We start from the raw sequence: 104,474 nt of genomic DNA on the forward strand, positions 1-104,474 counted from the left end.
GGTGGTGTGGAAAACACCCGCACCGGAACTCTACACACGAACTCGACAGAGAACATGGCTGAAAAATGAAGCAAGGAAGAACTAGGAAGAAGAAAACCCACGAAGTTGGAGGAATTGGATAGGCCAAATTGAAAATTGGGGAGAACCAACAGTAGATGCAGGGAGAAAAGTAGGAGAAAAGGGAGAAAGGACACAGCACCTGACCTCGGCCGAAGCTAGAGCCGGTGCCACCGAAGAGTCTAGAAGGTATCACAGAAGCACTCTCACAACGGAGAGAAAGAAATTCTCACAAAGGAGAGGAGCTGAAGTTTGTTTTTCGTTTTAGTGTATCTTATACATTGAGATTTTTAACCACTAAATCATTCGTAAAACTAAATTATGTTGTTTATGCGGGAAAAAAAAAGTGCCTTTTCCATGTGTTCGACATGCTTTTGTCTTGGCATAGAGAAGATTTTGTGAAATCTGTTGATCGGTAGGGACACCACCACATGTAGTGGACCTGCGAATTTCCTTGTCGCATGCTGGCTGCCGTGTACCCAATCTGAAGTTGAAGAGATACAACTTATATATATCACGTGTGTATTGTCATTAAAAATTCAGTGATAATGAAACAAGAATACATGGCCAAAAACTTATATATTTTTCTTTTATTGACACGGAACATCATTATGACAGCATTTACGTGTGTATAAAATTTTCTTGAACTTGAAGTTTGAGCCAATGAGTACATAACATGTCATCAAATGTTAATACATCTAAGAAATATGCACAAAGACAAGAAAAGATTAAACAACTGAAAATGGATTGCGTGTGATATTTTGACATGGTACCACAACTTAATATTGAGTTTGGGACTATTATGAGAGCACAGGGGAGAATTGAAATTATCACAATAATTTAGAGAAGAGAGTTTCGAATGCAGAATGTATGAGTAGAAACTCAACATCTTATCCACTAGGATATTAGATCACATGCACTGGATACTTAATTATTCAAGTATGAGTAAACTAATCCTAATTTGAAAATCACTCATTGCTTGATCCGTTATGTGTTTAGTAAACGCAAGATATGTCAATAATATAAATGATAATTCATATCGTGCAATACTCATTCACGGTGAGTAAATATGTCCTTAGCTTTTTTTTAAATTTGAAAAAAAAAAAAAAAAAAGTAAGCAATTACCTTTTTACGACTTATTTAAAAATGGTTAAAGAAGTTTTTTGTAATACGCACCAATCCTCCTTGTAATTAAAAAAATACTTGAATTTTTAATCAAAATTTTATTATGCTTCTAACAAAAGCACTTTCAACAAAAATAACACTAGCTTGTGGCTCGTTTTGTAATTGGATCTTAAAAAGACACTTGAAGTGCTTCATGCAATGTAAGAAGCACATTCAAGTACTTTTGGAACTCAAATAATATTTTCTCAATGAGCTCTTTCGATTATTTTAAAAGCATTTGCAAACGAGCCATTAATATTCTTTTTCAATGTTTAGAATATTTAATTTTGTAAGAGTGCATATATTGAGATGAGATGATGCTAATACTTTCACCGGACCCCTGCTTAATTGTAAAATTGAAGTCATCTTTTGTATAATGGCGGTGAAGTGCATTATTGTTGTTAGACAAGTTTAAATTTCAAAATTTGTGCAATAAATTTCAAACTCATTCAACGATAATTAGTGTGGTGGTGAGCAAAAATAATTTAATGATGACGTGATCATGCAATGCTTATAATAGTGGTGTCTTCACATTGTTCAATTTATTACAGGTAGGTGTGAGTGGGGTTTATTTAAAATATACTTTGATTAATGAATAAATCTGATTAAAAATAGAACCAAGACACGATTATTGAAAGCTGAGAATCTATTCTACATGCAGATGCAGGACCTTTAAGCAAAGCTCAGAATAACAATACATGTGTTGGATGCGTTCATACCAACTCACATATACTAAATTTCATCAGAATTTCAAAGTTAAACGAATTTGAATAAAAATAGTAATAGAATGGATGACCTCTTGGATAGTCCTTGCGTTACATCATTTTTTTTTTTATTAAAAAAAACATGTGTAAAATGTTAAACTGTCACCATTCATAAAAAAAATGACTTAAATGTAGGCTGTTTAAAAATAGTTTCGTAGTCGTTCTTTTTAAAAAAATAAGTTCATTCAAAGAGAGACAATTCGATTACAACCATTTTTAGTATAATAAAATAAAAAACATTTCTAGCAATAGTGGGTAAATAGGTATTTTGAATGGAGTGTTCAATGCTAGTAACGGCATCAACAAGAAAATTTGCCTTCCGAAAAACATGAACCCAAGATATAGAAGAAAATGATCGTGCAAGTAGTTTGATGTCCTCTATAGTAGTATTTGATTGCTAAGGCGTTCCGCACTTGTTCAAAATTTAATCAATAACGAGTTTGGAATCACCTTCAACACAGACATCACCTTTGACTTTTATTGAGTTTTAAAATTAATTAACGAGTTTTGAATCAATATCTTTTTTTGTTTATATTTAAAATTAATCTTCCTTTTTGCTTCCTGTTACTGAGTTTTTTGCTTTTGGACAGATTGATCCATCTGAGAAGTTGGATCTAGAAGTTGAAGAAATTCTCATGGACATTGCAGATGAATTTGTTGATTCTGTGAGTAATTGAGCTAGTATTTTGTGTTTTGTTTTTTCTTGCACTTAAAAGATATCCCTGATTATTAAGCATGTATGCCTAAACAAATTTTGGGAAGTTAGAATTGCCTTATTTTGTGATACTGGGCCTTTTTGTATGCCGCTAACCATGGCTATTTTTAGCTTCTTCACAAGGAGCGCCTTGCCGTGGTAAGTTTGTCCGGCGTTTTCTTTGCTGTTTTTGTTTGAACTTGGCTGGTTAGAATAATGCATCATTAATGATTATGAATATGTAAAGCTTATTGTTGGGTTTGTCATGTTTTATTTTTGTTTAATTTTCTCCTTCCATAGTAGCAACTGAGACAGCAAACGCTAGGAATCCCACCGGACAAGCCACTGGAAATGCAAACGGTGGTCTTGTTAAGACACCTGCCAATATCATAAGCTCCCAAAACTCTAAAATGCGTGAAGTTGCATAATGACGTGAACTGTTACGAGCAGATTTTATACTAAAAAGGTGTGCCAAATACGATGCTAATATTTGTGTTCAATTATCTTATTATGCTTACTACAAGTTTATGCATGTAGACAGTTCAGGATTTCTTAGTTTCCAGGCCATAATGTCTATCCTGTGATGCTTGTGGAAGTGTTAACGTTGGATGCTACTCTCACTCTTAATTAGCCCTGGTGGTTGGTTAGCCAACAGATTGGTTTGTGTGAGGTTATTAAATGAATACCAGATGTAGAAGGTAGTTCTTATAACTTCTCTCTTCCATTATTTACCAAAAAAAAAGAAAGTCCCTCCTTCCCTGGATTGGGGTTTGATAAATATATCAAATTGTGTTGGTCTGTAATTAGCATCAGGAATTAATTTTCGGGTCATGATGCTTCTGGTCTCGGGTTTTAATTAACAGAGTTCCAAATGGTCAAGCGAGAGGAGCGGTTGTCATGTCCATTTGTTTCTGTACATCACCTTTATCTTCTGCCATTGTTAAATGCTGCATGTGTGGTTTCAACCGTGTGCAGTTTTTAAATACGACGTGAAGTACTAATTGTTGTGCTTCTTTCCAATTGTCGACAGGTCTCTGGCATCGCATACTTATTGCAGGGGCCAAGTTTTGCTGTAAAATTTCTTGATCTGACGATCGAATGAGGAGAATCCTAGCGGCCGAAGTCTTCCTGGAGGTAAGGAACCAGAAGTCTCCCCGGGGGGTTGCATTGAAAGTACGAAGTTCTGCTGAACCTTTCGGATCACTATCAATAGCTCTCTAACCAGTTGTATATGGAAGAACTCAAATTCGTCACTGCAGTTGCATATGGGCAAGTTCATAGTTTTGTATTTTTCTTATCATCCATCTTTACCAATATAGTACAAATTTAGATCGAAATCTCAGTCGATTAAAACCCGATAAATTCCAAAATTCACTTTATTTTTTATTGAATTTTTCTTTGTGGTATTTGAGGGCATGAAATCTGGTCTACTGAGCATGAGACGTGACAAATTGACATGGTTGTAAGATAGCAATGATTCAACATTAGATATCAATTTTTCTTTCATAGTACGTAACATTGAGTGATCCGGAAAACCAATGATTGTATTTTGCATATGCTATACATAGATTTAGTGAATTTTCGCAACTGTTAAGTTCTGCATAAAATTTGTTTCATTGAGTGGTATGTACAATTGTAACTGAACTCTATATTCAAAAAAAATCTTTTAGCACGTTTTAGTGTATTTTATACATCGAGATTTTTAATCGTTAAATCATTGGTAAAACTAAATTATGTTGTTTATGCGGGAAGAAAAGTGGCTTTTCCATGTGTTCCCACATGCTTTTGTCTTTGGCATATAAAAGATGTTGTTAAATCTGTTGATCGGTTGGGACACCACTATATGTACTGGACACGAGAATTTCCTTGTCGCATGTTGGCTGTCGTGCACCCATGTGAAGTTGAAGAGAAACAATTTATATGGTACATGTGTACTGTTATTAAAATTCTAATACTAATGAAATAAAAACACATGATAAAATATATATATACACACACACGCACACACGGGACACCATTGTAACAATGTATACTTGCATATAAGGTTTCCTTGAAGTTTGAGGCTTGACCCAATGAGCACATAACATGTCATCAAATGTTAATACACAGAGACTAAGAAAAGATTAAACACTAGAAAATGGATTGCGCGTGATAGTCTGACATAGTACCACAACTTAATATTGAGTTTGGGACTATTATTAGAGGATATGGCAGAATTTGAAATTATTATAATAATTTAAAAGAGGAAATTTCGAATGTGGTATGTATGAATAGAAACTGAATATCATATTCAATAGGATATTGGACCACCTGCACTGGATACTTGATTATTCAAGTATGAGTAAACTAATCCTAATTTGAAACCCACTCATTGCTTGATCCTTTATGTATTTAGTAAACGCAAGATATGTCAGTAGCATAAATGATAATTCATATTGTGCATACTCATTCACGGTAATTAAATATGTCCTTAGCTTTTAGAAGCATCTTTTAAATTTCAAGAAAAGTAGGCAATTACCTTTTACGACTTGTTTAGAAATGGTACGTTAAAGAAGTTTTTTTAATGTGCAAACCTTAACCAAGTTGATAGGAGTAGTACGTTTCTATACTCACCAATCCTCCCTGTAATTAAAAAAATGCTTGAATTTTTAATCAAAATTTTGTTATGCTTCTAACAAAAGCACTTTCAGCCAAATGACACTTGTGGCTTGTTTGAAAGTGTTTTCAAATGGTTTGAAAGCATTTTGATGAAAATGTTTTTTCAACCAATCCTTAGTAAAAATGCAATTGGATTCTGAAAAAATACTTGAAGTATTTCATGCAAGAAACACATTTTAGTACTTTTGGAAATCAAAGAATATTTTCTCAACGAGTTATTTCAGTTATTTTAAAAGCACTTGTAAACAAGCCAATAATATTCTTTCTCAAAGTTTAGAATATTTAATTTTGTAAGAGTGCATATATTGAGATGAGATGATGCTAATACTTCCACTGGACCTCTGCTTAATTGTAAATTGGAGTCATCTTTTGTACAATGGTGGTGCATTTTTATCGTTAAACAAGATTAAATTTTGAAATTTGTGTAATAAATTTCAAATTTTTTTAATAAATTTCAAACTTATATAACAATAATTAGTGAGATGGTGAGCAAAAATAATTTCATGATGGCTTCATCATGCAATGCTTGTCATAGTGGTGTCATCACATTGTTCAATTTATTTTAATACAGGTAGGTATGAGTGGGGTTTATTTAAAATATACTTTGATTAATGAATAAATAAGAACCAAGACACGATTATTGAAAGTTGAGAATCTATTCTACATGCAGATGCAGGACCTTTAAGCGAAGCTCAGAATAACAACACTTGTGTTGGATGCCTTCGTACCAACTCATATGCACTAGATTTCATCAGAAGTTCGAAGTTAAATGAATTGAATGAAAGTAGTAATAGAATTTGTGACATCCCGTTTTTAATTTTACGATTTTATTAATTTTAAATAAAAGAATTAACGAAAATGCTCTTAAAGGCAAAGGTTATGATTTCTATTGACCATTGTTTAGAGAGATGTATGACCTACTCTTTTAGCATAATTGTGTAATACATGACGATATAAATGTATAGGCGAAAGCAAAATCGAAATCGGAATTACGGTTAGGATTTTACGAAACAATGAATACCGAAGGCAAATTAGTAATTTAATGTTTATAGATATTTTGGGTTGTTTTGTGAGCCACGTGGGGCCCACAGAAGTGCCCTATTGCGTATCCCATTTTCCCCAGAAATCTGGGTCTCACTCTCTTTACTCACCCAATCCCCTTTTGCCACCTCACCACTCAACTCTCTCTCTTCACCTTCTCTCTCAGAACTTTCCCAATCGTCCTCTGCAACCACCGACGCCGAGGCAGCGATCACCTAACCCTCACCAGTTCTCCCTCTCATCTTCATCTCAAACCTCGAGGCCCTCTCTCTCTTCTCCCTGCCTTCACTGCTCAGATGCAGTCAAACCGTGATGCATCCACCATCGGCGGCGATGGGATGTCGCAAGATTCGACAAAAAGTGAGTCGAAAATACCTTGGGGACGAATATCCTAGTTTCTTAGTGTAAATATAAGTGTGATAAGTGATTTTGGGTAGGTTTTTGTACCCGTGTGTTGCAGGCCTTTTCCGGCCACTTTCCGTCCACAATTGAGAACCAAAATGGTATCATTCGAATCCCTACCATCCTATCTTCATTTTGGTTCAATTTTGGAGTGAAATGGTTAAAAATCGAGCTTGAACAAAGCTCGGAAGTTTCCCGGCCAAATCGGCCGGACTCCGGTGTTCTTCTTTGCTGGGTGTAGCGAGCCCAGGTGGGTCAACTTGACCCTATTCGTTTTAATAAAATAAAAAATAAAAAAAAAGGGGGGCCCAAACCGAGAACCGTCCCCGTTAAAGTTAACTGTTAACAATTAGTTGATTTTTTGCAAAATTTTTTCGGAAACCTTCCTAGACTAATTTCAATGCCTCGAGTTCGTTTTTAACATCCATTTAGTGAAATTCTAACGTTTTAATGTAGTTGACCATCGGAGCGTTTTGGTTGACTTTTTAGGATTGACCGTTGACTTTTTCGAAATTGTTCGGGACCCTTCTTAGCGTTATTTGACATGCTGAATCTGAATCTACCACCCGTTTCTCCAAATTCAAACGTTTTAATTGAATTTTACTAATGGGTCTCAATATTATACTTAGGTGCGATTACAATCAGAAACTCCGTCTATCCTCAATGGAACGGCTACGACCTTGCAAGTAACTGTGAGTGGGTTTCTTGTATATAGTATATATATATAATGGTTAGTTTCCATTTATACATTTCATTAAGAGTTTTCTACAATACGCCTAGATTAGTGTGACGTTATAAGATTTAGCACATCGATAGAAATTATGAAGTTATGCTACGTCCTACGAGATGCACAAGTATGCATATTATTATTGATGCCATAATTATATTTTCAGCTATGAATGATATCATGTTGATTAGAATTATCGAGTCACTATGGTATGACTATATTTATGTTATCTGCTCATCGTTTGCTTCACAGATGTTAGTACTCGCCTGAGTTAGGGCTAGGCTTTCACGTGTATGTGCACATCACACCGTGCACTCACTTTGGATCCATTGTAGGTGCCAGTCTAGTCCTAGATTGCTGTAGGCAATTAGGACTCGTATGTGCTGCTCATAGTGCTAATATTCACGTGATTGTAGTACTAGAGCATATATTATTGTTACACTCAGTCATGTTCATGTCAGAATATCTTTGCATCAACTTATGTGTCAGCATGTGTCGATGAGCATTCTTTATGATATGTTTGCTTATGCGAGATTATTTGATTACGGACGTCATGTGCTTACTTACGAAATTTGTGCTGTATTGAATTCTTGAGATTTTGCAGGCTACAGTAAGTATTTTCTTACTATACGTAGTATGTATATTTTGGAAACTATACTTGTTTTACGGCAAGAGGTTATTATGTTTTTAAAAATGTTTTTACAAAGCTTTGTTTTTAGGCACATTCACCCTTATTTTTCGCCCTTCCAGGTTTTAGCGCTGAGCTTTCGTGTCGACGAGGATTCTTGGCAAATCTCGGTATGGGTGGCTACCTTTGATGGTATAATTCTTATCCTATTTTACTGTACTTTACTTAGGCTCTGACATCACGTGTGAAATAGGTTCATTTCCGCTCATAAGCGCACTCTTATATTTAGGCATTTTAGGTTTAAATTTATTCACATTTTCCACATCACTACACTTTATGGCTTCGTCATCCTCCTGGTGTCGGCCAACATAGCTCAATTCGGAGTCCAAGTGGACATTCCGGATTGGGGTGTGTAAGAATTGGTGACCTCTTGAGCAGTTCTTGTGTTACATCCAATTTTTTTAGATTAAAAAAAAAAAAAAACCATCTGTAAAATGTTAAACTGTCACCGTTCATAAAAAATTGACTTAAATATAGACTCTTTAAAAATAGTTTCGTAATCGTCATTCTTTTAGAAAAAATAGGTTCGTTCAAAGAGAGACAATTCGATTACAACCACTTTTAGCATAAAAAAATAAAAAAACATTTCTAACAATAGTGGGTAAATTCCTAACCCAAATAAAGGTATCTTGAATGGAGTGTTCAATGCTAGTAACGGCATCATCAAGAAAATTCGTCTTCCGAAAGACAAGAACCCAAGAAATAGAGGAAAATGATCATGCAAGTAGTTTGATGTCCTTGTATTTGATAGCCAAGGTGTTCTGTACTTGTTCAAAATTGAATCAATAACAAGTTTGGAATCACCTTCAACACATACATTTTTAAAATCTCTGACTTTTGCAAACTTCAACACATCACGTAAATTGCTTTGGCAACAAATATAGTATTCTCTCCAAGAATGCATGTCCCAGCAACATTAAGAGACCCATTATGATTTCTGATGACAAAACCTGCAACCACGTGAGATCCCACCATCGAACCATTAAAATTAATTTTGATTTTGATCCATGGAGCACAAGGGGCTTTCCACTTAATAATTTGAGAACATCTATAAACACTATTGAAATTACAATCTAATTTTGAGAAGCTATTGGTGTTGTCGTCGTTAGCACAGTGTCTAATTGTAATTTTATTCACTTGTAAGTGAGAAATTTTATGAAGGGAGTTTTAACGAAAAACCCACGATACTGTTCATTTTAACAAAAAACCACATTTTTACACAAAAAAGTCAAACATGGTACTATTCACTTTACTCTTTATTTTGTCCTTATCATTAAAACTCAAAGTTTTCAAATCTTTTACATTAGTTTTACTTTTTATGAAGGGACACTTTGTATCCGGTCCTTAGTTGGTATAAATTTTTGACTAAAACCTTATTGTTTTTTACTTTTTGATTAAAGTCCCTATAATTTGTCCACATCAGCATTTACTGTGAATATATTTCTATGTCAGCTTTCTTTTTATTTTACTAAAATAGTTAATTATTGCATTTTTTTATCCCACACTGTGTTTTTATTTCAGGGCTCTTATGCCTCCAACGCCTCTTATGCTTATCGAACTGAATTGACGCATCCGTTCCACCAAATAATCACGCTCATTTGATTTCCTTCAGTTTTTTTATTTTTGTAACCGCAAATTCCATAATAATCTCACTCAAATTTTCAAATTCATCATTATTATTTTGATATGAATCCTCAATTTCAATTTTCGGCAAGATTTGGGTCAAAATCATATTTTATCCGCGAGCATTCGAATGAGCGCAATTTTTGGCAGGGGAACTTGTTGAATCAACGACCCTTACGAGCTAAAAATCCAGGTATTGGAACTTCAATGATTTCTGCATGTCCCTTATGATTTTGCAATGTTTTTTTTTCCAGTGAATACCAAGTGTTTGTCGAAATGTTTGAATGATAATTTTGAGTACAATTCAATTGAATTGCATTGTATTCATGTTTGACAGTGTGTCCATGAGATATTAACAAGCAGGGGGGGTACAAACTATGAGATATTAACAAGTAGGGGGTTGCAAACTAGTTGGGCAGGGGTACAAACTATGAGATATTAACAAGCAAGGGTACAAACTAGTTGGGCAAGGGTACAAACTATGAGATATTAACAAGTAGGGGTACAAACTATGAGATATTAACAAGTAGGGGTACAAACTATGAGATATTACAACTCTTATTAATTTCCAACACAGCAACACATGAACCATTGGTAAAAAATGTACACAATGCGATTGAATTGTACCCATGCACAATATAATAGAGAAAAAGACTTATTCAATATTTTTTATAAACAGTTTCTATGCATACAAAAATTTCATATCCGAAATTCTCTTTCAAACATTTCGACAAACATTTGGTATGCACCATAAAAACACTGCGAAAACTACAAGATACATGCTGAAATCATTGAAGTTCCCCAATACATGCCAAAAAAATTGTTAAAGAATCATTTTACATATGCAAAACCAATTGTGAAAACAATATTGCACTACCTGTAAATATGGGTACAAAAATTATAAACCCAAGAATCCACCATTACGGACAAATTGGTATAAACGAACTATGGTGCAAATTCAAAAAATGAAAAAATACCTCGAATTTTAGCTTGGAGTTGTTGTTGATTGTTCAAGTTACTCTGCAAAAAAATGCGCTCGTTCGAATGCTCGTGAATAAAGTATGACTTCGAATCAAATCTTGGCGAAACTTGAATTTGAAGAATCATATCAAATATAATAATGATGGATTTGAAAAACTGAGTGAGATTATTGTGGAATTTGTAGTTACGAAAATAAAAAACTGAAGAAATCAATTGAGTATGATTATTTGGTGGAATGGATGCGTCAATTCAGTTTGGTAAGCATAGGAGGCGTTGGAGGCATAATAGTCGTGGAATAAAAACATAGCTTGGGATAAAAAATTGCAATAATTAACTATTTTAGTAAAAATAAAAAATAAATAAAAAAAACTGACATGGAAATATGCAGATAATGAAATACTGATGTGTACAAATTTCAAGGACTTTAATCAAAAAGTTAAAAGTAACAAGGTTTTAATCAAAGACGATCAATAATTAGGGACCGGAACCTAATTTCCCCTTTTAGGAATGCCAAACCAAAGAAGGTAAGAATAATTAGATTTTGATTATAAAGTGACCAAATCCAGATGGCTGCGTGGGAATGTCAAATAATACGTGTAAAAAGCAAATAATTGATATTAATTAATTAATATATAATGATAAAGGTTAGCGACAATAAATAGTGCAGTTGAGAACCCTATACCCATTTCTCTTTTGAATTTGACTGCATTGGCTTATAAATTAAGCAAGATCGAATGTTGGGTTAAGATGCCTTATCTTATTAGCATCATAAAAGTAAAAATTATGAATAACTTATTCCGTTGTAAGTAAGGAGTTTGTAATTGAGGTTGTTAATTGTGCAAAATTTTATTTCAATTAAACTTGTTGTCAATGTAAGTTAAGTCAGCTAGTTAGAATATTGTGTTCGTATTCTTACACTTGATCTTTTTAAATTCCTTATTGGATTATCCATTCTGGCATACAAGAATTTCTCATAACATAAAATGATACCTAAAAATTATATATACTTTGTGGGATGAACTCAACCAATCCAAGCACTATGCTAAGGGCTAGTTTAGTGTTGTTGTACTTTTTTTCAAAATTGTTTTTGTTGTGATGTGAAAATCAACCGTTGTTAAAAAAAGAGAGGAGAAATTAGGTTCTTATCCCTCCTTTTACTACTCCATTGAGTAAAACCGTATTCCTTTTCAATTTTTTTATCAAGGACCTTGGGTATTAATAACATCATTAATTATTTCAATAGTAAAATATTTTTTATTTCTAAATATATTCATTTAGTGTTAAAAATGTTACAATTAATATATTTATATTTATGGCTAAATTTTTTATCATATATATTTATTTTTAGTTTGTACCCATTTTTAATTTGTACTAATTTTCTTTTCAGTTTTAATTTATACCCATATATTAAATTCTTTTTGTGCCCATATTTTTTAAACTTTTATTTGTATTTGCACCCTTATTTTTTTTATTTATTTGTACCCATGCTAATTATATGTACCCATTCATGTAGTTTTTTTTTTAATTTTAATCTTAAAATGTACTCATTCTTAAATATATCAATTTATTATATGTAAAATGTATTATTTTTTTTATATAAAATCTAATCTGTGACATCCCACATCGCCCAGGGGAGTGATCCTTATATGTATATTCCCATCCCTACCTAGCACGAGGCCTTTTGGGAGCTCACTAGCTTCGGGTTCTATCGGAACTCCGAAGTTAAGCGAGAAGGGGGCTAGAGCAATCCCATGATGGGTGACTCATCGGGAAGTTCTCGTGTGAGTTCCCAAAAACAAAACCGTGAGGGAATGGTAAGCCCAAAGCGGACAATATCGTGCTACGGTGGTGGAGTGGGCCCGGGAAGTGATCCGCCCCAGGGCGGGATGTGACATAATCAATTTTTTTTTTTTCTAATCAATTTTTAAACTTATATGGGTACATTATTTTTTCTTTGATTTGAAAATATATCCATGTCAAGTTTAATTGAAGAAATTTACTGATGTTATTAAGCCTAATATCTTTTTTTTTTTTTTTTTGGTTATTTTGAAGAATGTACCCATGTTTTGGTACAATAATTTTCTGGTTAATTTTTTTTATTAATGTACCCATGTTTACACACACACACACACACACAATAGTATACTTATATTTTAATATTTTTAATCACACAAAATATGGTTTTTTATTTAAAATCTCATTAATATAAACAACTATAAATTTCAATTTTTAATTTAAAAAAAATAGTAACATACATAAAAATAAATTATCACATTAATTTCAGGGACTTCGATCAAAAATTGAAAACCAACAAGGTTTGAGTCAAAGAATATTCATAGCTCGGGACCGCATCCAAAGTCTCCCTAAAAAATTGCAAGTAAGTGTTTAATAAACTATGGGGTGTGATATTCACACACTCCATTTTACTTTTCACACACCCTTCTAATTTTCAGCTGTCGGATCGGATGAATTAAAGAAAATCAACGGATAGAAATTAACAAGGGATGTGTAAGAAGTAAAATGGAATGTGTGGACAACACATCCTAAACTATAGTGCTAAAAGTGATTTTAGCAAAAGCGAAAAATGAGGGTAGGATTGTTAATATGACAGTTTCATTTATTAATATAGTTCATCTGCCTCCAATGCAAAAGCGTGTTTTTTAGAAAAATGTGAGAGTTGCTTATACTTTCTGCTGTTTTAGATCCATGATTTTGAAAGGAAAAAAAAACACTTTTTTTTTTTTTTTCATTTACCAAGCACAATTAAGGCGCCAACTCTTTTAAGAAGTTGCTTTTATAAAAGGGAACTTTAACGAAAAGCTCTCGGTACTGTTCAGTTTAGTGAAAAATCATATTTTTACACTAAAAAGTCAAAGAATATTTTCTCAAGAATCACATTCAAGTACTTTTGGAACTCAAAGAATATTTTCTCAACGAGCTTTTTCGGTTATTTTAAAAACACTTGCAAATGAGCCATTAATATTCATTCTCAATGTTTAGAATATTTAATTTTGTAAGAGTGGATATATTGAGATGAGATGATGCTAATACTTTCACTGGACCTCTGCTTAATTGTAAAATTGAAGTATAATAAAAACGAAGTATATATTGAGATGAGATGATGCTAATACAACCACTTTTAGTATAATAAAATAAAAAAGCATTTCTAGCAATAGTGGGTAAATTCCTAACCCAAATAAAGGTTTTTTGAATGGAATGTTCAATGCTAGTAACGGCATCAGCAAGAAAATTTGCCTTTCGAAAGACATGAACCCAAGATATAGAAGAAAATGATCATGCAAGTAGTTTGATGTCCTCTATAATAGTGTTTGATTGCCAAGGCATTCTGCACTTGTTCAAAATTAAATCAATAACGAGTTTGGAATCACCTTCAACACAGACATCACCTTTGACTTTTACAAACTTTAGCACATTATGTAAGGCAAGTACTTTAGCAACAGGTATAGTATTCTCTCTAAGAATGTGTGTCCCAACAACAATAGGAGACCCATTATGATCTCTGATGACAAAACCTGTAGCCACTTAAGATCCCACCACCGAACCATTAAAATTAATCTTGATTTTGATCAATGGAGCACGAGCGGTTTTCCACTTAATAATTTGAGAACATCTATGAACACTATTGAAATTACGATCTAATCTTGAGAAGCTATTGGTGTTGTCGTCGTTAGCACATTTATCTAATTGCAATTTTATTCGCTTGTAGGTAAAAATTTTATGACCGCCAAACCAAAGAAGGTAAGAATAATTAGATTTTAATTATAAAGTGACCAAATCCATGTTGTTGCGTTGGAATCTCAAATAATACATGTGAAAAACAAATAATTGATATTAATTAATTAATAAATATATAATGATAAAGGTTGGAAGCCGACAATAAATAATGCATTTGAGAACCCTATACCTATTTCTCTGTTGAATTTGACTGCATTGGATTAGAAATAAAGCAAGATCGAATGTTGGGTTAAGATGTCTTATCTTATTAGCATCACAAAAGTAAAAAATTATGAATAACTTATTCTGTCATAAGTAAGTAGTTTGTAATTTAAGTCGTTAAATTATTTACTATGTAAAAGGTTATTTTAAATAAACTTGTTGTAAATGTAAGTTAAGTCAGTTAGTCAGAATATTGTGCTCGTATTCTTACACTTGATCTTTTTAAATTCCTTATTGGATTATCTGTTATGGCATATAAGAATTTCACATACCAAAAAATGATAACTAAAATTATATATACTTTGTGGGATGAACTCAACCAATCCAAGCACTATGCTAATGGCTAGTTTGATGTTGTTGTACTTTTTTGCAAAATTGTTTTTGCTATACTGTGAGAATCAACTGTTGGTAAAATAAAAAAAGCATGGAAGTGTTTAATAAACTATAGTGCTAAAAGTGATTTTAGCAAAAGAGAAAGATGATGGTAGGATTGTTAATATGACAGTCTCATTAATTAATATAGTTCATCTGCCTCCGATGCAAAATCATGTTTTTTAGAAAAAATGTGTAAAGTTGCTTATACTTTCTGCTGTTTTAGACCCATGATTTTGAAAAGAAAAATAAAACAATTTTTTTTTTTTCATTTACCAAGCACAATTAAGGTCCCAAATCTTTTAAGAAGTTGCTTTTAAAAAACTTTAAGCAACCCTAAACCGGCCTTTAAGCCTTTTCTTGGATAAATTAAGCCTAACTAAACTAAATCGGAAGACCATTGCCCAGAGAAACTTTTAGATATACTTGAAACACCAAACACGTGGTGTTATAATTCCAGTCAAAGTATAACTCATGTATAACTTAAACACATCAATTGTTTTGTCCAGTCAAAATATAACTCATGTACAAGTTGAACACATCAATTGTTTTGTCCACTCAATTTATGATACATAAAAAATACATCGAGTAACAAGTGTTACATAAACACGTAAATATTTATAATTGAAATTAAAATTATTTATCTCTACATTTGAAGTACCAATTTCGAACCCCCAGAATTTATAGAGAAAAGTTGGAAACCCAATCTATTCTTCCATCTCCTTACCCCGTAAGTATTCTCTTGAAATGAAAATCAACGTTAATTTAATTGTGAGATGACAGAAAGTGGACGAGACGGTCTCTTACCATTTCTCCTCGCCAAACGTATTGACTGGACAAGAATCAGATCCACTTGAAACATACCACCTGGCGATCCCTGATTGGTCACCCAACGAACAAGTCTCCTCACCTTCATCCGGCACCTAACAAAACCAACTTATAAATTCGCCGAGAGGCCTCTCGAGGCAGCATCGCTCTCGTCGTCCCTTCCAGTCCGGCGAAGCTCCAATTCCGGTTATATATATGTGTATGTATATGTGTATGCATATGATTTAATATAATATATCACTCGCATATACATGCACATTATATAAATACTCGCAGGCGTTTCCTCTGGATTGTTATTATCGTTCTGAGAGAGATCAAAGGAAGGCGTTTGTTTATCGAGGGAGCGATGAAGAATTCTCACGACGTGGTGGTCGATGTCGGAGGCGACGGCGTTTTGGCTAATCATCTGAAGCGCGAGAAGCTTATCATTGATACCGACCCTGGAATCGGTGAGTTTTCAGCTTCAATTTGCTTGATATTTTCAAAGTTGAATGCATTAGTGTTCCTATTTCTTGTTTGGTTGCTGAGAAAATTTTCGAGTAGTAACCAGGCTGAAATTTTGGAATTTTTAACTTTTTGATGGTTCCTTTTGCTCTGTTGGTTGCTGAGAAAATTTGCGAGTAGTAACCAGGCCGGAATTTTTGAATTTTGAACGTCGGGATGGTTCCTTTTGATCTGTTTGGCTACTAAGAAAATTTGCGAGTAGTAACCTGGAAATTTTTGAATTTTGGGATGGTTCCTATTGCTCTGTTTGGTTGCTGAGAAAATGCGGGGACAGTAACCAGGCTGGAATTTTGACTTTTGAGTTTTATGATGGTTTGAGTTGTGGAAGTTAGGAACTTTTTTGAGCTGAGCTTCAATGGGGAAAAAAAACTGCCGAGCTAGCCTCCACTGTCTAACTTTCTTTTTTTCGTTCATTAAATCGACCGCATTTTGATGATTTCTATTCTGAATATTTGATTGGTTTTATGCCAAATGGTGATGGAGTTAGCGTGAGGATCTTTAATTATTGAATTAGTTACGTATCCGAAATATGATCGTATTTTGGAGCGTTTCTTTGTCCATGCCTTACTTTTTGATTGGTGATTTTGACTTTTTCATTACCATTTTTGGATAGTGATAGTTTGGAACTGGGAGTTGAGAAGCATGAAGGGAAAGGTTAGTTTTGTTTAGAGTTGTCCCACATCGGAAAAGGACGCTTAGCCGTCATAGTTTACGTATTCTTGGGCCTCCCCCTCTCCTATTGCTGATTGGATGCTCACATTCTAATGAGTTTTATTGACTTATTCATGGTTAATCAGTGAACTTTGGAGATTTGAAAGACAATTGGAACTTAGAGAAACCGAGGAGGAGGAAGGCGTTGTCGGAGTTCCTTTTAATGTACTCTCAATGTCTTAATATGCCCTTGAGGGTTTAGAAACTTCATAAGTTTTACATAGAAATGGGCATTGAATAACATTTACTAAGTAGTTGAATGTTATGGGGAAAATCATTAGTTAAGGAATCCGTAACAGCATTTAACGACTTTTCTTTTCTTTCTCCAACATGTTTTCATGTGTAATACTTTTTTTATTGCTAATCAACAGATGATACCATGGCCATCTTAATGGCATTTCAATCACCGGAGTTGGAAATCCTGGGCTTCACAACAGTATTTGGTAATGTCGCCACAGAAGATGCCACTCGCAATGCCTTGCTTCTGGTACGTGCTCATATCTTTTGATTTCCATCTTCTTGCAATGACTTCGGGTCTGTCTGTCAATCCCATTGTTTTTTTAGTATGTTCATGATCAATTACTGTTCTTAACGTGCAAAAGAATAGTGTGAGATTGCAGGGCATCCAGGTTTACCTGTGGCGGAGGGAAGTCATGAGCCTCTAAAGGTAATGTTCTGATATGTATTCCTTTAGCTGGCCTAGAACTTAGGTTAATCTTCGAGCGTTCCTTTGAACATTACGCCTTTGTATTTGTGCATTGGAATTTTTTTGGCCCTTTTGTTTCATTTAAGCCCTATGCCAACTGCTTTAGTTTTGTAATAAGCTAATAAGTAACTTCATTTTGTTTATCGTAACCATGTTTTATTGTGGAAGTAGGGTGGAAGGCCATGTGTTGCCGACTTTATACATGGTTCTGATGGGTTGGGGAACTTGCATCTACCTCCTCCAAAAACAAAGAAAATTGAGAAGAACGCTGCTGAATTTTTAGTTGATATGGTCTCTGAATATCCTGGTGAAGTTTCTATACTGGCCTTAGGTCCCTTGACAAACTTAGCATTGGTAAGTTAAAGAATCCTTTTTACTTCCTTGTTTTGGTGTTGACCGGAGCTTCTGAGACTTAAATCTTTCCTTGTTATGCGGATGTTTCTTTGCTCAGGCAGTCAAAAGGGATTCTTCATTCGCAAAAAAGGTGAAGAGGTTGGTCGTACTTGGTGGTTCCTTCTTCGCTCTGGGAAATGTAAATCCAGCTGCGGAAGCAAATGTAAGTGCCACCGTGCATACAACAAGTAAAAATAACGCTTCACCAAATTATTTCATGTTTTATTAAGAAGTAACTTTTTTCCTGAAAATTTTGCGGTATTTGTTTTCATCCCTCTTAGGATCTTACGGAGAATCCTATTTCTGACTTGCAGATTTATGGAGATCCAGAAGCAGCAGATGTTGTGTTTACGTCTGGGGCTAACATTACCGTTGTTGGAATAAACATTACGACCCAAGTGAAATTTACAGGTGCAACTTCCAGGCTTCCAGCTTACAGTTTGATTAACTTTCCAGACCATATTCTCATGAGCTATGGAACTGTGACGTCCTAACTGACTCGATTATCGTATTGTGGTTTTAGATGATGACCTCCTTCAACTGCGGCAATCTAAAGGAAAGCATACTCAGCTCATATGCGACACCTGCAAATTCTACAGAGACTGGCATGTGAAATCTGATGGTGTTTATGGTAAACTTAAGATATAGCCCTGTACTTAGCGGTTCAAAACTTCTTGTCTTTCCATTTCTATTTGATGTTCTATCTAAATGACTCTGCCGTATGTTTCAGGGATTTTCCTTCATGACCCTGTCAGTTTCGTAGCACTAGTCCGTCCTGATCTCTTTACGTACAAGAAGGGCGTTGTGAGGGTTGAGACTCAGGGTATCTGCACCGGGCATACACTGATGGATCAAGGACTAAAAAAGTATGTGCAGATTAGCGTGCTCGTATGAATTCTTATTTTACGCAAATCCTTCTCTACGAATCTAATGATTTTACACTGTCACAGATGGAACACAAGCAATCCATGGACAGGCTATTCCCCTGTTGAAGTTGCTTGGACAGTGAATGTGGATGCAGTCCTTGATTATGTAAGAAATCAGTTGATGAAATCGTGAAAGCTCGAAATGGAAGGCCGGGTGCTGCCTTCTCAGAGATGACCAAGCGCAGGCGCGAAGAGCGAGCAATCCTACCACGAAACCTTGTGTTTATTTGAAACTGTAATATGTTTTCTGTATGCTGTTCAGTTCGAATTTCTGTGCAAAACATTCGATTCTGTTGCTATACGATTACGCAGAAGTGTTTGCATTTGATTTTCCGTCTCATTTCGACATCTTTAATTGCTTGGAGGTCCATCCATCCCTGCAATCAGTTTCTTTAAACAACGTGCCTGCACCATCTCTAGTGGTTAGGTGGTGTTTCACAGAGAAGTTCGAGGGAAGATTTATAAGTTTGACGGTTTATCCACTGGTACTACGTTCTGATTATATTTCTTTTCACCCATCCATTTAGTGTATATATATTATTGGGTAAATTAAACAAAACTATCTCAACTATGGATTAAACCACAACTTCATACCTCAACTTAAGAATTCGTTATAATGTCAAACTTCCGTTAACTTTTATGTCAGCTAATCTATTAAATAATGATGTGGTAGGAACGGAGCCTACTCCTTCACTAAGCCCTAGTTTGGTATTGAGGTGATTCTGAAAAAAAAAGTGGTTATAAAAAAAAGTTTGGAGCTTTTTTATGTTTGGTAAACATTCAGCTTCAGCTTTTTTTCACACTTTCGGATGAAAAAAAGCCAAAAACACAAAGCTGTAAAACCCAGTTTTGAAAAACCAGTTTTTTTTTCTTATCTGTTTTACATAAAAGTTTATCAAACACTATAATACTGTTTTTTTTTTCAAAAGCATTTTTACAAAAAAGTTTACCAAACACTCTACTACTTTATTTCACAACTGCTTATTCTCACAGGCACAGCAGAAACAGTTTTTTTTCAAAACACAGCAATACCAAACTACCCCTTATTAGAATAAAAAATTATTTTTTTATTTAACAATTAAATTATTATTATTATTATTATTTTAATCTCTCCCTCTTTCTCCCCAGAAACCTCGATCCTATTCAATCAAAGAACCAAAAGTTCTTTCTAATGATTTAACTTCGCTGCTGCTTACACTTAATCTCGGCTAAAAAATGTGTTCGAGTTTTGATTAAAAAAATCAAAATTTGAACACGTGTGTAGTTGAAATTAGGTGCAAGCAACTTAAAAAATAAAATTTCTCATCATTTTTATTAAACACATGTTGTATTCCCGTCGCAACTAAAAATTTCTCCTGAATAACACCAGCTATTCACCATGTTTAGCAGTGAAGGACCTTCGAGATCCGCACCCCTATTACTAGCATTAACACCGCCATAAAACTAAGAAACTCCCAAAATTCCGAGAAACACCACAATTTGTACCACCGCTTTTCACTGAGCCATTACTAGCAGCAGTGGTGGTTTTGGGGCAACGAATCGGCCACGTTCCGTCGTTCCCCATGGAAAACAAGCTCTTGTTCGTAGCCGGGGTCGCATTCTATAGAGGAACATTGCTATTACTGTTCATCTTACCATTCATAGCCGAGCTGACCAAATCCCCAAACAAATTTAGGGTTTTATTGACGGGCGGTGATCGGGGTGACAGAAACCGCCGGAGCCGTTGATTTCCAGCTTTTCCGAAGATATACCCGACCATGGAAGTCGGGGCGTTGGTCAATCCGGGTCGCGTGCTCTGGGTCGGAGCTGGCTGGTGTGTCCAGACGTGGTTCTGCTGGCGGTGGCGGAAGAGGAGAAAGAAGAGGTCTTGTTCTTCTGGTCGTTGAGCGATTTGGGTCGGCTCAATTCGAGACCCAGATCGAAGTCGAAGTCCAATTCATGGTAATTGAGTTGAAATTGTATACTATTCTGGATCAAAAGAAACGAGATCCGATTGCGTACCTGAGAGAAGAGAGTTTTCTGAATCTGCAGATTCCGGAGAGAGCGAGAGAGATGGCACGTAGTAGCTAGGCGAGTCCTAATACCATTTCTAGTCTGTAATTGAATTGAATGCTGATGTGTATGGTGTGTGTTGGTTTTGATGAGAGAAAATTTCTGCGTTGAGAGTTCAAGAGACTCTGATTATTATTCAGATAGTACAACTCTTCCAATTTGTGTGGAAGATTTAGCTACAAATAGGGGTGGTGGCAGTTCGATTTGGTATGGTGTTGTGTGAAATCAAAACCAAAATCGCAAGTTTTTGCGGTTTGGTTCAGTACGGTTTTGAAGTTAAAATCGAATGAAATCAAACCATTGGTTCGGTTTGGTTTGGTTTCATTGTTTGAAAAAATTGTTATGGTTACCTAATTGTATCTTATTTTATCTAATTCAATAAAAAAGTTTTGGTGTTTGAAAAAACTATTATGGTTACCTAATGCATTATGACATAACGAAAAATAAATTGTTCATCCAATTCAATAAAAAAGTTTTCGTGTTTCAACTTTGCATCATTCAAGTTTCAAATCTTTGCATTTTCCTTTCCTTTTGCACACTTACTAGCCTAAGATTAAGGAGGTATTTGAATTTGTGAACGGGCTTGAGAAGCCGATAGTTGAGAAGATCTTGCACGTTATAAATTTAAAACCAATGGATGGGAAACCATTGATCCTTATGAACTAGAACTTTTTAATTGGCTTGGAGGGGGTGGATTTAATTCATGTAGGTGTGTGTATACTTGGGTGGAAACCTATCTAGTATCTACCCATTATTCGCATGTTATAAGTAAATTTAACTAAAACAAGTTATAAATCATAATTCTTACCGTATTATAGCACTCTGAACTCTAAAGGCTAGGAGTTGGAATGAAGGGAAGGTAGGAGAGAGAGAGAGAGAGAGAGAGAGAGAGAGAGAGAGAGAGAAACTTAGATGAATAAAGTTGAGCAGTACATACTAGAAAGAAAAGATAGAGATATGTGGAAATATTATGATGTGGTTGAGTCCATGCTAAATGTATGGACTCAATGAAATAACCAATTAAAATTTAACATTTAATAAAGTTACGCGGTTTTCAAAAGCTAAAACCAAAACCAAACTATCTTCTACGTTTGCGGTTCGGTTTCAAAACTGTAAAATCAAACCATTTGATGCGGTTCGATTTGGTTCATATTTCAATTCCAAGTGCCCATCCCTAGCTACAAGTTGTTTAGTTGACCAATGATTTGCTGGCTTATATCATCTGTACTCATTCAATTTCTGGGATTTTTATATTGTGGGTTTGTATGATTGTTAGCAATTGGCTCGTTGACCAATATTTTGCATCACAAAACAAAAACACGTTAGTTGCTAAAACCAATGGCAAACAATGTGCAATCTCACCAATCAAAAGTGCCAAAAGGGTCCTTTGTAACAAGAGATTTTTCAGTATGATAGATATACGAAATGGCATATCATGTGTTATTATCAAAATAGTAGACTTTATGTGTTAAAAAGTTAATAACTTGAAAAATAAAAGTTCCCACCACTTATATAAAAACATGTGGTGTACCATCTGTGTTCCCGTCACAATGAAAAATTTCTCCTTTATAACAAGAGATTTTTCAGTTTGACCGGCACATGAGGTGGTACACCACATGAAATCAAACCATTGGTTCGGTTTGGTTTGGTTTCATTGTTTGAAAAAATTGTTATGGTTACCTAATTGTATCTTATTTTATCTAATTCAATAAAAAAGTTTTGGTGTTTGAAAAAACTATTATGGTTACCTAATGCATTATGACATAACGAAAAATAAATTGTTCATCCAATTCAATAAAAAAGTTTTCGTGTTTCAACTTTGCATCATTCAAGTTTCAAATCTTTGCATTTTCCTTTCCTTTTGCACACTTACTAGCCTAAGATTAAGAAGGTATTTGAACTTGTGAACGGGCTTGAGAAGCCGATAATTGAGAAGATCTTGCACGTTATAAATTTAAAACCAATGGATGGGAAACCATTGATCCTTATGAACTAGAACCTTTTAATTAGCTTGGAGGGGGCGGATTCAATTCATGTAGGTGTGTGTATACTTGGGTGGAAACCTATCTAGTATCTACCCATTATTCGCATGTTATAAGTAAATTTAACTAAAACAATTTATAAATCATAATTCTTACCGTATTATAGCACTCTGAACTCTAAAGGTGAGGAGTTGGAATGAAGGGAAGGTAGGAGAGAGAGAGAGAGAGAGAGAGAGAGAGAGAGAGAGAGAGAGAGAGAGAGAGAGAGAGAGAGAGTGTAAATTGAGAAAGAGAGTTAGAAACTTAGATGAATAAAGTTGAGCAGTACATACTGGAAAGAAAAGATAAAAGATAGAGATATGTGGAAATATTATGATGTGGTTGAGTCCATGCTAAATGTATGGACTCAATGAAATAACCAATTAAAATTTAACATTTAATAAAGTTATGCGGTTTTCAAAAGCTAAAACCGAAAACAAACTATTTCCTACGTTTGCGGTTCGGTTTCAAAACTGTAAAATCAAACCATTCGATACGGTTCGATTTGATTCATGTTTCGATTCCAAGTGCCCACCCCTAGCTACAAGTTCTTTAGTTGACCAATGATTTGCTGGCTTATATCATCTGTACTCATTCAATTTCTGGGATTTTTATATTGTGGGTTTGTATGATTGTTAGCAATTAGCTCGTTGACCAATATTTTGCATCACAAAACAAAAGCACGCTAGTTGCTAAAACCAATGGCAAACAATGTGCAATCTCACCAATCAAAAGTGCCAAAAGGGTCCTTTATAACGAGAGATTTTTCAATGTGATCGACATACGAAATGGTATATCACGTGTTATTATAAAAATAGTGGGCTTTATGTGTTAAAAAGTTAATAACTTGAAAAATAAAAGTTCCCACCACTTATATAAAAACATGTGGTGTACCATCTGTCACAACCCGTCCCGGAATTTTAATTCCGAGGACGTGAAGTTATGAAAATGCCCTTAAACGGGACTAAGGGGCGTAAAATATGTTGTAACTTGATGATTTGGGGATTGGGTAGGATCCCACCTCCCTCAAATCTCTCCCTCATTCCCGTACCTTGTCTCTCTCTCTCTCCTCCCTCACAAATCTCTCATTCTCTGAGAGTTCTCTCTCTCTCCTTCGAACTCACACAGACCACCCACAAACCACCCCAAAACTATACCAACGAAGGATCTAAGACCACCATCGTACTCCTGAAGACCACACGAACACGATGGTACCAATTTCAGGTGAGTTTCACTTCGGAAAACATGGATTTCAATTTCACTGTGCGTGTGCACTGTTCATGCACACGTAAAACTTGATGTTTTCTGGGATTTTGAAGCTTGTAGGAAGCTTGGTGAGGTCCTAAGGAAGCTCGGAGTGCTTCGTTTGAAGGATTTGGACGTCGGGATCACGAACTGTAAGTTTGGCCGAATTTTCGTATTTTTGGAAAAGTTTGATTCCGTTGTTTTTAGGCCCTAAAACTAGTCCAACGTGGTAGATTATGATTAGGGCTTCATTTTGGTATAAATTACGTGAAAAATGGACATAGGAACACGGAGAATGACAAGTTCAAAGTTTGGCCGGAGCTGTCGGGGCTTTTTCCGGCGAAACCACGGCGAGTTAGGGGTCGAGACAGGTATGGATATGTTCGTCTCGTCAATACCTTCATTTTGATATATAGTACGTTGAAAATGGTTAAGAAATGAAGAAGTTATGACACTTTGAAATTTACCCAGAAATTCCGGCAAAACACCATCTCCGGCGAAACCAGTCCGGCGACGCGAGGAAGAAGACGCGCGCGTGGGCAGCGCGTGAACAGTGCGCGTGGGGGCGCGTGAGAGCTCCAAATTGAGTTCTGAAAATTGTCACGCGTTCGTGACGTCGTGTAGATCACCGTGGTATATTCATACACCCAAATTGAGCAACGTATGAGAAAGTTATGGACGAATGTTTGGTGTATGTGCGTTAAATAACGTCAATTTGGTTACTTTTTGTATAGGTGAAAATTGTACAGAGGAAGAATGTAACCAAGCTAGGGGAGGTTCAGGGACCTATGAGACGTCGATGTGATCAGTGAGTGGGCAGTTATTTTTCAGTATATATATATACGTATGCTTGACGTATTTCCCAGAAAACGTATTTTAAAAGAAATACGAATTATATATCCTGTCATATATGCATCATATTTTAATATGTGCATTACCATAATTATGCATACTGTTGCATGGTGCTGAGGAGGCACAGGTAAGTGCCAGGTAAGCGGTATTCATGTGGTTATGCATTCCTGTTTATTATGCAATGGTAGTTTGAGAGGTTTAGAGAGCTCATAATCTGCACCCCCGGTGTTAGTGCTCCCGTCCAGGGCCAGGGCACAGCCTTCACGTGTATGTTCACCAGCACCGCATGCTCGTCTTGGATCCAAGTTAGGTGCAAGCCTGTCGTACAGACCACATTAGGTGGTTCCGACTTGTAGGTGACCCGCGATTTATCGCACAGCTTCACGTGATCGTAGCACTAGAGCATATATATATTACACCCAGCCTGTCGTACAGACCACGTTAGGTGGTTCCGACTTGTGTGCAGATTCAGATATTGAGTTGAGATTGGAGCTCTATCTGCAGCCGTACAGGTCACGTTAGGTGACTCCCGGCTGTCAGATTATATGTTATTGATGTGAATTACGCTTGAGCACTTACATTTGATTATGAGTTTCCATTGTGGCATATTCTCGAGCATGAATGACATATTTATGAGCATGAATGATATATCTTTGAGCATGACTGGCATATCTATACATACGTATATATGTTATTTTCTGGGAAACTATACTTGTTTTACAGCGAGGGGTTAGTATATTTAAAGAGAAAAGAAAGTTCTGAATAAGTTTGTTTTGCTGACCCACTCAACTTTGTTTTGCGCCCCTCCAGGTTCAAGAATTGCAAAGGTGTGGTGACTACGAGGAATTTCAACGGTGTTCTGACAGAATGGACCAAATTAGGACTCACCTTTGGGTGTTTTATCTTAGAAATTGTATCTTTAAAGCTTCCGTACTGTGTAAATGGTTACGTCACTCTCACGTGACGGCCAGCATGCCCTCCTTCGGGACGGGGTGTGTCAGTTGGTATCAGAGCCTAAGTTTCAATCTTGGACATCTTGAGAAGTTCTAGTGAATTCTGTCAGAACTACACCGCCTCGTAGCAAACCACGTAGTTAGAGGAACTTAGTCTCCCTGATTTAGCTGTTAGGGGAAACTGTTATTTTGGTGATTCAGTATATTATCTAAAAGGGACATTTTAAGATGGGTTATGAGTTGAATTTGAATCACCTTATGAAATGATGAACCTGAGGGAGCAAAGTGATGGATTAACCAATTGGAAAAGATGTTTTAGATTATGCAAGTCAAAGGAATCTTCCTTTTGACAGAAGGGTTGAGACGATTACCTGGTTTGAGTTATGAACTTGTATCCTGGTGTAAACAGGAGTATAATTCGTTGTCACCAAAGGAAACAACCGATTGAGAATTGTTTAAGGACTGGTTTAAAGAAAAGAATTATTCCTTCGGCATCTTATGATGGTAGAAAGCAAGAATTTGTAAATGTGAGACAAGGAAAGCTGACGATCAATGAGTATTATAGAAAGTTCTCAGACTTGCCTCGTCCCATTCGAATATTGCTGCTATTTTGATTGAAGTGTTATATTGTTTTAGGCTGGGTGGCATAAGGCAGTGGTATTTTGGGTGACCATTATCCATTGTAATTCTTACCAGGAATATACAAGATGTTGTTGAGCCTTGAGGACTCTGAGAACATGTTCAGCGAGAGTAAAGAAGAATGATAAAAGAATGGGAATCAAAAGAGGACGATAAAGTTAATGATTCGTCATATCAAGAATATAGAAAGATTCGGAACTTCAAAAGAAGTGAAGCTAATTCTAGTTCTTTTGGCAAAGGTTTTAATGCCATTGATCAGAGGTGAAGTGATAGATGTATTGGTAATCTCAGATCTCAGAGACAAGGTGATTTTGGTAAAGAAAATGTACCTTTGTGCTGTAGGTACAATAATGGACACCTTTGAGAATGTAGGCAAGAAAGCATTGGACGCTTTACAAGTGGATAGATGGGACATAGAACTGCAAATTATGTCCAAAGCCAACAGAGGCCCTAGCAGTCTTCTTTGCCACAACTGGCGCCGATCCAGCAAGTTCCTGGATCTATTAATTATGGTCAGTTAGGCCGTGGTGTACATGAAAGAAGTATTTACACTAATAGAGGTTGTGGGAGACAACAACAAGCCCAGGGATGTGTTAACTACACATCACTGCAAGATACTCAGAATTATTTGGATTTGATTAGGGGTACGATAATTATTCTTAATGACTTAGCTAGAGTCTATTTGTTGTTAATGTAGAAATTTTACGTTATTATTGTTATTGCCTTGAAAGTAGTAAATAAACGCGGTTGAGACGTGTGTATGTATTTCCTAATGAGTGGCAAAATAGTAATATTACACCCTTGAGAGTTGTTACTTACTTATCGAGACAACGATGATTTATCAGTATTGCGGGCTGCAGACCGTAATATTAATAACTTATTCGTGGATTCGTTAAGCAAGTAAACCGGTAGGTTGTCCTACGTTAGTATCGTACTTATTTAGAGTGCTCAGTAATAGTAGAGTATATATTGTTGCCAGCTATTTTTGTTTCATTAGATTGTGGATTTCGATGTTATTCTAAAGCATATTATGTTATATACAGTGATGAGTTGCAGACCACGCGAGGTGGTACTGAATGTGTGCAAGATATATTACGTATATGAGTATATACTTTATTTCCGGAAAACCAATTATTTTCCATCGGTCTGGATGACTAGAGATTACTTTTGTAAGTATGCAAAGTGGAGTGAGGCAGGCCGTTATTTATGCTGTGAGAGCAAAGAGATTATTATCAAAAGGCTGCCAAGGATACTTATCTCATGAAGTGCTAAGTGATGTCACTTCTAGTAGTGTGGAAGAAGTGGGAGTAGTCAAACATTTACCTGACGTTTTCCCTGAGAATTTACCTGGATTGCCGCCAGTTAAAGATGTAAAGTTCACTATTGATTTATCTCCAGGTACAAACCTTATATTATAGAATGTTGCCTTTTGAACTAAGAGAATTGGAAATTGGTTGATAAAGGTTTTATTCAACCTAGTACATTACTTTGGGGGAACCCCAGTTTATTGGTGAGAAAGAAAATGGACGTTAAGGCTGTGTTTTGATTATAAGCAGTTGAATCGAGTAACAATTGAAAACCGTTATTCGTAACCTCACATTGATGGTTGTTTGATCAGCTTCTAGGTGGTTGTACATTTTCTAAGATGGACTTGAGGTCTGGATATTATTAGTTGAAGATTATCAGTGAGGATGCCCTTATGATAACTTTCAGGACTCGTTAAGGTCATTTCAAATTTTGGTGATGCCATTCGGAATGACGAATGCATCTACTACTTTATGAATTTGATGAATGAAGTATTCCAATGATATCTAGACCGATTTGTTGTTGTTGCTATTGAAAAGATTGATAAGACTAGAGCAAAGTATGCTAAACATCTTAAATTGATATTGCAAAGATCGAGGGAACGTCGATTGTATGCTAAGTTTAGCAAATGTCAAGGTTGGATGAATCAAGTAGCATTTTTGAGATATGTTATATCTGCTTCAGGTATTCAAGTGAATTCTTAAAAGGTAGCAGAAATTGAGAATTTAGAACAACCACGAATCGTGATTGGGATTCGGAGTTATCTTAGCTTAACAAGCTATCATGGACGGGTCGTGAAAGATTTTTCAGTCATTGCTTTGTCATTGACGAGATTGTTGAGAAAAGAGGTTAAGTTTGAGTGGGATGATAATTATGAGTAAAGGTTTCAACAGTTGAAGTATTCCTCACTTATGCACGTATTTTAGTATTCCCAGAAGATAGTGGTAATCATAAATTTTAGTCATGTTTCTTGAATGGTATGGGATGCATGTTGATGCAAATGTTAGGGTGATTACATACGTTTCACGACGAAAGGAACCTCATGAAATGAATTACCCTACTGGTGATTTGGAAGTTATGATTACCATTCTTGCTGTGAAGTTATAAAGACATTATATTTGGTAAGAATGCAAGATTTTTACGAATCCAAAAAGTCTCCAATATCCATTACTTGGAAGGATTTTGATATAAGGCAGCGAAAGTGGATTGAATTGTTTAATGAACATGATTGTACGACCAGGGTGATCGTAAAATTGTTCTAGCTGATGCACTTGGTGAAAAGACTGTGGTAAGAGTTGATGTCTGGCACGCTTGCCAAGATTGTCTTCTTGTGGATTGGAAATCAACTGAAGTAAAGTTGAGAATGGAAGATTGAGAAGAAGTTGTAATTGCTAATTTTCAAGTTAAGTCTTCTTAGTAAGGTCGTACTCAAGACTCAAATGGTTAACGAAGAAAATTAAGAATTAACCAAGGCAAAGAAAGAAGGGAAAAAGAAAGATTGCTGAGTTCGAGAATAGGATGGTTATGATTGAACTTGAAGTGATAGTTGATCAATGTACCAAGTTAGTACATTTACTCCAGTGTTGAGTAACAACCACAGTGCAACAGTACTTATATGTTTTATGGAGAAGAGATTTGGGTTACGGAACTGCTGAGTTTCTTAAGTATGTTGGTTGCACAGTGTCCAAAGTAACTCCATAAGGACCATGAAATGTGTCGAGTTTTGCTGATTTGTGGAAGAAATGCTTCTGGATAGAGAAGATTCGATCACGAAAGAGTTTTGGTAGGCTCTGAAACTATGGATGAGTCTTCTCAAAGTATTCAGGTGATTAAGTTTAACCTGAGAATAGCCAGGAATGGCAAAAGAGATTAATAGTTGAACATGTCACTAATCGAGTGTTTAACGTAGATGATCTTATAATTTTGAAGTTTTCACTTTAGAAAAGTATGATTCGGCTGGGAAAGGAAAGCAAATTAAGTCCTAAGTACATCGGACTTTATGTGATCATCGAAGAGTAAGTGAAGTTGCTTGAATTACTTCCAGAGTTATTGTAAGAGCATGATGTGTTTCATGATTCAACATTCTTAGAAATTTCATCACGAAAAGAAATAGTGAGATTTAGAAAGGAGACAAAATAAGTCTTAAACACATCAGACCGTTTTTGACCACTAAAGGAATCGATGAAGTTGCATACAAGTGGTGATGTCTTCAGAATTGGCTAAGGTGCATAATGTATTATATTTCGATGCGTAGTCACTAGGTGGCAGATTCGTCACATGAAGTTCCGGTGCAACTGTTGAGAATTAATCCGGATTAAACTGGTTGAGGAACCAAGGACGACTTTGGATTGGAAAAAGAATGTATTGAGAGAGATTTATCCGAAGCTATTGTATGAGTTTAGATGATTAAGTTGGTTGTTGGAATTTCGGGGACGAAATTCTATAAGGAGGGAAGGTTGTCACAACCCGTCCCGGAATTTTAATTCCGAGGACGTGAAGTTATGAAAATGCCCTTAAACGGGACTAAGGGGCGTAAAATATGTTGTAACTTGATGATTTGGGGATTGGGTAGGATCCCACCTCCCTCAAATCTCTCCCTCATTCCCGTACCTTGTCTCTCTCTCTCTCCTCCCTCACAAATCTCTCATTCTCTGAGAGTTCTCTCTCTCTCCTTCGAACTCACACAGACCACCCACAAACCACCCCAAAACTATACCAACGAAGGATCTAAGACCACCATCGTACTCCTGAAGACCACACGAACACGATGGTACCAATTTCAGGTGAGTTTCACTTCGGAAAACATGGATTTCAATTTCACTGTGCGTGTGCACTGTTCATGCACACGTAAAACTTGATGTTTTCTGGGATTTTGAAGCTTGTAGGAAGCTTGGTGAGGTCCTAAGGAAGCTCGGAGTGCTTCGTTTGAAGGATTTGGACGTCGGGATCACGAACTGTAAGTTTGGCCGAATTTTCGTATTTTTGGAAAAGTTTGATTCCGTTGTTTTTAGGCCCTAAAACTAGTCCAACGTGGTAGATTATGATTAGGGCTTCATTTTGGTATAAATTACGTAAAAAATGGACATAGGAACACGGAGAATGACAAGTTCAAAGTTTGGCCGGAGCTGTCGGGGCTTTTTCCGGCGAAACCACGGCGAGTTAGGGGTCGAGACATGTATGGATATGTTCGTCTCGTCAATACCTTCATTTTGATATATAGTACGTTGAAAATGGTTAAGAAATGAAGAAGTTATGACACTTTGAAATTTACCCAGAAATTCCGGCAAAACACCATCTCCGGCGAAACCAGTCCGGCGACGCGAGGAAGAAGACGCGCGCGTGGGCAGCGCGTGAACAGTGCGCGTGGGGGCGCGTGAGAGCTCCAAATTGAGTTCTGAAAATTGTCACGCGTTCGTGACGTCGTGTAGATCACCGTGGTATATTCATACACCCAAATTGAGCAACGTATGAGAAAGTTATGGACGAATGTTTGGTGTATGTGCGTTAAATAACGTCAATTTGGTTACTTTTTGTATAGGTGAAAATTGTACAGAGGAAGAATGTAACCAAGCTAGGGGAGGTTCAGGGACCTATGAGACGTCGATGTGATCAGTGAGTGGGCAGTTATTTTTCAGTATATATATATACGTATGCTTGACGTATTTCCCAGAAAACGTATTTTAAAAGAAATACGAATTATATATCCTGTCATATATGCATCATATTTTAATATGTGCATTACCATAATTATGCATACTGTTGCATGGTGCTGAGGAGGCACAGGTAAGTGCCAGGTAAGCGGTATTCATGTGGTTATGCATTCCTGTTTATTATGCAATGGTAGTTTGAGAGGTTTAGAGAGCTCATAATCTGCACCCCCGGTGTTAGTGCTCCCGTCCAGGGCCAGGGCACAGCCTTCACGTGTATGTTCACCAGCACCGCATGCTCGTCTTGGATCCAAGTTAGGTGCAAGCCTGTCGTACAGACCACATTAGGTGGTTCCGACTTGTAGGTGACCCGCGATTTATCGCACAGCTTCACGTGATCGTAGCACTAGAGCATATATATATTACACCCAGCCTGTCGTACAGACCACGTTAGGTGGTTCCGACTTGTGTGCAGATTCAGATATTGAGTTGAGATTGGAGCTCTATCTGCAGCCGTACAGGTCACGTTAGGTGACTCCCGGCTGTCAGATTATATGTTATTGATGTGAATTACGCTTGAGCACTTACATTTGATTATGAGTTTCCATTGTGGCATATTCTCGAGCATGAATGACATATTTATGAGCATGAATGATATATCTTTGAGCATGACTGGCATATCTATACATACGTATATATGTTATTTTCTGGGAAACTATACTTGTTTTACAGCGAGGGGTTAGTATATTTAAAGAGAAAAGAAAGTTCTGAATAAGTTTGTTTTGCTGACCCACTCAACTTTGTTTTGCGCCCCTCCAGGTTCAAGAATTGCAAAGGTGTGGTGACTACGAGGAATTTCAACGGTGTTCTGACAGAATGGACCAAATTAGGACTCACCTTTGGGTGTTTTATCTTAGAAATTGTATCTTTAAAGCTTCCGTACTGTGTAAATGGTTACGTCACTCTCACGTGACGGCCAGCATGCCCTCCTTCGGGACGGGGTGTGTCACCATCTGTGTTCCCGTCACAATGAAAATTTTCTCTTTTATAACAAGAGATTTTTCAGTTTGACTGGCACATGAGGTGGTACACCACATGTCACTATACAAATTGTGAGATATGTGTGTTAAAAAGTTAATAACTAAAAAAATAAATTTTTTTCATCACTTACATAAAAACACATGGTGTACTACCTGTATTCCCATCAGAATAAAAATTTTCTCCTTTATAACAAGAAATTTTTCATTGTGATGGGAACACGGATTGTACACCACGGGTTTTTATCGAAGTGGTGGAAAAATTAATTTTTTAAATTATTAACTTTTTAACATACATATCCTACAATTTGTATGATGACACGTGATGTCACCCTATATTTCGGTCACATTGAAAAATCTTTACTTTATAACATCCCCAAGACCTCGATTTTCACCTTACTTTATAGCAACGCAGCCATAATTTTTGCAGGCAGTACACAACTATATATTTCTTCTACACCCTAAACAAAAATAATTGTAATAAATAAATAATTTTAATTATGACGTTTCAATGGTGAAATATTATCATATCGTAATATAAAAAGAACATCTATTTATAGGTATGAACCGAAGTATTGTGCCTCTTTTAAGTTTATATGACATAGTTTACAATAGTCTCATGTTGTGGAGCAAAAACATAGCACACAAACAGACGAGTCCTAATACCAGTGTTCAAACTTTAAACCCTTCTACAACTACAAAAAGAAAATTAAAATTTCTCATTAACCTTCACATATACATTAAAAAAGATATTCATCTTTTCTTGATGAGGAATCCAGGAGGTCCATTCACTAGATGACCTTTGCCAAGCCGGCCCCGTCTTGTTTGACAGATTACAGCCTTCAGACCAACCCAAAATGTTCATGTGCATAGGAATATTATTAGGCAGAGTTATCATGTTGTTCTTGTTATTGTTTGTATGATGACATATTACATGATACATATTAACTTATCATGTATTTTTTTACCAAATTTGGGAAATATGCATAATTAAAGAGGCACTATAGAATACTATATCGGATTTTATATTGCCTGAAGAAGTTCAAGTTTTAATTGGAAATTTTGCAAGAACTTTATATATAATGTGTATTTTCCAATGAAATTCTTCTTTTGTTTCGCAAAATTGTGAGTTTGTACCACCAATTTCTTGGAATTATGAGGTTTGGCTTTATTTATTTGGACCGACAAAAAATGACTAAAAGAATGCAAATTGCAATATCACCCCTAAACATTCACATATTTTATGATCACCCAGAGGTCGACTGCGACTATATAAAGCACTGATTTCTTCTAGTCCTTCCATATCTTCATTAAATTTAAGTGGTGCATGATCTCCAACTCCCTCTTAATTACATCTCTTTCAGCAAATCAAAGCTTCTTTCTTTCATAGTCTACCATGAAATCACCTCCAACCGTCTTCCTCCTCCCTACTCTCTTTCTCTTTTACCTCCTCACAGGTCTGCATACATGAGTTAATACTACGTGACTAAAGAAAATGGTTTACGCTCACTTTTTTTCTTCTTATGCACATTCTGTTTATTTATGGCAATTGACTATCATTCGGTTTATTCTGTCGAAAGACTAGAAATAAACGAGGTTGTGCATAAGTAGAATTGGGTGAAAGAATTTGTTCCCAATTTTGATTACCTGTCTTTGTTTGTTTTGTTATAGGACTACAGAATTTGTTCCCAATTTTGATTACCTGTCTTTGTTTGTTTTGTTATAGGACTACAAGGAGTGCTAGTTTCAGCTGCTCACCACCACCATCACCACCACCAGCACCACCACCACCACCACACACATCGCCACCTATTTAATTGGCGGCCGACAAAGCTGTTTGTTTTTGGAGACTCGTATGCTGACACAGGAAACAACAGAAAATCAGTGGCTAGTTCTTGGAAACAACCCTATGGAATCACATTCCCGGGAAAACCCTGTGGCCGTTTCTCCGATGGCCGCGTCCTCACCGATTTCCTTGGTACCAACCCTCCTCTCTTATTCTCTCTAATCATGTGCAATTCTCTGCTTTTTGGTGCAAAGAGTGAAAGTAACATGCTGTTCTTTTTCTTTGCTCAGTTCTTTGTTTAGAACCTATGCTTTAGTGCTCTCTTTAGTGATGTATTATTGCTGTAAAATAGTACAGCGGTGGTGGGTTCCTCTTACCATAATACCCTCTTTGGATGGTTTTCTTTTGATCTGAATATTGTTGCATTGTTGGGTAAGCATTTTATTTTTATTGTTTGCTTTTAATCCACATGTCAGGCCACCATCATGTAACTTCTTACCTTATCACATGAGCTAGCTCAACCTTTTGGAGTCTTGGACATTTGTCATCTGCATTATTGACTCTTAATCATGATTTGCTGTGTTAAATATCTACCTTTTTTGCTTGAACCTTCCTTATCCTACTCTGTCCCCATTGTCCCTTAAAGTTGTAAAACCAATCAAACTTACTTTATGTTCCTTCCAACAGTTACAATTTTGTTCATTTTCTCAGTTTGATCAATCTGATATGTACTACATTTGTGTTGTGAAGCAATAACTCTGTCCTTTAGCATAAAGATAATTAAAATGTTGCGTGTGTCCAGTAATTAAAAAATTCCATTAACTTTGGCGCCATGTCCAGTAATTCCAGTAATTAAAAAATTCCATCAACTTTGGCGCCATGCAATCTTTTTACTAGAATAGTCTACTACGTAGTCGACCATGTAACATATCTGGTGTTGTGACAACTTCGTATATAAGTTTGAGTAATGTTAGAAAGACTACATTTTAAAACCATATTAGCATATTACCTCTTGTGGCAAATATTGCATGCAACCAATTAATATTCAATTATATAAATTCATTATTTAACGTGGCATGTATACGTCACTTTCAACATTAGATAATATATATATATATATATATATATATATATATATCAACTATAATACAAAAATATGGTCTCCCTAACATTTTCCTATAGAGTAATATTATTCATACCATGTTTTTATACCACATTTCTATACTATCTTAGGTGGCATCTGATGTGGACAGTAGCTACATGATTTGAACAATTTGCAAAGCCTAAGGAAAGGAAGGAGAAAAACTCCTCGTATACCACAATCATCATTTAATTAACTAGTTTTTCTTAATTATTAGTTTATTAAATAATGAACTAAATTTAAAAATCTGATTAATTCAAATAATATGGTAGTCCACATCAAATGTCATCTAAGGTAGTATGAAAATGTGGTACAAAAACATGATATGAATAGTATTACTCTTTTCCTATATGTTTTTCTCCTTTCCTATAAGTTCTTCTCCATCTAGTTACCCAAGTCCAATTGAATGTAGTAACCAGCTTTGAGTCAAAATCAATTACTGAATATGTTAAAAGCTATAATTTAGAGAAAGCCTTTGAATATGTTTTATGCACTTGGTTAACCAATTCAAGTGAATAAACTGGTGAGTTTATATTTCAAATTATAATATTAATATTCAATTTACATGTTATAATATGCGTAGATTTGTTGTACAATGATGCGGTATTCTATTACCACACTATACATAAGTTCTCGAATATTTGATTACAATTTCTCTCTATCATTTTCTAACACACATGATATTGCAGCTAGGTTTATAGGAGTGAAGTCACCAATACCATACAGATTTAGAAAAGTCGGGGTAAATCATTTGAAGTACGGAGTTAATTTCGCATATGGAGGCACAGGTGTTTTTAAAACCTCGGTTTTGGATCCCAACATGACAACCCAGATCGACTTCTTTCAGAAGCTCATAGAAAACAGCTCCATCTTCACTCCCAAAGAACTTCACTCCTCCGTCGCCCTCGTCACCGGTCCCGGCAACGACTACGCGACTTATGTCGCGACAAATGGCTCTGTTCAGGTTAGCACATATAACATTTTTTATCAAACAAAATTATCAAGAATCAATATTTCGTTTAAAAAATAATAGGGTATTTGTCCTATATAGTGACAGCAGTATTGCAAAAATTACTCCCGAATAATTGTTGACGTAGTAATAAAGTCCCCAATTAGATATTAGTTCACTTAATGTGAGTTTGATTGAAGAAGGGTGGCAAATTAACTTTTAAAAATAGGTCAAATTATTTTGTTACATGACATTGTAATTGTATTTTAGATTTTAGTTGGAAGTAAAAGAATTGGTGGACTTGATGAAAAAAAAAAAAAGAGTTACACAAGTGCATTTGCAAAGAACCTTTATAATTATATTATTATTCTACATATTGTACATGTAAATTTTCGCTTTGGCTTATAAATATTTTCACTTTGGGTATGGTGTTGAGTATGAGTGGGTTAGAGATCCGGAGATCCAACGTTTGAAATTTTATTTGTAAATATATATATAAATAAAGGGATGGTGAATATTTTTTTACTACAAATGATGTTCTACATTAATTTATACTAAGGGAGGGAAGAGAATTTGTACTCAAAACACAAGAAGTCGAACAATAATGTCCTAACTACCAAGACAATCAACATCTTCTAAACGATTAAATTTTTTTATTGGAGAAAAGAAAAGATCATGGAAGCTGGTACGTAAGCATTTCAAAGAATGGATTAGGTAGATGATCTTCAGAAAATACTGGCTTACGTAACTTTATTCCCTAGCTCAAATTAGACAAATAAAGGGGGTAAGGTGATGACACCAATTTTCAGTTTAAGTTATTTTTTCTTTGTTCTTTATCTTTTGTTTTGCCCTTTCACATCAAGCATCTTTTTCCTATCTCATTTCCAATATTTCTTTTATTTAAAACCAAAAGGAAAAACTAAAGAAATATTATAGGCATGTTATGAATTTTTTTGGCCAATTCAACGTTATTTTACAAATATTTTTTCGTACATAAACTCAACCTACATTTTATATGTATTGAACTCCTCTTTCTTTTCAATTATCTGTGTATATTGTAGGGTTGGCAACCCTTCATCACATCAATCGTGAATCAACTAACTGTGAACATGAAACGTATTTATGCCTTGGGAGTGGGCAAAGTAGTTGTGACAGCTCTTCAACCTTTGGGATGTCTCCCTTCGAGGTCGGCATCATTTTCATTCCAACAATGCAATGGAACTGAGAACGCGCTAGTCGGTTTCCACAATCTTTTGTTGCGGCAAGCTGTGGCCAAGTTGAACAACGAAACCAAGAATTCTTTTATCATTGTTGATCTTTATGCCTCGTTCATGTCTGTGTTCAAGAACAAAGGAGATCTAGGTGAGTACTATATAAGTAGTATATAATGTATATGTCTAATGACATTGGAATTTATTGAACCGTTAGCCTATCTTAATCTGAGTATTCAAGCACATAAATATCAAATGAATTGCTAATACGTGAAATCATCTTGTTCTCTTGAGCAGGAAGCATAAAGTTTGAGAACCCATTGAGGCCATGCTGCATTGGTATAAACAGTGGGTTTTTTTGTGGGAGTGTGGATGAAAGTGGTGCAAAGAAGTATACCATTTGTAAAAACCCGGAATCTGCCTTCTTTTGGGACACTGCTCACCCTACCCAACAGGGTTGGCGTGCTGTGTATTCAGCTTTGCAAGCCACACTTGAACAACTCTATTAACTTTGTGTCAAGCTAGATCCAGTTTGTTTTACATGCACTTAATTTCTTCACACGTGTCTTTTGCAAGTTATCATTTGTAATGTTGAAACAAGTAGTTCCTCTCCAAAGTCTTTTTGATTACTATAAGCCCACAAAGATGACGAGATCACCAGAAAGTGTGAGAAGAGATCACCAGTGTCACACGTCAGCACTCGCTAGGCACTGACAGATGCGGGTCTAGTACCGGCAGTTTATTAGCCACTTACAATAGAGTCTAATGCCACTTTTCGAAATAATCGACGATTGTTTGATTTAGTGTCAAGTACAAATACTTAGTGAGACAAATCTCAATGTCAAGATGTACATTAATTTGAGAAGCGGTAACCTGGCAAGTCAACATAGTTCGAAAACAATAAAGCATGAGCCGCTGGCGGAGAAGAATCATGCCAAATTAAAGTTGGAGAAGACAAGTCCATGTTAGGAAAATTATCCGCAATAAAATTTCTCTTCCGATATTATGAGATAAGTAGAAAGTCATTTTCTTATTGAGATAAGAATTGATTTTTGTTGTAGATCAGTTTTATATTTAATCACACTATGATCAAATTATGCAGATCTAAAAGTATCTACAACCCTAATTTATAGCAGATCTAACTGACACTTGATCCCAGGATTTGTTAAAAAATATTTAACTTAGATGTACTTAATTCCAAAACTCTATAAAACTCATATTTGTTTAAACATCTACCCAAAATTAACTTCTTTATACAGTGTAATTGGATTGTGTTTGGATGGTTTGGCTGTATAATTTATCATACTTTGACAGAATTTATATACTTTTAGGTTCAAATGTTCATTAAAAATTAAGATAACTTAAAAAAAATTAAGATAACCCAAAAAAGTTAACAACACAGAAAAAAAAAGGAGCTAAAACCTTGGTTCGATAAGCAGGTGCTACATTGTAGCAATAGAGGATTAAGGATGTTAAGATTTCAAAGTCGGGTGCACTACTGATCACATTCATACTGCCCCTGCTACCCAAAAAAAAAAAAAAAAAAAAACTTTAATGATAGAACGAACGTGTGGCAAAAAGTGTTAAAAACACCAACATATGGTCAAAACTTAAAAGCACCAACATCATCTCATATGAGGGAATTAATCATACTGCTAGTTGTTCGGACACTACTCAGCATACTAGAAAAACAAGATGAGATGAAAATCCAAAGGAAAACAGATATATTACAAATTTTTGTCACTGATGCAGGAAAATATATTACACTAATGGGTATTAATCATTTGAGTGTATTAGTCTGACTCTGTCTCCCTAATTTATCTCATAGGTGACACAACTCACAAGTTTTCGAATTGGTGCAGGAAAACAGAAGATGCAAATCCGAAGGAAAACATTCAAGTTGTGTACTAATCTCATGAAGTTGGACAAAATGTAAAGTAAAAAATTCAAGTTGTCTACTAAACTCGCAAATTAATATATACAACAAAACATAATCTTCACCATGAGAGAAGTAAATATATAGTAAAACATCATATCATACAAAATACCAAAAAGTGTCGTCCTAATGATACGATAATAAGTTTACATTACAACACAAAACAAAATTACCTGAATCCACATCAACAACAGTCCTTGGCTCCTTCTGATTGCTTTTAGCCTGGCATAAAATCATCCGGCTTCAAGCCAGACAACACTGACAAGAGAAAAGAATACAAAAAGGACTTACAAAACTCGATCTTATTAGACACACAGTTGTATGGCAGTTTTTCTCTAGGCCTGCTACTGGATTTCTTTTTCTCCTCCATGTAGAAATGACACAACTTGATCGCGATTGTCAATCACCTTGACTCGAACTTTGCACTACATTCTCTTCTCAAACGCATATGATGAGAATTTAGATATGCAGAATGAACGAATGATATAAAATGATTTAAACAAATAAACGAACTAAGAGAATCCCATGGAACATTCAGCTTTGCAAGCCACAGTTGAAGAATTCTTTTTAACTTTGTTTTACATGCATTTCCTTCGTAATTAGGTGATTTTATATAAGTTATTCATTTGTAAGAAACTATCATTGTACGTTGAAATAATTTTTCCACTTGAAACCTTTTTTCTATTAATTCGTCCCCAAGACCTGCAATCTTTCTGCAATTGGGCTTTCCTCTTCAAGAATTTCCATACCAGACAATCGCACTCAACAGACAAACCGTAACCCTAATTCTCGTTCATTAATCGATTTTTAAGCTTTCTAAAGCAAACATTGAAAGGCACCACACACGTACGTAGTTCTTGTGGTTAGCTCAAGCAATTAAACATTGAAAGGCACCACATGGGTGGACTATAAGTCAAGATTTAGATAGATCAAGAGTTTCAATTCTTGCCAACTTAAAAAAAAAAAAAAAAGGAGAAATTAGGTTCTCATCATTCCTTTTGCTACTCCAATGATTAAAATCCTATTCATTTTCAATTTTTGATCAAGGTCCTTGGGTATTAATAACATCATTAATTATTTCAATAATAAAATATTTTTTTATTTCTAAAATATTCATTTAATGTTAAAAATGTTAAATTTAGTATATTTATATTTATGACTAAATTTTTTATCATATATTTTTAGTTTTACTTTGTACCCTTTTTTAATTTGTACCAATTTTCTTTTCAGTTTTAATTTGTACCCATATATTAATTTCTTTTTGTGCCCATATTTTTTAAAGTTTATTTGTATTTGTACCCATATATTTTTTTTATTTGTACCTTTTATTTTGCTAAATGTACCCATGCCAATTATATGTACCCATTCATGTAAAACTTTTTAATCTTAAAATGTACTCATTCTTAAATATACCAATTTGTTATATGTAAAATGTACAATTTTTTATATAAAATATATTCAATTTTTTTCCAATCCATTTTTAAACTTATATGGGTACATTCTTTTTTCTTTGATTTTAAAATGTATCCATGTCAAGTTTAATCGAAGAAATTTACTAATGTTATTAAGCCTAATATCATTTTTTTTTTTTTTTGTGATTTTGAAGAATGTACCCATGTTTTGATACAATTAATTTTTTGGTTAATTTTGATGAATGTACCCATGTTTACACACACACACACACACACACACACACACAATAGTATATTTATATTTTAATATTTTTAGTCCCACAAATTATGGTTTTTTATATTTAAAATCTCATTTATATAAACAACTAAAATGTCTAATTTTTAATTTAAAAAATATAGTAACGTACATAGAAATAAATTATCACATTAATTTTAGGGACCTTGATAAAAAATTAAAAACCAACAAGGTTTTAATAAAAAAAATATTCATAACTAAGGACCACATCCAAAGTCTCCAAAAAAAAAACACACTTTTGGAAGTTAAAAAAGAAGTGGCTAGAATTTATAAAGCGTTAGGTTACTGCTTCTTTTATTGCCAATTGCTTTTAAGATGGAATCCAAACAATTTTTTTTATCAAGGTTAGTTTGGTATTTTTCAGTGTAAATATATTAGAGTGCTACTAGACCCACTCAATTGTCTTATTTCTCCACCCCATTATAATCTTACCCACTATAAAAATTAAAATTTTATTTTCCCACCCTCTATAATTGCAAAAATAACCTTTATCACAGCACCAGCACCACACCATCATTATCTTGTTTCGACCTCCAGTCTCCTCTAGAACTTCCTTTAGCATCAAAACACGTCAATTAGCCAACCCAAAATCCCATAATCCAATACCATTTTCTCAATCTTGTCCACAAGCTATGTATCTCTAGATTTTGTACTACGGCTACAAGTCACTTGCACTTGTAGCAACTATCAAGCAGTGAAGTTTGGGGTAATAAAAAAAACAAACTAAAAAGTCAATTACCACCGTGATGACGCTCTCAATCTCCATAACCATTCAAATTCAATGGAAATTGAAATTTAAGCCCCAAACGAGAAGTGACTTGCCCCGGAGGAGAGGAGCACTCCTCTTGCCCTTCCTCCACCACCACAACTTTGCCATGCTCCTCCTGAACCTTCGTGCTTCCGACTGTGGTGGTCGGTGCAGAAGCCGAGAAAAGAGAGATGAAATGGAACAGAGAAATAGGGACGGAGAGAGACGATGGGGGAGAAATGGGGTAGGGGTTTAAAAGTCTTTTTATAAAATTATAAACATGTTATTAATGTTTTTCAGATTTTTATTAAAATATGGGTGGGAAAATAAGATAATGGGGTGAGATTATCAACACTCATATATTATTGTATTGAAAAAACACTTAATTATGAATTTCAACATTTTTATGTAGTGTAACCAGATGTTTGAATTAAATTAGGCTCAGTCAATACTATTGTTTGTTTGTTTTTTTTTTTCTTTTTTGAACAAAATACTACGTGTTCCAAAAAAAAAAAAAAAAAAATTATTGTTTGTTAATCACGTCAGTTTATGTTTATATTTACAACTAGAATTGTAATCACAAATTGAGTAACGTAGAGCAAGTATGGTCGTTGGGCTTCACATGTGAGCCAAAATGACTCTGATACCATGAAAAAAAGTTGAGATTTCACCATAAAATTAATAGTAGTATGAGAAGTTGCTCAACAACTGAATGTCCTTTTTTCATACTCTCAACATGCCCTTTCATGTATAGCAAAATTTTAAGCCTAACAGGTGGAACATAAATCAAATAACGTGGAGCTACGTGAGTTGTTGGGCTCAACACATAAGACAGCCTAATACCATTCATATAGAAGAAAAGCTTCGATCTGTGTCTCTGTATTGTACCTGTTCACAAAATGATGCGTAAACCATAAGCTGAACGCACTAGCTTTATATACTTACAAGCTACATGGTTTAGATTCTTTAGAAACAAAGCAACTACGTAACCACTGTTTATTACAAATGCTGACATTGGAAACAGGGTAAATAACTCTAAAGAAGATGTTGATATAAATGTACGGAAGAGCTGTATATATATGGCCTGGGTTGCAAATTTATCGTTTAAAACCTTGTTTTGTATAAATGTGAATAAGATGTTGGATAGAATTGTACAGAAGCAAGTTCTGCCAAAATTTCTGTTGGCCAAACCATTAGTAAAAAAAAAAAAAATAGAGTTCGTTTGAAAGTACTTTTAAAATGACTAAAAGCGTTTTTGGTGAAAATGTTTTAAAATTAATCCTTAATAAATAGGCAAGTAATCCTAAAGAAACATTTTAAGTATTTTCTGAAAGAAGCACATAACTCTAAGTGATTTTGGAATCCAAAAATATTTTTTCTAAAAACACTTTCAATGATTTCGAAAGCACTTCCAAGACTAAAAACATGGATCTACTTTAAAAATTATAATAATTTTATCTTCGTCATCCGAACCTCGTATATTGAGCGAAAAATCTTAGACCACTTTCGTTTTTGTGAGGCCATCCTTGGTCCCAAAAGCAATGATCTCTTTGTTTGATTCCAGGTCTTGTATATGCTTTCCACGTCTCAGTTCAACAAAATACAGTATATCGATATAGGGGGCTGACAACTTGAGAGAGCCCACATTCAAATCCATGTTTAGAGGTGCCCTAAGTTATGATTGATTAAACACGTGGGGACACTTCTCATTTAATTTAGTGGTAATGGGAAGAATAATAATAGCTTTCATTTGAATTCTGTTATTCAAATCTACTTGCATCTTTGTCTTCTATTTGTTGTTATATTACTTGTCATTTGAAAAATTATTATCTACCTAGTTCAGAAGTGACAAAATATTGCTCAACTGAGTCACGTTAAAATCGAAGATACCTATCATGGCCCAGTGGAATATATGACAAGGGAAATCAATAAAATGCCTAAATTAAAATTCACAAGAAAATAAGTTGAAGTCCATTAGCAATATGGAATCCACCAAAAAATAGAGAAAATTCTAAAATTTAATTGATAATATTATAAATTGATTATGTAAATTAATCCTAAAAAAGCTACAAATCCGAATACGAAAGAAAATAAACAAATAACAAAATATATGGGGTTGAGGTTTTGGGGTGCTTTGGATCATTATTCCGTATTTGGCCTGTTATTTTATATGGTGTTGAGGTTAAAGGTTAAAGGTTAAAGGTTAAAGGTTAAAGCTTTTGATGTTGGTTGCTCCCTTTAAAAATATTTGAGAAAGGGGAACTCTTGGATTTAACAAGAGCACTTAGTGAAGTTTTGTCTTAAACTGGTTTCATAAGGAGTCTTGCGTAAGGGTTGGGGCTAAACTGCCTGTATGAAGAGCTATGGGCTAATTTAGTCCAGGACTCTTGGCTGTATATGTTTCACTAAAGATTAATTTGTCATTTAATACTACGGTTTTATGATATTTTTCTTTATTTGTAAATGAGAGGTTTTAAGTTTAACTCTTGTCAAAGGCTAATTTGAACCACATTATTGCTAGCTCATTATGAGGCTAAGTCCATCATCTTCCCATTTGTGTAGATAATATCATTTGTTAAAAAAAAAATTGTCATTTGATGCTAAATAACATTTTAACTTAGCTAATTTGCATGCATTAAATATGCTCTAAGGTGTAAAAATTTAGTAAGAGGTAGGACCTTCGGGTCCCCATGAGTATCAAAATTTTATCCTGTTCTCTCAAAGGGAAAAAAAATGGTGATAAATTTGAAGTATGTGGTGATGTACTCTAACGGTCATCTTTAATGGAGAGGGTTAAAGGTCTAAAAACCAAAAAATAGCCTAATTTGCTCAAAAATTCATCTCCAACTGATAGCTGAGCTATAATTTTGTGGAGCCCAGCAAGCCATTATTTGGCCAAAAGGGCGCTGGCTAAATGTAGCCCTCTCTTAGCCCTTTTTTGGGGTCCAGCTTCTCAATTTGTTATAATTAATTCAAGTTCAACGACTAAATTTGAAAACATCCAAAGGTAATTTAATTAAATTAACTAATGAATTTAAAGTGTAAATTTAAAACTAATAAATTATTGAGGGGCTATGTTTAGCCCCTTTAGAGATAATATACGAATATGGTCTGATACTGTTCATTTAAAAATAATTTTTTTTAGAACTATAATTTTGAACAAAGCTATATTTAGCTTTCCAATTAGACATGACCTAATAACATCACATTTTGGCCTAGGCTAATATACATTGTAAGTATCATCACGTGTGCCAATATTGTCGTGAGATTTCCGAGTAAGCCTACATATAAGCAAAATAAACACAGTCACATAAGTTGAGGTTTATTCTTTTTGTTTCTTATGTTAGGTAGTTAAGATGTAACACGAAGTGGTTGAGAGATTGAGCATGATGTGAATTTTTTCCGTATGCTCGGAACATAGTTAAATAAGTTATATATTATTATGCAAGTGAAGGTATTGGAAAAAAAAAAAAAAATTTCTTCACTTGTAAATAACATACGGTGCCCCGCCTCATATTCTGGAACATTTAAAAATCTCATGAGCATGACAAGCACCAAGTATCCAAAACTCCAACCTTAATTCCTATTTGGAACCATAATACACTGTTCTTAAATGAATTAAAGGCAAGGTGAGTCAAACTCATCGCCTAACTAACTAGGATTTGAGGTAGTACGTAAATGAAAACCCATAACAGTTAATACAATATTATTAGTATTCATATTATCAATCATCATAGAACTTGTGGTTTCTCTCGTCTTGAGCGTTCCCGTGGATTCTAGATTGTTATATTAACGTTCTATATGTGGTTTCACTCAAGCTAGCATATGGAAACATCAAAACCCTTAACACAATATTATTATTTTTTCCTAATAGATAAACGATATGTATGAATAGCAACCATATATATATGACACTTGGAGCAAATAATTGAATTATGTGGACAAATAAAGCTGATGAAACTGAATGTAACATGAAGCTATACGAAAAGGACTAGGCAGCAGCACACCAACATCCAGAAAGAAGCAGGAAGCTGCTGAATTTGGATACATATAATTGGTTTGGAAAACAAACATAAAGTATATGGACAGCTGCAGCTGTTCACAAAACAAAAAGAAAAACGGCTTAGTGCTTAATCAAATTTAATATATAATCTTGTTCATCGCCATCCTCCAAGCCATCGATCATAACTTGACCTAATAAGAAGTTTCTGGGTGGTGGAGGTTTATGGTTATGGCGGTATCTAGAAACTAAGGAGTCAAAGAGATATATAATGGCGCAATTGCATGATTAATAAAATTCAAATTCCCAGTCCAGGGGATTAGGGGGAGCAGAAAGGGTCCCATTTGTGTTCACCACTACTAGGCAGTAATCATCAGCAGGTGTTTACGAGAATATTACACGGCTCTTGTTGGAGTGACAGCATTATCCAAACTGCTTATAATTTCCCTTCTGCCCATAATTTTTTTTTCTTATTGTCACGCTATGTTGTTAGTCGCATGACGACTTATTCTCAATCAATTTGATAATAGAATATTGTTTTAGTTCAAATGAAAACCGATTAAGAATGAACACATAGTAGGCATATTAAGGGGATGTTTGTTGCACCGGATTGTCTCGGACTGGATTAGCTTCAGGGACTAAGCTGGACTGGCTTAGACTAAACTAACTTGAACTAGTTTAGTGAAGCGTTTGGTGCAGTGTCGGACTAAAAAGCTGGACTGACTTCTAATTCTAGTTCAATTCCTAGGCTTCCAATTAAATTACCTATTTTCCTTGTATCTTCGACATTAATACATAGAATGCAATTAGTCAAAACATCAACCTGGAATCCAATTAATCAAGTTTATGATCTCTTATTTTCTCAAAACCAAACATAATATACATATAATTAAGAAACATAATTCGCCGCACAAAATGCATTTGGATAAACAAAGATTGGAGCTTTTAAGAAAATATTTTTATCCTAACTGACCTACAGAAGATTTCGATAGCTGGACAAAAACAGAAGTTGGTGATTGAACAAAGTTGAAGTTTTGCAAGGAAAGAATAAGATAATAAATGGGTGAAATTTTTCATCTTTTTAGATTAATTAAAGTTTTAATTCTTATTTTGTGGACTTTCTTTTTCTTGTTTTGGGAGACAAATGGGGCACTGTCAGTGCATGAACCTCTCTGGATTCATGCCTGCTCAATGGGCTCTGGTATGTTATAAACGAATCTAAAAAATCTCAAGCATAATAATGAAACACTGGATTCGAAAATGAAAATTGATGAAACGGACAACTTGCATATGAATCGGAATGGAGGAGAGATTAGACGGTGACGACAAGCTTCAACATTGAGAGCAGAGCCGCTGTTGCTTCTGCTGCTACTGCTGATCTTCAACGTTTAGGACGATGACGACCCTCCCTGCTTCTCTATTAATCTTGTTGACCGATTTTCAATTGAGTTGTGGTATTTGGGTTTTCTCCGAACAGCGAAAAACTCGAGATGCGCTTAGTGGGATGGGTGAAGCAAGGAAGATGAAGCAGATGGGACGGGCAAAGTGAGGAAGATGAAGTAGATGGGATGGGCGAAGCGAGGAGGGACGAAGCGGTCTTAGTAGTCCGCTCTGCTTCGGCGGGTCTTACTAAGAACGGCTAACGAAGCGTTTAGTCCATGCAAGTCCCACTTTGTCTCATTGAACTTAGTCTATGCAGCTAACAAACAAGAGATTGGACTAGCACTTAATCCAATCCAGTCCAATGAAAGCTAGTGAGGGCAAACAAACACACCCTAAATGTAACTAAGAGGTGACACACGTTAAAAGAAGTGTCACACTTCACAATTGCAAATCATCAAAAATACAAAGTTCTTGCATCTAACCAAGAGTAAAGATAACACTCACGTTAAAAGAAGTATCACATTTCACAACAACATACCATCATGAATGTGAAAATCTCACATCCAACCAAGAGGAAAGATGACACTTACGAAGACTACATATTTTAAGCTGTAAAACTACTATAAAGGCACCATAAAGAAACGATTGTACTATTCTTTGATAATCTTACAATCGTGGGCAAACTAAGAAGATTTCTATGAGTCACCTCTAACAAATATGCACTCTTAATCCTTTGTCATCTGCATAAACTAATTAAGAAACACAAAAACCACCACCTGAGCTCTGAATAACATCCGCCACTTAGAGATTCGAGTTGAGCAGTGAATCGCAGACGCTAAAAAAGTTGACCTTGACAGGGTGATCATAATGACCACAATCATAAATATTCTCATCAGTAGACCAAGAGAAATCATTATCTAAAAACTAGTCCTGAGGTTAATGATAAAATTTCATGGTGCCAACTGCTACCAATGGAAAGGTCAAAAGTTTTCATATAGATAGGACTTCCAAGTGGAAACACACGTCCAATTCAAACATGTGTACGGTTTTTCATTTCTTTATATTAAAGGGTAATGTTTATAAATCAGTTTCATCAATTCTTCCTTCTATCCTTAATTTGAAATGATCTCTAGTGTGTGTTATCCTTCTAATGGTAATCAAGTTATTTTGTAACAATGAAAAATTGTATCGACATGAAGGAAACAATTATAATTGTAATGAATAGGTTTGTATCTACCAAGACCAAAGTTAATTTTATATGTAAATAGTTCAAAAATATATATTGTTAGAGAATAGAATCCCACATTGGACATATCACAAAATAATATACTGTAGACATCGAAATTTCAGTAAAATAAATGTTAACTAATGTATTAAAATTACAACATTTATTTACTTCACCTACAACCTCACACACTTACTTCACCCACAACATCCATTTACTTCACCAACCTCACACACTTACTTCACCCACAACATCCACTTACTTCACCTACAACCTCACACACTTACTTCACCCACAACATCCACTTACTTCACCTACAACCTCCACTTACTTCACCAACCTCACACACTTACTTCACCTACAACCTCCACTCACTTCACCAAAAAAATGAATGGTGGTGATTCATTCTCAAAACCTATAAATAGGTTTCTCCATCAAGAGGAATATCATCAAGGAATTCATAAATACATTTCTCTACTCCCAAATTGGAAGAGAATTCCCCAAATCCTTGAAGCTTTGAAACTCCAAAGCTCTCAAGCATCCAAATTCCCAAGAATTCCGAAGGATCAAGAAAGCACTCTTCGTTCTTCGTCAAATCCTCCTTCAAGATCAAGCCCCAACGGCCCTTGAAGAACTCCCACCAACTCAAGATCAAGCCCCGACGGCCCCTTGAAGAAAGTGTTCATCATTCATCATCCGTTCATCCTAAGATCAAGCCCCGACGACCCTTTGGATCAACAACCTCAACAAACCCATACACCCATCCTTCAAGATCAAGCCCCAACGGCCCTTGAAGAACTCCCACCAACTCAAGATCAAGCCCCGACGGCCCTTGAAGAAAGTGATCATCATTCATCATCCGTTCATCCTAAGATCAAGCCCCAACGGCCCTTTGGATCAACAAACAAATCCACACATCTATTCTTCAAGATCAAGCCCAAAAGCCCTTGAAGAAAACCAACTGTTCATTCAAGATCAAGCATCGATGGCCCTTGAAGAAAACCAGCGTTCTTCAAGATCAAGCCCAAAAGCCCTTGAAGATCCGCTCATCCATCAACATTCAAGATCAAGCCCTGAAGGCCCTTGAAGAAACTTCCATCAACCTTCAAGATCAAAGCCACGAAGGCCCTTGAAGAAACTTACAACTGTTCATCCAAGATCAAGCCTCGACGGCCCTTGGATCAACAAATCTACATCTTACGGAGATAGAATCAGAGGACCAAATTTGAGAGATCATAACCCCAAAATCATTAAACACAAAAATATTATTTTGTGCCACGTATTCTTGTTTCAAGAAATTTTTCGTGTTCACAAATTTGGCACGCCCGGTGGGACAATCTCTACCTCTCATCTCTGTCTCCGTTCAAGATATTCAAGCACACTCCATGGCTTCAAACAAAGAACAAGTCATGACCATCGGCGCTACCTTCATTGAAAAATAGCTGGTTCAGATGAAGGAAACAATTACAAGGCTGATAAAGACTGCGGAGGAGAAAAACTTGCAAACCATCGAACTCATCAACCGTCTGGAGGCGCAACATGGCGTCAAAGTGAAACCAAGCTCTTTTCCAACTAAGAAGACCGAAGAAGGCTTTAACCCAAACACCTACGAACTCATGTCAAAGGCTGGGCATGACTTTGCTTTCTCTTCAAATCTTGGAAAGAAGGTTTCAAACACCGTCAACGACAAAGATCGTAACCTCACTAAGACTCAAAAGAAGTTGAAGAAGCATGATTACGGAGTTGAGAACAACAAAGCTGGACTTAGCTTCACACCAAATGCACTCGTGAAGATTTCAAGCAAAGTGAAGAACGCTAGCGCTCAACACATCAGCGTGAGCATTGAACAAAATCAAGAGGAGCCTAAACCTCTCATTCGAGTGTCAGTCTTTGATAGGCTGAATCAGTCAAAACCCAAAATTTTGGCACTTGATCACATTGGTGGGCAAGACCGAACTTCCGTGTTCAAACAGCTTAACAGGCCAACACCCCAAAGCTCTATTTTTGAAAGGTTGTCAAAACCTAAGAAACAAAGCAACAAGGCTAGCTCTCCTCCGCAACGATCGGCTTTGGAAAAACTTGAAGAAACCAAGAAGCCTTCTAGAAAGAGGAAGACAACGCGAAAGGAAGAAAAGCTCGACGGTCTAGTAGGAAAAGACGACGTTCGAAGCTCGATTCCTTCAAGGATGAAGCGCCAAGCAACCTTGGAGGTCGACACAAAAAGACCATTGAAGGTAAGAAGGCGCATCATCGTCCACATTGGCAAATCTTTATGCCAACAAACCCAAGAGAACGGCACTGATGATGAAATCCCTAAGAAAGATGTCACTTCTGGCTCTTTCGACTCAAAGTCTTCACCTCGACTGTTGGGGGCATGCTCCAAGTCAAGTGAAATTGAAGGATGGACTCATGTCACTCCAAAGAAACTGCACGAGAAACATATGTCTTCTCCACAAGTGCACCAATCAGAAAGGAGGGAAAACAGCTTTCGTCAACCTCCAAAGCAATGTGAAAATGTTGAAGATAAGAAAATTTCAACACAAAGATCGTTCATGTGGGATCTTTTCTTCCTCGAAGACTTATTCAATTTCTCGATCAAGGCTCCTTGCTATGAAGATTGCGAGGAACGCCTCTCCCAGATCGCTTGACAAATCCACAACAACAACCGAAAGCTCCTCGTTCGCACGAGCCTAAAAGGTGACAACCAAACGCTCCTTGCCTGCACGAGCTGAAACTGCAAACGGCACCAAACGCTCATTGCCTGCACAAGCTGAAACTGCAAACGGCACCAAACGCTCATTGCCTGCACGAGCTGAAACTGCAAACGACACCAAAAGCTCCTCGTTTGCACGAGCCTAAAAGGTGACAACCAACGCTTATTGCCTGCATAAGCTGAAACTGCAAACGGCACCACAAGCTCCTTGTCTACACGAGTTGAAACTGCAAACGACACCAAAAGCTCCTCGCTCGCACGAGCCTAAAAGGTGACAACCAACACTCCTTGCCTGCATGAGCTGAAACTGCAAACGGCACCACAAGCTCCTTGTCTGCACGAGTTGAAACTGCAAACGACACCAAAAGCTCCTCGCTCGCACGAGCCTAAAAGGCGATAACCAAACGCTCCTTGCCTGCACGAGCTGAAACTGCAAACGGCACCAAAAGCTCCTTGCCTGCACGAGTTGAAACTGCAAACGGCACCAAACGCTCCTTGCCCGCATGAGCTGAAACTGCAAACGGCACCACAAGCTCATTGTCTGCACGAGTTGAAACTGCAAACGACACCAAAAGCTCCTCGTTCGCACGAACCTAAAAGGTGACAACAAACACTCCTGGCCCGCAAGAGCATAAACTGTGTACGACAAAATCATTATCAAAATCACCAAAAAAAAAAAAAAAAAAAAAAAAAAGAAAGAAAGGAAATAAACTTGACACACGGGTATAGTGGTAAGTATTCCCGCTGTCACGCGGGTGACCCGGGTTCGTTCCCCGGCAACGGCGCCAAAATTTGATGTGAAAATTAACTTGACACACAAATTAAACCCTATTTGTGACAATTGTAGTAATGAAGTAAGTAGGGATCGTTCTAACCGGGGATTAACTAGGGGTGCTAATCTAATTTGAATTGACTCAAAAACACAAAAACTAAACTTAAAGACTCTTAACAAGACTACTATGACTCAGAACAGCTTTGAAACACTCAAAACTGCCTAAAACAATCAAATTGACTTAAACAGAAACTAGAACTTAAATTGGACGAATTTGAAAGTGTTTATGACTCCAAATGCTTAAGAACACAAAATAAAACAAATTCGAATGACTAAGACTCAGCAAATTATGGGGGGATTGTGGTTGGACGAATTTAAACTAAATGGGCAGATTGTAAAGAAAACAGATTGTAAAAACGAATTTTATGGAATTGAATGGATTGGAAGCTAGCTAAGAGGTTCTTCTCCACACATGTTACACTTGCATACAAGATGATTTTTAGTTGGTCTTTCGATGAATTATGAATTCTCAACGCCCCAGATTAACCGTGAATTGCACTAATTAACCCTCAGATTTTCCTAACGTTATTGAATTGGATGATTGCATACGACAACCCAAAACATTCCCCACAAGTCCCCTACATGATTGCATAATAGAGATACAAGCAAGAATCATTAAGTTCTATGAAAACCATAAGCATTGACGAAGCACTTGTTACTATGATTGCATGAAACTTATGCCAAGAATTTACTTAACGCGATTGAGATCATCAACCTTTACTACTTGTGAATATAAGTTCATAACTATTAGGTGAAACTCACTTATATTCTAGCGTCATATTCATGCATGAAAATTAAGCGTGCACTCTCAATAAACATACATAAATAAGTTATCAATCAAACAGTTAAACAAATTGAATCCACAACTCATGAAATTCCAACCAAAGGTAATCAATTCATATTGCAAGCATAAACATGGTTTTGAATCACCCCCTAGCTAACTAGGGGGTTTAGTTCCTCATACGTACAAGACAAAGATAAGTAAATTTAACCATTGAAATCAAGGAAAGGAAACACCTAAAAATTCCAACAACTCAAACTTGAATTGTATGAACGTTTAGGCCCTCTTCTCCTCCTCTTTGTTGCGGCACAAGGTCTAAGGATAGGTTTTGGGGTGGTATTTGTATGGAGGAATGAATTTGTGATGGTAGGGTAGTGTTTTGGAGGGATGGGGAGTGGTTGGAGTGGCTGCAATGGAGGATTTGGGTTGACATTGATTCTCAACACTCCCCCTCAATGTCAGCTCTCATTATTTGCACTGTGCTGAGTAAACAGCGAAAAATTTCGAGCTTGCCTGTACTCAAACTTTTTGTGAACAAGTCCGTAACTTGATCATTCGTCTTGACCTGTCTTATCTCAATCTCTTCCTGCAGAACCTTTTCTCTAATAAAGTGGTAATGTACCTCCACATGCTTAGTTCTTGCATGAAAGACTGGATTTTCCGCCAAGCGAATTGCCGATTGGTTATCACAGTACAATGGTACTGGATAATCTACTGGTTGATGTAGATCACTCATCAACTGTATTAGCCATGCATTCTCTTGAGCTGCCATTGCTGCTGCTCTATACTCTGCTTCAGTGGTTGACAATGATACCGTCGGCTGTCTCTTGCTACACCAAGAGATGGTTCCAGAACCAAGCTTAAACACATACCCAGTTGTTGATCTCCTGGTGTCATGATCTCCCGCATAGTCAGCATCACAGTAACCAACTAACTTGCAGTCTTCACCTTTCTTGTACAAAAGACCATAGTCAATTGTACTATTCACATATCTTAGTATTCGTCGAACTGCTTCCAAGTGAGGCTTCTTTGGATTTTGCATGTACCGACTCATCACACCAACTGCATAAGAAATGTCAGGTCGAGTCAAGGTTAAATAGATCAGACTACCTACCAATTGTCGATACATCGTCGCATCTTCCAAATCTTTTCCTTCATGTGCACTCATTTTGACATTTGGCTCCATCGGCGTAGAGATCAGTTTGCATTCGAGCATTCCAAACCTCTTCAATAAATCTTTGGAATACTTCTGTTGACAGAGAAATATTCCTTCTTGTGTGCGATCAACCTCTAGACCAAGGAAATGCTTGAGTTGACCAAGTTCCTTCATCTGGAAACAGACTGATAAATTCTCATTCGTCTGAAGAATTTTTGCCTCATCATCACCGGTTATGATTGAGTCATCCACATACACTAGCACAATAACTAGCTTTCCTTCATTGGCTTTGACAAACAAGCTGGAATCTGCAGGTGTTACTGAATAACCACTTTGTGTTAGAAATTCAGCAATCTTACCATACCACGCCCTGGGTACTTGTTTCAATCCATAGAGTGCTTTCCGCAGTATACACACATATTCAGGATGATCTTGGTTCTGAAATCCCATTGGTTGGATCATGTAGATCTCCCGATCCAGCTCTCCATGAAGAAAAGCATTCTTCACATCCATCTGCCACAGATTCCAGTCTTTGTTGGCTGCAAGTGCAAGTAAGACTCGTACTGTTGTAAGCTTCGCCACTGGACTAAACGTTTCATCATAGTCTAGTCCATGATAGGAGCATATTTATGCGACTTAATTGGCTTGTTCTCGTGCATTTACGTTGTGTTTCTTTAGTTATTTTAGTCATTTATGCTTCTTTTGTGTGTTTTCAGGTTCTAAGGGCTTAAGGAGCAAAGAAGTGCATTTTGGAGCCTTTTGGAGCACTTTTGGGCTAAGGAGGGATAGCTTATGTTTGGAGCCAAGGTGTTGGACGAAATTGTAGGCACTTTAGGACACAAAACAAGGCCCTAGCCCAATTACACAACCTTGCCGTGGGCTTATCCTTTCTCCCATTCCATTGTCGTGCAAACCACCCTATTTTAGGCCCATGCTATGCACCTAGACCCTAATCCTTTTCCTTGCAGCCACCTTGCCCTTTTATTTCTGAATTAAACCCATTTCTTTCCCCTAATTCCAGCCATCTTCCACACCTTTCCAACCTAGCTGCACCCTACATACATTTAATAGTCATTCTTTTCATATTGCAGCCACATTCATCACCAAAGAACCATCTTTTGCCGTGCATTCCCCTTCTAATTCCAGCCATCTTCCACACCTTTCCAACCTAGCTGCACCCTACATGCATTAATTATTCACTCTTCATGATGGCAGCCACATTCATCACCAAAGAACTCCCTACCATTGCCGTGCATTCCCCTTGCATTTCCAGCTTTCACACTTCATCATTACAGCCACCAATCACCCTAGCTGTCACTCACATGCTTTCCCATTCTATAATTCACCCACATGCTCTCCCATTTCTATATAAAGAGACACATTCATCACCCAAAGGGAGAATTCCATTCATACACACTTCACACCATCACACAACCATTGTCGTGCATAACATTCCATTTTCCAGCATTTTCTCCTCCATTGCAGCCACTCCAACCACTCCCCATCCCTCCAAAACACTACCCTACCATCACACATCCATTCCTCCATACAAATACCACCCCAAAACCTATCCTTAGACCTTGTGCCGCAACAAAGAGGAGGAGAAAAGGGCCTAAACGTTCATACAATTCAAGTTTGAGTTGTTGGAATTTTTAGGTGTTTCATTTCCTTGATTTCAATGGTTAAATTTACTTATCTTTGTCTTGTACGTATGAGGAACTAAACCTCCTAGTTAGCTAGGGGGTGATTCAAAACCATGTTTATGCTTGCAATATGAATTGATTACCTTTGGTTGGAATTTCATGAGTTGTGGATTCAATTTGTTTAACTGTTTGATTGATAACTTATTTATGTATGTTTATTGAGAGTGCACGCTTAATTTTCATGCATGAATATGACGCTAGAATATAAGTGAGTTTCACCTAATAGTTATGAACTTATATTCACAAGTAGTAAAGGTTGATGATCTCAATCGCGTTAAGTAAATTTTTGGCATAAGTTTCATGCAATCATAGTAACAAGTGCTTCGTCAATGCTTATGGTTTTCATAGAACTTAATGATTCTTGCTTGTATCTCTATTATGCAATCATGTAGGGGACTTGTGGGGAATGTTTTGGGTTGTCGTATGCAATCATCCAATTCAATAACGTTAGGAAAATCTGAGGGTTAATTAGTGCAATTCACGGTTAATCTGGGGCGTTGAGAATTCATAATTCATCGAAAGACCAACTGAAAATCATCTTGTATGCAAGTGTAACATGTGTGGAGAAGAACCTCTTAGCTAGTTTCCAATCCATTCAATTCCATCAAATTCGTTTTTACAATCTGTTTTCTTTACAATCTGCCCATTTAGTTTAAATTCGTCCAACCATAATCCCCCCATAATTTGCTGAGTCTTAGTCATTCGAATTTGTTTTATTTTGTGTTCTTAAGCATTTGGAGTCATAAACACTTTCAAATTCGTCCAATTTAAGTTCTAGTTTCTGTTTAAGTCAATTTGATTGTTTTAGGCAGTTTTGAGTGTTTCAAAGCTGTTCTGAGTCATAGTAGTCTTGTTAAGAGTCTTTAAGTTTAGTTTTTGTGTTTTTGAGTCAATTCAAATTAGATTAGCACCCCTAGTTAATCCCCGGTTACAACGATCCCTACTTACTTCATTACTACAATTGTCACAAATAGGGTTTAATTTGTGTGTCAAGTTAATTTTCACATCAAATTTTGCATCTTGGTGATATATATGTTTTATCTGTATTTAGCACAATACATTGAATAAAATAAGGCATGTCCATTGATCTCCGAGAAATTACAAGTGCGTACAAAAAAAAAAAAAAAAAAAAAAAAAAAAGAAAGATGGAGCTTTCACAAAGGTTGTTCACGTGAAGCCCCACTACTTGGCAAAACTCCAGGAGCGGGAGGCATCGAAGATAGATCATTCGAGGCCTCAATACTTGGTGGAACGCTAGATGACTCAGGAAAAAGGTGCCTCTGGAAGAAAGCCGCAAGCCTTTGACGGTCACTTTGAATTCGACCTTCAGATTCTTGCAGCTGATCAAGCTTCCTCTTCATGCTCGTCGAATAATTATTTGCAAGCACGTGCAAACCTCTATTCTCGTGCTTAAGCTGTTGGATCTCTTGTTTAAGATTTTCCACCTCCGCCATCAATGATTCAACTTGACGGGATCGAGCAAGTAGGCGTTGGCCCATGTTGGACACGGAGCCCGCACACTGAACACTGAGGGCAGCCAACTCATGAACGGCCAACTCATCGGACCGTCCTGAAAGCAGTCTACTATCTATAGGAGTGAGGAGGTTCCTATCTACTATTGTAGCTGTTGTTGCATTCATCACGGAGTCTTCACCTGTAAGAGGGCCACTAGAAGATAAGAAAGACGGGCACCATACATTACCCTGACGCGGCGCACCCGTATCACTGCTGAGACTCAAATCTAAGCAAATGTTAGATGGGTTAGCCATTTTCAAAGGTGTTAAAAGAGAAGGGTTGGATGGAGTAAAATCTCAAAGGGCCGTTAAAACAAAATACACCGGAGACGATTTTCGCGAATGGGCAATCTTCAAAGTCTGCATGTTGGAGGTGATCGATACCTCTATAAAAGGAGAGGCGACACGACCACCGATTCAAAAAAAATTGAAGAGACACCACTCTTTAAATCTTAAAAGCCGGATTTTCCTGCGTAAAGTTCGGCAACGCTCTTCAGACACAATCTCGGCTTTTTAGATAACACGTGCAACTTTGTCAAAAATCTCTGACAAAGTTGAAAACGCGTGGAGGTCATTACCCCAATTACCACACTTTTGCCAACCTCAAAAGCTGGGCCGCTTATTCAAGGATCGAAGAGTCATCACTCTTTGAATTTCAAAAAACCGGATTTGCTGGATCAAAACTTGTCAGTACCTTTCACATGTAACCTCAACTTTGCAGACATTACAAGCAACTTTGTCAAAGATTTCTAACAAAGTTGAGAACGCGTGAATCTTACTGTTTCAATTACCCAACAGTTGTCGACAATGGTAAAGGAACAGTACCACCACTTGCTATTGGGAAATCCCTATATATGTCGACCTTCATCTTTTATGGCAAGGCAGACCTGCAAAAAATGCCCAACTCTTCCTCACCTCTGAGGGCGCACTCCCAGCAAAGCCTCTCGAAATACTCAATTTTCTTCTTCCCCAAAGAAGATACCAGATGCCTGAAGTATAGATGAGGCAGGAGGAAACGGTAGATCGAAGCATGTGGAGACAAGCACAACAAATATATGTGCTGATTCATTTGCTGCTTCTTCAAAAGCAAAAATATCTCATATCATCAAGGGCGAAAGCAAAGGTATCTCATATCATGCTTTTTCCCTGTCTTTTCCTTTGCCCTTGTTCTCACCTGCCAAGACAAGGACAGAGAAAGCAATATGTCGGAACCTCTACTCAAACTTGCGCTGCCACCAAGAAGTGATGGTCCATTCAAATGCAAGGTTTGCATTCCACTCCTGTATCAGAGGACAAATATTACAAGAGAAGATGTCAAACCTGCATAAGGAAATACCACTTCTGCAAAGGGAGCAAGTAAGGCAAGTGAAAATGATACATCGAAGCATGTGGAGACAAGCACAACAAATATATGTACTGATTCATTCGCTGCTTCTTCAAAAGCAAAAGTATCTCATATCATCAAGGGCGAAAGCAAAGCGTTGCTCTCGAGTGCTCGTCTTCAACTGTTAGTGAGTCTTGAATCCCCTCAGCGCATACTTCAGGACAGGCGACGGAGTGTCGGCTCTTTTCACTGAAGCTGCCAAGCATAGATGAATTGCTGAGAAGTGATGCCTTGAAAGACCATTTAAAGGCAAAGGGTTGCGCACCACCTCGGCTATGTAAAAGAAACAAGCAGAGAAGAATGCGGTAGGAGCTGGAACAAACTGCTGGAGCACGACGCCTTCCCCTGCAGCACCATCCAGACATAAGAGTTTAAGTCAAATCCAAGCTCGACATCATTCTTCTAATCAAAGAGCTCGAGAAGCCTCAACAACCCTCCGCTGGCGCCGTCACCAAAGAGCAAAGCCTCGCCGCGCGACGCCGTTAAATCGTCAACACTTCTTCAAAAAGCAAAAGTATCTCATATCATGCTTTCTCCATGTCCTTCCCTTTGTCCTTGTTCTTACTCGTATGGCAAAGAGAAAGAGAGCAATCAGCCGGCACTTAGAGTCAATCTTCCGATCTGGAACCGACTACCTGGAATCTATTCCCTGGTTGCTTACCTAGCGTTGCTCTCGAGTAGTCATCTTCAACGGTTGATACACTTCCAAAGAAGGGACCACATCTGCTTGGAGAACAGCTAAGACGAGTGACAATGAAAATCAATCTTGTGGATCATCAGCAAACGCAACAATTGCATATGCTGAGTCATCCTCTAACCCTCTTCAAATATGAATTGGAAAGATTGAACAAAGAAACAGGTCATCACCTCCACCTCGTGCTTGCCTGCCATGTGTCTGAATCCTGAAACCGCTCATGGTCTTATTTTCACTCAAGATCAAGCCTCGATAGCCCTTGAAGAAATCACAAGTCCGATTCAAAATCAAGTGTTCACCACCCTTGAATCAAATTCAACTCCAGATAAAAGGAGTTAAATTCAGACCTTCGGGGGAGACCAAAAGAATCCTCCAGCCCAGTTCAAGATTAAGCCTATGGAAAATCAACGATTGGAGGAAACCAGAAAATCTTCCAGTCGAACTCAAGATCAAGCCTCGATGGCCCTTGAAGAAATTTCCAGCCCAATTCAAGATCAAGCCTCGACGGCCCTTGGGTTGACATCTACATTAAGGGACTTCAAAACGCATCTTCTACACGTGACAAGCACATGTCTACGACGCGCCTTGAAGTGGGGGCATTTGTAGACATCGAAATTTCAGTAAAATAAATGTTAACTAATGTATTAAAATTACAACATTTATTTACTTCACCTACAACCTCACACACTTACTTCACCCACAACATCCATTTACTTCACCAACCTCACACACTTACTTCACCCACAACATCCACTTACTTCACCTACAACCTCACACACTTACTTCACCCACAACATCCACTTACTTCACCTACAACCTCCACTTACTTCACCAACCTCACACACTTACTTCACTTACAACCTCCACTCACTTCACCAAAAAAATGAATGGTGGTGATTCATTCTCAAAACCTATAAATAGGCTTCTCCATCAAGAGGAATATCATCAAGGAATTCACAAATACATTTCTCTACTCCCAAATTGGAAGAGAATTCTCCAAATCCTTGAAGCTTTGAAACTCCAAAGCTCTCAAGCATCCAAGTTCCCAAGAATTCCGAATGATCAAGAAAGCACTCTTCGTTCTTCGTCAAATCCTCCTTCAAGATCAAGCCCCAATGGCCCTTGAAGAACTCCCACCAACTCAAGATCAAGCCCCGACGGCCCTTTGGATCAACAACCTCAACAAACCCATACACCCATCCTTCAAGATCAAGCCCCAACGGCCCTTGAAGAACTCCCACCAACTCAAGATCAAGCCCCGACGGCCCTTGAAGAAAGTGTTCATCATTCATCATCCGTTCATCCTAAGATCAAGCCCCAACGGCCCTTTGGATCAACAAACAAATCCACACATCTATTCTTCAAGATCAAGCCCAAAAGCTCTTGAAGAAAACCAACTGTTCATTCAAGATCAAGCCTCGACGGCCCTTGAAGAAAACCAACCGTTCTTCAAGATCAAGCCCAAAAGCCCTTGAAGATCCGCTCCTCCATCAACATTCAAGATCAAGCCCTGAAGGCCCTTGAAGAAACTTCCATCAACCTTCAAGATCAAAGCCACGAAGGCCCTTGAAGAAACTTACAACTGTTCATCCAAGATCAAGCCTCGACGGCCCTTGGATCAACAAATCTACATCTTACGGAGATAGAATCAGAGGACCAAATTTGAGAGATCGTAACCCCAAAATCATTAAACACAAAAATATTATTTTGTGCCACGTATTCTTGTTTCTTGTTTCATGAAATTTTTCGTGTTCACATATACAATTAGAGTTTTCACCTCTAATATCACCGAGGTCTTTTGTGATAAAACTCAACACATAGAAATAGATGAGTAAGTTAGGACAATACATGTAATGTTAGTGGTGGACCATGTTATGCCTATAAAGTAATCACATATATCATGTAGGTATGAATTACCCCGACCTAGTTTAGGTAAATTTTATATAACTATCATTTGCCAATACATACGCTCACATAAAGATTTTTCTTTTAGGCACACAACATAAATGTTGAAAGGCAGCAAAAGAAATGCGTACTATATAAAAATTTTAACTTTTAATGCTCTCTTTGTAGGAGAGAAATTTACATTTAACAGATTGCATTTCCTTTTTACTCCGTTTCTCTCGTAAGGTGATGAAGTCGCTTAGGTATATCATATATACAATAAGTTGATTATTGTTCGATGAGTTTGATTTAATTTATCTACTATACGAGTCTCAAAACTTATAGTAATTTAATAGTAATTAATAAGATGGTGAGAAAAATGCAGTCTTGTAAAATATGTCCCTGCATCAGGACACTGATGTTGAATACTGCATTATTAGGGTGATTGCCACTTCTCGTTACAGGACAGATTTTCTATCTACATGACTGAAGCATGCATGAAAACGATATGTAAAAGAATTATGGATGCAGCAACCATCGATGTAAGTTTACAAAAAATGTGGAAAATGAATGCATCTCTACTCTCGAGCGACACCTCATTACGTGCCACAATAAACTACACGAAAATGACATGCCATCAGCAACTTCAAATTCCAGCTGGGGTGCTCGTATGACGATCAACGTCACTAACACATTTAATTATGATCTATTATCTTCTTCTTTTTCAGTAAATGAGAATTTCAAGTTTTGGTCGTAAGTCCTGACAAAGAAATATTAACATTATTCCAAAACAAAAGTAAAGAACATAAGCTCGACAAACACACATCAGATAAAGGAGCCTTACCTTTTTCTGGTTACTAATAACTTGATATAGCTTTTATATTTTAATTTTAAGGATACTTTTGCAAAACTAACCTTTCCACTTAACAAAGATATTGACAAATTTTTCATGGAATAATCAAAACGATTTACGGTGAACAAACTCAGGAAACACTTCTATCGATTATCATTCTCAAAGACTAGATGAGTAATCTCATAAATCATTTTAGCTAAAAGCCAGTTATTATATTGGTACCATACTTACTTGGTAGTTCTATGTTGTTATAGAGGAGGATCTTGACAGGGGCTAAATAGTTTATGGCTCAACTCACTCAAATAATTAACCAATTAATCTCATGCGCCAACAGTGCACTTTATTTAGAAAAAAGAACGAATGATGCATGGCTAATTAATTCTCTATTATTGGATAAAAAAAATGTGCTAATTAGTTTGAGTGATGTTATTCTCATTCTAATATCTTACCTTCCTACCTACCTTTTAATAAATTTTTTAATTACAAATTTGTCTATTTACAAAAAGACCGACATTTACAAAAAGACCGATAAGGACATTTATTATCTTATTTTGTTTAATTAAAAAAAAAAAAAAACCAGGTTGGGCATGGGAGACAATTTGTCTACCTTAAACCCTAACTCATATTTTCATCTCCTTTCATTCAGAGAAAGTAAAAAAAAATAGCAATGGACTTAGAAGATGACTTTTTCATTGAACAGGTAGAAGATGATGCTTCTATGGAAGAGGTAGAAGATTATGTTTCCATTGAAAGGGTACAAGAGTTATTTGTGTGTAGGTCATTTGAATTTTTCCATCGTATTTTTAAATTTGTCGTTGTCGAATTCTTTTGAATTTGGATACCTCTATCGTTTCCATTTGAATTTGCAGACCTTAGTGGTTTTCATTTACATATTATTTGTTATATTTTTTAAGAGACAATTTTATAATTTCATATGTACATATATGTTAAAGGTTATTTTGGGAATAATAGTGGGTGAGAAAATAGCATTTTAATTTTTTAACTTTTTTAAGATGGGTGAGATTATAACGTGAATGGGAAAATAAGACAATGAGGTGGGTCTAGTAGCTCTCATTATTTTTTTTAGATCAAAGGAAATTTTCATTGAGAATGGTCAATGGCTCATATGAGAAAACATGTCAAACATAAGTCCTTACTCTTTAGAGGCCGTTAATAGAAACATTACTACTTCTGCAATTACAAACTTTCAAATATACAATACAATTTCTTAGGCACGGAAAAACCATTTACAACTAATAAAAAGGTTAACACACGACACTCGAAAGTCGGAGAACTACCATAAAGGCCACAAGAAAAATATCGCACCATTCTTTGATGATTTGCAATTGTCCGTATAAGAATTACATCCTAAAAATGTCGATCTTCATTCTCATAATCTGTTGTAAAGCGCATAAACCACAAAACTACCATGTCATATTTGAATTTTGAACAACATTTGTTGCTTTAAGATTCTAAATTGAGAAGTAAGTTATAACTGCTACAAACTCTCCTAAACTTATTACATTGTCGATACTTCTATTATATGTTTTAGACTATCAAATATCCAAAAGGTATCTATAATCAGTAGCGAAGCCAAGAATTACTGAGGGAAGGGGCAAAATTTGAAAGGGTAAAAATTGTTGCCAGCGAGGTTTCATATCATGAAAACATTCCATAATGTGCTCATTCATTGCATAATGAAACGTTATTAACAAGGGTAAAATGCTGTAGGAAAAGGTATTGAGCCGTTGGAAAAACTTTTCGAGGAAAAAATTTGTCGTTGATCGTCGCAAATTCTTCTATTCGAAATACTTTTTTTTCCTTTTCTAATTAGTCATCCAAAAAAACACATTTTCAACACCAATCACCCTACGGTTTCGGTTAAATACTTGTTGAAGTCGAATTTTAAAAAGGTTAATAATCCTAAATTAAAGAGGTTTTTTGTCAATCCGGTGCAAATATAGTTTACAAGCTAGCTCATATAAGGTTCTCAAGCTCACAATGTCATCAATTTAATAAATTATCATACAATTAGGCCGAAGGTAAAAATTAATACACTTATAATAATCTTATGATGCATTATGAGACTTTTAAAACTTCGTGACCCATTTTAAAAATCATTCCAAATGTGAACAGAGTAAATTATAGTTGACCTATTTTTTTAAGGTAAACTCCAAATACATACGACTCTTCATTTTTTTACTCATTTGAATAAATTAAAATGCACACTACTATGAAAACGATCAAAACGAACACAACCAATTATCGAATATTTACATATATGTAAGAGATTGAATTATGCGCTAACTATTAATCTACAATAGGTGATTGTAGACTAAAATTTATATACATTGCCAATATAATTTAAATACAAAATTAAATACATTGCCAATATAATTTAACAAGTCAGAACTTGAGGGTATATTTGTGAATTGCGAGTTTTGGGGCACATTTTGCTGCTCTCGTAAAACGGACGGGGTGTGAGCAAGTGTGAAGAAAAAATGGGGGACCAGTGGTTCCCACGATAATCAATTTTTTTTTTATCTCAATAAAGCAAAACGGCTTCGTTCCGCCTAGGAATTTTCAAAAAAAAATTATAACCCTTCGTTGCTGCTGCTGTGCGCAACAGCAAAGAAACCAAAGAAGTAGCCGGGACTCCATCATTTCCGATGAGACCAGAGGGGTGGAACCATCGCTCTTGGGCTTGATTTCGGCGAGGGGAGGAGCATCCGCCCCTCCTCACTCCTCTGTAGCTTCATCCATGCCTACAATTTAGCATATATATACCCATATTATATATATATATATGTGTATAGTAGATTCGTACCCATACAGGCCATACCATCACACTAATTTTTCCCCCGATTCAATACTAGTTTGGTACTGAAGTGCTTTTATAAAAAGTGGGTATAAAAAAAACCTAAGCTCAAAAAGGTGTTTGGTAAACACTTAAGAACGGCTTATTTACACAGTTTTGGGTGAAATAAAAAGCTGAAAACGTGAAGCAACAAAAATGAGCTTATTCTCACAGCACAGCAAAAATAGTTTTTTTTTTTTTTTCAAAACACAGCAATATCAAACCCGTCCTCATAAAATTAAAAAGCCGTTCTCCAAAAAGAAAATTAAAAAGGCCAGGCCAGTTCGTACAGACACGAATAAGTCCACGTGAGTGAACGTATTTTTCATACATTTTTCGTTTTGTGGACTCGGATCATCACAGTTTGCTCTCGTCTCATACGGGTTCTTCATGCTAAATATTTTTCTCTCACTTTCCATATTTCAATCATTTCTCTTTGGAAGTGGAGAAGTACACAAAAAAAAAAAAAAAAAAAAAAAAAACCACTGAACTAAAATTAATATTTGATTCTGTTTTTTATTTGTTTATATTTACTTTTAAAAGCACGGGTAAAAGGTGTGCGGAAATTATTTACGTGAAAAACCATGGAATCGCATATAAAATGTCATGCCATCTTGTGATCTCTCTCATTACCAGTCTCTTCCATGTTCCATTCCTTGGTCATATTTCCAATGGAGTTTGAAGTTTATGGGCTCTTGCAAATGTTTTACACCTTCATTTGCTTTCTTCTATTCTCTATGATCTTCAGCCTTTTCCTATTGAGATCAAAACTATGGTGCAGTTGTGAAATTTGTCAGACCTATCTCACCTCAAGCTGGTCTTTAGAATTCGCAAACCTTTGTGATTGGTATGCACATCTTCTTCAAGATTCTCCAAGCAAAACCATCCACATACATGTTCTAAGAAACACCATCACAGCCAACCCTGAAAACGTCGAGTACATGCTCAAAACTCGATTCGAAAACTACCCGAAAGGCAAACCCTTCTCTACAATCCTTGGCGACTTTCTAGGTCAAGGCATATTCAACGTGGACGGCCACTCATGGAGGTTTCAGAGGAAGATGGCAAGCCTCGAGTTCGATAGACACTCGGTACGATCGTACGCTTTCGAGATTGTCAATCACGAAATCGAGCACCGTCTCATCCCTCTCTTAACATCCGTTTGTTCTAATTCGGATGGTGGTAACGGAATAGTCCTCGATTTACAAGACGTGTTCAAGAGATTCTCGTTCGACACCATATGCAAGTTCTCTTTCGGGTTGGACCCTATGTGCCTAGAGTTGTCACTGCCCTTGTCTGAATTCGCCATCGCTTTCGACATGGCCTCGAAGTTGTCCGCCGAGAGAGCCATGACGCCATCTCCCATGATTTGGAAGATCAAGAGAATTTTAAATTTGGGGAGCGAGAAGCAACTTAAAGAATCCATAAATTTGATCAACGCTTTAGCCAAAGAGGTGATCGCCAGAAAGCGCGAATCGGGATTTTCAACCCAAAGAGATCTCTTGTCAAGATTCATGAGAAGTGTAGAAGATGAAGGCTACTTAAGAGACATTGTTATAAGTTTTCTATTGGCAGGGCGTGACACTATGGCGTCTGCTTTGACAAGTTTCTTTTGGCTCATGGGGACCCACCCGAACGCTGCGTCAGCAATTCGGTTGGAGGCCGATAGAGTGCTTGGAATCAATCAGGGTCTCAAGAGCTTTGAGCAAATGCAAGAACTTCATTATTTACAAGCCGCAATTTATGAGAGCATGAGGCTCTACCCTCCTGTACAGTTTGATTCAAAGTTTTGTGAACAAGATGATGTTTTACCCGATGGCACGTTTGTGAGGAAAGGGACTAGGGTTACTTACCATCCGTACGCAATGGGTAGGATCCAGGAGAGTTGGGGCTCCGACTGCATGGAATTCAAGCCCGACAGATGGTTGAAGGATGGCGTTTTCTTCATGGAAAACCCTTTCAAGTACCCAATTTTTCAACCGGGACTTAGGGTTTGTCTGGGGAAAGAGATGGCTGTGATGGAGATGAAAACTGTTGTGCTTTCACTGCTGAGACGATTTAACATCGAACATGCAGCACATGAATCATGTCGTGTGCCGAAGTTCTCTCCTGGACTCACTGCGACCTTAAGCGGTGGGTTTCCAGTGCTGGTGAAAGAAAGGACTAGCACCACCATCGTGTCATGAGTAATGAGTCATGACTCACGATGGGTCATATATATTCTGCTCAGCCATATGTGGTACATCTATTTTTGGTGCATGTTATATGGGTCTACCAATGCAATAGGGGTGCGCAGTGTGACATGGATGAAACCAGGCCAACCTGTGGCTGAATTCAATGCGTACCATATGTAACCAGAATGTCTGCTTTGGTGCGGTGTACGGTATTTATTTCGGTGTACAAGATGGTGGCAATGTAGCTGGCTTTTCTTGATCACTGTGCAAGTGGATACATATATATTCCTTCATGTTATAATTAGCTAAAGCTAGTGATGATTTGCTTTATCTATTTGTCTCGTTTCGTACGCAGAAAGCTGCACAATATTATTTTATGCAGTACTCTAAGGATGAGCATCCTCCTGATCAAGGAATGTGGGCTGTTAAATTTTCATCCAACGGTTATAATTATTATAACTTTAAAATGACCATCTGTTTGTAGCCAATGTATTTTCATTCAACGGCCCATATTCCTTGGTCAAGAGGATCCATTAGGTGACCAAGATCCATTAGGAGAGGATCCTGATCCATATTGATGTGAGTACTCTTGATATATTGGAAGAAGTACACTTACTAATATATATATATATATATATATATATATATATAATAATAATATTCTACTTCCTTGTTATGTATTCACTAAATTAGGGTACTTTGTTATTCTATGTGAATCCACAAAACCACATACTCGCCAAAAGGGTTTGGTGACTTTGGCTAACTAGGTTTCTAGTCCTACAAACGAAACGATCTTTTTGATAAGGTGCTTTATTCAATATACCTTATAGCCAAAACTGTGCATTTGAAATCCAATAGTGAAAACTAAGAAATAAAAGTGCCAACATTTTTTAATAAAAGATGCATTCTCAAAACACTATCACATGGCCAAAAAAAAAAAAAAAACAAAAATAATGGTCTAACAATATTTGAAGTTCTCTTTTTACAAATGACACATTTCAAGTAAAATTTTGTTAATTTCTTTCACATGCCTTTATAATGCTCATGAAAACTTTTCTAGTCTCTCCTTTATATGTATAATTTTTGTGATATCAAATTTTTGTACTTGACCTTAATTGAAATTTAAAAAATTTTCAACCAAACATAGCATTGCAAAAGTGCGCTCTTTGTAAAATTATAAGATAAGAGGAACAAAAAACAAATAATAGGAAGAAAGACAAAAAAAACAAAGCCGTTGGGCAGTTGGAACGTTGGTCCCAACTTATGAAGTGGAAAGTAAATATACTACAAAATATGTGACAAGTCCACAAGGTGTTCACATGTGCCTTCCTTGGCTCCACGACACAGCATATGTCATACTCAGTCAATTTGTACCACGCTGGCTGCAGTTTTCTGTCTTCTTTTTGTACATGATTTTAATATTTTGTGTGGCCTCTTTGCATTGCATATGTTTTGCTAAAAGTGCCAGCAGCATGCAATATGTCCCAATTGATTCTCAGGTGAATGAACAACGATTTTGTGACAATTGGGTAATGTAACAATTATGTTTGGGAAGGTTTGGAATTTGCTGTAAAGTTGGCTTTCGATCGTGTGATTTGTGAAGGATACTTCACCTACGGGAAGAGTAATTATTGGTGATGTTAAATTGTAGCTAGCTCTTTACCCAGGTATCCAATTTGCGTTGCATATTAAGCGAGAGGCCAATAATGTGACACATCGCTTAATTAGCTATGTTTCTTTGTATCCTAAAGTATGAGCAGAATAATTTGAGGGGTCGTCTGATATTATTTAATATCAGGATGTTTTTTTTTTATAAATGATGATTGTAGTTAAGGTCAAGTTCCATCACTCTCCTCGTTTTTAGTTTTAATGTTCCATCGCAGGTTCATAAAAAAGAAAGAAGTATTTTTGCATGGTTTAGGGTTACGACCAAGCCGCTAATGTAGTCATTTTTTTCGTGAAGAGTCTAATCCAACCCGCAAGCGGCATTTCTATATTATTAAGAGGGTTAACAATTTAATGTATTTCAAAATAAAAAACTTATGATTATCTGTTGGTAATTAACATGATTAGTTAATGTGACTGGTATTTTTTTTTCAAAAGAACTAGCTAATGGTAGCACCATTGCAGTCCACTCTTTTGGAACTCAAAATTATTTATAGAGATATTTCAACTTTTTCTCTAATCACTATCATGTGATTCACCAGCACCTCGATATATAACTATAATATTTCATGGCTAGAATATGACTCGTTTCTTTTATGTTGCCTCTTAGGCCGGCAGTAAAGAAATTGATTTGTCATAGCTCCACTTGTGATCGTAACAAAATAATCATATCATTAAAGTTAGTTGAAAATCAACCTATACATATCCATTCTCAAAAAAATCTTATTAGAAAATTAATCTGTATCCATTCAAGCAAATTAGTCCCCTTTTCTTGGCGGGGATCTCTCAAATCATGCATCTTCGTGTGAAATAATTTTAAAAGCCCATAAAGAGGAACATAGATGTAGGTCGATTCTAAGATTTTGTGTGCATATAAATTTGGTTACAATACTTACATATATTTAATACAATCCTTATATATATATATATATATATATATATATATATATATATATATAGGTTTGGTACTTTTAATTTGAGAATGATTCTTTTTTTTTTTTTTAAGAAAACTATGAAAATGTGTCTGATACTAATATAAAAGTGTCAAAAAATAATAAATTCATGTTTCCTAGTAGAGTAATACTAAGTAGATTAAATTTGCAAACTAAATGATGTGTCACCAATAAGAAATAAGCATGTTAATCAATATTTAAGTGATAATCCAATTATCAAGTTTCATGTTAATTAGTTTACAAAATTTAGTCTACAAAATTGGTCTTCCTTGTGACAGCCAGTCCCGAATTATTTTTATCGATGGTGTGAAAAGACTAAATTGCCCTTGGACGTTAGTTGGTGTCGTGGGTGATATGTTTTGATTGTGGTCCAATTTATGTTAAGTCCTAATTGTTTGGACCCAATTGGAACTAAATTTGTCCTAGTTTGTGGTTGGTTGTTTTGTTGCCAACTAGGACCACACACACACCCAAACAACCTCGTTGACCTTTATCTCTCTTTCCTTCTCAGATTTCTTTCCATTTCCGTACAATTGTACGGGCAACTTCTCAAACCACTTGAGCATTCACAGATCAAGATTTTGGAAGCCATCTTCGTGTTCCTTGGGAGCTTAGGAACACATCTATACCATTTTTAGAACATGAATCCTTTGAAAACCTGAGAACCTAGGAATCCCAGATTTTGGGCATTGTTCATGCAGTCATGATCGTGGGATTTTCAATGAGTTTTAAGGTTCTAGGAAGCTTTAGGATGTCTTCATGAAGCTCGGGAAGTAATTTTGAAGTGTTTTGGACATCGGGAAGCTCGAGTTCGTCAAGTTGCAGAGGTTGCCGGAGTGTTCGAGGTTTCTCCGACGAGATCCCGTGGATTGCAAGGCTTGAAAGTGGTAAGAATGTGTTCTACTCGTTGTAAGCTTCATTTTGGTACAAATTTCATGAAATTTGGTTGAGAAATGGCAGAGATATCAAGCTTTGAAAATTTTTCAATTTCCGGTGGCAAAGACGGTGGCCGGCGGCGGAGTTTGGCGATCCACCAGAGAATATTCCGTCAACTTTAACGGAATATTCCTAACGGCAATTAAGTTTCCGCCAGGGTTAGCCGCGCGTGGGGGCGAGTATGGTCGTGCCCTTGCCGAAGCGTAGTGGCGCGTGGGTGGCCCAAAAATTATTTTAAAAATATAAGGATGTTCATGGTGTTGATTAGATCACGTTGGTATATTCAAACACCCCATTTGAGCAATGTATGAGAAGTTATTAGTTAGTTTCGTTTATGTGCTTTAAATTAACGTTTATATAGTTGTTTCGCATATAGATGAGACCTATCCTCAAGACGAGCGCAGTCAATCAAGGCTTGGGGAATACGACCCTTCCACATACCAGTGAGTGGGCTTTTGGTTTTCCGTATATACCTATATACTTGAGATTTTTCCCAGAAAATCGATTTAAATGAAATTATAATTGAAATGCCATGCCTATTGATTTATGCTTAGATGATGAATTTGTATGATATGTGCATATTGTGATTTGACGCTGTGGACGCTCAGGTAAGTATTAGGTGAATTGTAGATTGTTTATGTAAATTAGTTGATTATGTAAGATACGTTGAGAGCTCATAAACCTGCACCCCGGTGTTAGTGCTCCCGCCCGTGGTTGGGGCACAATCTTTCACGTGATGTTCACCTCCCGCACCATACGCTCACCTTGGATCCAAGTTAGATGCACAGTCCTGTCGTACAGACCACTATAAGTGGTTCTGACTCGTAGGTGACCCGCGATTATTCACACAGTCTTCACGTGATCATAGCACTTAAGCGTATTTATTTACACTTAGTTATGTCGTACAGACCACTTTAGGTGATTCCGACTCGTGTGCAGGTATATTTGTTGACATGTGGATTTAAGCCATACATGTCACGTTAGGTGACTCCGGCTAGATGGATGAGCTCTAGATTCAACCATACAGGTCACGTTAGGTAACTCCGACTGGCATATCATTTACATTGATTTATATCACTTGGCTTACATATTTTTATGCTGAGATATTCGACATGACATATTTGTGAATTCTGTTATTCTGAGCATGATTGTGTTATAGATATATATATATATATATATATATATATATATATATATTCTATTCTGGGAAATTATACAGGTTTTATGGCGAGGGGTTACTATCTTTGGTAATTGAAATGGTTTTGAAAAGTTTTGTTTTTGTCCGCTCACACTTTCTGTTTTGCGCTCCTCCAGGTTCTAGTTAAGAGTGCTTTGTGGTGGCTTGCGAGGAATCCACGGCATCTCTGACAGATTATCATCATTGTATGGTCAACTTTGGGTGTTGTATAATTAGTATTTGTCCTGCTGGACTGCACTTAGGCTACTTGTGCTCTGGTTATGAATTCACACTTATTTCGTCTTGCACCTTATCTTATCTAGTGCTCTAGTTAGTTTGGTTTTTATTTATTCGCATTTCTTATATTTTTATTGATTCCGCACTGTGCACATGGCTACGTCACCCTCACGTGACGACCAGCACGCCTTGATTTCGATCAGGGTGTGTCATTCCTAACATTATCTTTGGTAGTAATGTTTGTGTAATCTAAACCACATAGTAATGAAACCCTTTTTGTCAAACCAAGGAGGGTGAAAAGACATTTTTATCTTCTATCACAACAAAAAAGTTAAGGACATAAATGTAATTTCACAAAAGCAAAATTTTGCTTTTTTTTTTTTTAAGCGTCACATACAGGTGATTGTATCATGTCTAAATTTTTTTTTTTTTTAAAATAAAAAATAAACTTCTCTCCCTCTCTCCCTACTCCCATGTTCTCTCTTCACTCTCTTCCTCTCTCCTTTAATTTTAAAAACAAGAGTAAAGGATTTCGCACACTTTTTGTGTGTGGGCATGTACTATTATAAATTTTAGATAGTGGCGGTGGTGGTTGAGGTGATGGTTGAAGTGGTGGTAGTACTACAGTAGTGGTGACAAGATATATGTGGTGGCTAGAGTGGGGTAAGAGGCAATGGTAGAGAGAGTGGTGGTGACAACGACGATGACAATGGTGACAAGGGGTTGTTGTGTTAACAATAACAATGGTTGTGAGAGGGTGGTGGCAATGGCGATAGGGAGTTGTTATGTTAACAATGGTTGTGAGAGGATGGCTATGAAAATTGTTGTTAGGAGGTGGCGGGGATGGCCAAGGTGGTTGTGGCCATGGTGAGGGTGATGGTGGTGGACAATGTGTGAGGATGGTGGCAGAAATTTTTATTTTACAACATTTTTTAGTCAATGTTTTGAAATAAATATTGGCAACGTTTGCTTCATGAAATGCTGCATTTCTTTGGCTTTAATTGGTATTCCTCTTCACTTGTAAGTGAGAGATTTTAGGTTCCTCTTCTCTTAATACTATAGTCTAGTATTATTCATCTTCACTTGTAAGCGAGAGATCTTAGGTTTCATTCTCGCCAAAGGCAAATTTGAACCACATTATTACTAACCCATTATGAGGTTAATCTCATCTACTTTCGCTTAGTATAGATAATATCGTTTGTTAAAAAAATAAGGACAAAACCAGTTTTTCATCAATTATAACACCTTTCTCGTGTACTTAAAAAAAAAATAAATAAATAAATAAAAAAAAAACACCTTTCTTGCATTACAAACGCTCTTTGTTGTTACAGCCGATCATGCCCTCGAAATCTAGTTCAACAAACCCCAAACTCCATCAATTTTGAATCCAAATCTAGTTCAAGGGTCGCCAGTGTAATTAGTGGCAAACAGAAATTGGGGTGGGTGGGGGAGTTTTTACTTCTTGTTAAATAAAAAGAAGGGTATGCAATACGAGGACTTCTCAGGAGGTGGGTGGAGTAAAGGTGGGCTTGAAAAACCGAAATCCGAAAAAATCGAACCGTTTGCCTAAAAACCGAACAAAACCAAATCAAATAGAACTCGAAGAAGTCAAACCAAATCGAAAACACCATTGTTTAAAACACCATTGTTTTGAAAATTAGGGTTTTTGCTAATCCGTCTCAAGTTACCAATTGAACTAATGGGTGCTAAATCTTGGTCATTATTTAGTAACATGAATTGGCCTAATGAATATGTTGTGATCTATTGGCTTTTTAGTGTGGAAAGTACTAGATTTAGTGAAATTTAGCGATGGAATCTGAGAAGTTAACTCCTTGCTATGATTTTTTTAGATTTTATTTTTTACTCCTTTATGAACCAACCAGGTTTTATTAATAAAAGCCGAACGAAATCAAATCGAATTGTAGAAAATAACGAAATCAAACCGAACTGAATATAACCGAATCAAACAGTAATTTCGGTTCAATTTTTTATTTTAGCAAAAAACTAAAATAATCCGAACCCACCCCTAGGTGGGAGAGTTTGGTGGCTATTGTGTGGGGTATCAATTGCAAGGACATCGTCAAAAAGACAACGTTAATATTGCAATGGAGGAGGAAGTGGAAGTCGAACCTCCACTCGCGGTCCTATTGGCTCCAAAACGCGGGAAAACAACCAAGACCAAGCGAAAAACCCAAGCAGCAACAACATCCACTGATCAGAACCCAGACCCAGAGCCGGAGCCAGTTCGAATTGACCCGGAGCCTGCTCGGATTGAGCCGGAGGGAGTTCGAATTGAGCCGGAGACAGTTCGAATCGGGGAAGAAGGCTCGAGGAATGGGCCTAGGGTTAGTGTTTCCATGTTCGACGACTCGGTGGAGAATCACTTCAGAGTTATGGACACCATTGCCAAGCTCTGCGGCGAGGCGGAGGAGGATGGCGGTGTCGAAGACGGCGAGATTCAACGCTTATCGTCCTCAGTTACCTTCCTAAGGTAATAAGAAATTAAATGCCTCTCTGTTGTTAGTGTTTTTGTTGCTTAATTTTGCAAAGAAACGTTTTTTCTTTTGTGTTCATTGTAAAGAAACGTTTTTGTTTGTTATGATGATTGCAAAGAAACGTTTCTGTTGAAGGGAATGGGCGGATTTTAAGTATGAACCTCGAGATGTTCGATTTGCTTGTGGAGTTGGAAGTCCTGAGGGGGTGGATGTCGTCGGCGGGATAAACTTACGGCAATTTTCTTCTGCAACAGTTCCTAAGGTCATATATTCGAATTCGAATTTATGGTCGGTTTGCCTCTAATAGTTTTGCAAAGAATAAGCTGTTGCAATGTCTCTCATTTTCATATGAGAAACAAAATTGGCATTTGATCTAATCTTGCGGTTTACATGTTAATGCAGGACAAGGCACTTTCTGGTGGCGCACCATCTCCGGAGTTGAGGTATGTGAATTGGCATTAGCATTGGGGCACTTTGTGACGATTAAGTTGTTTTGTGCTTGTGTTTTTGCGTTTCCTTTGCTGTCCTTCTTTTCAAAGTTCTTGGAGATTGTTGCTTTCGTTGTTTTAATAAATTCAAATTTAAATTTGATGTTAGTCTTGTATATTGGATTTTCAGTGCCACCTAAACAAGGACTGATATATATCTCCAAATGTCCATTATACATTTTTGCAGCCAAGACTTTGTGATGTATGTTGGAGGGCCTGTTTGGGCGTTGGATTGGTGTCCTAGAGTTCATCAAAGTAGCGATAATCATCCAAAATGCGAGGTACATGGTCTTTTTGAGGCCCTTCCTTCTTTTTATTCTTGTCAAAGTCTGTTACTTTAAGGGTCTACAGCTTTCGCTACTTCTCATAGAAGGAAATGTGATGTGATAACTTTTGCTTTTTACGAAGTTATTTTTGTAATATTTGACTTTAACATTCTTGATCATTAGTGAATCGTGATAACTACTTGAACAGATGCCTTCAGAATATTAAGTGCCTTAAATAGTGAACTCTGAAATTTTAGTTTTGAGCAATGTAGGAAACTTCCCTTGACTAGTTTTCTCTCGAATGGATGAGAAGTCCCCTTTTAGGTGATTCTTAGTATGGTTTTCCATCTTGAGGCTTTCTTGGGTTCGGTTTCTTATGTTTACGTCATTAAATTCACATTAGTTTATTAGTCATGCTAGCAAGTTTGAGGCCAATGACAAATATGTTAGCTTAAATCTTAAATACACATACATTTTGGAAGAGTTGGAACTTTGATGTTGGACCATAGTGATAATTCGTTTTCCTTATCATGAAAAGAATCAAAAGCTTAGGACTAGAGTTCAAACGTTTATGCTACTCTTTGTGTTATTATCAGCAACATGTGTAAAATTAGTGAGGTTTATACAACTTAGAACTTTTACCATATTAAAGTAGTTCAAGTCTTCTATATTAGACAACGTTATCATCACCATACTTTGCAGTTTATTGCTGTAGCTGCTCATCCTCCTGGATCTTCTTATCACAAATTAGGCGAGCCACTGACCGGAAGAGGCGCCATTCAGATATGGTGTCTTTTAAATGTTGGTGTAAATAAGGAAGACATACATTCAATAGTAGAAAAGCCAAAGCAGGGGAGTAAGAACAGTGGAGCCAGACAAGAAAAATCAACTGAACCAAAGAAGCCTTTAGGGAGGCCTAGAAAGAAGCCAATAGAAGAAAAATCAACTGAACCAAAGAGGCGTAGAGGAAGACCTAGAAAGAATCCAATTGAAGAATCTGCTGACAAAGAGGCCACAGAAGAAAAATCAACTCGACCAAAGAGGCCTAGAGGAAGACCTAAAAAATATGCAACAGAAGATTATGTTGACAACTTGGATGAGAGCAATAATTATGTTGAGGTTCCTGCCATTGAATATCCAGAGGGATCACTAGAGTTGCCTTCTACGGATTGTGTTCCTGCAAATACTTATGTACATGCTGTACAAGAAGATCATGGTAAACAACGAAAGAGTTACAAACATGTGGCAGCATCTGATCCAGCTCGGAAATCACATGTTCGGAGGAGAAAATTAAATAATATCGAAAGTGCAGGGAGTGATAACAGTGATACATATCCACCGTTGTTGAATCAAGATGGGGAGAAAGGATCATTTGGTTCAGATTATCATGCACAGCGGAATTCAGGACAGGATCCTCATAACAGTTATGCATGTCCACCGTTGTTGGATCAAGATGGGGAGAAAGGACCACTTGTTTCAGATCTGCAGACTTCTGGACAGGATCCTCTTAATATTTATACAAGTCCACCGTTGTTGAATCAAGATGGGGAGAAAGGACTGCCTGTTTCAGATCATCACACACAACAGAATTCAGGACAGGATCCTCAAACAAGTAAAAATGTTCAAAATAATGGTTACTCTGAAATTGGCTCGACCAGGTGTTCAGTAGCGACGGATGTTGCATTGCCATGAATTGTATTATGCCTAGCTCACCATGGAAAGGTTGCCTGGGATGTGAAATGGCGTCCTTGTAATGAACATGATTCCAAATGCAAGCATCGGATGGGCTATCTTGCTGTTCTGTCAGGAAATGGGTCTCTGGAAGTGTAAGGCATCAACCTACTTGTTTATACAGGGAACCTTTTTGTTTCTTACACTTTAGGTCCTTTTACATATTCTTTGTTTCGACCTCTTGATCTCTATATCTATTAGATATCTTCTCAAAGAATTTTCAGTTTCTTACTTTGCAGTCAAGATATATTTGAGACTTTTGATTACAGTTGTTTACAAATCATCGCTAGCTAAATGACTTTGTGCTATCTCATCATACTTATCCTGGACCTTTTAAATGCAGATGGGATGTTCCTCTTCCTCGTGCAATTGAAGTTATTTATTCTTCTTCATGTGGTGAGGGCACTGATCCTCGATTTGTAAAATTAGCGCCAGTTTTCAGATGCTCAATGTTGAAGTGTGGTGGTGAAAAGAGGTACCCAAAAGTATATTCCGCATTTTTGCCAATAGTTTGGAAATTTTCTTAGATTTCCATGTAATTGAGAGCATCATTTCCTAGTTTTTGACAACAATAAAATCATATCAGAACTTCCCTGGCTTATTTTGATTGCTGTACAAGATTCCCATGCGCATGATATCATCAGTGGAGAATTATTTCATTTGCTGGATAATCTTGTAGAATATTCATGGTTTTCTCACTGCATTCAGATGTCTTTTTGGCCATATTATGTGACATTTTATGATTCACTGGAAATTGGAAATCCATTGCTTTGTTTAACAGCATCCCTCTTACTGTGGAATGGTCACCTTCACCACCTCATGATTACCTACTTGTTGGATGCAATGATGGAACGGTAATTTTCTTGCACCTCAGTCTTTAATGTTTCTTTAATGTATTTTCCTTGTAGACTTTTATCATGCTTTTGCATAGTTTCGAGTAAGATTTCATGTTAACTTGATGAAGGGTTTCCGTTAGAAGGATAAGCAGTGTATTTTGTTCTTGAATTTGCTAGTTTCATCTGCTCCATCCCATTCTGCGTCCAGTTGGAAGGAGTCTGTTTCTTGAGTTATTGTTCTTTTTTTTCTTGATAGTAACTAAAAAGTTTTTTTGACATATTCAGGTTGCTTTATGGAAGTTTTCAGTAAGTAATGCATCCCAAGGTATGGCTAACAGAGAACCTAAAAAATGTAGATATGGTTTTACATTTCTGTTGGAGTTATGACTTTTAACTATATTAGTAAGTAATCTAAGAATGTTAGCTTCAATTCTCCACTTGTTCAGCAGATAAAAGGCCTTTACTTTGCTTCAGAGCAGATACAAATCCAATTAGGGCACTTGCTTGGGCCCCTGCTGAAAGGTTAGCTATGTTGGAAATCAATTTTATTTACTTCTTTATGTGGTACTTTACAGTTGAAGTTCCGTGCAGGTATGGGTGTTGTAATGGTTGTCTTGAACGTCACTAAATTATGATATAGGGCATAGAGATTGCTATTTCAGGCTCTTTTTTATTTATTTTATCAATTTTATATTTATTCATTCAAATATGTGAAATGGAACTCTGTGAATTTCAGCAATTCAGAGGGTGCCAATCTTATAGCTACTGCTGGACATGGAGGCCTAAAATTTTGGGACCTGTGGTAAGTATAATGGCTTTTTTTTTCTTACGCTCGTATGTAGTTTCTCCTCCTTTATAGTTAGTTAAATGATTGTGGTTTTCAGTGGAAATTGCATTTCATAATAATATGTATAACTTTTGGTTTTGCAGTGATCCATTCCGTCCGTTGTGGGACCTTGATCATTTACCAAGGTTCATATATAGCCTGAATTGGCTTCCAGATCCAAGGTGCGCAATCTTTTTGTCTGAAACATAAGTGTAACTATCTGGTTGGTGTGCATATGTACTCATATGTATTATATACTTTTTAGTTTTAGCGAGTGTTGTGTTTTTTTTTTTTTTTTTTTGTAGGTGTGTTATTTTATCCTTTGATGATGGAACAATGAAAGGTATCAGCTTGGTGAAGGCTGCATCCGATGACCCTGTAACAGGAAGGGTTGGAACAAAACAACCAGGCCTGCTATCTGGAGTGTTCATGCATCGCTATTAACAGGTCTTCCTTGTGCTTATCTATCTGGAGTTGTATTTCAGTTAATTACAAATGTGTGCATAATGCATATGGGGTGTGCTATCCTCACACCCCTTTTTACTTCTCACACACCCTCTTAATTTCCAGCCATCGGGTGGAATGAATTGAAGAAGATCAAAGGACAAAAATTAGTAAGGGGTGTGTGAGAAGTAAAAAGGGGTGTGTGGGTATCATACCCATGTATTGATTATGTTAGAGTTGACCACAATGGTACATATCAGTATGGCCTAACGGGAAATGGCTCAACCGTCTGCAACCTGGTGCTAAGTTCGATGCTAAGTTCGGTGCACTGAGAGATCCATACTCAAAATGAAAAGTGGCCTTATTTTTCTTTTTAAGGAAAAGAAAAGAAAATTTATGTATAGTACCTGGATCTGGATCTCTGAGGTTCAATAGTCTCCTTGACTGCTGAATTTACATAAGCAGACTGTACATAAGATTAGATAGATACTATGAAATAGTATCAGCTCATTTCTTCCAATTTTCCTTGTTTGGACTTATTCCTCACGTGATTGAAACTGCATAAGCGTTGGCTACTGAATTCTTAAATTTTTTGGGAAAATGTTGCTGTGTCTGAAATTCCTATTCTCCCTTGATGCTTAGCCTCCTGTCTGCCAAGAATTTTACATCATTGTCATTGACCAAAATTTCACACAGCGAGCATGCTACTCATATCTGTGGCTGTGCCTTGCTATTTTTTTTATAAATAAACTTTGGGAGCGGGAAGAGTTGTCTGGATTGACCGTGACAGTGGTGGGATTTCCTGATTAATCTACTTTGTCATATACTTCTGTGTAACTTCTGATTCCAGCATTTTTTTTGTATCCTCTAATTGGAGAACTCCACTTTCAAATCTCAGGTATGGTTGCATATTGTGGTGCAGACGGAACTGTTCTCCGCTTCCAGGTGAGTTTTAACTTCTTCCGTTGATATCACTTTATCAGACGTTCCTATCTTTCTTGTAGATACGCTTAACATCACTTTTCAGTTATGGAGGTAAAATCTTGAGTTATGGACACTGTATGACCGTGTCTAAATTTTTAGTAACATCAGACATGCAGCAACTTGTTAGAGGAATTTGGGGCACATCGAGTACCTTTTCCTTCCCAAAGGAATGAGGGATCTACTTTGTTAAAGATTAGACGGTTTCTAGTTTCTTCACTGATACATTTAGTTACATTTGGTTATTGAGAGGAGGAGGAGGGTGGGTGGGTGGGAACGTTTTCGGGATATGCGTATCGAACTTGTCAGTTTAGATTAGATGGTCGACATTTTTTTTTTTTTTTTTTTTTTTTTTTTTTTAAACTTAATAGCGAGTATCATTAACAACGAACCAAGCAGGTTTTGTCTAGTCTTTTTTGTTCTCATGAACTCGGTTTCTGCATGATGCTTGGACCCCTTTTTTGTTGCAAAGGCTGATGCTAGGATTTTGTAATTGATACAAATGAACTGCAAGTTGTTATATACTTAAATGTTTCGTTTTTGTTTTCATATAATCAGCTTACAGCCAAATCTCTGGAGAAAGATCCTCGACGGAACAGAGCCCCACATTTTCTGTGTGTCATTGACAATGGAGGAATCTGCTATAGCCATCAATACTCCGGTATCAAATTCCCCTTTCCCACTGAAGGTAGTTCGCAACAATGCCGACAAAGTGAAAACTACTAATGATAAGACGGCAAAGGACAACACATCGGAAGATCAAAGTTTAGGTAAAGCTTTGTCAATTGCGTAACCCCCGACATTTTCTTTAATCACCCTATGTTCTTAGTTCCATCTTTTGGAATGTTCATCAAATTGTCTCTTTGTTGCAGCTCCTTGTTATGGTGATGATCCGGGTATTGAATCGGACACTGGGGGAAAATTGGCATCTCTCAAAAGCCAAAAAACGCAGAAATCCAAGTCCAGTACGAAAATGCCAGATGATGACTGGGCAATGGTATGCTTAGATGAAGAGCCGACTAATACGCAGGAAGAAGAAACTGGGGTGGCTTCTCTCGAAAGCAAAAAAGCAAAGAAATCAGAGACAAGTAAGAAAAAGCCAGATGATGACCAAGTATCGGTATGCATGGATGAAGAGCCCACTAATCGAGAAGAAGAAACCGTGAAAGAGCCTGAAGTTTTCCCTGACAAAATAGTAGCAATGCATAGAGTGAGATGGAACACGAACAAGGGTAGTGAGAGATGGCTGTGTTATGGAGGGGCGGCCGGAATTGTTCGTTGTCAAGAGATTGTTTTGTCCGGCGTCGATAAGGCGTGGGCAGCAAGGAGATGAGAAGCCATGTTTCTTGTATATAGTTTTGTCTGTAAAAAGGAAAAGAGAACGAAATTAATTTATGAAACAGAGAAGTAATCAAATTTTGAGTTATTTAATGCCATTTCTTCGAATGCAACTTTTACCATTTACCACCGCAAGCGAGGGGCTGCGCCGTCGACGGAAGTCCCCCGCGCTCGCGTAAGCAACTTATGCTAGCAGATTTCTTTGGGAGCTCTTTCAACATCGAAAAGAAAAGTATCATCAGGCTAAAAGTGAGTAGGTACAGGCACTTTTAATTAATTAGAGTTTCCGTTATGAGGAACTAGCTAGTCCTTTAGTTCTGTGCAGAATAACTACTAGTTAACATTCTAGTCATGCGTTAAGATGATACTAGCAATTGCACACGTGTTATGCACGTGCTTGTTAAAATTTTGAACATAAAACTTATAAAGCGAGAAAATATAAAATGATCGCTAAAGCTTTTTGGTAACGACCTTCAAACGATTTTTCGTTGCAGAAAAAGTTTCGTAGCTTTAACGACTGTTTTTGGATAACTATTTTGTCAATAAAAGTTTATTTTATGTGGGAGAAAAACATGGAAGAGAAAATGGAGACAACTGATTTGGTTACCTGATTGTGAGGCTTTGAAAAGAAAAAAATAAACTTATTGTTTTTAATTTACTATATTGCCCATAACTTTTATTTTGGTTATTTTTCTTTAGTTTTGTTCATCATTCCGACAAGAAGTGGTAAATATCCTGAAGCTAGCTGTAAGATCATTTATATGCATTAGATGTTTGCAGCTAGCTAACCACCTTAACTACATACCCTCCCAAGATCCAAAATCCAAGCCACCAAACTCTCAGACTTATTTGGACTAAAACAGCGGTCCCTTATTCTTTGTTCAACACAGACAAACCAGCTCATTTCACTCTCACTCCCCTCACCATATTTTGCGCAGAGAGAGAGAGAGAGAGAGAGAGAGAATGCATTGAGAAGAAGATGCAATGTCAGTTATGAAGCTCTCTCCTCTTCCTCTATTTATAGCAAATTAATCAGTCCTTTCACTTGTGTGTTTGACAGAGAGAGACAAAACACACACACGCGCGCGCGCGCTGATTTAGCAAATTGAAATACAATGAGGATGTTACAAAATCTACTGGTGATTCTTGTATTCAGTACTTATTTAGTAGCTACGTTGGGTGAAGGAATACGTGAGAATGGCAATGATGGTAGGAAGGTACGTATGTTTCAGACGATAATATTTTCCATTCCTCTCGGCAGTTCATCATCATTTTGTGCAACAACGTTATCATGTTCTATTGTCAGAATGTAAATTAAGATAATATGATATTCAAATGTGACAATGTAACAAAGTGATTTGGTCAAATGTGACAATGTAACAAAGTGATTTGGATTTGTACTTTTAACAGCCTTACATTGTGTACATGGGAGAACTACCAGCACCCGAAATTTCCGTCATGAGCAGACACCATAACCTGCTCGCGCAAGCGATCGGAGAGTAATGACCAGCTTCTTCCAACCAAATTTTTTCAAATTTTTATATACGGAGCTATTCTTGAGGATCACCGAACATTTTCCCTTCAAATTTCAGTGTCAAAGTAGCCAGAGAATCAAGAATTCATAGTTATGGAAGGAGTTTCAATGGGTTCGTAGCAAGATTGTTGCCACATGAAGCACAGGCACTCTCAGGTTCTTCGAAATATAACTGAATAAATAAGTAAACAAATGATGCTACCCTAATTAGGTCTCGAATTATTATCCGAATCATTAGGCACTGCTATTTATAATTTTTATGATTTTCTGTGATTTGTAGATGATGATAGTGTTGTGTCAGTGTTCCCAAACACCGTGCGCAAACTTCATACAACAAGGTCATGGGATTACCTAGGGTTGCCGTTGAAATCAAAGAAAAGGAACTCTCAGATAGAAAGCAATACCATAGTGGGTGTGTTGGATTCAGGTTGGTATAATCTGCCATTCTTTTCTCTCTTTTCTTTTATTGATAGAACCGTCGTTTATGAGATTTGAACTCCATACTAGACATCATTGAACTAAATGATCATCAATTCATCGGTGTGTTCTGTTATTCCGATTGAAAGACAATAGCAAAAGAAACAAAGTTGAAAAATTGTGAAACAAAATATTTGTAACCTTTTCAAATTCTGTGTGTATTAGGAATTTACATGCAGGCTCCCAGTTTCAACGATAAAGGCTACGGACCACCCCCAGCTAAATGGAAAGGCAAATGTATGAAGGGTGCAAACTTCACAGGCTGCAACAAGTATGTCTCTCCCTCCCTCCCTCTCACTCACTCTAAATCGTTAGTTTAAGGACACGGGCCAACGACATACTACTAACTACACCGATGTTTTCTAAATTCTATTAACTTGCATTTTATTACCTGCACAGCACGATATGTCTGAAGGTTTTATCACGAAAGTCCTGTGTAGTTAGAAGTGCAGTCATTAAATAGAGCTATTTAGTTTTGTTAATTTTCCGAGGTGAGATTCTTGTATTCTTCAACATACCGGTCTCGTGAAAACCTTATTTATATGCTTTTTTTTCTTGAGCAGCAAGGTGATTGGTGCCAAATATTTTAAACTGAACATTGCCCGTACTTGGGGCATTCAAAGTCCAGTCGATGATGATGGCCACGGCACTCACACTGCCTCCACCATTGCTGGTGCAGCCGTTAAAGGTGCCAGCTTATACGGCGTTGCCAAGGGGACTGCACGCGGGGGTGTGCCATTGTCACGCATCGCCGTTTACAAAGTGTGCTGGAGCACTCTTGGCTGCAGTGACATGGATATTTTGGCCGCGTTTGATGAGGCCATTGCCGATGGTGTGGACTTAATATCGATCTCAATTGGTGGTCACTCGCGGAGGTTTTTGGACGATCCCATTGCCATCGGATCATTTCATGCCATGAAAAAAGGGATTTTTGTGTCGTGCTCAGCTGGGAATGATGGGCTTCCGGCCAGTGTGCAGAATGTAGCACCATGGATTATGACAGTGGCTGCTAATACGCTTGATAGGCAGTTACAGACTGTAGTTAAACTTGGCAATGGCCAGAGGATTTCTGTAAGTCTCTCTCCCTCTCTCACTAGGACAATCTGATAATACTCACTGATACTAATTGCACATAAACGCGGTTTTACTCACCCAATCCAGTGCAACTAACGTCAATGGCTATAGACATATTTTTTGTAGTGTCTATCTCACGCCCAAACACATAAGAGTACAAAATTATCATGCAGTCTGATGATCAGTTAACTGATTATTCAATCAATTGTAGGGAAATGCACTCAATACCTATTCGCCGAAGAAACTGATGTATCCTCTTATAAGTGGAGCCCTTGCATATAACACGAGTAATGAATTCGGGGGAAATGCAAGGTATGAGTTTTAGCACAGTCTATTGTTTTCACATAATTGTCACTTGTAACACGTTCGATTATTACACAGTACGATTAGTTACATGTTGTGAGAAGGCAAACATATATGTGCTCATAAGAAATATCCTTCAACTATCTTGTAAATTCGCCTTGATAATTTTGTTGGAACTCAATGCAATTTCAAGAATATAAACCCATCAAATGATTTGAAAATGATAATGGCAGTGCTTGTGATTCCTGGACTCTAAACGCTAACCTGGTGAAGGGGAGGATTGTGTACTGCCAAGGGTTTGGTTATCAGGATTACACTATTCAACGGTTAAAGGGTGCTGGAACCCTAATTTCACGTGATGAACTTAATGATTATGCATATAGCCCTATAATCCCTGGTACCGATATCCTTGTCCAAGATGGGATCAAGATCGACAAGTACATCAACTCTACCAAGTATGGTTTTGTATAGCTCATTTCAATCTCATATTTCACGGCTGATAAATCTTTTTCAAAAGGAAATGATTTCCGCATACCACTTTTTTCTTTGTGCACAACCCTGTCTTTTTATGGACAAGACGAAAAGGAGTGGGCAGAAATCAGTTTCCTTCTCAAGTATGAAAAAACCTAATAATCTTTGTGGTTTGGAATGAACTAACTCCAGAAACCCTACGGCAGTCATACACAAGACCAGAACTCCTAGTACGACCGCCCCCATCGTCGCTTCTTTCTCGTCAAGAGGACCTCAACAGATAACCCTCAACATCCTCAAGGCATTTCTCTCTCTCTCTCTCTCTCTCTCTCTCTCTACATATTTAGTTATACTCAGGTACTATTTTCATGTACAGCCTGATATTTCTGCACCAGGGGTAAACATATTGGCTGCATATTCAAAGATACCATCCATAACTGGTTACCCTGAAGATCTGCGCCACAATGTGTTCAATGTGTTATCAGGTACGTCCATGTCTTGCCCTCATGTAGCAGCAGCAGCAGCCTATGTCAAGTCTTTCCACCCGGACTGGTCACCTGCTGCCATCAAGTCCGCTCTCATGACAACTGGTTAGCCTTCCCAAACCGTACAATCAAAAACAATATAATAAAGTCCATCAAAGAAATGCACTAACCAATCTTTTCACTTCACTTGGCTCAGCCACACCAATGAAAAACGAAACAGCAGATACCCAGCTAGCCACAGGAGCAGGACAAGTAAACCCGACAAAGGCGGTGCATCCTGGTCTTATCTACGACATAACCCTAGATGACTACTTTAGTTTCTTGTGCAAGGAAGGTTTCAACGACACAGACATTGGAAAACTTGTTGGGGATAAAAAGAATTACAATTGCTCAAACTTTAAACCTCCACGAGGCACAGACGGCCTCAACTATCCTTCTATGCATCTTCAGCTTCTCCCGAATGACAACTCTAGCGTTTCAGCAGTCTTCTACAGAAGAGTTACGCATGTAGGGTTCGGTAATTCAGTATACAAGGCAAAGGTGACGAATTCGAATGGTCTGGGGGTGAAAGTCATACCGAATACCTTGACCTTCACTAAGTTGCATCAGAGAAGGTCTTTCAAGGTTGTGGTGACCGGTCGCCCGACGATGAACGAAACAGTTATGCATGCTATACTTCAGTGGGGTGATTCTAAACACAACGTTAAGAGCCATATCGTAGTCTACAAGCATCTCAGTTAGCTCCAGTATTTGGTAGCTTTTTTTTTTTTTTCCTATTAGTTTTCATTTGTGCTTGTAAATAAACATTTGTTCATCACTAAGTTTCTTTCGTATCGAATTCATTTCAGAGACATACTTCCATATGTACGCTGTCTAACACCACAACAATATATATATATATATATATATATATATAAACAGCCCATAGATAAAATTCATACTAATTGGATCAAGTTACAAAACAAAGATAAGAGATGTGCTCCAGGCCCAAAATAAAAATGGCTTTACATGCAGATAATAATTATCTCATAAGTAGGAAAGAAAATGTGTATTTTCAATCCACAAGAAAAAAAAGGGGGCGTGCAAAATATGAATTCTCATTTGTTTCTGCAACAAAAGAAGGCGGGGACTTTGTAGCTAAGATCATCCAGGAAGGTCTATCTCAAGGTATAAAATATGTTTTGTTGAGTTGTTCATTTGTTTTCTGTGATGTTGTTTTCATGTGTTGCAGACAAAGGTGTTTGTCTTTTTATTTCTGAAGTCGTTCAAACTTCGAAGCTACTAGCCTACTGCCACAAAGAAAATACAGCAATTCACGCCTCTTTCGAGAGAACGCAACTAATTCGCATACAAGGATGAAAATGGAGCTTGCCAACAAACAACCGGAAACGGTTTCTACGCACAAGAAGCTTCTCAAGTGGCAGCCTACTCCTCTGATCATGACGGTCAAGCAATCCTAGCAGCTTTTTAAGTTGGAAGACCAGAAAAGAAGTCTAAATTCCCAAGAAATTCCTGTGGCAGAACAGAGTTCGGTGCATGACGAGTCTACCAATCGAAGAGAACCCCCAATTTGTTCATTTCTGCTAGCTCGAGAATTTTCCAGCATGGCATGTTTGCTAGACATAGTCATGCGGGAAACGGAGACTTCTGCACGATGGTTCCGGTTTTGCACGTCAAAGAAATTTACCGGCATGACATGTTTGCTTGCAGACACGGCGATGCCAGGAATTGGCACAATGATGTCCGCACGTGAACACTTCGAAGCAACAACACTCTTCACCTACGCATTTTAAAGTAGGACAGGATGGATTTAATCTCCAAAATCTATATAGCCTCATCTTTTTATTGTCATGCATATGCCTAAACTCAATCGAGATTACTCTAGACACCTGAAATCGTCATTTTCTTTCTTTTTCCTATTGTTTCGCTATCGAATGCCTAAAGATCAAAACAATATAATTTAATAAGGACTTTTTCCTGTACTCGCATCATAATCATACGAAACATCTTGCGGATGAGTAATTATCTGTACTTTTCTGCGGAATGATGTTGCCTACACCAATTCAAGGTACCGCAAAAACTGCGGGACTGGTTTGCCAAGCCCGCCATTCATCTTCTCAGTATGGTTTCCAATGATTTGGCTTGAAAAGTAAGCCATCTCGGGCTACATTATCTGGTTCCCAACGATTTTATAACAAAAAAACTACCCATACATATTGAAGGGCCAGAACAAAGATTTCCAGTTTTTCGTCTACACCCCGAAACAACATATAAAATACAAGCAAACGCCTTGAAGATGTACCTACGTTGCAGGCCACATCTTTTATGTCAACGACTCAGTCACCTTCTATAATTAAAGGTTATAATTAAGGTTAGGTGACGTGCTCTGGACTCAAATCTCAAAGGAGTCCCCCTAAAGTAAAAGGACCTGCATGAAAACTATGAGAGAATTTATAGTCAACATGCATCCAAGCTCAGCACTGTGTCCGACACTGCCGGCCATGAAGGCTCTTTAGCTTCGTGAGATTTTTCCTCCTCTTTCTCGCCTCAGCTGCTGCATTTGCATCTGCGAGTTTCCTAGTAGGGTAGATGATTGGTTCACTATTCTTGTCTGGCAAGGCAGAGAACTCGTGATAAGAGTTCAGAGTTGTTACAGTGTAATCTGATTCAAATCCGTTCTCATTCTTGATACAAGATGCAACTCCGGAATGGTTTAGTGATGCCGCAGAAGGGAATATTTCCTTGCAACCATTTTCCATCGGGTGAGGTCCTGTGTGCTGATCACCTCCATCCAGAGGATACTGAGCAGGGGTCTCGTTAAGATCACGTGACAGTCTGCCTTCAATTGAAGGGGAATCTTCTGTTTTTAATCTAACAGGGAAAGAGGACTGGTGGTTGTCCAACTGCGCAACGGTTCTTGAAGATGAACTAGCACTGAACTGGTTATTAAAAGAAGTCTCTTCTTGCTTACTGTTCAAACACAAGGAAGACGGGGGTTGGAGTCCATTCCCATTATCAAAGTGAGGGATGAACCAAGGACACGGAAACACATATAAAGGAGCTCTCGCTCCATTGATGTTTGAGGGGTTGTCTTGTTCAAGAGAAGAGTCAGCTGCACCATTAGCCGGCAATGAGATGTTTGATGGAATGGCTATTGGATTTTGTGGTATGTGCTGCACCTGAGTAGAGTTTGAAGACTGGATGATAGAAGGCCAGAAAAGTGGTGCAAATGGGGGACGGTTAAACAAGAAGAACGGGGAATTTGTAGATGAAGACGGAGGTATCTGCATCTGCACATAGGCTGACATATTTTCACCTGGTGTTTTATCATCCTCTGTCCTTATCACCTTAGTCATCTGCAAAATGAGAGAGCGTGTCAAACATGCGATACCTTATTAAGATAAGACAGCTCTTCAAAGTGTCAGGCATATCTTTACCTGAACTTTCAAGTGCTTATTTGTTTTCTCCAAAGACTGGAACTCCTTTACCGCTAGCTCCTTTTTCTTTGGATTCAAAGATGTGAATAACGTTAGTACTATGGTTAGATAAGCTCTAGACTCGAATGTACGAACCAAAGGTTATAAATATAAGAATGAGAGAATGAACATACAGATAGATAGATAGACCGATGGTTATAAATACATGTGTGTGTGTGTGTGAGAGAGAGAGAGAGAGAGAGAGAGAGAGAGAGAGAGATGGAGAGGGAGAGGGAGAAGGAAGCAAATCAAGTTCATAAAATTTCATTTGGGACTAATGCCTACCCTTTTCAGATTTTCATTCTCCAATGCCAGATCAGCAGCTTTTCTGGTTAACTCCTCACATAGAGCCTGAAGAACAAGCAACGATGAATGATTTACTAAAGTATAAATGTATGACATCCAACAAAGCAATCTGCAATGGACACATACCATGCAATTTGAGAATAAGAAACACAACCGATCAACATCTATTTTTTCAGAAGAAAGAAAAAAAAAAAAAGGCTAACAAAAACCAATGCACCGTGTCACGCATTTAATTTACTACTGCAATGGCATATTTATACTGTCATACTATGGTTAGAAACTTCAAATAGCCATTAATTGAACAGCAACTACAATCCAAAATATTTAAACGCATTCATGTCATTAGTTATTCCTGAGACTAGAACATGCAAGGAGGCCCTCGGGTGGAGAGGAAAAAAACAACCACTTCAGGGTCCCAAAGAACAAATTAATTATATATCCTTAAGCTCAAGAAACAGACAACAGACTATCTCTCGATCTTAGGACAGGACTAGATCTATCACAGAGCCTCTTGACTAGACACCTCATGGTTCTGTAAGGCAAAAGTATTCTCTGAAACTAGTCCTGTCGTCTGCCTAAACCCCAACCAATACAAAGCTCAGTTCCCTTTATTATTTTATACCACACAAACTTGATTTGTCAAACAAAAAAAGAACTAGAAGAAAGACATTCAACTAGTAGAGTGAAGCAGCCTACTTGACGTCGACGAATTGTTTGTCTAGCTGACTCACGATTTGCCAATACTCTGCGTATTCTCCGCTCTTCCTTTTCCTCCTAAACAGCGAAAATATTGATTAACTAATTAGACAAATGTAATCACAAAACACCACTGTAGAGGGAAGAAGTTTAAAAGTTGTCAGTACCTCAGTTAAATTGCGCCTTGACTTGCTGCAACTAAATGAAGGGTAACTTGTAGTGCATATAGGACTTGGCTTATTTAATTCTGGATCATGCTCAGCCCTCACAACCTTTTCACTCAGAACTTGCTCAGTCTTCACCAGTTCTGTAACGACATTTGTGCATACCATTTCACATTGCAGCAAACCTGTCACAGCTTGATCCTGATATAGACAAAAATATTTCTCAAATCCAGGAGAAAATATTGCGATTTGGTGACTGAGCCCCACACACTTGGGAGTTGGGAGACTGGGTAGCATAAGTGTTAGTGATTGTGAAGTGTTATGTGCAAATTTGAAAAACAATTCAAGCTAAACTGGCCATGGACTCGGTCCCAATACAATGTACTTCGTTTGTCTCCAATCCTAACAAAAACAACATTAAATTCCGGCCATATGTGAACTAATTATGCATCCAAATTGTTGGCAAAACTCGTATTTGAATCAAGCCTTCAAGGGGCAGAAGATAAAGTAAATTTGACGCATACACAAATCGGAATCCTTCCCCGAAAAAGGGTTATCTTATTTTGCAAACATCTTTACTATTTTTATACAAAGAATCAAACTTTAATCCCCAAACGGATAAGTTGCCATTCTTCCCTAAAAGTCCATCATTTCCTAAAACACTCAAGTCAGCAGGATCTTTGAATTTTTCCAATACAAGTAAGAATACTAATTTCACCCAATACAAAAAACAACCATTTCCTTTTTCTTTCAAGTTTCAACGCCTACTTTTTCAAAACAATAAATCAAAATAAATGATAATTTCAAAAAAAAAGAATATAAGCAACAAAGACAACGAACCTGAGGAAGATCCGGACATGTGGGAGCCGGGTCAGGCGGGTTCAAACCCGACTGACTCGGCGGAGACCCACTCTTGACTCGCTTCCCGGCTCGCTTCCTTTTCAGCCCCCAATTCCCAGCGGATTCGGCGCCGCTACTCTCGCGCATCGCCAAATGCGCCAAATCCGCGAGCGCCTCCGCCGCCTCGAGCTCCTCTTTCACCATCGGATCCACACCGCCGCCGCTTCCACCAAATCTCTCGACCGCACCGTTCGTCGACGACGAATAAGAACCGGAGTCGGGCGACGACGAAGACCCCGCCGCCGTGGACCCCGTCGAGCTCGAAAACGACCGCCCCTGAGAAGAAACCATGGCTTCCCTCTCTCATAAAACACGAAAACACAACCGCACGCAGATGAAGTGTTTGCGTATTTGCGCGACTGAGAGTTCGGACTTGTTTCTTCAGCATACGGTAAGCTACTGAAGCGACAGAGTTAGAGAGAGAGGAGAGAGGAGAGAGAGCGACACAGGGTTACTGGTTCGAAACCAAAAGACCCGCAGGGTTAGCGACAGAGTGCCACTTGTCGAGCCACCTCAGGCCACGACGTCTTCGCAAAATCGAGCTCCATATATCTCTTCGCGCCACGTTAGCCGAACGCGCAAACGGGGCCTCGCACGTGGGGGGCGTGGGAGGCACCGCACACGTGGCCGGGCCTTTAATGTACACGTGGACTTTTGCCTACTCTGCGCTTTTTCGATGCCGTTAATTCGAGTGGCTGGCTGGATACGTGGCGGTGGATATTTTTCGTTACCGCGCGGTGAAAAGCGTTGGTTTTTACTTTTTATCTTGAGTCGACACCTGAAGTGGTAAGTAAAAAAGGTTGCAGTTGTCACCGTGTTGGGTCCCAGTGCTTGGCTGTTGGTTTGCTGGGTCTGCTTGGTCCTTTGGTTTTGAGTCGACCGCCTATGTCCATGTCTACTGTCTAGGTTACTTTTCGTTAAATATTTAATACTCGTTTGATAATTATTTCATCAGTAGATATACAAATTGTGGAGAATAATTGAGATATAAGAAATAGTGGTGGGAGAAATGCAAATGTAATACCCCGTATTTAAAAAAAAAATGATTATATATGCGTGTTTGTATATGCGAAGTTATTTTATGTAATAATTTTATTAGGTTTCTTTTTATACATTATGTGTACAAGAACTTATACTTTTGATATGTATATTAGTGTGAACGTAAGTTCATTTTTGCTACAGGGTTATTTCAAAAACTAACTAATATTATTTCATGTTCATATGTAATTAGATATATTTTTAGTTTGAATTGGAAAAGGAAATTATGATAAGTTTGGCTTGATTTTTCTCACAAACGCTAAGTGAAGTTTTGGCAACCATTAGATAATAAAGAGGAGTTAGTCAATACTCTAGATAGGTTGAGGTGAGATTCTATATCTTATAGAGTATGGATGTGGCCTTTGGGTATTTGTCCACTTTGCATGATAATATTTGTTTATGACTAACTTAACACATGTTGCTTTGTCATATGAACACATCCTATTATCAATGATTAACTTCACATTTGGTGTGTTTCTATTAGAACACATAACATGGCTAATGATTAGCTTAACATTTGTTTTCTTTTTATTGGACCACATATCATGGTTAATGATTAGTGATGATTCATCCCCCAAATTTGGAGAGGTGGGATTCTATATCCTTTAGAGTTTGGACGTGAGGAACATCTTGCATGATATTCATTAGTTCATGATTAACTTAACACTGGTTGTTTTTCTATTGGACGACATTTCATTCTTAATGATTAGGACAACAATTGTTGCTTTGTTATTGGAACACATTTTATGTCTAATGATTGGCACAACACTTGGTTTCTTTCTATTGGCACACTTGTGGAGGTTTTTGAAGAGGAAGATGTCATGCAATCTTTATAAGGAAAGAGCAAGAACCAACGGAGGACATGGAGAGGAGAGAGGAAGAAGAAGAAAAAGAAAAATAATAACTCCAACAAAAAGCCATCCTCCCTTTCATATTACCTCTTTATCTTTCTTTTACATATTGTTAAGGCTTTAAGCCATCTTTCATTGTATTTGTAAGTTTCTCATATATATAGTGAAATACAATGAAAGTGAAGTGGATGTTATCGATTTGGCTAACCACTTAAATCTTGTATTGTTTATGCATTTACATTTGGAGATCATTGCCATGAAAAACATTTCCACCAAACCATCAAAAATCTCCATTTATTTCCCTTGAGAATGATGTACAAAAAGTGTGAGGCAAATCCCAGAAAAATACATGAGACCTTACTCAACAAATCTCTCCACCTAAATCACTGTCATTTTCATCCATCAAAAGAAAGATATTCAAAAACTAGAAATTCGTCCCGCCTATTTAACAGACCAAAACACCAACATCCATAGATTAAATCATAGTACTTTCTTCATGAGAGTTGTTTGTCTGTCTCTCTACCATGATATATCCAAATTTCAGGAAAATCCGACTGTGCGATCGTCCAATATGTTTGAAATACCAACTCAGTCTCTAATCCCGCAGAAAACTGGACAGCCATGTTATGAATACCAAAACCCCATTTTTCGTAGCTCCGATCGAAACACTTCGTTCACAAAAGTTGTTCCTTATCATCTCCTCTATAACATATCTAAAAAGCACGACAATCCATTCTATGTGCTGACTTGTACCCCAGTTCGAACAGCTGATGTTCGGTTGAGCTAGCCTTCTTTGCCAACCTCTTTGCATGGTCAACATCTCTTAGTTTCTTTCGCTCACTTTCATGGAAGTTTTTCAGCAATCCGACTCCTATTACATATGTAGAATTTCAGCTATATTAAAAAAGAGGAAGGGAAAGTGGTGAAGGAAGAAAAAAAACAAGAGGGAGGAAATGAAATTGAAACAATAAAAAAATGAGGAAATTGTAATGTATTATTTATCATTTATGTTGATTATTACTTTGTTGTTAATATTATGATTATATTTTTATTGTTACTAATTAATTTGATTTATGTTAAAGCTTACATGGTTGTTAAAGAAAATATGATTATTGATATCTATGTGAACATGACACATACATATGCATTGCAAAGGAAGAAAGAGAGTTCAGTTGTGTTGAGTTGTGTAAAGTGTTTGAGTTGAGAGAATATTCAGGGGCTGAAGTTTGCCTTGAATATAAAATAATGAACCTTGTATACGTCAGGCATCGAGGGAAGGGCTTGAGTATACAACTGGTTGGTTATAAATTAATGAAATCTTGTATATGTCAGGCGTTGGGGAAATGGCTTGAATATACAGGGAAAGTGCTTGTATAATAGAGTCGAACTGAGAATTTAATTAAAAAAATTGGGTTTAAGGGATGAACGGGAGTTAACTCATATTATAAGGTATTCGGAGCCAAATGGTATAAGCATGGTATGGGACGTGCACGCTTCAATGCCTTAGGTATGTGTTAGCGGGATTAGAAGGGAGTGAGTACATTCATCCACCTCATTTGCATATATTTCATGCATTTGAAAGAATTGTTACAATTTAATTATTATTTTGTTGGTAGTTTTTGTTGTAATTTGTGCACTATAATTATTCTGCTGTGTATTCAATAAGTTTTATGTAGTAAACTCAAGCGTTAGTATGTAAAAGTTGTTAACTAGTGTTATAAGATGTATTGTGTAATCAACTCCAAATAATTTAATTATAATTTTTCCACCATATCTTGGTTGTAGAATTTATTTCTACAGCTAAGGTATGCCTCACACCCTATCTCGTGATTAGTCTTTATTCGAGGGTCAGGGCGTGACAACAACAATAACAATCAAGTCTTATTTTAATGAGGTCGGCAGTATAAATACTAGAACGGCACTTTGCTTGGTTTTGCACCAAGTCTTTCGTTAACTCCATATTCTCCATATTTTTTTTTACATTCTCTTTCTAAGCCTTTTTAGGTCTTCCTTCCCTTTTTGACCTTAGTCTCCGTCTTATAGTCGCAAGCATATGTAGGTCTTCAGTTCACGTGTCCAAACTACCCAAATTGATTTTTTCTCATCTCATCTTCAATTACAACCACTCTTATTTGACCTCAAATATTCTTAATTATATCATTTATGGTGTGTCCCCACATCCAATGAAACATTCTCATCTTTGTGACACTCATTTTTCGCACATATTGCTTGTTGATCATCCAACAGTCCAGCAATTGTCCTATTGGCGGTCCGATCGCTCATTCTTCCAGGAATACCTTCCTACAAATATTGTCCTCTAGCTTATGAAAAATAGCGGTGGAAGGGATGAGGAAAAATAAATGAGACAGAATATATAAGAGAATTACACTGAGTTCTTCAACCTACGCGAAAGCATTCGAATTAGTGCGTAAAATTGAAGCATACAATTCTAGCCAACTTACTAAACTAAAGTCTTCAACTTAAAATAATTTTGGTTTTTAGTTTTAACCTTGTCTACATTTCATTACATATTTCTTCTATTTCTTTCCCACAATCTTCCACCACTCTTTTATATCATCAGTTCTACGATGTATTAACCTCTCTATTTCTAACACAAAAATAAAACTTATAAATATAACAAGATGTTAGTTTTTCACGATTGATGAGATTACACCATAAATTAAAGTAGTTTTAAAACAACATTTTTACTTTACAATCTGATATTTTTTAAATAAATATAGGAGGTATCCAACTATACATTGATGGTAGTTTAATTTTTTTTCTTATAAAACCCAATACTAGACACGCATCAAACAATATATCAAAGTAGAGTTGGTCGCCTCAAAAAATGCATTTATGAAAACTTGAATTCGAATTGAGGGTTCTAAAGATTTGGTTGGTTTTAAGTAGACGAATCACGTGGGTCACAACTTATAACCAATTATAACATAATAAATGGGTAGTACCAATGCATCCCCCTAAGTCTGAAAACAGATCGTGTTTGTCGTTTTCGTGTCATACTAATTATCTTAACAAGTCGTGTTATGTCAAATCCGTTATTTTAACGGTTCTTAATAGATGACTCAATAATTATCCAATTCACTAACGGATCCTGTTGTTTCGAGTTAACAAATCATGCAAGAAATTGTTATCCATAATATCTAGACCTGGCAAACAATATCATATTTGGTTCTTAACGCATGACTAAATAACGACTCTATTGTTAACGGGTGCCGATAACGACTTGACTCGTTAACAAGTTGACCTAAAAACAATAATTTCGGATCGTTTTGTATTGAGTTAACAAGTAGTCCAAAAAATTATCAGCTAATCGCTCTCCCATAATGTTGTGTAGTATTTGGGCTTGGGCTATCTTTTATTGGTCCTCTCGAAAATTAGATCTCTCCTATTTCACATGCTTTCCGACACAACAAAATCACACAACTTGTGTATGTAATCTAAACTGTGTACAACCTTGAACAACATATTTGTGGCGATACAATTGCCCACCAAATCTAGGACGATGGCGCAAGTGTACCTCATTTATCTTCATTGGTTTTATCTGATAGAATTCAACTTGTTCACGAGCTCTAAACATCTCGAAAATCAACTTCTTTTTTATTTATTTTTAAATAGGAATAATTGGTGGCAAGCCACGATTTTAAATGAGGACAATTGGTGGTAAATCACGGTTATTCATTCCTTCCGAGGGGACATTTCAACATCTCACAGCAAGTTTCGAACCCGAGACCTCTAATTTTTAGTTTGAATAAAGCCTCGCAATCCGTCATTTACCATTGGACCATCAACTAATGGTTTTTACTATCTTGACTTGAATTTATCCAAAATCGCTTCCCAAAGTAAGGAATTAATATATGATTTTCTTTTTTGCTATCTCGAATCTCCGTCTTTAAAATTAGGTTTGATTTTGTTTTACTGAATCTAAAATTGTGATTATCATGGGATTACCAGGACTCGAGGCACAAATCAAAAACTTTGTACGGTCCATGCTTCATGAGGTAATTAACTCTTTATTCTGGTTTCTTTGGTTAAATAATTATGCACATATTAAGTCTTTTTTTTTTTTTTTTTTTTTTTCATTTTAGATACGAGAAGAGGGTATTTGAATACAGAACCTAAGGTGCAAGGGTCGACGCTCTGAACAACTTGAGACACAATCCCTTGCTACAAAGACATGGAATATGTACTGGATGTTCTGTGACAACACAAAAAAGGTTAACAGAGTTGAACAAACATTTGTAATCTCAAAAACTCAAATCTCTTGGATGCAATAATATTCTTACTTTGCATTATTCAATTTATATGTATCTACAAGAAGAAAATGTTATGTGTAACCGGTTGTATACATTTATGTTTTTATGTGCTTCGTCATGTAACCAATAAGGTCAATGAGATGTGATCAAAGAACTAATAACATAATTTATATGAGGATTTTTTTTTATTTTTTATCTTTCACTTTTTTATTTTCTTTCTTTCAAGATTAGTGCTTTTATGGTTCCAAGAGCTTCCTTTTATTTCTTTCTTGTGCATTATCTTTGGAGTTTATTTTTCTTTTTGGTTCAAAAACTGCATCTAGGAAATGATTTTAGTACGTTTATTTTCTTCTTTTGCAAACCCTGATATTTTTGTATATTGATTCCTCTTTAATCTATTCGATCTAAAGATCAAAATTAAATAAGAGTGCGTGGGAAGATATTCGCAGAAACCACTTCCCAGAAAAATCAGGCAGTCATGTTGCACACGAGCTAATAGTTCAAATAATATGTGCTTAAATTTACCTAAAGAGCAAATAAAAATGCTAACAAATAATGGGATACCCTTAAATATCCTGGAACTTTTGTTAATTCATTCATTCTCAGGGGGTTAGAAACTTAAATTACGTCTTTAAACTTGATTGGAAGGAGTTATTGGGGCCACGTGGCTTTTTTGAGCACCAATCTCACACTAATTGGTCTAAGTTCCCGTACTGATTGAGTCAGATAAGCCTGCGTCAATCCAAGCATTCGTCAGGGACAAAAGTGATGACTTTTCAGCGTCAGAGACCGTTTCTAACAAAAATCCGAAGGCAAATGTCAAACTTCACCTTACTACAGTTCACTTGTCACATAATGGATAAATAGAAGCGGTAGTGACTCCGTAAAAACATGACAAGATGTAAGAAAGACAATGCTCTTGACCATTACTCACAAAAGTTGAGTTTGACAGGAAGTTGATGAGTTGCAATTATTTACATTCTCTAAAACATCCATTACACATGGTGCATAAAACTAATGGTGACGACGATGATTAGTGCAGTTCAATCACCATATGACGCTGTCTAAACACCGTTATTGACATCCGAGGTGGACTTCAATGTAGGTGATGCGAAACCAGATGTAGGTGTGATACGAGACCAGAAGTAGGTGATGCGAGACCAGAAGTAGGTGATGCGAGACCAGATGTAGGTGAAGCGAGACCAGGGAACCGCCTGTAGGATGGCGTTGGGGGAGACCTCGGAGATAGGTTAACAAACTCTAAGGCCTGCGTTCTCAGCTCTACCGGGTAGTCAGCAACACAACCAATTCTCGGGCCAGCTCCTGTTGACCACTTGAGTGATAGTTGATGCCCGAGTTGGTATGATTTCGCTGAGGTCTTGGAGTTGATCCTCTCCAGTATCTTATTCTTAGGCACCTCAGGTCTTGGACTATGAAGACCTCCGGATAAAGTCCTTTGGTAATCAGGTTTGGCATCCGGTTGGGGAAGTTCCGTTGGTTCTGGGGATTGGGTTTTCTCAACTTCGCTTAGAATCTCCGGTTGAGGAGTTTCAAAGTTGGCTGTCATTTTAAATGTAGTCCCGCCATTAGACTTGCCATCATCGTAGCTATCAGAATCGTCACTTGCCTTGCGTATCTGGGGAATAAGAGAGTTTAAACACACCATTAGCCAAATGCCGATTAATGAAAACACAGAAGAACAAAATCCCCAAATGTTCACCGAAGTGCCAAAATTTTGTGGTAATCGTAGTTTTATTTTCAAGGTTGCTAATTTAGAACAAAAGCGCTAAAAGAACCATATGTTTTCTCAATTACCTTAACTTCATCAAGGTTCACCCCGTTTTCCTTGAGAACTGATAAAAATGTATCAAGCCTGTCATCTGTTGGCCGGTAATGCCCGCTATATGCAGAGATTGACTGAAGAATCAACGATATAAGGATCAGATGCTATATATCCAACATAGTTCATCAGTACTTTAATTTGGCACTGCCAAAATATTGCTTGTGCATGTTAAGTTCGTTTTTGTTTGCCAAAAGATCAAAGATAACCGCTATAAACAGTACCTTCAGAATTCCTTTCTCTGCCTCTAGCCTTCCAGCGGCTATCGTTGCCCCTCCAGCCAAGAAGCTAGAATGATGGAAAACCCCTTTCTTTTTCTGAAAGAATCAACAATGTATTAGCGACTTTCAGGTTGACAACAAAAAAATTGAAACACGGGAATATTATATCGTTCAATTCTTACCACGCCAGCATAGAGTTTCTTAGATGTGCTCATAACGAATATCCACTTAGCTCCCGGCGATCCATCCCTTGTATCAAGAAGCTCTTCGGTTTGCGAGTGAATAAGTTTCCCTTCCTCAACAATGTACTCATACTGCATTCTCTCTTGCTAAATTCATCAACAGTATCCACAACCATAAAAAGCGTTAAAAGAAAGAACATAAAATTTCATAAATCGTGTAATGGTGAATTGATTCATAGAAGCACATACAGGTCCAAGATACTTGATGCATTGTTGTCGAAGCTTCGATCTCGGGCATTCTTTCAGGTCAATATCTTTTCCATCTCCTATATCCAACCTGCAAAGAAAAATTAAAATAAAAACCAAAACCAAAACCAAAAAAAAAAAAATTTAAGCAAATGGTAACTTTTCCTTACCAGTAAAAAAATGGCTGACCAGCATCCGCTTTAGACCACTCTTCATAATACACATGCAGGCTATGACCATACCTATGCCTTGGATCAATCTGAATTTTACACACGCAAATTACCATTCAGTAAAAGCTTAAGATTGAAAAGAAAAATCCAAAGAAGTAATTTAAGAAAAATAATTACAGGCTTACAGCTTCAATCCAATGCTGAAAAGCCAATTTCTGTGCTTTGGCGTCTTTGGACAGCCCCTGGCCAACCTGCCAAAAGGCCCAACATTATTGCACTACATTTCACATTTTTACCACACAAAACACCTAAATTCGATAACTAAAGTGATTTCCGCACGCTCTTTTGTTTTGTTTTCACGCACGCCTTTTTTTTTACTAAGAATCAAGAGACTGAAGTAAACATAGGAGTGCGCGGAAATCATTTTCAAAACGAAAAACAGCAACTACCCACAAATTATATATCTTTTTCGATCCAAACCCAGAAATTAAAACGTAAGTTAAAACATATATATATATATATGAAAAAAATACAAAATTTTACCTTAGAAGCATTCTTGCCGACACGGTTCCATCGTTTAGTGGCAGATTCAATTCCATGATCAAAGAACGAAATCGTACTGCGGTTCAATCTCCAAGCATCTATCACTTGCCACCTTCAATAAAAACCCCTCATTTTTCAGTTAATTACATAATGTTCGTGCTTCTGTGTGAGCAATGAAGACTGAAAGAGTTGAAAGATAAGGACATAGCACACAGATTTGGTACTTTCTCACTCACCAGTACTCTTCGACGACAACGGCGGAGTCGGCTAACCTGCGCCGGGTGCGGTAACTCCGATACACCTTCTGAACCTTCACCGCGGCAGTCGACTCCGACCACTCGCCCCCCGGCGCGTCCGTCTCACTCGCCTTCGCCCCGTTGTGTACCAACGGCGCTAGCACTTCGTAGGCCGCGCATTTCGGGTCAACTCGGGGCATTTCAGAGCTTCGGAAGTCGCGGGAACCGAGGTCGTTGTGGGAGTAAGAAAAGGAAGGGTTGTCGAAGGCGGCTGGGAGGCTCTGAGTCTGAGTTTCCACCTCCATTTTTTTATCAGAGAGAGTTCGAGAAAACGGCCGGAGTTCGGAAGGGTATTCTGATGGTGATGGGCGAGTCCGAGCTGCGGGTGGTTTTACCGGGAAACCTACCTGTCAACCTAAAGCAGTAAGTAGCTGGGTTTCTGAGAGTGAGAGGGTGGGGTGCTACGCGCTTGGGGTATAGATTGGGAACTGTACTCGCTGGAGTGGCTCGAACTGCGAGAGGAGTGTGAGGAATCAAGTGCCTGCTGTTCAATGAATTTATAGGGGGAAATACAGGATAAATTTGTGTGTCACCACCGACCCTACCCTAAAATATTTCTACCATTTATCATCAAAGATTTTTCAACGTGTCGGAAAAACAATTAAATATATCAATATCATAATACAATTGAATGAAATAAAAAAATATTTTTAACTAATTGTAGTATGACACTTGCTGTACTAAGCGATGTTTCTAACATATTGAAATTTTTCTATCAATGTCATAATACAAGTGAATAAAATTAAAAAATATTTTTAACTAATTATAGTATGACATTGCTATATTGAGTGGTGTTTCCAGCACATTGAAACTTTTCTCATCTCTAATAGAGATGAGAAGTGTTAACAAACCCTACTTCTATTAGAGATGTGGTACAAACGTAATATGAAAATTTATGATAAGTCTAGCGTTGCTCAAATTCTTATAATTAAGTGTTAAGTGGCGGCTCGTGATTGGGTATCGAATTCATGGTTAATAATTTATTATTGAATTCGTTACTTAGATGAGTTGAAGATAAAAATGGACAAGTATACCAATAAACTTACAGTTTATTGCAATTAATATAGACGCATAAATATTGACTCACTTGCACATAAAATGAGCGTGATCACTATGTGACCTTAATTATTGATTGGCACATGTTAATAAAAATATATATTTTTAATTTTATTGTAAAAAACTTAATATGTATGAGTTTATAATTAGAATCACGTAAAAGCCACATCCATTTTAAGTGCAAAAGTTCTGATCTCTTATGCAGAAGGAGCTAGCAATAATAGAGATAGACTATCATTAATATGGTCAATTTGACTACTGTTGTTATTGATGATTATCGATGATTTAAAGGACTCAATTCTTAAGTTTCTTTCATTAAAATCTTGTATTTAATAAAGATCAATGATTTTCTAATATTTAAATCGCTTAAAAGTATGATTTTTATGAAAAGATATTTTTTATGGATTACACAAAGAAATTTATTTACGAATAATGGTAGGCAAATTAACTATTTAAATTGAATTTTATAAAATATATGACGTGATTGTTGATGATTCAGTTATTACTTAAATGTTAATTAACGTGTTTTTTTATTTTTGACGACACATCATATGATTTGAATTTAATCTAAATTGTTGATCTAACCAACATTACTTTTTTTAAATAACTAATGGTAGAGAAGAGATTTGTATTCTGGAGTTTTAAGGTTTGCTATTCAGAAGATGACACATACTTTAGATGTTAACATATGACGTAACGCTCTATGCTTTATGCACAGTGAAAAATCTCACAAAGTTTGAGAGTGATTCACGTGTGTGGCTCTCTGCATTCCAGCTTTCCAAGTCAAATTGTATATGGACATGTGGAATGGCACGAAAATCATGTAAAAGATAGCCCCCAACATTGAATAATTAATGTCTCAGACTCTTCAGTCTGCTTATAATTTTTTTTTTTTTCATTTTTTTTACCGGCCACAATTATTTTGTTTTTTTTCTTCTTCTGAGGTCAAAGTGGTTGCATTGTGCGTTTTGGACATTTTCCTGAGTTAGGAAAAAAAATTTTCCTTAAACTCTAAATTTGTGTCCGTATACCCATTTGGAATTCGTATATAGGATATCGAAAGAGTTTTCAAGACAAGAGGTTTTACTAAAAAGTCTAAAATCAAGCTTTCTACCGTCCAAATCAATTTGATTAGTCATTTGTAAAGAACGAGAAATTTTTCATTGTAACCGGAATATATGTAATATACTATGCATTTTAATATAAGTGGTGTGAAATTTTAATATATAAATTATTAATTTTTAACAACATATTTCGTTATTTGTATAGCAACACGTGGTGTGTCATTCCGTATTCTGATCACACTAAAAAATCCCTTGTGAAGAACAGAGGACAATGTATATCAATTTCTATGCAAATTCTCTCATTCCACGAGGACTCGCATAGATGGCGGATTCACATAGGGACTTAGGTGGTTTTGGAAGTCTCTAGTGGTCGGAAGAGAAGTTGGTGAAGGCCTTTTAGGACTCGTTGAATGCTTGATACGAGATCATTGTGTCCGTTAAGTGTTCGATGAAATGCAGGTTTAACACGCCAAATGGTGAATTAAATGCAATTTGAAAAACATTTGTGAGCGAAAAAGCAATCTTTTACTCTAGGACCCCTGCAGTTAGAATCTGAATCCGCCAGTGCTTGCATATATTTGATCGTCTAAAGGTCATTCTTCCTGACATAATTTTTTACCACCAAAACGCCTTTGTCCGTAACCGCCAAATCAAGGGCAATCTATTTGTCGCCCATGAAGGCTACCATTATTTTGAACTCGAGAAGAAATGGAAGACAAGTGAGATGGCTATGAAACTGAATATGAATAAAGCCTATAGTAGAGTGGATGTGACATTTTGGACTAGACAATGTTGAGGATGGGGTACGATACTACTTGGGTGGCTTTGGTGATGAGTTGTGTGGATTTGCATTCCA

General features: G+C 36.9%; 5 protein-coding genes, 3 long non-coding RNA genes and 2 pseudogenes across 11 annotated transcripts; 8 read left to right on the top strand and 2 right to left on the bottom strand.

Moving 5' to 3' along the window:
• Positions 1-2,226: 2,226 nt before the first annotated feature.
• On the top strand, positions 2,227-4,079 carry LOC148692554 (uncharacterized). 2 transcript variants are annotated; one of them, XR_015954333.1, is made up of 3 exons: positions 2,227-2,650; positions 2,980-3,145; positions 3,710-4,079. It is a non-coding gene; the product is annotated as an uncharacterized LOC148692554 (long non-coding RNA). The 2 variants fall into 2 exon arrangements; XR_015954332.1 differs by lacking the exon at positions 2,227-2,650 and having other exon boundaries at positions 2,672-3,145.
• An 11,697-nt stretch (positions 4,080-15,776) lies between these two features.
• Positions 15,777-19,524, top strand: LOC137745214 (uridine nucleosidase 1). The gene is made up of 9 exons (XM_068485129.2): positions 15,777-16,405; positions 17,543-17,658; positions 17,779-17,838; positions 18,049-18,231; positions 18,329-18,433; positions 18,585-18,681; positions 18,794-18,901; positions 19,001-19,136; positions 19,221-19,524. The coding sequence occupies exons 1-9, from the start codon at positions 16,303-16,305 to the stop codon at positions 19,327-19,329; spliced, it is 1,017 nt and encodes a 338-aa protein (XP_068341230.2). The 5' UTR covers positions 15,777-16,302; the 3' UTR covers positions 19,330-19,524.
• Positions 19,525-24,277: 4,753 nt separating this feature from the next.
• On the top strand, positions 24,278-26,702 carry LOC148692555 (uncharacterized). The gene is made up of 6 exons (XR_015954484.1): positions 24,278-24,493; positions 24,589-24,666; positions 24,799-24,885; positions 24,986-25,147; positions 25,249-25,322; positions 26,177-26,702. It is a non-coding gene; the product is annotated as an uncharacterized LOC148692555 (long non-coding RNA).
• Positions 26,703-31,513: 4,811 nt separating this feature from the next.
• LOC148692556 (uncharacterized) lies at positions 31,514-32,914 on the top strand. Its single transcript, XR_015953821.1, has 3 exons — positions 31,514-31,700; positions 31,802-31,875; positions 32,730-32,914. It is a non-coding gene; the product is annotated as an uncharacterized LOC148692556 (long non-coding RNA).
• A 1,330-nt stretch (positions 32,915-34,244) lies between these two features.
• On the top strand, positions 34,245-38,650 carry LOC137745460 (GDSL esterase/lipase At5g03610). Its single transcript, XM_068485423.2, has 5 exons — positions 34,245-34,404; positions 34,674-34,925; positions 36,564-36,838; positions 37,885-38,185; positions 38,332-38,650. Exons 1-5 carry the CDS (start codon positions 34,344-34,346, stop codon positions 38,541-38,543), a joined length of 1,101 nt encoding a protein of 366 aa, XP_068341524.2. The 5' UTR covers positions 34,245-34,343; the 3' UTR covers positions 38,544-38,650.
• Positions 38,651-66,038: 27,388 nt separating this feature from the next.
• Positions 66,039-67,908, top strand: LOC137744633 (cytochrome P450 94C1 pseudogene; annotated as a pseudogene). Its single transcript, XR_015954016.1, has one exon. The product of XR_015954016.1 is annotated as a cytochrome P450 94C1 pseudogene (transcript).
• Positions 67,909-74,612: 6,704 nt separating this feature from the next.
• On the top strand, positions 74,613-82,044 carry LOC137744586 (uncharacterized; annotated as a pseudogene). Its single transcript, XR_015954524.1, has 15 exons — positions 74,613-75,037; positions 75,177-75,303; positions 75,444-75,484; positions 75,717-75,810; positions 76,498-77,621; positions 77,870-78,001; positions 78,308-78,380; positions 78,648-78,687; positions 78,812-78,884; positions 79,099-79,164; positions 79,293-79,370; positions 79,494-79,635; positions 80,531-80,577; positions 81,172-81,383; positions 81,486-82,044. The product of XR_015954524.1 is annotated as an uncharacterized LOC137744586 (transcript).
• Positions 82,045-82,931: 887 nt separating this feature from the next.
• LOC137744587 (Subtilisin-like serine endopeptidase family protein) lies at positions 82,932-87,158 on the top strand. The gene is made up of 11 exons (XM_068484364.2): positions 82,932-83,168; positions 83,362-83,450; positions 83,544-83,641; positions 83,766-83,912; positions 84,128-84,233; positions 84,526-85,033; positions 85,248-85,348; positions 85,573-85,794; positions 86,003-86,111; positions 86,187-86,400; positions 86,492-87,158. Exons 1-11 carry the CDS (start codon positions 83,067-83,069, stop codon positions 87,034-87,036), a joined length of 2,241 nt encoding a protein of 746 aa, XP_068340465.2. The 5' UTR covers positions 82,932-83,066; the 3' UTR covers positions 87,037-87,158.
• A 1,311-nt stretch (positions 87,159-88,469) lies between these two features.
• Positions 88,470-92,362, bottom strand: LOC137745714 (uncharacterized). The gene is made up of 6 exons (XM_068485714.2): positions 91,778-92,362; positions 90,941-91,138; positions 90,774-90,851; positions 90,057-90,122; positions 89,733-89,798; positions 88,470-89,651 (listed from the first exon to the last, which is right to left on the bottom strand). Exons 1-6 carry the CDS (start codon positions 92,126-92,128, stop codon positions 88,770-88,772), a joined length of 1,641 nt encoding a protein of 546 aa, XP_068341815.2. The 5' UTR covers positions 92,129-92,362; the 3' UTR covers positions 88,470-88,769.
• A 6,540-nt stretch (positions 92,363-98,902) lies between these two features.
• On the bottom strand, positions 98,903-102,011 carry LOC137745314 (IQ domain-containing protein IQM3). The gene is made up of 9 exons (XM_068485253.2): positions 101,439-102,011; positions 101,203-101,314; positions 100,845-100,910; positions 100,660-100,748; positions 100,493-100,580; positions 100,244-100,390; positions 100,065-100,157; positions 99,816-99,917; positions 98,903-99,636 (listed from the first exon to the last, which is right to left on the bottom strand). Exons 1-9 carry the CDS (start codon positions 101,741-101,743, stop codon positions 99,097-99,099), a joined length of 1,542 nt encoding a protein of 513 aa, XP_068341354.2. The 5' UTR covers positions 101,744-102,011; the 3' UTR covers positions 98,903-99,096.
• Positions 102,012-104,474: the final 2,463 nt, after the last annotated feature.

The sequence above is a fragment of the Pyrus communis genome, chromosome 12 (genome assembly GCF_041283825.1).
Source record: "Pyrus communis isolate YQ-2024b chromosome 12, ASM4128382v1, whole genome shotgun sequence".
Classification (NCBI taxonomy): domain Eukaryota; kingdom Viridiplantae; phylum Streptophyta; class Magnoliopsida; order Rosales; family Rosaceae; genus Pyrus; species Pyrus communis.

Coding starts and splice junctions, on each gene's coding strand:
- LOC137745214 (XM_068485129.2), top strand. CDS start 16,303: ATGAAGAATTCTCACGACGTGGTGGTCGATGTCGGAGGCGACGGCGTT. Junction 17,659..17,778: donor CTCGCAATGCCTTGCTTCTG/GTACGTGCTCAT, acceptor GCAAAAGAATAG/TGTGAGATTGCAGGGCATCC. Junction 17,839..18,048: donor GAAGTCATGAGCCTCTAAAG/GTAATGTTCTGA, acceptor TTGTGGAAGTAG/GGTGGAAGGCCATGTGTTGC.
- LOC137745460 (XM_068485423.2), top strand. CDS start 34,344: ATGAAATCACCTCCAACCGTCTTCCTCCTCCCTACTCTCTTTCTCTTT. Junction 34,405..34,673: donor TCTCTTTTACCTCCTCACAG/GTCTGCATACAT, acceptor GTTTTGTTATAG/GACTACAAGGAGTGCTAGTT. Junction 34,926..36,563: donor CGTCCTCACCGATTTCCTTG/GTACCAACCCTC, acceptor ATGATATTGCAG/CTAGGTTTATAGGAGTGAAG.
- LOC137744587 (XM_068484364.2), top strand. CDS start 83,067: ATGAGGATGTTACAAAATCTACTGGTGATTCTTGTATTCAGTACTTAT. Junction 83,642..83,765: donor TGAAGCACAGGCACTCTCAG/GTTCTTCGAAAT, acceptor TGTGATTTGTAG/ATGATGATAGTGTTGTGTCA. Junction 86,401..86,491: donor GTCCGCTCTCATGACAACTG/GTTAGCCTTCCC, acceptor CACTTGGCTCAG/CCACACCAATGAAAAACGAA.
- LOC137745714 (XM_068485714.2), bottom strand. CDS start 92,128: ATGGTTTCTTCTCAGGGGCGGTCGTTTTCGAGCTCGACGGGGTCCACG. Junction 90,123..90,773: donor AAACAATTCGTCGACGTCAA/GTAGGCTGCTTC, acceptor CTTGTTCTTCAG/GCTCTATGTGAGGAGTTAAC. Junction 89,799..90,056: donor AGAATGAAAATCTGAAAAGG/GTAGGCATTAGT, acceptor TTGAATCCAAAG/AAAAAGGAGCTAGCGGTAAA.
- LOC137745314 (XM_068485253.2), bottom strand. CDS start 101,743: ATGGAGGTGGAAACTCAGACTCAGAGCCTCCCAGCCGCCTTCGACAAC. Junction 101,315..101,438: donor GTTGTCGTCGAAGAGTACTG/GTGAGTGAGAAA, acceptor TTTTTATTGAAG/GTGGCAAGTGATAGATGCTT. Junction 99,918..100,064: donor CAGAGAAAGGAATTCTGAAG/GTACTGTTTATA, acceptor TTGATTCTTCAG/TCAATCTCTGCATATAGCGG.